This window comes from Pogona vitticeps, chromosome 9 (genome assembly GCF_051106095.1).
Source record: "Pogona vitticeps strain Pit_001003342236 chromosome 9, PviZW2.1, whole genome shotgun sequence".
Lineage (NCBI taxonomy): Eukaryota > Metazoa > Chordata > Lepidosauria > Squamata > Agamidae > Pogona > Pogona vitticeps.
Window position 1 is genome coordinate 16,575,177 of NC_135791.1, and position 144,179 is coordinate 16,719,355.

The 144,179-nt window shown below is 42.4% G+C and overlaps 5 protein-coding genes across 6 annotated transcripts; 1 reads left to right on the forward strand and 4 right to left on the reverse strand.

The window, feature by feature from the left end:
* Positions 1-307: 307 nt before the first annotated feature.
* FBL (fibrillarin rRNA 2'-O-methyltransferase) lies at positions 308-28,567 on the reverse strand. Its single transcript, XM_072979536.2, has 9 exons — positions 28,425-28,567; positions 28,182-28,244; positions 24,070-24,243; positions 18,698-18,792; positions 18,174-18,344; positions 17,446-17,578; positions 13,489-13,601; positions 11,183-11,328; positions 308-534 (listed from the first exon to the last, which is right to left on the reverse strand). Exons 1-9 carry the CDS (start codon positions 28,432-28,434, stop codon positions 510-512), a joined length of 930 nt encoding a protein of 309 aa, XP_072835637.1. The 5' UTR covers positions 28,435-28,567; the 3' UTR covers positions 308-509.
* Positions 28,568-32,405: 3,838 nt separating this feature from the next.
* On the reverse strand, positions 32,406-50,006 carry LOC110089675 (interleukin-20 receptor subunit beta). Its single transcript, XM_020812927.3, has 7 exons — positions 48,209-50,006; positions 41,990-42,110; positions 41,419-41,609; positions 39,910-40,034; positions 37,291-37,441; positions 36,411-36,556; positions 32,406-34,570 (listed from the first exon to the last, which is right to left on the reverse strand). The coding sequence occupies exons 1-7, from the start codon at positions 48,276-48,278 to the stop codon at positions 34,454-34,456; spliced, it is 921 nt and encodes a 306-aa protein (XP_020668586.3). The 5' UTR covers positions 48,279-50,006; the 3' UTR covers positions 32,406-34,453.
* DBR1 (debranching RNA lariats 1) lies at positions 49,961-63,763 on the forward strand. Its single transcript, XM_072979501.2, has 8 exons — positions 49,961-50,195; positions 51,633-51,757; positions 55,294-55,374; positions 55,564-55,649; positions 56,652-56,876; positions 57,103-57,183; positions 60,357-60,502; positions 62,931-63,763. The coding sequence occupies exons 1-8, from the start codon at positions 49,996-49,998 to the stop codon at positions 63,586-63,588; spliced, it is 1,602 nt and encodes a 533-aa protein (XP_072835602.2). The 5' UTR covers positions 49,961-49,995; the 3' UTR covers positions 63,589-63,763.
* A 15,670-nt stretch (positions 63,764-79,433) lies between these two features.
* LOC110070122 (kallikrein-14) lies at positions 79,434-98,622 on the reverse strand. 2 transcript variants are annotated; one of them, XM_072979828.2, is made up of 6 exons: positions 98,362-98,622; positions 96,109-96,205; positions 88,281-88,452; positions 82,398-82,651; positions 81,714-81,850; positions 79,434-79,673 (listed from the first exon to the last, which is right to left on the reverse strand). In XM_072979828.2, exons 2-6 carry the CDS (start codon positions 96,179-96,181, stop codon positions 79,494-79,496), a joined length of 816 nt encoding a protein of 271 aa, XP_072835929.2. In that variant the 5' UTR covers positions 96,182-96,205; positions 98,362-98,622; the 3' UTR covers positions 79,434-79,493. The 2 variants fall into 2 exon arrangements, with proteins under 2 accessions (XP_072835929.2, XP_020633423.2); XM_020777764.3 differs by lacking the exon at positions 98,362-98,622 and adding an exon at positions 96,447-96,603.
* Positions 98,623-119,209: 20,587 nt separating this feature from the next.
* On the reverse strand, positions 119,210-124,332 carry LOC110070119 (kallikrein-14). Its single transcript, XM_020777761.3, has 3 exons — positions 123,957-124,332; positions 122,641-122,777; positions 119,210-120,472 (listed from the first exon to the last, which is right to left on the reverse strand). The coding sequence occupies exons 1-3, from the start codon at positions 124,204-124,206 to the stop codon at positions 120,317-120,319; spliced, it is 543 nt and encodes a 180-aa protein (XP_020633420.2). The 5' UTR covers positions 124,207-124,332; the 3' UTR covers positions 119,210-120,316.
* Positions 124,333-144,179: the final 19,847 nt, after the last annotated feature.

Consider the following 144,179-nt stretch of genomic DNA (forward strand, 5'->3'; position numbering starts at 1 on the left):
TAACTCATGTATTGAAAGAAAGTCCAAATACACCGGATAACTGACTGTTAAAGCAAATGCCTCATGAACCTACAAGACTACAATGGAGTCATCTTGACTGGGCAATGCAGACTTAGACAGGCTTATGTGGCACCTATGTTTGTGATCAATTTGGCACCAGGGCAGAACCTCAGAGATTTATTCACCTTTCACATTTTGTTTAAATCTCCTGTTTTATAGTAGATACGGAAACAAAGGGCTAAGTATCCTTGACTAATTTTATTCACATAGCCTTCTCCTCCCTAAGTCCACAACCAAAACAAGTATCTCTGTTTTACATATTTTAATTTAAAAAAATACACATTTGAAAATGTCAGAGAACACCAATGCTAAACAGCATCTTTGAGTGAATGCTTGGCCCTCTGCTAGTTGGGGCCCAGTCTGGAGAAAAAGTCCTGTCTCGGAAAGTGGCAAGGGGAGCCACTCTGACCAGAAGCGTTGTCACAGTGGATTGAAACTGCTTGCACCCATCATTTCTTCTGTTTGGGTGGTGGTCTGTATGGAAAAAGAAGAGCTGTATTAGTGAATAAGGTGACTTAAGCCTGCATTCAATCCTGCTTTTCAAGGAGAAAATTTACTCTCACATTTGACAATCATATTCAGGATCTTCAGGCTGAATCTTGACTTGCGATAAATTTAAATTGCAAGCATGAGAGGCATATTTATCGTGGAAAAGACACTCCACCCTGTGCCTTCAGGACCTTTCACCATAAGAAATCCCATCTTCCCAGGCATGCAATGACAGATGGGAGACTATGGTTCCAGACAACAACTTGCAGTAAAACAATGGACAAAATCAACACAGGACAATTTAATTACGAATGGAAGAATGTCGGCGAAATCATACCATGCCCTAGGCAATCTATAACCTACATGAATTCGAAAATTTTGACTTTTCTTGAAACAGAATTAGTCGATAGCTGCATGAGAGCCACTGTAGTGCAGTGGTTAGAATATTAAACTGGGTCTTAAAAGATCTGGGTTCAAATCTGCTGAGCTATGGAAATTTGCTGGGTGCTGGCAGGGTAGTAATCCACTCCTTGAACAGTTCACATGTCTTAAAAACCCTATTAGGGTTGCATGTGATTTGACAGCACATAACACACACACACACATACAACAGCTGTTGGATTGCTCTGCAGCTGCAATACAAACTCTATCACCCAAAACTAACAAACCCATTTATTCACACGTCCTCTCAAGATACCTGAGTAATCAAAAGAATACCCTTGTAAAGTCCCCACATCTACTTACAGAGGAAAACCTACTTAAATCTCAGCAGTTACACTGGTATATACAACTGGAACCTTGCTCAATCATCCTCCTCCTCATCAACCTGCAGAGACTGAAGGGTCCCTATGGATCATTGTGTCCAGCCACTATCAACGAGGCACAGTGGGGGAATCAAATTCCAAACCTCTGGCTCAGCAGCCAGATACCTAAAGCACTGAGCTATCTAGCCGTTCCCTGGGTTAAACGGTACTTAGGTAAAAGGGAGCTCGGTTTGAGTTAAAACCTGCTTGGGTAAAAACATGCTCGGTTGCTTTAAAACGGGGTGTCCAACTTTGGCCCTCCAGATGTTCTTAGACTACAGCTCCCAGAAGCCTTCGCCACCACCTCTGCTGGCCAAGATTTCTGGGAGTTGAAGTCCAAGAACATCTGGAGGGCCAAGGTTGGATGCCACTGCTTTAAAAGCTGCCTGTTTTGGTGTAAAAGGTGCTTGACCTCTGGGTAGAGTGGGCGGCATATAAATTCAATAAATAAATATATAAATAAATAAATTGATTTTAAAAGTATTCTTTTTAAACATTGTAGTTCGTTCTCTCCGTGGTTTCCTGCTTTTTTTTAACCTACGCCATCTTAGGTTTAAAAAAAGAAAAATATTCTGCCCCTAGTGGTAGGAATGGATTAACCGGCTTTGCATTTGTTCCTATGGGAACTAATGATTCGACTGACAAACCGCCCCTCGACCTAAGAACCAAAAACAGCTGGAACAGATTAATGGGTTTTCAATGCATTCCTACGAGAAATGCTGATTCGAGTTATGAACTTTTCGACTTACAAACTTCCTTCCAGAACGGATTAAGTTTGCAAGTCGAGGGTTAACTGTAAATAAATGATGCCAGATGGGCGGGATATAAATCGAACAAACAAACAAACAAACAAATAAATAAATAAATGTGCATCATTAATGAAAAGAGGCAGGGACCTCTGTCTCTCCTTTTGTCATAGGTCTCTTGTTCCCATCAGGCCCAAACTGCCAGCGGACAGTGATGATAAAGGAGTACAGTGGATCCTCGACTTACGGAATTAACCCATATTGGAACAGAGGCAGCAGGTCAAAAAGTCCGTAGGTCGAGGATCCATTTCCCATAGGAATGCATTGAAAACCATTTAATCCGTTCGAGGCAAAGAAAAAAACATCCTGGACTTCCAAAGCTGCACCTGCTGCCCTCTGTCTCCTCTCCCTGGTGCTCTTTGTCTTCTGTCCCTGTGTGACAGAAGGCAGAGGGCACCGGGGACGGAAGACAGAGGGCAGCGGGTGCAGCTTTGGAAGCCCGGGAAGCCGAAAGCCACGCTGCTTTGCACCCGCTGCCGGCTTTCCAGGCTTCAAAAACCCCTCCGCTGCCCTCTGTCTCCCGGCCCTGGTGCCCTCTGCCTTCTGTCCCCACAGGGAGAGAAGGCAGAGGGCACCAGGGACGGGAGACAGGGACGGAGAACGGAGTTGTGAAGCTCGGGAAGCCGAAAGCCAGCAGCGGGGGGCCGAGTGGCTCAGAAAGCTGGCAGCTGGCACAGAGTGGCGCGGCGGGGGACCTCCGGATGCCTTCCCTGCTGCCATAGGAGGCCTCTTGGAGGTCCCCACCCCCGCCGATAGTGCCTCCGAAGCACTATCGGTGGCGGTGGGAGGGACCTCCAAGAGGCCTCCAATGGCGGCCGGGAAGGCATCCGGAGGTCCCCCGCTGCCGCTGGGAGCCGCGCCGCACCGGGCGATCACAGCCATGCTCGTAGTCTTTGACAGCCCAGGAGTCCGAGCATGGCCGGGATTGGCCGCCACGGCTCGGCTCCCGGCCACCGGGGACCTTAAGATGCCTTCCAGGGCTTCTCCGCCACCATGGGAGGCATCACGGAGGTCCCCCTCCGCCGCCGATAGTGGCTCCGAAGCACTATCAGCAGTGGGGGGGGGGGACCTCCGAGATGCCTCCCATGGCGGCAGAGAAGCCCTGGAAGGCATCTGGAGGTACGGCCTACGGACGGGAAGGGCGAGGCGGGGAAAGCTTGGCGCTTTCCCCGCCTCCTCCTTCTGGTCCGTAGGTCGATTCTCCGGCCACAAGTTGAAGTGAAAATTTGTGGCCGGAGAAGTACGTAGGTCGAAAAGTATGTAAGTGGAGACTCCACTGTAAAATATCTTTGGAAAAGACAGTTTCCTTGTCTATGGTCAAGCCCTATACATTTTGTCCATATTGATTTTTATTGCTCTTCTCTCCCCACCCCTCTCACTGATATCAAAGGCAATGATTGTTCAGAGCATGGTTTCTCAGAAAGGTGTTTCTTTCCTGTTGTTTTCTAGTCCCAGGAAAAATTGAAGATGAAGCTGATGGTTGTTTTCCCAGGAACCGAGGAAAGAAATGACCAAGCACCTAATAGTCTTCCCCAAGCCATAATGCTGTCTGTAGGAGCACAACTTTGAAAAGTTACTTTGTTGGACAACAGGCTTCAGAACTTGCCAGCCAGCATGACCAATGCTGAATGGAGGGTCCTAGGAGTTGCAGTCCAGAAAACCAGCTTTCTCAAACTGTCTCCATGAAGCAAGGGATACAGATCCTCAGTGGCATCTGCTAGATAGCTCAGTGGCTTAGATCTCTGGCTGCAGAACCAGAAGTTGTGAGTTCAGTTCCTCACTATGCCTCCTTGAGAGAGACTGGACTCGATAGGGTCCCTTCCAGCTCTTATTAATATTTATTAAACATCAACAGACAATATAGTGAATAGTAAGTGCACCAGTTTCAACAAAACTCTGAATACACCTAATGATTTTCAATCAGGACATATTCTCCTAACTTTATCACCCAGCTTGCCATCTACAGAGAAAAAACCATAGCTCAGTGTTACAGCACCTGCACTGAACACTGAAAGTTCTATCTCCAAGCTTTGGCTGGGATCATTAGGGAAAATGATCAGGTAATAAGTTGGCAGGAAAGACCTCTGCCCAAGACCTTAGAGAACCACTGCCAAACAAATTATAAACAATGCTAGATTGGAAAGAAAAAATGGGAGAACTTGAATTAAAACAACCTCTTTGGTTCTTACACAGCATAGGATAAGCCAGGAATACCTGACGGATTATTTTAATTAAAACAATGCTGGGGAATGTGCAGCTGCTCTAGTTTTGCTGGACTGCGGCTCTTTTTCACCACTGGCTAAGCCGTCTGATGAGTGCTACAGTCCAGCAGCATCTAGACAGGTACACATTCTCCACTCCTAGGTTAGAAATCTAATTAAAGCCATTAGAAAGGAAAATAACACTTTGTACTACAAAAGAGATACACAAGACCTTCAACTTGCACAGTCTGGTTAGAGCACATAACTATTATTAATACTCTGGGTCAGAACTTAGGCCAGGGTAGACAAAATCCTGCCCAAACCCTGTTGCATAATACTGTACAGGCAAAGTTGTAAATTTTACTCTATTCCTTGCTGGTAAATAAAAAGTCCCCACTGCAATTATCGGGGGAGGGGGGAGAGGGAGAAAGAATGTGGTTTCTAGCTTGGCCCATATATCCCCTAAAAATGCAGTGGTAGTTTTTTATTCACCTGCAAGGAACAGAACAAAAAGAAAGGTTACTTACCTGTAACCATGGTTCTTTGAGTGGTGCTCTGTAAATTCACACAAATGGGTTAAACTGCGCCTCTGGAGGACTCTTCGGAATATTCTAGAACTAATAAACTGACCAATAAAACGTTTGCCCATGTTGCGCATGCTCCGGCCGCCCGCGGTACCTCAGTTCTGAATGTCTGACGCTGCCAAGGGTCTAATATTATTAAAGCTAAAAGGCAGACTCTGACGGGGAGGTTGGGCGGGATGTGTGAATTCACAGAGGACCACTCGAAGAACCAGAGTTACAGGTAAGTAACCTTTCTTTCTTCTTCGTGGTCTCTGTGAATGCACACAAATGGGTGACTAGCAAGCTCACTTACCGAAAGGAGGGCCGTCACGGTAGAACCAAAGTCAGCACGGCCCTTCCAAATCTCGCTTCCTTTTTGGCTCTGACATCCAGCCTGTGATATGTAGCAAAGGTCATCGGTGTGGACCAAGTCACTGACCAACAGATGTCAGAAAGTTCAATGCCATGCAGCCAAGCAGTAGAGGTAGCCATGGCTCTAGTAGAGTGAGCCTACAGCACATCTGGCAGAGTCTTGCCAGTCAACCGATAGGTTAACGCAATGGTAGATACTATCCACCTGGACACAGATTGAGTGAAAGCAGGGTGACCTTTTCTGGGTCCATGGAAACAGACAAACAGTTTAGGAGATTTATGGAAGTCCTTAGTCCTAGAAACATAGAAAGCCAATGCTCAACGAACATCAAGGGAGTGGAGCATGCGCTCAACATCTGAAGAAGGGTTAGGAAATAACGTTGGGAAACTCAAAGGCTGATTAACATGAAAATTTGAAATCACTTTCGGGAGGAATGAAACATCAGGGTATAAGATGACCCTATCAGGGTGGAACTGTATATAGGGTGTATTAGCCCGTAGTGCAGCCAACTCACTTGCTCTCCACGCTGATATAATGGCCACCAGAATCAAAGTCTTTAATGATAGAAGTTTCAAAGAAATAGAGGCTATAGGTTTGAATGGAGGCCACGCGAGAGCCTTCAACACAGTCTGTAGTGACCATTGAGGAATTGGTTGCCGGATGGGAGGATGAATATTGTGTACTGCCTGTAGAAATCTTTTAAGTCGGGTGAGAGAACAAGTGGGAAGCATCCGAGCCCACAGGTTGATATGAAACAATGGCTGACACATAAACTTTAAGTGTGGAATGTGCCAGACCCATATCAAACAAATAATGCAGGAAAGTAAGGAGGGCTTCCTTACAGAAACTGGGACAGTGACCAAACCTCTGGCCTCAGCAAACTTAGCAAACACCAACCATTTATAAGACTACAGAAATTTGGTTGAAGGCTTTGTAGCCCATTCAAGCACATATTTTATAGCTGGTGAATGCTCCAAGCCATGAGGTGGAGAGAGTCTACGTCTGGGTGACAGACGCTGCCTCCGTCCTGAGTCAGGAGCGATGGTAGGGGAGGTAGTCTCAAGTAATCTGTTGCTATTTTCTTGAGGGTGGTAAACCATGGCTGGCAGGGCCACCACGGAGCCACCAGGATAGCATCCGCCCGCAGCTGAAGAATTCTGACTATTGTTCTTTGAATGAGTGGGATAGGAGGAATGACACAGAGGAGAACTCGTCCCACTTCACCATAAAGGCATCTCCCAAGAAGCCTGTGCCTCTCCCTGCTCAAGAGCAAAACTGATCGCACTTCGTGTTGAACTGATTGGCAAAGATATCGATAGCCAGTGTGCCCCACTGTCTGCAGATCTGGGCGAACACAGAGTTGTCGAGGACCTATTCATGCGTCTGGGTGGTCAGACGGCTCAAGCAATCGGCCACATTGTTATCCTCCGTTGCCACATGGATGGCGATGGGAAATATGCGATGATCGTAACACCACTCCCATAGGTGGTTTGCTAAGTATAGGAGACATAATGAGTGAGTGCCTCTCTGCTTGTTTACATAGTACAGAGTGGCCATGTTGTCTGTAGCCACTTGTACTCTGTGACTGACCACCAGCAGATAGAAAGCGTGAAGGGCCTTGATTACTGCTAGCATTTCCAGATGATTGATATGCAGCAGCTTCTCTGAGTCGGACCACATAGCGTGGATCTTGTGATGGCTGCAATGCGCATCCCATCCTGTCGTCTGGTGTCTGTCGTGATCTGAACAGACAGTTGAAGGGGTCTGAATGGTGAACCAATCAGAAGATGCAGCCTGAACGTCCACCACATTAGCTGGCAAGGTAATTCTGGGGTGACCCTTAGATGCCTGGGGGGATTGTCCCGTAGTGGGTTGAACTGAGATACCATGCTTGCAGTGAACGCATCTTAAATCGAGAATGAGGAAGAGCAGATGTGGTGGACACCTAAGACTCAGAAGATGTTGCGTGTGATGGGCCGACACCTTGGCACCCGGATGAAATGGGTGAATAGCACAACGTAACTTAATAATCCTCTTGGCAGGATTATTACTGCTCCAATGTAGTTCACGACTTGAGACAATTGAAGATGGGACTTTGCAAAGTTGACTTGAAGTCCCAGGTCTGCCACAGTTTGTAACGCAAAAGTTATGTCTTTTTGTGCCTTGGCATAAGGGCTTGCTACAATCAGCCAGTCGTCTATGTAAGGAAAGAATGACTAAACAAAAACAACAAAGGCCGCTACAGGAGCTAGACAGTAAAAGTTCTTGGGGCGGTGGCAAGCCCAAATGGCAGGGTGCAGAATTGGTACAATGATCCCTTGAACACAAATCAGAGATATTTGCTATGGTGCTCATGTAATGGAAACATGAAAATAAGTGTCCTGTAAAGTGTCCTCCAACCAATTGCCTGGAGAGAGAAGATGGATGATGGGTTCTAAGGTGGCCATTCTGAAACGTCTCAGACGAAGGTAAGTATTCAGACACCTGAGATCTAGAACTGGTCACAGACCTCCATCCTTCTTGGGAACTGTGAAGTATAAGGAATAGAATCCATCCAGTGCTTCCTGAGAAGAAACACGTTGAATGGCATGCTTCTGGAGAAAAACAGAGACTTTTTCTTCTAGAGTGGGTGAATGTGATGTGATTTTGATATAACCAAGAGGAAGATCTGAGAACTCTAACAGGTAACTGAAATGTATGACGGCTAGCACCTAAGTGTCCTTGGTGATTGAGGACTACTTGTCGAAAAAGGGGGCTAGGACAGGAAGGTGGGACAGGTTGAAAGGAAGATTCAGTAGAGGACAGTTTGCCCTTCTTGGCAGGGCGACGGAAATTTTGACAGCGTTGACCAGAAGTTTGCAATCGGAAAGAAGTATTGGCAAGGAAGATGGATGAGGATTAGATATGTCTTGAGGAGGCTTGTACTGACGATATGCCTGTTGGTAAGGTTGCTGATACAGATGGTAAGAAGTGATGGGTTTACGCCATTGTTGCTGCTGGTATTTGGGCTGCTGAACATAAGATTTTGCTGTTTTTCTGATCTCATGTAGATTCTCCATCACTTCATCAGTTTTTTGATTGAAAAGCTCCGCACCATCAAACCGAAGTTCCTCAATTCTGGACCTGGCGTCATCACTGATGCCTGCCAAACGTAGCCAGGCATGCCTCCTCGGGGCTATAGCTGGTCAGAGATTTAGAAGCAGCATCAGCTGTATGACGCGATGCCAGTCATTGCTGCTTCGCCAAAGTCATCGCTTCCACCCTAGTGTCTTCAGGTGCAGCCTGCAGAACTGGTAAGACCTTGGTCCACAATTCTCTTTGGTAGGTGCCCATCGCTGCCTGGTAGTTGGAGACTCTCACTATGAAGGACACAAGCAAGTACATGTGACAGCCTAAGACATTGAGATTACAACCCTCTTTATTAGGGGGAGCGACCTTGGAGCAATTTCCTGCCCTTGATTGATCTGACTGCACGATGATGGAGTTAAGTGCAGGATGTTTGTTAAGGAAGGTTGTATCACCACCATGCCACGTCTTATAATGATTTTCGATGCATCTTGACATTTGCACCAATGTAGGAAGTTACTCCATGATTCTTTAATAAGATCTAACATAGACAGGATGAAGGCTAAAGTTAAAGGAGGGGATCTGTCCTGATTCAAATAATCAAAGACCAAGTCCTGCTTGGGAGGAGGAGGTTGGTCTGCGGCCATCTGTAGAATTAACTGGGAATATGACGTGGAATCTTCAGACCGAGACAGTGGACAAATATCAGCTACATCAGAGTCCGGTGTAGGTAAATTGGAAGGTGACTCTGTAGAAACCTCCGAATGGAAGTTCTGTTCAGACACTGAGGACATTGATGGACTCTTAGACTCTCTGTCAGAAGATACAAAAAGTGAAGGAGAACGATGGTGAACCCTCGATACGGAAGCAGTAACCCGTGAAACTGGTGCAGAAAACTGAGTTTCAGGTCTATGGATGGTTTTTGCAGCTACTGTCTCTTTAGACGAATGGGAGTGTGAAGACTTTGGGCGCAATACCGATGGAGCCAGTACCGATGGGTCCTGTGAACGCTTTGACAGGTGAAGTGTACTCTGCTCTTGAGGAAGCAGACGTTTAGTAGCATGCCTCGAAGTTGTTGGGTCGAGCTGGATGTATGCTTGATGTCGACATCGAGGTGGCAACGGCAACCGGGAAGATTTTGATGGTGACACATACACATATCTGATCCACTTGGGTTTAACATATTTCGTGGTGTCATACAAAGGACTGATGTCGTCCTCACGGTATCGGCGCTGACCACCATGCCGATCCACCTCCACGTAAAGCAGCTCCTGTTGTTCCAGAATAGAATGATGCCACAAGGGACGGGGGAATACTAACACATCCTGCTGCTGAGAAAGCTGTCAGCATGGAGATACATGCCGATGCTTCACAAGCTATTTACGAGGAGATTGACGTGGTGAAACTTTGGAATTAGATAACTCAATCATCACTGCCCGCCCGGTAGAAACAGGGCTCGAATGGGCCAAGGCCCAGCTTCAAAATACATCAGCATCATGATAGCCAGAGGTCAGAGACAAGTTCAGTGCCGACATCAAAGCCTGCGGTTCTGGGCTGCTGTAAAAAGCCATCACCCTCCAATAAAGACTCAGGGACTTGCACATCGCTGCAGGATTCCTCGAGGATAGGCTACGGTAAAGCACCTCGAACTGGAGGAAAATCCTTATATTGTACTGATTTTGAAGAGTGCTTGGCCTTATGCTTCACTGCTTCTTTCTTCTTTTTGGGGTCCTTCGTCTGTACCTTCGGTATTGATGCTGACCCCAATACCAAAGACTTCTTCAGTTTGGAGATTTTGGATGAAGCCCTTGATGACGTGGTGGCAGGTGCCAATGAGGCAGCGGTATCAGGGTGAGGGGTTGGAGGAGCCGAGGGTACTGCTGACTCCATGGCTGTTGGGCCCGACGGTGCTAGCGACTTCTCCCAAAGGTAGGACCGAAGTCGCTGCAAACGGAGTTTGAGTGGGAGCTTAGTTAACTTCTTGCACTCCTGGCACAAAGTGGGTTGATGCATTTCCCCCAAGCAAAACAAACAGCGGCCGTGTTCGTCTGAGAATGGGATTTTACCAGCACACGACACACAACGTTTGAAAGGGCCCGAAGAGTCCATAAAATTTGGCAGGAAAGGTGGCAAAGGCTAATGAAGAGAGAATCAACACACGGGAAACGTCGTCCGATAACAGTCCAGATCAATCCAAGAAATCAAGCCGAGAAATTTAATCTAAGTCCAATCCGCAATCCAAATCAGAATCCATAAACAGTCCAAGGGTCAAAGGAAATATAACAATCAGCCAAATCAAAAAACGATAATCGAAAATCAGGTCAGTCCACGTCAAAATATCCAGACAAGCTAAGACATAGTCAAAAAACAGTCCGAGATCAAAAGCCAACAATTTCAAAGTAGTATAAAGAATTAACAGCTCTAGCGATGCGAAGAGGTCCTATTGCAGCGGTGGCAAAAAGGAACTGAGGTACCGCAGGCAGGTGGAGCATGCGTAACACGGGCAGATGTTTTACTGGTCAGTTTATTAGCTCTAGAATATTCTGAGGAGTCCTGCACAGGCACAGTTTAACCCATTCGTGTGCATTCTCAGAGACTACGAAGAAGAACTTCAAATTTTGTCCACATTATGCAACTGTATTTCAGCCAATGTGTTTTTACATGCCCCAAGCCAGCTTGTTACTGTTCACTGCACAAAGTTGGGAGGAGAAAAGCAGTAGGTCATTGCTTTCTGCAGTCCTAATATTAGCTATCCTTTATCAGTCTGTGCACAACAAAGTCTACCCAGGGAACACTGCCCACACATTTGATTTGATCCTACCTGTAAATGCCAACAACTACAGCATGATCTCGCTCATAGGGCTCCAAAGTCAATTGTTCTTGTGGTTTCATATTCTCCTGCTGCATCTTCTTCACCTCTGATGCAAAGACTGCTTCAGGGGCTGCTGTTGAGTCAATGCAGTTTGCCTGGAAGCAACAGACCAAGTTTATCAGCCAAACATCAGTCCTTGAAGTATGGCTTGATGAAACAACAAGTCACAACTTTAATACATTAGCACATGTGGCTATTCCATGCACTCAAAGAAACTGTGAAGAAATATTCCCCTTCATAGTCCTACAATGGCTAAACTTACAAACTGTATAAATATAGGACCTATCAAAGAATCTGAAAAAAGTGGGGAAATTACTTTGATGATTTAAACAAATAAAAAGGATGCAGAAATACAGTGGTGCCTCGCTAGACAGTTACCCCGCATGACAGTTTTTTCGCTAGACATTGACTTTTTGCGATCGCTATGGTGAGTCGCAAAACAGTGATTTCTATGGGGGAATTTCGCTGGACAATGTTTGGTCCCTATTTCGCAAAAACGATTTTCGCTAGACGACGATTTTGACAGTTGTTTTTGGGACCCAAGCTTCGCAAGACAGCGATTTAAACAGCTGATCGGCGGTTCGCAAAGCAGCTTTTCTATGGCCGATCTTCGCTAGATGACGATTCTTCCCCATTGGAACGCATTAAACAGGTTTCAATGCATTCCAATGGGGAAATGCTTTTTGCTAGACAATGATTTCGCTGAACAGCGATTTCAGTGGAACAGATTATCATCGTCTAGCGAGGCACCACTGTAATGCTGTAAAAAAGAAAGCAGATGTTAAACGAGTAAAAAAAATGGACTAAGAATAAGGATGAGCAATTTAAAGCACAGAATAGTATGTTTAGTATAGAGCAGGGGTCGTCAACCCCTAGTCCGTGGCCCGGTACCAGTCTGTGGGCTTGCTGGAACTGGGCTGCGGATACGGATCTCCGCCCCACCTGCACACTCATGCGGGGGCGTGTCACGGAACAAGGAAGTAGGTCAACTGAAGCCTTTATGTTACACACTCCCGCACCAAGAATTTAAAGGTAATGTCGTCATGCCATGGCCAGTGACATAACGGCATGGCCAACTTATGAGTGAGAAACCCATTTTTGTTAATTCTGGCCCCGTCAAGGGAAGAGTGTCTGGCTGATCATGTCATCAAGAGGCGGCTTGAGAAGGAAACTAGACACAGAAGCACTCTCTCCCATCCCACTCCCATCCCATGTTTTATGACGGTGCTTATGGATGCCGCGGAACCTCCTGGCCGCATTTTGGCTGTTGCGCGATGGAAAGGAAATGGTGTTACACCGCCCAAGATGTGAGGCATTATGGGGGGGGGCATGTTTGAAAACCATGCCTCTCCCTCCCTTTCCTTCAGCGGTTTTATTAAAATGGCACCTTAAATAACGGGGTAGGTGAAGACGGGGCAGGGGAGAAGCGGTCCTCGGAAGTTGGGTTGGGGGACCAATAGTGAGGGTGAACATGTGAACCTTTTCCCTTCCCGATGATGCCAGTATGGCGAGCCTGGATCAGAAGTCTCCCAGCATCCTCCTGCAGAAGCTGTGCTGCCGCATCCTGGGGAAAGGTGAAGGTAATGCCAGGGATCGCCTCCTCAGAGCCTGCTAGGAAGGGCTGCTTGGCTCCCTGCTACCAAGTGAAGGTCTGGAGAGAAGAGCCAGGCCCGGGGGGGGGGGGAGGAGGAGGAGGGTTGAAGGAAGGGCTGCTTTGCTGCTGCCGGAGCTACTCGTTGCTCTCCAAGCAGAACAAGCCGGGGGGGGGTCCCATCCTCCCACCCACCTCCCCGGTAGTAAGTTGGTCAGTCATGAGACTAGCAGGAAGACTACCTGGGTGGCTCTCTGGTCCCTCCCCGCCATCTCTCCTGCCTGAAGTGATGCCCACCAGTGGCAGTGCCGTGGGAGAGAGAGGACTCTTGGGAGGCATTGTTTTGCAACTGTGGAGGTGGGAGGTCTAGTTCTAGGCTCCCCTTCCCGTGACACGCCCACTGCCCTTGCATGGGGGTGCCCCCTCAGCTGGTACACAGCCCCAAAAAGGTTGGGGACCGCTGGTATAGAGTATAAGTCATATATACAAATGTCAGGTGTTCTTGATATACAAGAATTGTATGTAAACTCACTTCTGTTTTCATTATCCTTCTTTCTAATTAGAAAGAAAGAAAGAAAGAAAGAAAGAAAGAAAGAAAGAAAATTCCCCTTCAAGCCACACATAGCAAGAAAAGAAGTCTTAGAACAATCACACTGAGTTTTACCTTTATGGAGATGACAAAATGGCCACCATTCTTCAAGAAATTGTGTGCATTTAAAGCCACAATACGTGACTGGTCAGGTTGAGCCACATCTGCAAATATCACATCCACCATGCCTGCAAGACAACAGATGAAATTGACAATTGGGTCTGAAAGCTGCTTATTAATCGGCTTTCCCCCCTACCCCCTTAGGGGATAATCATCAGGGCAAAAAGCTCCCAAAGCGTCTGTAGGCAATTTGCCCTCCCCTTCTATCAGCATAAACTAGCATGGCCACTGGTCAGGAATTAGGGCAGTTGTAGTCTCCACAACAAGGCGAAGGCACCAGATTGGCTAATTATGTCTCAGAGCTGGGGTGGACAAAGGTGTGGTCCTCCACATGTTGCCGGCTACAGATTCCCAGCATTCTTCTCTGTTGGCTATGGGTTGATGGGAGCTGTAATCCAGTAATATCTGGATAGCCACTTTCCATTCCAGCTTTGAATTTCAGAATGTTTCACTGCCCCTCTGCTTTTAGCATTGAGCAACAGTTGTGAGGCTACAGCAGTGTTCATTTAGCTTACTTATTTACTTTGTTGCACCCTGCCTTTTCTCCATGAAGCTCAAGGGAATGCACATGATTTTCCTCTCCCCTTGATTTTATCCTCCACCACCTTCTGTGGTAAATTAAGCTGGAAGACAATGACCGACCTTAGGCCAACCAGTGAGATGCACAGCTGATCAGAAGTGTGGACCCACATCTCCCGGGTCCTATCCCTACAGTAAGCACTATTCCTGGCTCATTTACATACATTAGGACAACCTCGTCCAAGCTTTCTCTCTCCACGGTTTGGGTTCAACTTCCCTGATCATTGTCCATTCTGGCTGGAATGGATGAGACCTGCTAATGATGTGCAAATTTGTGATTTTTTTTAAACTACAATTCCCAGAACCCCCCAAGTAGAACCTCCCAGAACAGGGCTGCAACACAAGTCTGCACACCTCTACTCCATCTATTACATATGCTGGCAGGGACATGTGTTGCGGAGAAGGGATAAACTCTCACTTGTGAAGCAATCATCTACATGTGTGCCTAAGGCAAAAAAATGAACAAAAGGCAGGAGAATGTGAGTGCAAGAAGTGGGCAGGTAAGTGGGTAGATGGGCACTTTTCAGCAACCGTGTCTGTCGGCCCCACCTTGTGCTGCCCACCCTCCATTTGTGGTGGTGGTGGTGCACACAAACTCATAAGGATACACACACGAAGAGAGGAGATGGCAGCAGCAGGTCCAGCAGTGCAAAATGCTGAGATAGATACTGAGTCAAGGTAAGCAGACCTCTGTTTTTGGACTGATTCAATCCAGGTTATCTTCAGATATATCTGCCGTATCATATCTACCATTGTGGGCAAGAATCCCGCAGAAGGAATGGAGTAGCCCTCATAGTCAACAAAAGAGTGGGGAAAGCTGTACTGGATACAATCTCAAAAATGATAGAATGATTTCAATACGAATCCAAGGCAGACCTTTCAACATCACAGTAATCCAAGTTTATGCACCAACCACCAATGCTGAAGAGGCTGAAATTGACTAATTCTATGAAGACTTACAACACCTTCTAGAACTGACACCAAAGAAAGATGTTCTTCTCATTATAGGGGACTGAAATGCTAAAGTAGGGCGTCAAGAGATAAAAGGAACAACAGGTAAGTTTGGCCTTGGAGTTCAAAACGAAGCAGGGCAAAGGCTAATAGAGATTTGTTAAGAGAACAAGCTGGTCATCACAAACACTCTTTTCCAACAACACAAGAGGCGACTCTACACATGGACATCACCAGATGGGAAATACCAAAATCAGATTGATTATATTCTCTGCAGCCAAAGATGGAGAAACTCTATACAGTCAGCAAAAACAAGACCTGGAGCTGATTGTGGCTCTGATCATCAGCTTCTTACAGCAAAATTAAGGTTAAACTGAAGAAAGTAGGAAAAACCACTGGGCTAGTCAGGTATAAGCTACACCAAATCCCTTATGAATACACCGTGGAAGTGAAGAATAGATTTAAGGAACTCGATTTGGTGGACAGACTTCCTGAAGAACTATGGATGGAGATTCGTAACATTGTACAGGAGGCAAAGAAGAGGAAATGCAAGAAAGCAAAGTGGCTGTCCAACGAAACCTTACAAATAGCAGAGAAGAGAAGGGAAACAAAATGCAAGAGAGATAGGGAAAGTTACAGAAAACTGAACTCAGACTTCCAAAAAATAGCAAGGAGAGACAAGAGGGCCTTCTTAAATGAACAATGCAAAGAAATAGAGGAAAATAATAGAAAAGGAAAAACCAGAGATCTGTTCAAGAAAATTGGAGATATTAAAGGAACATTTTGTGCAAAGATAAACGTGATAAAGGACAAAAATGGTAGGGACCTAACAGAAGCGTAAGACATCAAGAAAAGGTGGCAAGAATACACAGAGGAATTATACCAGAAAGATCTGGATGTCACGTACAACCAGGTATGTGGTTGCTGACCTTGAGCCAGACATCCTGGAGAGTGAAGTGGGCCTTAGAAAGCACAGCTAACAACAAGGCCAGTGGAGGTGATGGCATTTCAGTTGAACTATTTAAAATCTTAAAAGATGATGCTGTTAAGGTGCTACAGTCAATATGCCTGCAAGTTTGGAAAACTCTACAGCGGCCAGAGGACTGGAAAAGATCAGTCTACATCCCAATCCCAAAAAAGGGCAGCACCAAATAATGCTCCAATTAATGTACAATGCACTCATTTCACACGTTAGCAAGGTTATGCCCAAAATCCTACAGGCTTCAGCAGTATGTGGACCGAGAACTCCCAGAAGTACAAGCTGGATTTCGAAGGGGCAGAGGAACTAGAGACGAAATTGCTAACATGTGCTGATTATGGAGAAAGCCAGAGAGTTCCAGAAAAACATCTACTTCTCCTTCATTGACTATGCAAAAATCTTTGACTGTGTGGACCACAGTAAACTATGGCAAGTCCTTAAAGAAATGGGAGTGCCTGACCACCTTATCTGTCTCCTGAGAAATCTATATGTGAGACAGGAAGCAACAGATAGAATTGGATATGGAACAACTGATTGTTTCAAAATTGGGAAAGAAGTAAGGCAAGGCTGTATATTGTGCCCCTGCTCATTTAAATTATATGCAGAATACATCATGCGAAAGGCCGGACTGGAGGAATCCGAAGCCGGAATTAAGACTGCTGGAAGAAATATCAACAACCCCAGATATGCAGATAATACCACTATGATGGCAGAAAGTGAGGAGGAATTAAGGAACTTTGTAATAAGAGTGAAAGAGAAGAGTGCAAAAAACGGTCTGAAGCTCAACATAAAATAACCTACGATTGTGGTCCCTGGTACCATTACCTCCTGTCAAATTGAAGGGGAAGATATGGAGGCAGTGACAGCAGCCACGAAATTAAAAGACGCCTGCTTCTGGGGAGGAAAGCGATGACAAACCTAGACAGCAGAGACATCACCTTGCCGACAAAGGTCTGCATAGTCAAAGCTATGGTTTTTCTAGTAGCGATGTATGGAAGTGAGAGCTGGACCACCGAAGAATTCATGCTTTTGAACTGTGGTGCTGGAGGAGACTCTTGAGAGTCCCCTGGACTGCAAGGGGACAAACCTATCCATTCTGAAAGAAATCAAGCCTGAGTGCTCACTGAAAGGACAGATCCTGAAGCTGAGGCTCCAATACTTTGGCCATCTGAGGAGAAGAGAAAACTCCCCGGAAAAGACCCTGATGTGTGAGGGCAAGAGGAGAAGGGGATGACAGAGGACGAGATGGTTGGACAGTGTCATCCGAAGCGACCAACATGAATTTGACCCAACTCCGGGAGGCAGTGGAAGACAGGAGGGCCTGGTGTGCTCTGGTGCATGGGGTCACGAAGAGTCAGACTTAACTAAACAACAACAACAAAACATCTTCATGTGCACCTTACCAATTAACATGCGGTATTTGTGTGGGTGCCGTGCATCTTCAATTACAGGGATAATGTTGGTCCGTTTCTTTGCTACATTAATGAGGTCGCGACCTGAGCGATGAGAGAACTCCACGGCGTACACAAGGCCTTCCTGTTCGAAGAAGAAAAGAAAGAAAGCCAATGGGATATCCACTGGGCTGCACAATGGCAAACACCACCATGAATGTCCATAACAACAGGAAGCATCCAAAAGGCACAGGACACTCACTGCTATAGCTATTAATTATACTTTGGATGAAACCTCTACAAATGAAGTACACAAAAAGTAAAACCCAGCATAGTCTATTGCCTTGTCAGAGATTGTAAAAGGGATTGTTTAGACTACAGCTTCCCCGCATCTCCCTGCCAGTAGGAAAGCAGTGGAAGAGCCCTGGGCGTCTGATCCTATTTAGACACTGTACTACCAAAACATAGTTTCATGCCTAAACAATCACTTACACAGTTCCAGTTTCAGACACTGATTAAACTAGAATTAGATTGTCCTTCACAAACATAGGCTTCCTCCCTATCTGCCCCGAGTACCCAACTCAGTGGAGATTGTCTGTGGACAGAGACAGAGATGGAAAAAGGAGAGAGAATGATTCCCTACGATCCCACTGATGATCAAGTTTGTGATGGAAGCCCAGGTGGCCCTCATGTCTGCTCAACCAAACATTTCCCTTTCAAGCACCCGATCAGCTCCTTACTGGTCCAACTATGTCAGAAACATGAGACACCGTCGTCCCTGAAGCCGCTCCCAGGTACAACACTTTGGCACCCGGCTTGATGTGGATCTGATCGATGCCCCCAAGAATGGCAGCTGCCAGTTTGGAGCGGAAGGGATTCCAGGCACGGTATTCCACCTTTTGTTCACTGTCCTTGAAGAGGAGAGAGAAACCTTAAGTGAGGTTTGAAATTCAGGGTTAACAAAATGGAAGAAATACTACCTGAATCTTTTTAATGTGCTGCATTAATGCACAGCCTTTGCTTCCCATGTGGTCCAGACAGTGTTCACAGCTCTCGGCTATCCCAGTTTATCCTCAATTCTCTGTAAGGTAGTTTATGCTGAGAAAAGAGTGACTGGCCCAAAGTTACCCATGGGTTTTTCGACTGAGCGGGGACTAAAACCCAAGTTCTCCACATCCCACATTGGCTACTACTATTAAAGGCACTAGAAACTGTCTTTCTATTCCATTACTTTAAGTTTTCCAAAATATGACCCGTGACTCACCTCCACAGAAATTCTCTTTTCTCCATACACAGACTCGCCAGGGACTAGGTTTCGTGTGACCAGTGCATCTTCCTTTCCTCTACAGATGAAGACACCTAAGGGCATTGATTAAAAAAAAATAAGACGGCTGTGTGGCTCAAGGAAAATGCTCCCCATCAAAGCTCATATCTGGGCAATACCTTTATTAAAATGCCAATGAGAGAAACAATTGATGCCTATGGAGTAGGCACGGCCAACATGCAACCTTCAGATGTTACTGAACTGCAACTCTCATCATCCCTTACTACCGCCTATGCTTAATTTTAATCATCATCACCACCACTACCACCATAATCTTAGAACTGCAGAGCTGGAAGGAAACCTATGGACCATCAAGTCTAACACCTCTCAAGTGGGGAATCAAACTCCTGACCTCTGGATCCTCAACCAAATACCTAAGCTATCCAGCCGTTTTTTCAGCTTGCTATGGCTGGCAGAAAATCAGATATCTGGATTACTGTAAGCTAGCCACTTTAGCTATAGAACTCCCAGTAATTAAAAGTGGTACGTACTGATGGGAAAGTTCCACAAATTTTAAGCAATGGAAAATCACCATTCCTTTTCCCCACCTTTCTGGAAAACCAGGAAAATTAAAGCACAATACTTCTTCTTGTATCAAGTCCAAGCCACTTTGAAAGTATCACATTTTACAGTCTAGTTAACAACTAAAGTTATACTACTGGGCATACTAATGAAAATTTTAAAATACGGAAGCCTCAAAATTGTGAATATAACCTATAGTAAAGAGATATCAAATTCACAAAAATTGTGAATATAACCTATAGTAAAGAGAGATCAATGAACTACTTTCTATAAGCATGAAGAGCCCACTGTGTTCTCCTCTCATGAAAACGACAACATTCCACCACTTCCAACATCTGCAGAAATGTATCTTGAATTTAAAACTGTATATGGCCGTGGTATGCACAAGAATTTTTGTTCTCTAATTAAGCATAACAAAAAACTATCATATCTATGTTAGAGATGTAAGAAAGAGAAAGGGACATACATGCATAAGTGGTGGTCTTGTGAGAAGAAAAAATGGAGCTTGGTTTTTAATGAAATAAGACATAATGGGAAGTGATATACAGCTGTTTCCTATGATTGCTCTACTGAACACTGCAAATAATAAGTAAAGAGAGAGAAAGAAAAAGGACTTAATTACCATAATGGTAATTGTGTCAAGGCTACTAATTGTAAAGAATTGGAAATGCGACAATCAGATTAATATGGAAGAAATGCACAGAGAAATGTGGAATATGGCAATTGATGATAAATTGACTTGTGATATGAAAATTAGAAGATGTATGTATGTTTAAAAAATAATGATTTTAGAGAAATATGGAGTCCATTTCTAGGACATGTCTTGACTAAAGGGAAAGGATACAGATTAAAAGTAGAATCAATGTATTCCTGGAAAGACATGGAGTGGCATAAATTGTAAAGTTAAAGTAACAGAACCTAGTCTCAAAGGGGAGGATGGCACTATGTGAAGGAAAAAAATATTAAGAGTGAAATTGAATAAGAATAGTGAATTTAAAGAGTGTATTGCAGTTTATCTTTGAATTTTATTGTCTTTTGTGTTTGTTATATTATAGTCTCAACAAAAAAAGTAAAAATAATTTTTTTTCCTGCTTCTGAACATCTTACACAGAAAACGTCACACTGTGCAGTACTGGCATTTAAGTCAGGAACACAGGTTTTTAAAAACTATTTATTCCAAATGAGAACATATTTCATTGGAGGTTTTTCCAAGGTTCCTGAAAGTCTCCAATTTTTCCCTTGGAAAAACTGGAAGTATTTCCTTGAAAGAAAAATCTCCCTCAAAGGTTCCCCTTCCCAGTCCTTTATATCCCAAACTTTTCAACCCATCAGTCTGTTAAGGAACCTGGCCCCTAACAATTGTGCCACTAACAAAATGTTCAGTTTTCTCTAGAAGCAAACAAAACAAAAAAACAAAAGTACTGTAAGCAGCTTTAACTTTCCCCAAGAAAGATATTTTATGTTCACCAACATTCCTGCTTACATTAAGTTTTAGAGACAGAAAAACTGCACAAGTATAGTGTATGCATACAAAGAAACAAAATCCATAAGTTAATGGGTAGTTCAAAACAGCAATACTGCTTATACATTTCAATACTACTGAAGCTGTCCAACACAAAGTTAGTAAACAAAAATGTAGTTGGGAATAATACTGAAACATTCTTACCAAATGTTCTGATAACCCTGCATTACCTATGTATCCCACCATTCATAAATATACTATCCACTGACAATCACTGATGTAGGAGACATACTTTGTGTCACTCAGGATTTAAGTGTCCCAGACAGACCTAGGTCCAAAATGCATTATTTATTCATTTAATTATTTAAAATATTTTTTACTCTGCCTTTCTCCTTAAAAAGGACGCAAGAAGGCGTACATCATTAAAATACAGTATTTAAAAGCTAAAAACAGTATTATGCAAATATTAAAAACAATCAAACAAGTACATACCACACTAAAAATGGTAAACAAAAGCAACACACACAAAAAGATACAACGCATAACACTTAATTTAAAACCCCTCTCAAGAGAGCCAATAACTAAGGGAAAGCTTGCCTCAAGAGAAAGGCCTTGAAGGAGGACAGCAAAGATGCGGCCATTGTGGCCTCTTGCGGGAGGGAGTTCCAGAGTTTTGATGCATCAACAAAGGAGGCCCTTCCTGTGGTCCCACTGAATGCACCTGTGAAGGTGGCGGGACTGAGAGAAAGGCCTCCCCCAATGATTTTAACACTTAGGCAGGTTCATAAAGGAAGATGTGGTCCTTGAGAGAGCTTGGACCCAATATAGGTTATATAGGTTATATAGGCTATATACCGTATTTTTCGCTCTATAAGACGCACCTTTCCATAAGACGCACCGATTTTTTAGGAGAAGAAAACAGGAAAATATAATCTGTTTTCTTCGCTCCATAAGATGCACAGACTTTCCACCCCCCTGTTTTGTGGGAAAAAAGTGAGTCTTATGGTGCAAAAAATACAGTAGGTTAAAACCAGCACTTTGAATTGTGTCTGGCACTGATCAGCAGCCAATAAAGCTGCTGTAATGAAGGTGGGGTGGAGGTATGGGATACCTGTAACCAGCTCCAATTAATAAACTGGCTGCAGCATGCTTTATGCTGTCAATTCCCTGTTCTCCAAAGGCTATAGATGACCCCATGAGAGAACTCTTATAGTTTAAATGGAAAATGTGTCACTTGTTGCCTCCATCTCGAAGGACAAAGTTTAAGCTTTTCACTCAGGAGCTAGCCCCCACCTCTTAATGGTGCTTACTTCCATGAAAGGATGCATAAAACTGCAGCTATCGACTTAAATAAGATATCCCTTAATACCAAGGACAGCTTATGCCTTCTTAAATTATATTGCAAGTAAGCTTGTGGATATTTTTTTTTCAAAAAGTCAAATAGATTGAAGAATAGCTAGTATATAAGGAAAATGCAGTGCTCTTTAGAAAACAGGTATGTCAATAAATTGGAAGCTCCCATTCAAAACAAAGAATGTGCAGTTACAGTAACCCTGAAGTTTGTGCATATTCCCTATCCAAGTAGGTTAACAGGCTTGCCACAGCCTTGTTTCTAAGCACTTCCAGTTCATCACAGGTGGTCAGAAATTCTATGCAAGTGTGCAGATTGCAAATCAGGGCTGTCAGAAAATAATCTGTGCCCAGGGTTAAAACCAAATGGTGCCAAAAAAAGTACCTGTTAGAAAGAATTACTTGAAGAATTACAGAGCCTGCCATCCTTCTAGGACAGGGGCCTCCAAACTTTTCAGTGAGGGCCACATAATATATTTTCCACATTTTTGAGGGCCCAGGGAACGTGTGTGCAGCTAAAAAGGCAAGGTGAGCCTGATGTGGCCCGCAGGCCGTACTTTGGAGACCCCTGTTCTAGGAGACATTCTCCTAGAATATCAGCAATCTCAATGCAAGCTGGACTTTTCTTCCTAATCAACTGTGGGATTTGGGCCTTTGGCTGTGCCCACCTGTGGGTTGGGCAGATCAGACTGGAAGAAGGCATTCTGCCAGGCATTGAGGTCTCAACACTCTTAGGGCCTTATATGTCAGTGTCATCACCTTGAAGCTGGCACAGAAACAGATAGGTAGGCAGTGCAAGGCAGCCACAGTGGAGGAGATATGGTGGTATTTATTTATTCATTTGATTTGATTTGTATCCCGCCCATCTGGTCTATATGATCACTCTAGGCGGCTATTTCTTTACTCCATTCAGTAATCTGGCCGCCATGTTCTGGACCTGTTGAAGTTTCCGTAGTAGCCTAATGGGCAGCTCCACATAAAGAGCATTATAATCGTCTAATCTCAAAACTACCAATGCATGGATGAGCATGGCAAGGGACCCAGTGTCAACCCAGAGAGCCTCCCCAGGACAGTATCAATGGCCTCTGAGAGGTCAAGGAGGACCAGCAGGACATTTTGCCCCTGTTGGTCTCCCCCAAAAGGTCATCCTGCAGGGCAACCATTGTTGTCTTCATGCCATGATGCAGCCTGAACCCAAACTGGAATGGATCAAGGACATCGGTCTCTTCCAGGACTGCCTGTAGCTGATCTGCCACAGCCCTCTCTGCTAGTTTGCAATGGGTGTACAGTTGTTAATATCATCCACCGCCAAGTTAATTTTTTTTTGTGTGAAAGGGTCTTACGAGAGTCTTCTTCCCCTCAAGGAAAGACACATTTATGATGGAAGTGGCCCATTCTATCATTATTGGTCTGGCAGCTTTTATAAGCCAGGCTGGGCAAGGCTCTAGAGAGATTGTGACAGCCTTGCAGTGATCAAGCACCCTGTCAACCTCAAGTGATGTCACAGCCTGTAATTGGTTTTAAAACCACTGGACAAGCCAGTGCGTGGACATCTCGATTTACTGATGAAAGATGGTGGTAAAAGCATATCCCATGCATGATGAAAGTTGAATTCAAGTGACATCTGGAGAGCCATGACCTTCCTGCTCGTTTTACAAGGAAAGATTCATGCACATGTATTTCACAGAAAGCAGAATTTACCAACAATCACCAGCATGTTCATGAACTTGCTCTCATTGTCGGTTTCAGCTACAGATAAACAGGATGGGATAAATTGCCTTCTGAAGATTTTATTTTGATCATCATCTATATACATTGTTTTACAATTAAGGGTCGGGTATTGAATCTGCCACAGGACTCTGGATATATGTAGCTGCTTTTCATCAACATTAGAGCAGGGAAATTACTTGTTACTCTTGCAGAGTAATAAATAAATTCTAATTCCCTTAAATCATACAATATAGTCAGCAAATCTTACCTTCATGTCTGTGAGGCTCTACTGTCACCTTTTTGCCTCCTCTGAAGCCACCCCTTCCTCCTCGTCCACCACCTCCACGACCACGACCTCCACCGCCTCCTCGCCCACCTCGGAAGCCACCACGGAAACCTCCTCCTCCTCCACCACCACCACCAGGAGACTTAAATCCACCTCCTGTAGAACAAATGCAAGAACAGGGGATTGAATATGATTTATTCCTGTAGCAGGCAGACTCCAAGCCTCTAGCACTGACTTTATGTTTTTCAAACCAAAGCCTCAAGTTCCACTAACTGAAGCATGATACAACATACACATACAGTGGATATAAAAAGTTTACACACCCCTGTTAAAATGTCAAGTGTCTGTGATTTAAAGAAATGAGACAAAGATAAATCATTTCAGAACTTTTTCCACCTTTAATGAGATCTATGAACTGTACAACTCAGTTGAACAACAAACTGAAATCTTTTAGGTGGAGAGAAGTAAAAATAAAAAAACTGAAATAATATGGTTGCATCTGTGTGCACACCCTTAAACTAATACTTTGTCAAAGCACCTTTTGATTTTATAACAGCACTCAGCCTTTTTGGGTATGAGTCTATCAGTATGGCACATCTTGACTTGGCAACATTTGCCCACTCTTCTTTGCAAAAATGCTCCAAATCTGTGAGATGGCAAGGGTATTTCCTGTGCACAGCCCTCTTCACATCACCCCACGGATATTCAATCAGATTCAGGTCTGGGCTCTGGCTGGGCCATTGCAAAAGGTTAATCTTCTTCTGGTGAAGTTATTTCTTTGTTGATTTGGATGTATGCTTTGGGTTGTTGCCATGCTGAAAGATGAAGTTCCTCCTCATGTTCAGCTTTCTAGCAGAAGCCTGAAGGTTTTCTGCCAGTATTGACTGGTATCTGGAACTGTTCATAAGTCCCTCTACCTTGACTAAGGTCACCATTCAGTGGTGCCCCCGCTTGACGACGTTAATCCGTTCCGTTAAAATCGCTGTTAAGCGATATCGTTGTCAATCAAAAGAAAAAAACCCACTGGAATGCATTGAAAACTGGTTCGATGCGTTCCAATGGGCGAAATACCTCATCGTAAAGCGAAGATCCTCCCTAGGGGAAGCCATTTTCGATTGCTGTCTTCCGGAAATAGGTCCAGAAAACAGCGGGCGGCCATTTTGAGAACCCGACGATCAGCTGTTTTTGATCACTGGGAAGCGAAAAATCCGTTCCCAAAGCAGGGAACTGATCGTTCTGAAGCAGATTTTCCCCATTGAAACATCGTTTTGAGATTGCAATAGCAATCGCAAAAACCTCATCGTGAAGCGATTTCGTCGTCTACCAGGGTAATGTAATCATCAAGCGGGGCACCACTGTATATCTAATGCCTTGCAAATTCTTTTGTACCCTTCTCCCGACTGATATCTTTTAACAACGAGATCTGTCTGATGGGAAGCTCTCTGTGGACCATGGCTTCTGCTGTAGGATGTGACTAAGAAAATGTCAGGAAAGACCTACTAGGACAGCTGATCTTTATTTGGGATTCCTCAGAGACACTTTAAATGATGGCAGGGTGTACTGACTCCTACTTAACATGAGTCTGAATGTGATTGTTTACTGCTGAACACATCTACATCCCCAGTTATAAGAGGGTGTGCACACAGATTCAACTATATTAATTCAGGTTTTTAATTTTACTTCCCTCCACCTAAAATATTTCAGGTATGTAGCCAGAAACAAATCTGCTGAAGTGCCACAATACGAGTTATAATCATGAGATAGAAGGGATCTATATGGCTATTGACACCAACCCCCTGCTTAATGCAGGAGTCCAAATCAAAGTGTATCAGACAGTTATTTAATTTTCTATTGAATGCCTCCAGAGTTTAAGTGTTCATCAATTCCTGAGGAAACTGGTCCAACTGTTATACTGCTGAACGGGTTTTCCTGGTGCCTGGCCAGCCTAGGGTACAGTCTGGGTTTAATAACTGTCTATTCTCCCCCTCCAATAGGGGTACGTTGTCTTCGTCCCAGTCATCTGTCCAGATCAGGTCCCGGGAGAAGGCACTCTCCGGCCAAAGTCTCCCGAAGGACCTCTCTGCTGCTGTTGCATCATCAGCCATTCCAATCTCTCTCTCCTTTCCCTCTCAACCTTCTCTTTTTCCTCCCTCAACTTCTCCCTCCACTCCATCTCACATTCCCCACCCCCCATAAGAGGGTTTAGGTATAAGCTCACTTCTTCTCTGGGCATCTGCCTCTTCTCTTGGGACCCTTAACTTCCCCACTTCCCAGTCCACAGGTCCTCTAGCCATATCCACTCCCAACCATGAGGCAAGCTGCCGTTCCCCCCCCCCCCAATTATATTCCCCCAGCCCCGCCACTACTTCTACCCAGGGCTGTCGTTCTTTTCCTGCCAAAATATGCCTGCCTTCTCCAAAGGACATTCCTCTCAATTCCTCCTCCGCACTCCCCAGGCTTTGCTCAGGTGTTCTAATCTTCCTGGGAGGGGGGAATGGGTGGTGTTTGCACCTCCTTGTCGGCACAGAACGGGAGGGACAGTACTCCCATGAGAGGGGCCTTGCTCTCACCGACAGCCTCACAAACAGTTAAGAAGTTTTTCCTGATGTTCAGCTGAAACATGGCTTCCTATAACTTGAGCCCATTGTTATGTGACCTGCATTTTGTCCTTTTATTCCCTTCTTCCCCCTAATTTTGCCAAATGTGAGATGTATTTACAAAGAGTTCTTTAGAAACTGCTACTACAATCAGCACAGAAGTTCTCAAACTGTGGAAAGAGAAGAGTAGTGGACTCTGAGTCCATGTTTAAAAAAATGGCAAAGTTTGCTCTAAACCTATTCCTAGCACAGTAATTCTGCTAGTTTTAATGCTGGAACTAGCAGTATTAAGGCAGTCCCAATTTTGACTTTCCACATTCATAAACAATACCTCCTCTTTTCACACCCACTGTGTGTCATGTCTTTGAGTAGCCTTGCTAAGCCCCCAGATACCAAACAATTTTATTTACTTATTTAATTTATATGCTGCCCACTCTACCCAGAGGTCTCTGGGCGAGACCTCTTTTGGTGGCACAGGATTGTGGAGGGCACCATTCTTGAAGCTCCAATTCTAAGTTTCAAAAGAATGATGAGATAGCCTTTGTGATGCCAAGATGCCCAGGGTGAAACTTGCATTCCTCCCTGTGACTAAGGGTCCCAGAGTCCATCACTATACAGCAACCAAAACAGTGAAGGAAAAGGGTGGGCCGCCATAGTACAGCGGTACCTCAACTTACAAACTTAATCCGTTTTGGAACGACATTCCTATGTCAAAAAGTTTGTAAGTCGAAGTACCATTTCCCATTGAAATGCATGGGAACGGAATTAATCCGTTCCAGCATTTCAAAAGGCAAAAAGGCAGGGAGAAAGGGCAGGAAATTCAAATTTCTCCCTGCCTTTTTGCAGGGAGCCATTTACGAACGGCTCCGTTTGCAAACAATGGCAATGACTTGCGAACAGAGCCTCGACCTCGTTCATAGGTCAAGGCTCCGTTCGCAAGTCAATGCCAATTTTGCCAACGAGTCATTCGTAAATTAAAAAGTTTGCATGTAGGGACATTCGTAAGTCGAGGGTTGACTGTATTTGATTTGGATAGACTACCAGAGCCAGCCACAAACTACAGGTCGTACTGGTTAGAGTGCTAAGCTCTGACCTCTTGACCAGTGACCCAGGTTCAAACTGCCACTTAGCTATGAAGCTCATCACTTAACCTAAGGCCCATCACCCTCTTAAACTATCCCCCAGCGTGGCTGCAAAGATAAAAAATTAGGAAGGTGTCCATGAAACCAAATTGACAAAGGGACCATGCACGAACGTAGCAAATAAACAATGATAGGATACCACGCATAAAAATCTCAGTCCTCATCTACCAACACGCATTCATTCTTTTTCCTGCACATAAAGTTTACGGTTTACAATGAATATTTAAATTTAAACAAGGAAAGTGTGAAAGAAAAGGGAACAGAGCTTAAGAAAGTTACTTTGCCGGATTGCAAGTCTCCGAATCCTCAGTCAGCAGCGGGGACAAAAAAATAAAATCCGGAGAGAATAACCTACCTCGGCCTCCTCGGAAGCCTCCCCGGCCGCCACGATCCCCACGTCCTCCACGAGGGCTAAAACCTAAGGAAGCAAGCAAAGAAGGGGGGGTCAGCAAACACGCCACCAGCCACGCCGCGAGAGCGACCCCTTCCCAACGCCTCCGCAGCATCCCCAATTCGCCCTGACCCCCATCTTGCACCAAAGACGCTTCTCCCCCCCCCCTCCGCGCCAAAATAAAGTTACATCCTCCGAACTACTTACCAGGCCGCATGGTTAGTCCGCACGGCGAGCCAACGCGCCTCTCCACGCGCCGAAATTTCCGGGACCGGAAACCCAGCCGCGCAGAGCGGCACGCGCACCCGGCGCGCCGGAAGTACGGAGCGGAGGCGAGGGAACTATGATCGCGCGCAAAGCTTTCTGGGAAATGGAGTCCGCGTGGCCTACATGGCGGACTTGTCAATTATGGCGTGCTATACGGCTGCGTGTTTCAGGTGTTCCCCGTGTCCCTGCCTTTCTTACATGCTCGCTAGCCTCGGTGCTTTTTGTTTTTTTTCCCTTGCCTTGGAACTCCCGAGGCAGAAAGAATAACATTTGCTATTTCATTTCATTTCATTGGCTGTATATAAGTAGTTCCTTATACTAGACAGAGTGACGAACTGGGACTGTAGGGACGCCGGTTCGAATCCCTGCTCAGCCATGGAAACCCAAAAGAGTGGAGGTGGAAGAAACTACTCCTTAAATATTTCGCTTCCTTTAAAAAAAAACAAAAACCCTATTCGGGTCGCTGTTAAATCGAATTTCCCCTCTATCCGGCTTGATTTCCAACTGGACCGAACGATGTTTGTATTATAAATACATCGCTTCCCTTCCCAATAACTTCAGACGGCTTTCCCCCCCCCCAAAAAAACACCCCACTCCTGGCAGCTCTTCTCGTCATATTCATCCCTTTATTTTCTTGATTACTGACACGTGATTCCCGAGGTTTGAAAGCAGGTTCTCTTCCCTGATGAGAAGTACCCGCAAAGACATCTTTCTTTCCTTCAAACGGACAGGTTGCCATGGTTTCAGGGGCGGGGCGCCTGTGCCTTTTAAGAGCTGCGAGACGGACAGGAATTAATCTGATAAAGGTTTCTGCGGCATGGAGATGCAGAGATAAGAATTGTGTTGGTGAAAATGTTGCTTTTCCTGTAGGAACAGAAGTAGTATGTCAGGTGGGGAAAAAAGGACACAAGTTGGTGTTGCGAGATTTGCTGCAGGATTTCCCGATCCGCGACGGTGTGTCCAGAGTCCCTGCTGAGAACTCTTTTGAGGGCTTTCACTCCCACCTCAGCCCTCCTTCGAGGGTCTCTGCAGTACCTCTGCCTGCATTTACACGATGGTAATCTCTTTCTCTGTATTTGGTCTCTGGTACAGCGCATTTTATGATTCGTCTAGCCATTGTGGTGTAGCGTTTAGCCTTGGCTCTTAGAGCATTGATGTAGGACACAGAAAGGTTGAATTCCACTTTTTGACAATGAAATCGACAAAGTGATCTTGAAACAGTCACATTCTTTCACTTGACCTACCTTACCAAGTTGTTGGGAGGGGAGGGAGCCATGCTCATTGTTCTTGAGCTCATAGTAAAGAAAACTGGGATAAATAAATAAATAAATAAATAAATAAATAAATAAATAAATAAATAAAGCAAAGAGTTGTGCTTATATACTGCCCCATAGAGCTTAAGCCACTATCTGAGAGGTTTACAAGTTAAATTATGCAGGCTACACATTGCCCTCACCCCATGAGCTGGGTACTCATTTTACCAACCTCAGAAGGATGGAAAGCTGCGTTGACCTTGAGCCGGCTATCTGGGATTGAACCCTGGGTGTGAGCAGTGTTGCTGCAGTACAGCAGTTCAACTGGTGCACCATGAGTATATAAGCGAAACAAGTATAATATACATCTTATATATATATATACTGTACACACACAAGATACTGTACTACTTTTACATGCGTCATCTGCTTTATGGGTGACATCAGACTACAAGTGCTTCATACAAATTTGCAGAGCTCTGTATTTTTCAATGAAACAAATATACAATTGAGTAACAAATTAAAGCAGAACTTTGTATTCAAAAATTTCCCAGGCATTTCTGTGTCTTGCATTTACTGTATATATGTGTGTATGTTTGTGTGTACATGTTATTTAAAATCCTGGAATGACCAATATAAGAGATTCATATTCCACTGGAAGGAGACCTTTGGCCTCCCAACAATTTGCTTACAAATCCCACCAGTACCATTCAGCCTGGCCAATGTAGGGGTTATGGCAACTGTAATCCAAAACATGTGGCAGGCAAAGATTTATGTATGTATGTATGTATGTATGTATGTATGTATGTATGTATGTATGTATGTATGTATGTATGTATGTATGTATGTATGTATGTATGTATGTATGTATGTATGTATTTATTTATTTATTTATTTATTTATTTATTTTTATATATATATATATATGCCGCCCACACTACCCGAAGTCTCTGGGCAGCTTACAGCATTTAAAATACAATAAAAAGGCAAAATAAAAGGGCAAAATAATTAAAATGCAATTAAAATATATATTCTAAAAATTGCCATCAGACCCACAGCTGATATTATTTCAGTTAAAAGCCTTCTGGAACAGGAAGGTTTTGACCTGGCGCTGAAATGTCATCAGCGTCAGCCGAATCTCAGTCAGGAGGGCATTCCATAGTCTGGGGGCAGCTGCCGAAAAGGCCCTTTCTCTACAAGCCCTCCCTCTTATCTCCTTAAGGGACGGCTCTTTCAAAAGGGCCCCCTGGTTAGATCTTAACTGCCGGGTAGGTTCATATGGAAGGAGGCGGTCCTTCAGGTATCCAGTGCCCAAGCCATTTCGGGCTTTATACATCAAAACAAGCACTTTGAATTGGGCTCAGGCAGCAACTGGTAGCCAATGTAACTTAAACAGAATCAGCTTGATATGTTCCTAGCGGCCCCACCACTCACCAGCTGCGCAGCTCGATTCTGGACCAGCTGCAGTTGCCGGACTGTCTTCAAAGGCAGCCCCACGTAGAGCGCATTGCAGTAATCTATGCAAGATGTTACCAGTGCGTGTGTAACTGTCATGAGACTCTGCTTGTCCAGGTAGGGCCGTAGCTGGTATAATTTCCGCAGCTGAAGGAAGGCGCCTCTGGCCACCGAGTCCACCTGGGCTTCCAGTGTTAGACTGAGGTCCAGGAGCACCCTTAAGCTGTGGACCCTGTCTCTTAGGGGGAGTGTAACCCCATTCAGGGCAGGGAAACGGCCCTCCAACCTGTCCGGTGAAGCACCCACTAACAGCACTTCCGTCTTGTCTGGATTGAGTTTCAATTTATTAACCCTCATCCAGTCCATTATCAGGTCCAGAAAAGAGTTCAGCACAGAAACCGCCTCACCTAGTTTGGTGGAAAATGAAAGGTAGAGCTGAGTGTCGTCAGCATATTGCTGACTCCTCAGCCCAAACCTCCTGATGACCTCTCCCAGTGGTTTCATGTACATGTTAAACAGCATGGGGGACAGTATTGAGCCCTGAGGAACCCCATGACATAAACGCCATGGGGCAGAGCAACTGTCCTCCAGCACCACCCTCTGGACACGGTCAGCCAGGAAGGGGCAGAACCACCGTAAAGCAGTGCCCCCAACTCCCAACCCAGCCAGCCTATCCAGAAGAACACCATGGTCGATGGTGTCGAAAGCCCCTGAGAGGTCCAGGAGTATCAACAGGGTCACACTCCCCCTGTCTCTCTCCCGGCGAAGGTCATCATACAGGGCGACCAAGGCAGTCTCTGTACCAAAACCAAGCCTGAAACCTGATTGAAATTGATCCAGAAAATCCATTTCATCCAGCAGTGCCTGGAGTTGCCCAGCCACAACCCGCTCCAACACTTTGCCCAAATAAGGGAGTTTCGCTACTGGCTGGTAGTTAACCATTTATAGCCAGTGTTTTAAAATCTGATCCAGGGATGAAACTTTTTAAAGCTGCAAACTGCAGCTCTGTTATAAGCATTTTAATTGACTTGAAAATATGGCCAGGGTTAGCCTAATCAGATACAGAAACTGGAATAGGCAGCTTTGGGAATAGAGTCCAATTACAGTCTCTGTTTTGGGGCCATGTATAAATGTTTCAATATTTGCCATGTATTCCCATTCCTATGTCTGAGGAAGTGGACGTGTCCACAAAAGCTCGCATTAAAATTTGCAGTGAGTAAATTGCTGCAATGTTTTATTTTCTTTCTTTTCTTTTTCTTGCCCGATACAGTCAAGCTAGAAACAGAATCACTTACTCCAGAATCAAGCAAACAACCTCCGTGTTGCCAAGTTTTGTAACTGATTCTGGAATCTATACATAAACGGAGGGCTTTCTCTCTCTGAACTGATTTGCAGTTACACATAGATGGTTGTTTAGCTCAGTCAGTTGGGTACCTGGGTGCAGAGCTTAAAGGTCAGGAGCCCAATTCCTCACTGTGCCTCCTAGGAGAAGAAACCATCAGTGCAGCCTGAGGTAAGGTACATGGTCACAAACAACCCCCAGGAGAAGGAAATGGTAAACCACTTTATAGTACTTGATAGCAAGAAAACCCTGGAAAGGATAACCATCAGGTGGAATCAGCGTTATACTGTAATTATTATATAGCATGGCTATACTATATCTCTAAAAGTAACTGGTAATGTATCCTGAGCTATGCCATCCTTTGGAATCTTTGATGTCCTTCTGAAAGAGTAATATTATTTCAGCCTGACATTCTGGATTCAAGATATGCATGGGAAAAGTCTGCATATTCATTAACCCTTCTGACTCTTAACATCAATTAGTACATGAAGGTTAGTGCCCAAATTACATCCTAACGATGTAATAAAGAAGAAGTCCTGTTTCTACATTATTTTCTCACGTGGAATTTTGCTGGAGATCTTACTGGGGCAGATACAGGAGTCCACTCTACATAAGCAGCCTGGTAGTGTCTATGACCAGGTCTCCAGAACCTCAGGCAGGAATATTTTTTTCTCAGCATCTACAATGAACATTCCCTGCAAGCTGTGTGGCCACGCAGCATCGCGTCACGGCTGAGCACCCGCAGCCAGTGTTTCCGCCCATTTGGTTCTGGTTGCAGTTGGAATCCCGCGCACGTGGGGTGGGGTTTCCACTCACTGCTGGTGGAAAATTGAATGCAATTGAATGTTTAATTATATTCAATTTCCCACCAGCGGAAACCCCATCCTGACCCTTAAAGGCAATGTTGCTTACAATCTGTTTCTCTTAAGAGGAGTTGCTGTGGACTGAAGCTGATGCAGTCTGCACATAAACAAAGTAATTTACAAACTGCTTTCCCTCCATAAATTCCTACCTGCTCGTTCTGCTTAGAGACTCTCCTGGATAATCAGCATGGGTTTAGACGTGTGTTTATTTCCAAGATTATTCTTCTGTGTTAATAGGTACATGCACACACATGAATGCACTGGTGGAATTTTTAAAACCTCGCATGCTATCTGTGGTTCTGTGCTAGCTGGGAGAGACCTTTCTGAGCGAGGGTGACTGTCAGTCTATCCAGCACTAACCAGTCATTCTTTCCACCTCTGAATTCAAAGAGAGCCCCGTCTCTTGGCTGAGTGCTCCTTTCCCTCGCTTTAGTCTGTTGGAAGCAGTATTTGTTGTTTAGTTTGCTCTTGATCTGTTTAACATTGTAAGTAATTAAAGTTTTTTTATTCTTTCTCCTACAAATGTCTGAGTGAGTTATTATGACAGTTAAGTGCCAAGTAATGAGAAAGGGGTGGATTTGGGTTAACTTGAAGCTACTGTCTTCTGTGAGTCTCTGTACTTCTACTGTGTAGCACAATGAATTTTACCAGAAATTCAAAATTTTGCAACATGTGTTCACGTACGTGCATGCACACACATACTTGAATAAACCAAGTGCCTTTAAAGCTTAGCTAAGCAGATAACAAAGTGACTGTAAAAGGTTATTGTGTTCATCAGCTTTTCTCTGTCAAATACAGAAGAAGAAAAAATTAATAATCTCTCGTCTCTTTATAAAACCCTTAGCAGAAGGGCCTGTGGTCTTGCTTGCTGTGTGGCACTTTTCTCTTTGAAGAAAAGACATTCTTGCTTTCCTGTTTTTTGTTTGTTTGTTTTTTTAATCTTGTTCCTTCTCAGTAAAGGAAAACCATGTGCTCAGTTCAGGGTGGCACAGAAGAAGTCAGTCTCACTCTATTCTTATTCTGCAGTTTGACTCTGGAGTGTGATGTTCAAGGTTTTCATGAGTCACAAAGGAGAAAAACTTCTTTAGGGGCCAGCACTTGCACAGACTCATTACACTTCTCTGTCTCCTCTGCCCCGTAATGTAGCATCCTGGCAGTCGATCCTGTTAGTTTCTGGAGGAAGGGGGTAGGGGAGAGAAAAAAAACTTAATCAGGGAAAAGACAGAGAAGCATTCAATCCATTGCAGAGATGTCACTCAATAATAACAATTGTGTGCTGTCAAGTCAAATCTAATTCATGGAAACCCTTTCCAGAGTTCTTTAGGTAAAGAGTACTCCATTCCCTTCTTCTGAGAGTATCCTGGAACTCTGCAGCTTGCCCAAGGCCACACAGACTGGCTTTTCTGGGATGCGCAGTGAGAAATTAAACTCTCAGCATCTCAATTTTTATGTTATTTTTGTAAAATAAATCATGATACAGTGTAATATGTCATGAGTTGTTGTTCATCTGAGGTTGTATTTACCTAAGAACCAGATGATATTTATTATGCCCTGAGACATAAAACTATAGAATTCAAAAAGGATGTTTTTCACATAACTGTTTCTCTCCCTCTCAGTTCTTGGCTTTAATTTTTCTTTTCCCTTTTACACAGTGTTGGGAGGAGGAAGCAGGTTTCGAAAGAACTGCAAAATATTGTGCAGAGCATGTTTTTTTTTAAAAAAGAGAGGAGCCATCAATGCTATGCCCCTTTCTTTACAATTCAAAGCAGGAAATGTCCCATTTCAAGCCCTCTTTTGTCTGAAAGGGAGGGGCAAAGGCTGTCTCCTTTTGAACTGACTCTTTCTGAGCAATGTATTCATGTTGTGTGGCAGTGGTGGCTGCTACTAGTGATTTACTGATATTTCTTTAAATTTTTTAAAGAAAAGTGTACAAGCGCAGTGGCCATGAAGTGGCCACACCACCACAAAGAAAATAAATCGACAGCAGTGTTCACACATGCTGAAACAATAAGGAATGAAGTGATACATCATCGGTACAGTTTAAAACCACCCTCCTAGGAGGAAATAAATTGATTGTTGGGGCAGATGAATTAATGTTAGCCATGCAGTATGTGAAAGGAAAGTTTTTGAAACTATCCAAATAATGGCCCAAAGGGTATAACTGGAGTTATTTTGGCAGGTGTGATCAAGCCCTTAATGAGCTACTCAGCCACCTAAGCTTAGACATTTAAAAAAGTGATAAGTTGCCTTCATATTTCCAAAGCTCCTCAAAGCAGATCATCAACACTGTTATCATTACTTTTTTCAAAAGTAAGTTAAGTATCACATTTTCTGAAATAACTAAAATAGATTCCTTTTGTTACTTTTTCTTAGGAAACATTAACAGTGATGAAAGACTGGTCCTTGGTCATACATTCCAGGCATCAGCTCCAGCAAGCACAGATACACTGTCGTAAACTCTAGAAAAGCTTGATCAGCCCAGCTGAATAACGAATCCACATTCTATTCACATAGTGGTAAATCTGAGTGTGCCATACCACACTCCCACTCATGTTTGCCAGCCATTGGCAGCCGGAGTCATACTACTGCTGATACTGGAGGTAAAGAGAAAGACTAAATACAAGATGGATTGGCACCCTAAAGGAACACACAGACTTGCATTTGCAAGAGCTGAGCGAGGCTGCTGAGGCCATGACATTTGGGAGATCACCCATTCCTAGAGATCATAAATTGGAGGTGACTTGGCAAAAAGCAACAACAAACTGGAGGTAATATGTATTCGCCATGGCTTAGTAACATTGATAATCTTACACTCTGTAAATTAGTCTTATCCCCCTTTAAAGCCAATTATGTGAGTAGCCTGGAGGCTAGAACTGCATTCACTAGAAGCTACGTGTGTAGAGGTGCTGTCTGTTCTGTTCTGAATCTCCCCAGTCAACCTTCAATAGAGAGACAAGCCAACCATGTCTAACAGAATCAAAGCACAGCCAAAGCATTCCAAAGCATTCCTTACCAAAGTGTCTGGCATGCCTTCATTTGGGCAGCAGGAATACCGGCAGATCAGACAGATTTTCCAGGTGACCCAAGAAAGGCCCAAAACAGATACAAGAAAGATGACTAAGAAGAGTGGGGCAAATGTCATCCATAAGGGTTTTCCATCTGGTGGTTAAAAGAGATTAGTAATTAAGGAGGTGAGACCATAATCTGGAGTTTTGCACTGATAATATCTAAGGACTGGAGCAGTTGCCACAGTACATTGCATTGAGGTAGGTTCCCCATGCTCAGTGAAGGAATCCCTAGAGTCAGTCCAAACAAGTACGGTACTTTTCCCAAGTTCTGTATATAAGTGACCTATCCCTTTAGAAGAGAAAAATGCTTGGGTATGACAGGCCAAGAAGGATATAGACAATTTGGATGGGTTCATGGGAGGGTAACTAAAATGGTATGAAAAACAAGTGCTATGAGGAAGGGCTGAAAGAACAGGGTAATAATGAAATCAACAAGACGGGCCTTCCCTTACTGGAAGAACTTAAGCAGGGTTTGGGCAATATTCTGCTGAGGATTTGGTTAGTCTGGAATGCCACCTCTCATTCTATAGTCTCATGTTTACATTACAGTGGGGTCTTGACTTGAGAACTTAATCCGTATTGGAAGGCGGTTCTCAAGTCAAAAAGTCTGTAAGTCAAGTCTCCATTGACCTACAGTGCATTGAAAACCGATTAATCCCGTAACAGGCCGTTTTTGTTCCATTTTGGTTTTTTTTCTGGTCTGTAAGTCAAATCTCAGTCTGCAAGTCAAACCTAAATTTTGCGGCCAGAGAAGTCTGTAACTCAAAAAGTCTGTAAGTCAAGCCGTCTGTAAGTCAAGGGTCCACTGTACCTGTTTATCCTTACCTCTGGCCTTCACACACTGCACATCGCTGAAATTGCTGCTTCGGTTGATGGCCTCAACATATGTCTGGGCCTTAACACAGTATTCAGCTTCAGCCTCCATGGTCTCCAGATGTACAGCAGTACCACTCTCTCTCACCACTTTGCGGTGCACCTGATTTCACAATGGCCAAAGTGAAAAGAGAGTCCAGGATGAAAGGGATTTGCAAGGTTGAAGGTCATTCATCCAAAACCAGAGTAATTTCAGGTGTTTTGGACTACAGCCCCCCTCCCCCAATCATCCCTAGCGAATAGAGTGGCCGTAAATGAGGAGTCTTGCTGGTGGATACTGCTCAGCCATTCCTGTTTGGCAGAACAAGCCCTAATTAACTATACCGCCTTGTTCCTGTGCAAGGAAACTTTTTAACCAATTGGCTAAAATTCTGTTGTGCAGTTACACAAAAAGCATAACTTTTAGACACAAATTGCCAGAAGTTTAAAAAATCTCCATATGTATTATCTGTTGCATATCAGGGCATATACCTCGGTGTGCAACTGATTATGCCTACAGAGATTTCTTAACTTACAGCGATTCACTTTCAAACATTATGCCATCTACGTAACTATGACAGGATTCCAGCCATTAAACAGAATTCAGCAAAATCATATGGATCCCTGAACATCTTGCAACAGGCATATCTAATTGCCCTGTAGCTCTAACCTTGTCTTGCAAATGAAACCTTCATAAATGAGGAAAGTGGGAGGGGCGGCTCTCTATGCTGTCAGATCCTAATTTGGGCAAATGGAGTCCTATAAAATTTACAGACCTCCGAGGCAAAGAGAACAGATTCTATGATTCGTCATACTGCTATCACAGTAATGGGTTAATACAGAACAAAACCAAATAATCAGTCACAAGCTGTTGGTGAACCATCTGGATAGCTCATTATAAGTTTCTTCATTGTTGCAATTATTCCAGGCCACTCCATATCTTGTTAATTTTGTGCTAGTTCTATTTATTTACATCACTTCTAGATTCCATGCTTAAAAGTAGCAAAGTCAAAAATCTCTCCAAGTCAGATTTACAGTTGTGAAGAAAAACTGTAGGCGCATATGCTTAATTCCAAAAGTCATACAGACATGCAAAAATAATAGTCTTAAAATACTTAGAAATCCATAAAAACTAAAGCTTTGTTGAACAAATAGTTAATTTAGAAAATACATCTCAATTGTAAGATTATAGCTATGCAAAATCCAGACAAGAATTTACTCATGTTTGAATCAAAATACAAAAGCAGCAAAACACAGGAACTCATAGCCCATAATGGCAGAGAAGACATCTTTATAACATTTCATTTAAAAGTTAAAAAGGAATATAACTTTAAAAGCTTACTTAAAATTACATTAAAGAACACCAGAGTTCTTATAATAAGAAAATACACAAAAGCATTATTTAGCTCTAAGCATGTAGCTGACACACAGAAAAATATTTTCTCTAAAAGAGAAAAGCTCACTCATCTTTATGTTATTCCCATTGTTATCTCTGAGCCTGGCTGCTTTCAATCTATATGCATCTTCTCACTTGTTTGCAAAAAGCAGGTGGCCATGGTTCTTGGGAGATGTTCTCCTTTGAGATGTTATCTTTTCTGTTAGATGTTTTCATCCGTTTGGATATGTTCCATAAACATGATAGAGGGTTCTATTTAAATATTGTTGAATTTTTGAGTTAATTCAGAACATCACAAGAGCTTTAGCTCTCCCAGGTATATGAACCTTCAAAGAGTTGGTTTCCCTTGGGTACGAGATATCTAACAGCCGGGAGACCTACATGTTGAGGCAGCTACTAGCCAGGAAAATGGCGAGTAGCTTGGAGTAACTTCCTTAAAACCATATTTGGGCAGAACATCCTGAATTGCTGTTAGACGCTTTTACATTTAAAATGTTTCATTCATAAATGTTACAGAATATTATATGAGTTCCTACTCCTCATTGTTACCACACAAAACTAAGAAATTATTACTTTTTTTTTTTGAGGCTGAAGCTTTACAAAATGAATGCCATTTTTCTTTTTCTTTTCTACTTGCTTATCAAGGAGCAAACTACTTAAAATAACATTCATCTTGTACTCCTCTTACACTGTTTGGTAAAAGCTTTTATTTTACAATAGATTTATACTCTAATTGGTTTTAAACAGATTTCCACATCTATTTCTTTGCTAATTTATATTTTATAGACAAACGTAACTCAACAGACAAAATTATCAGTACTCCATTTTTTTCTCTTTGTCTCTGTTCACATAATGTAAGCATAATTGTTTGCTTTTTCATCACAAAACTCAATGAACTTGCTTCTGCCATCTTATCTTATTAGTTATTTGTATACTAACAAAATGGACATGTTTTGGTTTTGTTCCCAGCTGTAATTTTTCACTGATACTTTAACTTTTAAGGCACCTCTCTGAGGCACATTTAAAAAGGATTTTTTAAAGTTTAGGGCAGTATGTTTGCATCTTATTTAAATTATGTTTTTTCCTGCAACATATTCCTATTAAAAATCCAGAATTGACACAATATACATTTTCTCACAATTCCACAGTGTGTTGCCAACTCACATTTTCAGACCAGCCCCCTGACCAATATTTACCTGGTGTTCTCGTCCCTTTCTCCAGTAAAATATCCAGAATTCAAAGGCAGGGCCAAGATGTTCTAGCTCCACTAGCAAATGATATCCATCTGCTGTGACAGTTAACGTAGGTGGGGTGAGGGATGCTGTGGAAAAAAAACTGGCTTTAGAAAAAGTCTAAGGGCATCCTGTGGCTTATCTATCCCTTCACCTGGAGGCTTTTGAGGACTTCATTTTTCTTGTTAGAAAAAGAGATAGCCAAGGGAATGCTGGGAGAGGTCACAAAAACAACCCACCCCTGTTCTATTGAGAGCAGTCCAGTCCAAGTGGGGTTTAAAAATAAAGAATCCTAAGTAGAGAAAACATAAGATAACTGAATGGATGTAAATTGACGTCCTAATTTGTCCTCCCTCTTTTGTTAAATGGCTTTGAACATTTCATTTTTTCCCCTTGAATGTTCCAAATGTTCCTTCCTCGTGGCATAATGTTTCAGGTAATAATGCCAGCACATCCCATTTCTCTGGTGCAAGAGCCAGCCTGCCTTCTTGCTCCATCAGGTCCTCAATTGACACACACCTTTGGCTCCTATGGCCAACGTGCATCCATGTTTCTGTCTGTACTACTCCGCTCACTCCTATTCATAAGGCAGGTTCAGCTGCTGCTAGACAAGTCTTATCTGGACACTGGGCAGTGTGCATAGATGCCTTCTAAGTATCAGACTGGAATATCCCAGTAATGGGGCGGTGAAGGAGGGCACTTTAAAGGCTAACCAGTTTTATCATGGTATATGCACGTTTGTGGACTAGGATAGGCAGTTAATCTGAAGTGGGAAACGCTAGACTAAATATATCTTTTTAGGGTCCCAATCCACATCCTCTGAAGTTCCCCAGATAATCTCTTTCCCACAACATCATCTTCGGATGGTGTCCCAATTTTTATACAGGTATTTTGACAATCATACAAAGCTGAAATAGTTTCCCCAAAGCTTTGTTGCTGGCAGTAAGAACTGTAAGTTAAAATACTGTATATGTAAATTGCTTTTCACTCTGCTAAGGATCTTAATAATTTATCTGAGACTGAAGTTGACCTTGGCCCAACCTTGGACCCCAACCCAAGAAGAGCTAAACCTGACTTCTCCAAGGATAATTTCTGCTAACTTTGTGAGGGCCGTTGCATAGATGATGCCTCCTGCCTCACATCTCTATGGGGTATAACCTTGCATTTGTTCTCATTTCTCTGAATACATTCTAATATATTTTAGTTTACAATGGCAACCTCAGAAACTGCCTCACCAGACAGAAAAGAAGATACTGGCTAGGGCTGATGGGGCATATAGTCTGGCTGCTTTACAATGGACCAGGACAGGGTGCTGGTTTCATGGAAATGGTCCTGTGATGCCAGGCACTGTTTGATTGATTGATTGATTGATTGATTGATTGATTGATTTTTAGGTTGGATCTTGGCAAAAACTGAAGTCAAGAATTTGCTCATTACAACCATAATATCGGCAAAGTGTAAGATCATCCTCACTTGTGATGCGGTTGAAGAGGTCATTGAGAGTGGCCCAGTGAGAGGCCTGTGTCCCCAGAGCAGCTCTCACACGAAGATTGTATGGCACGGTGGCGGAAATGTCTTCTGTGATGTCACATTGAGTAATATAGATATTTGTGCACTCTCCAATGGAAATCCAACTGTCGTTGGCATAATCTCTCTCATATTCCCTGGGGGGGGGGGGGAAGAAACATTGAGGGGGTAAATGCATTGTAGCTTTTTCTGCAGAAAACTTTGCCTCTTGAACACTTTTGCATCAGAAGATGACTTTCCTGTTCTTGCTCTTTCTGATGACTTTTTTTTTGTTTCTGTTCTTAACTAGCTCCTTCTCCTCTTCATAGTCTAAAGTCTAAACAGTTTAGAAATGCAATGCATGCAAAACATATACATAGTTTTATCAATGGCTACAATGTTCCCCTTTAACAGAACAAGAACAATAAAACCCCTACACAACACCTGTAGTATATCTAGATCAAGACAACAGTGATCCACACCAATTTGTTTGCAGTCAACAAGATCAGAGAGGGGAGAGGAACTAAATAAAAATTACCCTTGAAATTCGACAGAATATTTTACATCTTCTCCAGGTACGGTCACAGGGTTCCAAAGCAGTAAATGCTTCATATTGGTGGACAGAATTGTGATGTTCTGAGGGGGTGGTAGTAATGCCCCTTTGCACAGCAAATGAAGTGACATACAAGGAGAAAAATCCAGAAGTTACATTTAATTTTTTTACTAATTAGCAAGAAGTTGAAGTTCAGTTCAGTTCAGTTCAAGTTTATTGTATTAGCTAAAAGCCGTCACAATTGTTTACAATACAGATATGGTCAAATAAAATCATGATAAAATCAAAGACATATAAAATAATAAGAGACCCTTCATATCTGGGAATCTCCCACACAATTAATCGCAATGGCTTTCAGAACATGAGCTTGAATATTTCTGGCCGCTTTTGCGAACAGCCCTGTTCTATATGTAACATAAGGGTCACAGTCCAAGAGTAACCTGACCACCTTTATCTGAGGGCTTTCCTCCTGCAGAGCAGCCAAAATGTCACCCAGGAGCTTTTCTTGGGGGTTCTGATACAACTGACAGTAGAGTAAATAATGGAGAACATCCTCTATCTCACCTGCTCCGCAGATACACAGCCTTAGATGTTTAGGGACACTCATATACCTGCCATCTAAGACAGCGGTTGGCATGGTTTGGAAGCAGAGTTCTGTGAAAGCAGTTCTCAAGGAAGCAAGAGTGTATGTAAGTATTGCGCCCTTGAGTGGTTTGTTTTCAGCAGATGGTACCAGTGAGAGAAACCTGAAGAATGAATTAAGGCCAGGTCCTGGTCGTTATCCAATTTATAGAGCCAGTCTCCCAACATTCTTTTAACTCCCGAAAAAATGAAAATATCTGTAGAGAGGGATTTAGATTTTAGTAGGCTTTGAACTAAAGTTGCCCAGCCACCACTCTTCCATTGCTCTATCATACAACGTTTGGGTAGGCAGTGGTCGGAGATATCCATCACCCTCTTATAGTAAGAGTATAGCTAGAGTTGCCCTGGCTTTGATGGATACCATGCCTGTCTCGGTTCTAAGATAAGCTGCTGGAGTCCCCTGGGGTGCCGCGAGGGTGTGTCTCAGAAATTTATTCTGTCCTACTTCAAGATGGTGTAGGTTGTTCTGATTCATACCCCAGATCTCAATTCCATAAAACATTTGGGAGATGACCCTCCCTGAAAATACTTTTAAAGCTGGGGTTACTAGTTTGCCACCTTTAGAATGAAAAAAACTTGACCAGAGCATGGCTAGATTTCTGAACTGATATTTTCATGCTCTGTATCTGGGATTTCCAGCAGTTTTTCTCATCGAAATGCACTCCCAGGTATTTGAAGGTCTGGACTTGTTCTATTTTGTTTTCGCCTACAGTCCAGCTAAACTTGGGGGGATGCTTTCCAAAAATAATCACTTTAGATTTTGTGTAATTTATTTTTAGTTGCTCTAGGTGGCTAAACTCTTGGAGCTTATTTAGGCTTCGTTTCAGTCCCTTTTTGTTCATGGATAATAGAACAATGTCATCAGCATATATGAGACTTGCAACCTATAGTTCCCAATTGAGGGGGGAAAATGGTCTGGATGGTTTAAAGCTGTTACAATACTATTAATATAAAAGTTTAAAAGTAGGGTGCATCCTTGTTTTATCCCTTTGTTAGGGTGAATTTCCTCTGTTAGCCTTCCATCTGTGCTAATCCTTACCCTCAACATTGTGTTGGAGTATAGTTCTTGTATTAGAGTTAGGAGTCTCTTATCAATGATGGTCTCTGTGAGCTTATCCCACAGGGGGTTTCTGGTGATTGTGTCGAATGCAGAGGAGAAGTCAATAAAAGCCGTGAACAGCCATTTGAATGGCCTGATGGTATATTTACACACAAGCCGCCTAGAGTGGTCTGGTAGTCCAGATAGGCGGGGTACAAATCAAATAAATAAATAAATAAATAAAAGAAGATGTAGCACATAAATTTGATCTACTGTGCTATGTCCCTTCCTAAAACCTGCTTGTTCCTGGTGAAGGATATTATTTTCCTCCATCCATTTACTCAGCTTCTGGGAAAGAAGGTGGGTATAAAGCTTGGAGCTGATATCCAGTAAGCTGATTGGGTGGTAATTCCGGGGGGTGGATTTATTGCCTTTTTTTGTAAATTGCGAAAATTAAGCTCTGCCTACACCCATTGGGAAAAATTCCTGCATCATCAGTTTCACTAAACATGACTGCAGGTCATATATATATATATAATATAAATATAAATATAAATAAATATAAAAATAAATAAATAAATAAATAAATAAATATCTGGGAGGCTGCATACACACACACACACACACACATACACATATACATATATACACATACACACACACACACACACACTGGGATATATACATGCTGCCTCTCTCACCATCGGGAACCCAGTGGCAGTCCAATCATAATGGGAGAGTCTATTTCTGATTTTAAAACATGCAAATGGTGTATGAGTAGAAGGAAGGAATATGCCTTTGTACCAGTTGTGAGGTTGCTAGGCCTCAAGCTGGATCCCTGAGATTGAGGTTTAAGGTCCATTCTCCAGATCTCAGGAGCTGGGCTCAAACAGTGAGGGAAGGGGAAGCTGTCAACTTTGCAACCTTAATGTTTCAGAATGATTTTCTAGTTTTGGACATGCCATTTAGACATTATCAGAGGCATCCTTTTTAATTACTTTGCAATCTTTAGAATTACTGCCACTGGAGTCTACATGTTGGCCTATTGTGAAGAGGGATTTCAGAGTAAGTTCCAGCACTGACTTTCTGGACCTCCTTCACAATCCTCAGCTTGAAAGGCTACCAGAGAAACACCAGGACCAAGCTTGTAATCAGGGGAAATGATGTAGCCACAGCAGGCAACAAATCTGAAGATCCATGACAGGACAGTCAACCGTTATTTAGGGTGTTATCAGATTGCCATGAAGGCACGTGCCTGACTGGACCAGAAAGTGTAGGTTTAATGGGAGCACTTTCCCTTAAAGGGATCCTTCTGTCGGCTAGGTAATTGCTCCAGACCAGCCCCCAAAAGTCTTACAGAAGCGTTACAGCTGGACCAAAAAAAGGCCTAGCTTTGGGACAGTTTGGGGTGGTTGCTGAAGCACATTTCCCCATCTGTTGTGTGATTGCTGGAGAAAAGATCACACTGGACCGCTTCAGAAGTAGTCTAGATTGCGATACATTTCTCTGTATGATCACATCCTTAATTAGTCAATATGTTGTTCTACTGCCAGGGATTGGGGAAACCACACTGACGTTTTCCAACTCATGAAGTTGGAAATGGCCTGAAGCTCAACATCAAAAAAACTAAGATCATGGCCACTGGTCCCATCACTTCCTGGCAAATAGAAGGGGAAGATATGGAGGCAGTGACAGATTTCACTTTCTTGGGCTCCATGATCACTGCAGATGGTGACAGCAGCCACAAAATTAAAAGACACCTGCTTCTTGGGAGGAAAGCGATGACAAACCTTGACAGCATCTTAAAAAGCAGAGACATCACCTTGCCAACAAAGGTCCGCATAGTCAACGCTATGGTTTTTCCAGTAGCGATGTATGGAAGTAAGAGCTGGACCATAAAGAAGGCTGGCTGCCGAAGAATTGATGCTTTTGAATTGTGGTGCTGGAGGAGACTCTTGAGAGTCCCCTGGACTGCAAAGAGAACAAACCTATCCATTTTGAAGGAAATCAATCCTGAGTGCTCACTGGAAGGACAGATCCTGAAGCTGAGGCTCCAATACTTTGGCCATCTCATGAGAAGAGAAGACTCCCTGGAAAAGTCCTTGATGTTAGGAAAATGTGAAGACAAGGGGAGAAGGGGACGACAGAGGACGAGATGGTTGGACAGTGTCATTGAAGTGACCAACATGAATTTGACCCAACTCCGGGAGGCAGTGGAAGACAGGAGGGCCTGGAGTGCTCTGGTCTATGGGGTCACAAAGAGTCGGGAACGACTTAACGACTAAACAAAAAACCAACACCATCTCTGATAAGAGTGGAGATTCAACATATTCTCTGTACGAAGAGCAATTAATCAACTTTTAGACCTTCCTCACTCCTGGTTGCTTATTATCTCTTGGTATGAAAAATAATCAGGACTTCGCTGTTTTGTTGACTAGCTATAACTGTAACCTCTAAAGCTAAATTACTTGTTTGGGGGCATCACCAAAACCTGGTGCTGTATTTGTTCAACTCATTGCATGCCATCAAATAAATTCTTACTTATGGCAATCCTCATCAGTGTTCCACTAAAATAATAAAGTCATTTGGGATTTGCCTGGGTGGAGCCAAGCATTCTCTGCAGAACCCCTGTGTGCATGTTATGTGTCATCAAGCTGAAAGTGAATTATACCAACTCTAATATAGTATTGTTGTATTATCTAATACAGTAAGCACATATCTAATACAGTAAGGTGAGATATTTAAAGAGTGGGTTTACCAATTCTACCTCCACAGTAAATTTCCATGGCTAAGTGGGGATTTGAACCCGAGTCCCAGTCTGTCGCTCTGTCCACTACACTACACCCCTGTACATGAGTGTAACCCAGAGAATGTCTTGGAACAACTGGAACAACTTTGTCTGAGTTCACAGAGAACTCCAAGGGAACTGTGGGCAGAAGGTAGATCAAGACGGAGAGATACCGAAAGGTTGCTGTCCTTGCCGAAGGCTGTAACAAACAGGATCAACTGGTAGTTCACCGGATTACTTTCCATAGGCTGTCAACCAGTGTTTTTTAGAATGCCCGTTGCAGTTGTGTCATAAACTTTGGAAATAATGCTAAGTTTTTGTGTCAGCTGGGTTGGGAAAGCAGTTTGATACCATCACGTCCTGTCTCTTCCTGTCACCACAGTTTCTATACAAAGTCTTCTCTTGTTGTCTTTGCCTGTCCTATATTAATAGCATCTGTTTGCTATCCCCATTTTTCAAACTTTACTTTTTTAAAATCACTCACTTTGTGCACAGATACTTTGCTGCAGATCTCCTGTTTACAATATCAGATCCAAATGTTTAACTTTCCATTTCTTCTACCATGCCCTGATCCCCCCCTTCCCCCTTATCCTCCTTGTCCTCCGGTCCATTGAAGAGTTCTGGTGATGTCAGTCCTGGCACACATTTTGGTTGTTACTAATAAAAGAGCTACCTAGCAGCGGATTTTTGCTTCACCCATGGCTTTGGGCAATTTGATGCAGGAGGCTGCAGTTCTTGGTGCCTTGTGCAAAATAAAACTCTTTAGTCAGAGTATACCTCCCACAGATTACCTGAAGTTTCTCCTGTCCGGAGAGAACCAATTAATATCACAGTCGGCGGCTAAGTTTTTATTCTCAGTTTTAAGAATCCGTAAAGTGTTGTGTTAAGACAGCCACATGATTCAAGTTTTATATTCCTGTTATCTTCTAATATCTTACTTATTTTGTATATTTCATATAGTTTTTATCCTTGTATTTTTGGGTCTATGACCGTACAATCAACTCAACACTCTTTAGCCTTCCAAATGTCAAAGGACCTTCTCGTTTTTGTGTTTTATAAAGCACATCAGAAGCAAGGCATTTCTAAATTTGAAGCTGAAACAGTTTCTAATTCATGACCCTCATTTCCTTTCCCGATCCTGCATTTGTTACTGACCCTCTTCTGTTTCATTTCAAGTTCTTAGAGTGTAAGAAACTGCCTGATATCAAGTTAGAGAGCACTACTTATTTAACAATAGCAACGAAAACACATTTTCCATCTAAAATCTGGAGTCAATGTAAGTTCTAAACATGGCTGAATCCAGCCCAGGATATGTCCATTTCACACCGCTCCCGTTACATGCTCCCTTGCATTTGACTTTCCATGATGTGTTGTTGGGCTACAATTCCCATTCTCCCTAACCATTGGATCATGATGCCTGTAAATGATGGGAGTTGGAATCTAATCACATTTTTGAGGGCCAGTGATTCCCCCTTCACTGATGAGAAGAAATAGTCCCAATTTAGGAGCATTTTAGAAAGGGTGGCAAGGACAGAACAGAGCCAGGATGAGCCACATGGAACATGCAATGTCATAAAAGGATTGTTTTCTGTACAGATTCTTCTTATGATCCAAATTGCCTGCCAGTTAAGGAGTAGCCCAAACCATCAGGTTATTTTAAAAGATTATTTTTCCACACTCACCTCCTGCTTTCCTTAGTCTTCCAAACTGGGATGATACAATTATAATTACATACCTGAGACACGAAGGGACATCAAAGGAAAGAGGATAAAAGAAGGGAAACAAATGGCCATTTCACTGTACATTAGAAGGCTCGTCCAGATGTAGTCAGAGTGGACATCTTATTCTTTTGGATGAGTAGCCACCCCATGCTCCAAGCCAAGACATGAGAACACGCATTCACCTTCACGGTCGCCAGAAAGTATAAACTGCCCTGGTTTATACTTAACTTGCTGCTACTGGATCCTGCCTCTATGAATTGCTCAGGAAGGTGTGGCCATAGGTAAATTAGGTTCAAGCATAGGTTTGGGTAATTTCCCTCTGGTATTTTCCTAAAGGTTGCGTAAGTGACCTCAAAGGAGAAGAGCAAAGGCTGGAGATATGTCTGTTCCAAGCGATGGTGCAATCAACAAATTGGAAGAGAGGTAAGCAGCAGCAGTTGTCATGCTCCAAATCCCAAACTACATGTTATTTTTAAAGATCATGGAAAATAGTAGCAGTTGTTGTTTATTTTATGTTCTTTCCACAATTCATGGAAAACAAGGTCATGTTTCCATAAAAAAAAAGAATTGACATTATAATCAAATCTGCCACACCCTTCTCCCATCCCACAAAGCAATTGCTTAATATCCTTTCCTATACAGTGCTCAACTTATGCTAAAATTTAGGACTTCAGACTACAAGGCGCCTCTACATGTACAAGTATAACAAGAAATAATACAAATCGTGTTATGTCAGCATACCACTCTAGGCATGGCAATCTTATTTCTTTTCAAAAATTGATTTCAGGTTAGTCCTGAACATTCCATAGGAGGTCAATATTCTGTCACCTCTGTAGCCAGGACCTTCTTTGATCACCACTCAGCATTCAGTCCCCCTTTCTCTCATCTGCCCACTAGTCCCAAAATCTCTTAGCCACCAAGGCCACAATCTTCATCAACACAGCAGCTGAGAGGGCATGGACTGGCCCAGAAATAATATATTGCTGAGAATTGTGTGTGCACATGTATATGCAGAAATATGTACCATGTGTGCACACACAGGTATGCATGCGCGCGCACACACACACACACAGAGCTGTTGGCATTTTTATAGTTTTCTGTTGAGGGGATGTATGATGACACCTGTGCTTAAAAACATACGATTACACCTCTAATTCAAGGTACAAGTAATTTACAGACTTCTATGTATGGCCTGAGATGTGGGAAGAACCACTGATTCAAATGGATATTAAAGGATACAGACAACAAGAGATGTGTCTACATTATCTGCTTGTGGGATTCTCGGAAGGATATGGTTGCTCATTATACAACACAGGATCCTGTCAGGGCAGGCTTGCAATTTTACTGCCTGAAGGCAAAGATGAAATATTTTGAAAAGGATGGGCTCCCGACGGCTATACTATAGGTTTCCACAGGTTATGGGATACACAGCACCTCTTTCAAGACTAAACGAGCTTTTATACGTATTTGATTCTAGTGTTTATTAATTTTTCAAAAGTCCTGTATTTCAAAAGGTACACTTTTACTACTGGAGACGATTAAAATAAAAATAAGTTCCAAAACTTGTAACATTGTTCTGTAAAACACTTCTGTCTCCTTCCCAACGTTCCGCACGGACAAAAAAACACCCCAAAAACGAACAAACAGAAAACCGTTTCCCTCCCCGAGCCCTTTTCAGGCGCATGCGCAGGAAAGACAGGAAGCGCCTCGAAAGCGAGAACCGTCAGTTTGTTTCTTTCCGACCCCGCATGCGTCAAAAGAGGGCCCGGAAACGCGACGGCGCGTGCGCAGAAGCCGGAGGATGAAGGTGGCGGTGGCGGGTTGCTGCCATGGCGCGCTGGACAAAATGTACGAGACCCTCCAGTTCCTGGAGCAGCGGCACGGCCAAGCGCGGCCGGATCTGCTCCTTTGCGCCGGAGACTTCCAGGCCGTGCGCAACGCTGGCGACTTGCGCTGCATGGCCGTGCCCGCAAAATACCGGCAGCTGGGAGAGTTCGCGCGGTGAGTGTTCCCCTTTAAAAAAAAAATTAGTTTTTCCCCCCTTTTCAGCTTCTACTGCTCCGCCCTGGAAACCCGTTTTCAAGGCTAAGGAGGTGCGAACGGACATGAGGCATAATAAAGACGAGAGTGCCTTCGAGCATGTGCAGAGTTTAAGTTCCCTCGACGCCACACCACAGCCGAGGGATTTGTTTCCCCCCCCCAAATATCTATCAGTCTATGTCTGTGCATGTATCTGTCTAGCTGGTAAGACATATACATGCGTATAGATTTATCTCTTTTGAGTCTATAAGACATTTGTAAAGTTTCTGAATAATAAGTGTTTTGGGGGTTCTTTTTGAATCTGAAGGGTACTCGGAAATAGAATATGTATAATATGTCTTTCAAGTATAAGACCTGAGAGATGGAAGATGTTCCTTTTGACATCTGGCTTTTCTGTTGCTGAAGACTGATACACAGATTTGAATCAGGTTTTTGTGTGGAATGGCTTGCAACTGCCCTAGTGGGTGTGGGGAATAACCTCTGTATCTACTCGGAGATACTGCTGTTTGCAGTCAGTTTGTATGCAGCCACGCAGGACATTCTCTCACTTCTTTTGTGTTCTAACTTCAGAGCCATTATCGATGAACATACAGTAGACGTAACACAGGTAGAATCTGCCAGGTTTTTCATAATCTGGGCTACATCTTCTTTCTGATGCCTAATAACTTGTTGGCACAGTACATGATTTGCATCCAGAAAGTCCCATTTTCAATCCTTAGCACCCCACGTTGGGCAACTCTGTTCTCCAGTTATGTTGTTGCCTACAGATCCCATCAGACCTACCTAGCATAGGCAATATGGAGGACTTATGGGAGACGAAGCCAAAAAACATCTGGAGGGATACAGTGGACCAGTTGCTGTCAAATGCATACCCAATTTATGTCAATCCTTTCCACGTTTTTCTCAGGATAAAGTTCTCAGACGTGGTTTACTATTCCCACTGAGATTGTGGGTCATACTCACGGCTACACAGGCTGCCTCTTCTCCTGGGAGGCACAGTGGGGAATTGAATTCCTGGTGTCTGGATCCACAGTCAGGTAACCAACTGAGTGAGGTGCCCAGTCAACACATGATTAGGTGAACAATAATTAGTTAAATTATCCTTCCCCCAACCTGGTGCCCTTCAGAAGTCTCAAACTAAATGGAAGTTGAAATCTTACGTAAATAATTGGAAGCTAGAATACGTAGTTGAACAAGGTAGTTTTCTTTGATCACCACGTCTTCTCTTCTTGCAGCTCCTCAGCTTGGGAGACTTTCAGCCTCTCATCCTTTGTTTAATTCTCAAGGCTCTTCCCTACCCAGATGCATCCATGGTGGACTTTCAGAAGGAACCAGTGAACACAGATATGCCTTAATAACTGCGATTGAGCCCATGAACTTTTCATTGTGTTTTCATAGGTACTATTCTGGAGAGAAGAAGGCACCTGTCTTAACTATCTTCATTGGCGGCAACCATGAAGCCTCTAACCACTTGCAAGAGCTGCCATATGGTGGATGGGTGGCACCAAACATCTACTATCTTGGTATTCAATTCTTTCTTTCCTTATGGTTTCAAAGGCTTGATATGTGAATAGAGATTGAAGATGAAGAGAAAGCAGGATTGCCAGTATGGGCTTCAGTGTGTGGCTCAGCGTAATCCCAGAGGTGCAGAACAGCTGAAATAAATAAAAGCAAACTGTGCACTTACAGCACTCTCTGGATGGTTTACAGTTTTATTATACTGGCCTTGGAAGGCTGAGTCAACCTTAAGCTGGCTAGCTGAGCCCATTGAAATGAAACTCAGATCGTGAGCAGTCTTTACCTCAGTACTGTGGTTTAAGCACTGTATCATGAGGCTCCTTATACAGGCATTGAAAGTGTCATCATTTTAAAAAAAATCAGCATATTTTCAGTGCAGTCTTGTTTACAACTGTAAACTGTTTACTAGTCCAGTCCGCTTCTCCTGAATTGAAGGGAGGGGAAGGAAATCTCATTTTAATGTATTCTCGAAGACTTTCATGGCTGGCATCTGATGGTTGTTGCGGGTTTTTCGGGTTCTTTGGCCATGTTCTGAAGGTTGTTCTTCCTGACATTTCGCCAGTCTCTGTGGCCGGCATCTTCAGAGGACTGGAGTTGGCGCCAGCCACAAGGACCAGGGATCATTGCACAAAAAGACCAGCTAACGACACCCATCAATCACAGTAACAGATAATTTCTCCCCTTATCACAACAAAAAACACGCTGATCATTCTACTGAAAAAAAAACAAAAGCTGTTTCCACAGCTATAAATACTCAACTATCCAACAAACAGCAACAGAGCATGGACAGAGTTCCTGTTCCAGTCCTCTGAAGAGGCTGGCCAGTCAGGAAGGACAACCTTCAGAACAAGGCCAAAGAACCCAAAAAACCCACAATAACCATCAGATCTCATTTTGTTTAATGGGATTAGTCCTAGGTAAGTGAATCTGATTTTTGTTGTTAGTTTTGGCTTTAGGGCATCAAAGAATGGAACCAATGTCTTATATTTACTTGAGATGGGGATTAAAGTACATGATAACCCTCTACTACTAACTGCTTCACATTTATTTTCTTGTAAGGGAAAAGATCTGTATATTTTGTAAAATGTGCATAATGGTGTTGTAGAGGATTTTCATAGATAAAATGATACTTGCTCGAGCCAGTGTCTAATAATCTTGTTTTAGCAGTGCCTTACTGAAAAAGGGGTGTCTCACTGTAGAGTTGTAGTTAGACCATTATCCCCAAAGCATGGTCTGTACTCTGCTGACTGTGCATAAGCTCCTGCATAAGACATTTAGCAGGTAGTTAAGTAATAGTAATGATCATGTACAACCTGCCCTCCACAGTTTTCAGCCTTGCCTCTCTCGCGTGCTACTTCTCATCTGTGGGCGCAGGGCAGGGTTCCATCATGACTGGAACCAAAGTGGCTGCACGCAGGAGGAGGAAAACCGTACAGAGGGGGGCAGGGCAGCCGCGAACCTTAGACAGATCCTTGATCATGTGCTGTCAAGTCAGTACTGACCTATGGTGACCATTTTCAGGGTTTATTCCCTTTTTCTGGGGGCACCCTGGGACTATGCAGCTTGCCCAAGACCATACAGACTGGCACAACCTGCTGTGGGGAATTGAACTCTCAACTTCTGTATCCTCAGCTAGATACCTAAACCACTGAGCTATCTGGCCAGCTTGCAGGTAGTTTGTGTAGCCATTTGACTAGATGTAAGAAGAAACACTGAAGAACATTCACTACTGATGGAGAGTGAACTATTCCTGGTGCTTCTCCCAAATATTTCTTCTTGTAACACTGTAATGTTTTATAAACAACGGTTACTTGCACAGTGTCAAGCAAAGGAGCCATATAAGACTTCTTGGTCGTTTGTGAAAAAACACACACCTTATTTAGTTAGTATTCTTATCTTTTGCAGTGTCACCATGCATTCCTCCTTCCTATCCATTTTTGTAGTGTGTATAGTCAATTCTTCAAAGATTTATCATGATCTAATGCAGTATTGGCATTTGTTCTTATTTTTGGCAAGGATGATAATAAGTGATGATGACGGTGACAATGACAATAATAAACCACCCTTGAACTGCAGAGCTGGAAGGGACCCTATGGATCATTGAGTCCAGCACAGTGGAGGAATCAAACTCCCAACCTCTGCAGCCAGAGACAGTCAAGATACAGTACTTAGTTCTAATACGATGGCTTCCTCTTTATTGTGGCACCACTGTGGTGAATTGCTGGTTTGAACTTGTAGCCAGATATATACTTTACTCCATCGTGTGCACATCACAAACTCACACTACTTCTCTGAGCAAGAGGCTGCTTGTTTCTTATGACGTGACAGTGGGTGAGGAGGACAGTGTGCAGTCGTAGCAGAGGGTAGGTCTTCTCCTTGGACAAGCTCTGAATGGGGCACTGCATGTACGCCCTGCATGGCATGTCCCACAATTCCTCCCCTCCTGGCTTTAAAAGAAAGTGGCATAAATAAATCAAATGGGCACTTTGCTCACATATCTTGTGGTGAGCGGTCATGAGTGGTGGGCTTGTGGAACTCGGCTTCTCTGGCCTCCCAGTTCCTTAGAAGAAGTAAATGGTGCCAAGGTTGGGTTGTTCCTGAAATATATACATTTTCAGGCTGAAGCATAACCATCAGATATTATAATATCTCAATATTATAATATTATAATATCTCGTACTCTCAAGATTAGACCACTGTAACGTGCTTTACATGGGGCTGCCTTTGAGGCTGATGCGGAAACTTCAGGTGGCGCAGAATGCGGCAGCCAGACTCCTCACTGGAGTGAGAAAATACCAACGTATTTCTCCAACTCTGGCTGCATTGCATTGGCTGCCCATTCATTTCCGCGTCGACTTCAAAGTCTTAATGCTTACTTACAAGGCCCTAAACGGTTTAGGACCTCGATATTTGGCGGAACGCCTGCTCCCACCAAGGTCTACCCGGATCACCCGCGCAAGTCAGGAGGAGAGGCTGAGGAGCCTGATGCCGAGCGAGGCCCAGAAGGAAAAGACACGAAACCAGGCCTTCTCGGCGGTAGCTCCTCGCCTGTGGAACAACCTCCCTTCAGAAATTCGTGCGGCCCCTACGCTGGGAATCTTTAAAACCCAATTTAAAACATGGTTGTACATCCAGGCCTTCCCTCCAGTCAATACCTGATTTCTTTTCTCTTCCTTCTTATTTTATTCTCACTCTATTTTATTATAACTGTATCAAATGATTATGTAATATTCTTGTGTTTTATTGTTTTATCCTATACTGGAAGCCGCCTAGAGTGGTCAAGTAGACCAGATAGGCGGGGTATAAATCAAATAAATAAATAAAATATTATATGAATTAGCATGTGGAAAAGCTCGCTCAATAGCAGATGTGGGTGGTTTATTATTGTGACTCAAGAAGCAATATTGGCCCATGACTACTGGGGCATGACAGAGGGCCTCTTGTATGAGACAAACGGTTTGGTGGTAAACATACTGTATGTATTGACTCTTGATGATGATGTTGAACTGCTTGCATTTATCAACATTTTCTTCTGTTGCAGGGTATGCCGGAGTAGTAAAATACCGGGGAGTGAGAATTGGTGGGCTCTCTGGCATCTTCAAATCTCATGATTATAGAAAAGGTATGTCTAGTGTGATATCACAGGCACACGTTTTCAACAAATATGCTATTCAGATGTGGTAAATATAATGTTCCCTGTATTCATGGAGTGTCTGTATGGCTGTTGGTAGGGAATTGTAAGAACCACTTCAGTTATGATATAGCTTGGTAATTCTTTCAGATTGATTTTCTATTTCTTGATTTGCTTCAGGTCACTTTGAATGTCCCCCATATAACCAGCATACAGTAAGAAGTGTTTACCATGTAAGAAATATTGAAGTCTTCAAGCTCAAGCAGGTTGGTGTAAATTTATTTGCATTTAACTCTGCCTATGTGTTAAGACTATCATAGTCACTCCCTCCCAATAAACTTTTCAGTGGACTCACCTTCAACAGTGATATTGTATGGAGAGCTTTCTCCTTGCCCCCACCCCCAGTTATACAATAATGGTTGAAATCCTGTTGCTTAGTGTAATAAATTGCAACTAGAATAGGCCCATTGAATCAGTTGACTCACCACGTCCCCACTGATTTAACGGGCCTACTCCAGTTATGACATTGTAAGCAAGAGCATTTCAGGCAGCGTAAGAAACAGGGTAAGAAATTTAATTTCCCTCAAACCCACATTGCTGCTTGTGCCTCATAGAGCTGAGAGTGGTCAACTTCTTCCTTTTGTGTTAAGTCTTCCAAACTGGGTCCCAGTGAACTGACTTAATGGGTCTTTTGATGCACATGGATATCAAAAGACCCATTAAGTCTGTTCAATATTTGAATGTCATGCCAATAATGTTTCAGCAAGCCTTTCTATTTTTGCCTCATTTTGGTCTTCAGCTCTTTCTTTGCTCCTCAAGGGAGCAAATGTTAAAATGTTTTCTTTTACTTAACTGTGGTTTTATGTTTTGCTTGGGCTGACAAACTCAGGGAACCATTAGAGATGTGTAGATCTTGTTTGGACTACAATTCCCAGAATGCCCCAACTAGTCGACTTTAAACTGGGGAACATGTTACTCTGGGAGAAAGATAAATGAGCTCAGCTGGGAGTAGATACTTGTGTCCTTCCAGATACTGTTGTACTAACACTTTTTAGTGTTAGGCAGCATGTCCCATGGTCAGGGCTGATGGGAGTTGTAATCCAATAACATTGGGGACCACTGGTTTCCCGTTTCTGGACTCAAGCAGAGAATTGATGTGACAACTGGACAGGGTTGTATTCTCTTTCCTGATGTCTTGTGGTATAGTTCCATTATTTACGGCAACAGCAATCATGCCCTGTTTGTGTTGCTTTAACTGGTTTTAACAGCTAAAACAGCCCATGGATATATTTATGTCTCATGACTGGCCAAGAAGTATCTATCATTATGGAGACAAGAAAATGCTGCTTAAAAAGAAATCCTTCTTCCGCCAAGAAGTAGAAAGCAATACTTTGGGAAGTCCTGCTGCATCTGAGCTTTTGGAGCACTTGAAGCCGACCTACTGGTTCTCTGCTCATCTGCATGTGAAGTTTGCAGCACTGATGCAGCACCAGGTAAAGGGGATGGAACATTCTGCTTTGCAGATGTTGCAGTTTGTGCTGGGGGTAGTGAAGGCGGGCATATTAGAGTGGAGAGTAGCATGGTAGAAGGGCTAGTCATTTGAGTCCAATGAAAGGAGCTCGTACGTTCATAGATTAAAATCAATTTTAATTGCATAACAAAATATCTTGCCTTACAGGCTGTGACATGTAATTTTATATCTCTGTTCTTGCTTTATAGGCCAATGGCAGCGGGCAGCAGCCAAAGGAAACAAAATTTCTGGCCCTGGATAAATGCCTGCCACACAGAGATTTCCTGCAGGTAGAATTCCCTTGAGCATTGTGTTTGGTAAATAATATCACTAAGTCTAAGAGAATGAAATTGCAAGTCTTCTGCGAGAAGGGAAAATGTGGTCCACCAGCCACTTCTGGTGCCTTTTTTGTTTTGGAGTCTGCATTATCTCATTAAAAACCTTGTAGAACTTGCATTCCAGCAGTGGGTTGGATTACGTGGAGAAACAGAGACGCAACAAGACTTTATTTCCTCTCCATTAGCTTTGTAGGTAAATGAAAGAGCAAAATGGAATAATTTTTTATAAAAAATAGTTTATTAGAAGAGCAAACATTAGAAAATAAAACAAAGTAGATGGCAACGAACACAAAAATATAACAATTAATAGGTTCACATAAATAAGTAGATTACACTAAGATCTTGCAAATGCTTCATTCATTCTTTTAGCCTGTCTCAATGCTTATTCTCTCTCCTTTGAAATGTAGAATTTTATTGTTTCATACCAGTCTCTCCATAAAGTACCATGTGATGATTGTAGAGCAATAAACACTATTACTTGTATCTTCAATAAATGAATACCCAATATAAAATCTATTTTGTATATGAGAGTGTATAGAGAGAGAATCAATGTTTAGAGTAAATACTGTAATGTCAATGATCTCGAGCAGTACTGATGAGAAAGGTGGCTAGGAGAATGATCACAACCATAATACACACACTATGGAAGCAATATAGGCCAAATCAGGATTGTGTAAGTTGCATAATGAACTTTATATGCTGGTGTGTGAAGAATTGTTTCCAGTCTGTGGCCCCCTTCAGATGTGCCAGGGCCCGCCCCCCAGGGGGCTGCGTGGCTCCTGTTGAAGAAGGCTGGTTTAATAAAACGTTTTGCGGGTGACACATGATTAATAATTAAAACTCCAAAAGAAACATTCCAGATTATTAGAACACATTTGAATTATTTTGAAGAAATAACAGGTTTGAAAGTAAACTGGGAGAAATTGGAATGTATTTTATTAAATCATTCAGAAGTAGATGAGAAAGAAATGGAAAAAAAAAGAATTTAAGGGAAGAATTGAAAGCATAATTAAAAAATTAGGTATTTATATTACATGGAATATACAAGAAATGATTAAAGTAAATATGGATAAATTGAAGAAAGAAATGAATGAACAGATAAATCAATATTAAAAAGTAAAATTATCATGATTTGGAAGAATAGCATTAACTAAAATAAAGATCATCCCTAAACTTAACTTTATATTTTGGATGCTCCCTACAAAGATTGGAGAAATATATCTGAATGGCAGAACCTGATAAATAGCTATTGCAATGGAAACAAAAGAATAAGAAACTATGGAGGGCTTGGATTACCAAATGTTAAAACACTACATTGCAAACCAGCTTAGACATATCCCAGGTATTATTGTGCATAATAGGAATTTAATTTGGAGAGAATTGGAAATGTCAGAACATTTTTATAGACTGGAGAATATCCTCTTTAAAGAAAAAAAATAGCAGAAGAAAAGAGAATAACTACTCCTTTTTTGAAGACTATGTTAGGATGCTGGAAAGAAAGTTATATATTGAGTGGTCTGGTAGTCGAGATAGGCGGGGTATAAATCAAATTAATAATAATAATAATAATAATAATAATAATAATAATAATAGTAATAATAATAGTAATAATAATAATAATAATAATAATAATAATAATAATAATAATAATAATAATAATAATAATAATAATAATAATAATAATAATAATAATAATAATAATAATAATAGTCCACTTATCTCACCACCACAAGAAGTAGTAGAGGCTCGGAACTTCCCCCAAATCTTTAAAACTAAACTTAAAGAAATATTAGTAGAGAGAGGGTGAAATACAATAAAGGCTTGGATGAAAAAGATGAAAGATAAAAATATTATGAAGGAAATGGTGGGAGAGGAAGAGGGGATATCTTGGATAAAAATACTCCAAATGGAAAGTTGGACAAGGGAGTGGACCAGAAAGGTAGAAAAATGTCTACATTTGAGGAGATCATTGAGCAAAGACAAGATAAAGAGGGAGGAAATAAAAGAAAGGGCACAGTAAGTCTGATTTATAAGATTTTATTAAATGTTAGATAGGAAAAACCTGTGATGAAAAACTAGTGGCAAGAGAACTTAGAGGAAGAGGTTAAAAGTGAGGACTGGAACAAAATATGGTCACAAAGAATAATGAAGAATATGTCTATAAGGGTAAAAGAAAATTGTTATAATTTTGCATGGAGATGGTACCTTACCCCAACAAGATTGAATATTAAAAATAAAAATGTACCACCTCAATGTTGGAGATGCCAAAAGGAAAAAGGAAGCTATTTACGTATGTGGCGGACTTGTGAAATAAGAAAGAAAGAATGGGCACTGGTTTTTAAAGAAAGTAGAGAAATTATTGGAAATAATATTTGAATATCAGCATCTATTGCCCCTTTTCAATATAATCAAGGATGACCATCTTAAGAAAGAACAGAAAGAGTTAATTGTTATAATGGTCACAGCAGCAAGATTAATATTTGCAAAAAATTGGAAAAATGACAAGTCAACCTTGAAGATTGGTGTAAAGAAATGTGGAGCTTAGTGATAAATGATAAGCTAACATGAAATAAAAGTAAGAAGGGGAGTGACTGAATATAATGATTTTAAAGAGATATGGAATCCATATTTGAACTATGGTTTTGTAAAAGGGAAAGGTCACAAGCCAGCAGAAGAATCAATGTATTTTTGGAGTGAAATGGGGTGAAAAGAGAGTAAAAGGAAATATTTCTTACCTGGTCCCGAGGCTGATGGTGGCACAGGGGAAAAATTTTTGTATTATTGTATCGTATGTATGTATACACATTTTTGTTAGTATTGTTCTTAATGTTTTTCTTTAATTAATTAAAAAAGAAAACAAAAAGAAAATGGATGGTTTAGAGAACCAAACCAAGAAGTGTGCGGAGGCGCAGCTTTGGCTCATAATGTTTGGAAATTCTTCACCCTCGTTTTGTAGCTTAGCTTCAGATGTGGTGTTTCATATGCCTTCTGTGATGCGATGGAGAAAAACTGAATTGGTGACAAGCACAATGCCAGTTTTATTTGTGGTGGTGCATCAGATTCCAAACCTTACCTTTCCTCTTGAGACAACTAATGAGCCTTCCTAATATCTATGTTTTCTTCAGATAGTTGAGATTCCACATGACCCAAATGCACCTGATCACCTTGAATATGATCCTGAATGGATTGCTATTCTGAAAGCTACAAACAACCTTATTAACGTGTCTCCGAACTTGTGGAACATGCCTGAAAACAACGGACTTCATGCAAAGTAAGTAGAATATTAATATAATTATTTATTCACTGAGCTTTAATCCCATAGGAGCTCATGAAGCAGCTCACAACCATAATTAAACACTAAATTTTGCAGCCCATTGAAAAGCGGATAACATATGCAAGCAAACAGCGGCACTGTGAATGAAGCTCTTGGGAGAATTAGAATAAGAGTTAAAACATACCTACATAAACCTATTTTAACAATCTTTCTGAAGTGTCCCATCTAAACAGAAGGGGAGCTTTGGAGCCAGAGTGCCATCTTTAGGAACCAACATTTGTATTAACTAAATACAACTTAGGTGGTGACAGGACGTGGAAGTGAGATATTGAAAAGCAGGACTGTCTGAGAGGAAGGCATAGAGGCAACAGTCCTTTCTTGCTCTTCCTCCTCACTTGTCATTGTTGTTGTGTGCTGTCAAGTCACCTCCAACGTACAGCAAATCTATGAATGAGTGAATATCCTGCCCTCAACAGCCCTGCTTAGGTCTTGCAAACTCGTGGCTTCCTTTAGAGAGTCGGTCCATCTTCTCTTTTCCTTCTGCCTTCAACCTTTCCCAGCATTATTGTCTTTTTTCTCCTTTCTCATGATGTGCCCAAAGTAGGACTGCCTCGGTTTCAACATTTTTTTGCCTCCAGAGGTAGTTCAGGCTCGATTTGTTCTAGGACCCACTTGTTCATCTTTTCAGCAGTCCATGGTATTTGCAAAGATCTCCAACACCACATTTCAGATAAATTCATTGTTTTCATGTCAGTTTTCTTAAAACTGCTCCTCAGTTACTGGTATCAAAGTTATACTGCCTTTCTCCTGGAGGTTGCATGTACCCCTAAGGGTGAAATGGTTAGCCTCCATTGAAAGCTTTATCCTTCAAGAGTTTGCTAATTCCCCTTTGTTGTCATCATCACACCTTATATCAGTGAAAATTATAAGTTAACTTTGTTTGAAGAATTGCTACATCAGTCTGTCTCAATCTTGTCTTGGTATCAAGACAAACTTGTTAGCGCCATGATCCTGCATCAACCTCCATAGAAGAAAGAGGCTTCTTACCTTGTATTGGGCATTGAGATACAGCACTGGACCGGGGAGAGTTTCTGCCCTGCTCAATAGCTGCATAGGGAGATGAGAGTTTATCCTCAATGTCCTAAATGTCAGAGTTAAAGGATGTGCCTTCACTGGCAAGTCAAGGAGCAATTCATTTTGCTACAATTCAGTTTGCAGCCTGTTTTATACTTCTATTCAGATTATGTGATTGCATGGAGATCAAAGATTGTTTCAATGCCAGTGCCTACACTGGTCCCTCAAGTGGGTGTGGTTTGATTTGCACCACACAAACCCTTCCTTTGCTCCTGTCCTCTGCCAATTCCCAGCTCTCCTATTCTCATTCAATGCAAAGCTGTTTAAAGTGTTACGTAGCATTTGGTAAGAGGGACAATTTTCCAGAATTGTCCGTAATGTACAAACACATGCATACCGTGGAAACATAATAGTTTGCTATAGTTTGTCAGAGTTGTTTCTATTTCATATTAATTTTTTTCATCTTTTTTTGTCTGTGCTGAGATTATCCATTGCTCAATTAATATATCAATGCAATGATAAGGTGATCTAGCTTGAAACTCAGTAGTTTGTGGTGGTGATGGGAAAACACTTTGGGACAGCTAAGGAAAAAGATAACATGAGTAGGTGTTCCTGATGTCCCAAACATCATGCCCAGCTTAGTATGACACCAGAATATCACCAGCAGTTATACCCCACATCCTTTTGGAGAATGAAATAAGTGATCGTATGAGAAAAATACCGTTCAGATTTCTCCAGCTTGAAAAAAAAATATAGCAGCCCCTAGCAGCAGAGGGGAGGAAAAATTGCTTTGGAAGGAGAAAAGGCTGGGCTGATTTGCACTGGCTTTTGACTCGTGTGATCAGTTTAAATTTTTTTGAATGTATCCATTTTTTCTGGAACAAATCCAGTAAAATTTACCTGTGTAGTTGCAGCCTTATACAGCAGTATTTCACAACTTTCCAAATTATGTCCATAATTCAGTACAGTCCCTGCCATTCTCCTGGATTTCTGAAATACAGGCAAACATCATAATGCAGAGGTTCTTGACGACTTCTAGAAACCCTAGTCAGCATGGACGATGTTTAGGTATTCTGAGAATCGAAGTCCAAAATATGGGGGGGGGCACTTTTTGAGAACCACTGTTAATAGGGAGTCTTTATGCTTCTTCAGATATAAAGCAAAGGTGGACGCACTACCTGATTTTGTGCTCTCAAAAAAGTAAAATGCACCCTTGTCAGTAGTGAGCTGGTGAATGCATTTCTGGTGGATCTCATGCTTTGGTTTGTCTTGGAACACTTCACACTTTTGATGCAGAGAAGGGATTAATTTTTGAAGTCTGACTGAACATTTTGTGTTTGACTTCTTGTAGATGGGATTATAGTGTCTCAGAAGATGATACCAAGGAGGTGTTGGAAGAAGCCAACCATAATCTCCAGATTCCACATAACTTTAGTGCTATGGTTCCTTCTCAGCAACAGACAGAACCAGTTCATAGAATCAATCCCCAGACCACGGAGTTCTGTGCTCAGTTTGGTCTTACAGACATTAACTATAGAATCCAGCAATTGAGAGAGCAGATACTGAAGCCCAAAGATGAAGAGGAGGAGGAAGAAGAGGTAGACAGCACTGGGTCGGCAGAGGACCCTAGTGACTATAATACAGATACTTCTGCTTTGTCGTTATCTGTCAACCCTGATGAAATAATATTGGATGAAGACAGTGCTGATGAAGATCTTGAGCCAAGCTCTGTGGAGCCATCAGCTGACCGCCCTGATAACATCTCTACAACTTTTTCAGAGGTCAGAATCTTGCCGGATTCTATGACCGTGTCACCAAATGATACTGTGGGCACCGCTGATGAGGAACTGGAGAAATCAAATGATAGTCAGGCAGAAGAGCAAAGCCTCAGTGAAAAGCTGTTGAAGAGGATCAGTGGTGAAAATGAAGAAAGCAGTGCAGGTCCCAAGAGAATTAAAAGGCGAAACCAGGCTATCTATGCTTCCAAAGACGAAGATGAGGTGGAATGAGTGATCTGTCTGTTGGCATCATCATGGGACTTCTCTGCCTGTAAACCTTTGCCTGTTTGCAGCACTACATAGTTTTTCTATTTTAACTATAACAAACAAAAAAACATTGTCTTAATTGTACCTTTTGTAGTAGATCAGATGTTTTATTAAAATACAAATACTGATCTGGCAGAAAGCACTGTAGGGTTTGGCAAACCAGGACCTATTGCTGGAACTGTTGTGGGGTGTGCTTTTCTTAACACTGTTTTTCCAGAGAAAAAGATATTTTAGGTGTTAATGAAAATGAAGACTTGAATGAGGGGGGTTGCTTCTTTTCTTAAATTCAGTGAAGTGGGTTCAGAATGATTCAGTTACAGTGACTCTCAGGCTTTTCTTTTTCACTGTATATGGCAATTAATTTTTCATTCTGAATCACACATTCAGTGCTGCTTCCCTTTAGTGGATGCTGCAAGATCAAAGTTTTCTCACGTTGTTGTTCTTCCATTTATGGTTTATGTCAGGACTAGGTAATATAGAGTGCCCTGCAGTTGTTGTAAACTACAAGTGTTATTAGCCTCTGTCAGAATGGCTAATGATCAGTACTTAAAGGACTTGTAGTCCAAAACATCTGGAGGACACTAGGTAAAGGTAAAGGTTCCCCCTTGACAATTTTTGTCCAGTCGTGTCCGACTCTAGAGGGCGGTGCTCATCCCCGTTTCCAAGCCATAGAGCCAGCGTTTGTCCGAAGACAATCTTTCCATGGTCACATGGCCAGTGCGACTTAGACATGGAACGCTGTTACCTTTCCACCGAGGTGGTCCCTATTTACTTGCATTTGCACGCTTTCAAACCGCTAGGTTGGCGGGAGCTGGGAGAACTGACAGGCGCTCACTCCGTCGCGTGGATTCGATCTTACGACTGCTGGTCTTCTGACCCTGCAGCACAGAGGCTTCAGCGGTTTAACCCGCAGCACCACCTACTCGTGGATAATTCCGTATCAACTTTCACAGGTAATAGGCTGTCTGATGTGAGGGAAGTAGCTTCTCTTAGCCATGTTGAGGATACTTTCAAAATGATACTCCCCATGAAAAACTGGGAAGAGGGAAAAACATTTCATGGTGAATTGAGCATTGGTGGAAGGCACACATTTCTTCAGGGTTTCAAATTTCCAGGGTGGTCTGTGCATCTAAAAACAATTTCTTCTCAACCTGCCTGTAACCACCTACTTTGATGAATTTTCACTTCATTCTGTGTGACAGTAAAGCAAAGTGTGCTACGTATATATTGCCCTATAGTGCTTAGAACACTCTCTGAGTGATTTACAATTTAATTATGAAGGCTACACATTGCCCCCATCCCAGCGAGTTGGGCACTCAGTTTACCAACCTCAGAAGGATCGAATGTTGAGTAAACTTTGAGCTGGCTGCCTGAGCCTGGGATTAGATTCTTTACTGCAGTTTAACCACTCCTTGTTATTGAAAGAACCATACTGATGTGCCTTTGTTTACTACAGTTGATTTAACTGAGATATGATGGCACTCTTCAAATACTTCAAAGGATATCATACCTCCATTCAGAGCACGTTACCATAGTCTCTCAAGACTGAAGAATGCCTGCACAATCATACAGAGGAGGTGAAAGACCTGTTCTCAAACATTCCAGAGTGCAGGACATGTAATAATGGGTTTAAGTTACAAAACAACAACAACCAGATTTTGGCTGAATGTCTGAAAAAAATCATAATTGTTAGAGCAGTACAACAATGACACCAATTACCTCAGGAGGTAATGAAGTCTCCAATGCTGGAGGCATTCAAGAGAAAACTGCTAGGCAGCCATCAGTCTGATATACAGTGCTGCCTCGCTAGGCGATTGCTTCGTTTAATGACAAATTTGCTTTACAATGAAGTTTTCGGAGCGATCTTGTGCTTCGTTTAACCATGTTTCCTATGGCTGATTTTCGCTTTACGATGTTAAGGACCTTGCCTCGCAAGACGATTAAATTTTAGGTCCCTGTTTTTCGCTTTACGATGTTTTTGACAGCTTGGTCTTGCTTCACTTTACGAGTCTTTTAATGGTCTCTGTTTCATTAGACGGCTGTCTTCACTTGGAAACCGCGTTTCGCTTAACGATTTTTCCTACGGGAATTTTCGCTTAACGATGACAGTCCATTCCCATTGGAACGGATCATCAGGTTTTCAATGCATTTCAATGGGAAAACGTGTTTCGCAAGACAATGTTTTCACTTAACAGTGATTTTCACAGAATGAATTAACATCGTCTTGCGAGGCACCACTGTACTGTACTTTAACTTGGATTTTCATATTGAGAAGAGGGTTGGACTTGATGGCCTTATAGGCTCTTTGTAACTCTTATTATTCTATGATATGGATTTGGCTCAAAAGTGATGCTAAAACCTACAGGTTCGCATGTCAAGAGCACCAGCAAGTCTTGAGATGCTGCATGCTTCTCTGGCACTCCAAATGGAGGTGTTTGAAGTACGTATCTATTTTTCCTTTGCCAAAGCTTCTCGTTTCATCTCAACCCAACAAACTATAATTGGTATTAACTCTGCAGTTCTTTTCGTTGTTTTTTTTTTAAAAAACAAGGAAACCTTGGACCATGGATTAGGAATCTGGCTTGTTTAAACAAACCATACTTAATATTAACCATAACTGGGCATGTGGCCATCTAATGCAGTTATCTTTGACCGATGGAAACTGAAAGCAAATACTTCTAATCTACCTTTGGCCATAGGAGACAGGAATACAGTACTTGACTCTGACACTCACTGTAGCTCATTTCTGTTGAGCCCAGAGTTGGGAAAAGTCACTTTTGAAGTACTGTATGGCTCTAAAAGCCCCCATCCATACTGGCTGGGCAATTTTGGTCATGTAGCCCGGAAAAAAAAAAACTGTTCAAAGCTCAGCTCTAGCATGATACCTGAACAATAGCCATTACCAGCCAGGATTGTGGTAGAAGAATTAATGTCATGTAAGTATGAGAGATTGCTGTAAAGTAGATAGTAGACATGAAATACAGAATTCTGGGGTCAACATTAATTCCTGGAAGTTCTTCAGAGTCCATTGTTTAGGGTAAACGTACAGTGGACCCTTACAGACGGCTTGACTTACAGACTTTTTGAGTTACAGACTTCTCTGGCCGCAAAATGTAGGTTTGACTTGCAGACTGAGATTTCACTTACAGACCAGAAAAAAAACCAAAATGGAACAAAAACAGCCTGTTATGGGATTAATCGGTTTTCAATGCACTGTAGGTCAATGGAGACTTGACTTTTTGACTTGAGAACCGCCTTCCAATACGGATTAAGTTCTCAAGTCAAGACCCCACTGTATGTCAGACAAAAGTAGACAGTTTCATTTTTCTGATTCAAAGTAGAGCTGCCAGAGGTTTTAGAAAGGCAATTGCAAAAGTGTGTGTGTGTGTGTGTTTTGGAGGCTATGAAATGCAATCTGAAATGTTTCTGTAAATGTATAGACAGAGTGATCACAACTTCCATGGTTGGCACAGTTTTCCTAGTGTTGCTACATTAATTAACACTTGTATTTTGTGTTACTTTGTTTTATTTTCACTTGTACTCTTTCTCCGAACACCAGTATTTAAATAAAAAAGATATATTGGGCGGAGCTGGATACAGATCTAGTCATGCTCAGCACATTCACTGAATTCAGTGAGACTTAGCCATGATTATATGCTAATTTGATTTTAGTGAGATTGGTCTAAACATGAACAAGTCTGGACTCCTCACTCACTGTCTCTCATTCCACCTGCTGCTTAACTCTGTGAACACCGAGTTGCCCCGAGACCTCACTTTCTAGCTTACAGTGACATAAAGATGGGTTGGAGGAAGCAAAGCAAGGTGTGCTGCTTATACATTATCCCATGGTGCTTAGAGCTCTCTCCTGATGGTTTGCAATTTAATTATGCAGGTAAACATCCCCCCCACCATGAGCTGGGAACTCCTTTTTACCGACCTCAGAAGGTTAAAAGGCTGAGTCAGCTTTGATCTGGCTACCTGAGCCTGTCTGGATTGAATTCGGGTTGGGAGCAGAGTCTTGGCTGCAGTGTTGCAGTTTAACCACTGCTTCACAGGGAGCCCATCACCAAGAGGTGTCGTAGTATTGCTTTTTTCTAACAGTTTACGTACAACCCCCCCCCAAAAAAAAACCTGAGTACAGTTTTTCCCTTCAAATAACCAAAATACTGTAATTACAATAGCTTCCCCTCTTCCTGGGTGCTTGCTTTTTAAAATCAACACTCTGGACACTGGCTTGTTTGAGCTCTAGAAGGGCAGCTTGTTTTGTTGTTGTTCCCTTTGGAGAAGGCATTCATATACCGTATATGTCAAAATATAGTATAGACTACAACTCCTTAGCAACCTTAGTTATCAAACCTAGTAACCCTGCTGGCTGAAGAAGTTATAGTCAACTACAAAAATCTCTATTTTGAGATCCACTTACATCCGCAGTCAAAGTTTGTTGAAATAAACGTGAACTCATCAATGCGCAGCTGCTTTTAGAGATTTAAAAGAGGCAACATTCATACCCAGTGTGGTGTAGCGCACTGGTTCTCAACCTTGGGTAGGCCAGGTGTTGACTGCAACTCCCAGAAACCCTGGGCAGCACAGCTGGTGATGAAGGTTTCTGGGAACAGCAGTTCAAAAATACTTGGGCTACCAGAGGCCTGGGTTTGAATCCCCATTCAGCAATGGAAACTCACTTGGGGAGCAGAAGTGGTAAAACCGCTCCTTAAATGTCTCACTTATCTACAGTATTAGGGTTGCTGTAAATTGGTTCTAACTTGATGGCCCTCATGTATATACAATAAAACTAATGGCCAGTAGAGGGCACCATTTACATTGTGCAGTGGGATTGTGTTTCATTTCTTCCATAAGGTTCATTCGACCCAGCTTTCTTGTACAAACGCTCAGAATGGCAAGCAGAAACAAAACTATATACTAACTGATGTGATCAGTTTCAATATACTAGAAGTGAGCTGTCAATCTGTGCATTCATTTGTATACTTTGGATACTAATGGTATTCTTTGAATACTCTTAGTATCGACAATTCTTAAAAATGAAGATATGTGCTGAAGCTGTTTGGAAGCTGCATGAGTCTGCTCTATATTAGAACAAAGGAGAAAGTAGATCATAAATGCCAACACGAAATATATGTTTGGTTCAGAGGCTTTGGAATGTGTTGAGGCGGTAATTGATTCACATCTCCTGCAAAGTGAAGACCCGATTTCTGACACAATTAAGCACAAACACTGAGAAATGGCAGTGTATCCAGATCTCATGAGCACATTAGTGTTATTCATTTTATCAACGGTTCGAGAGAGGGGAGTCTCCCCACCCCCTACTAGCTGTCAGGGCATCCTCAATTACAATTTTAAAATAGTCTTTTACCCTATTGTTTTAATCATGTGTCATATAAACATGACTTGTGGATATTTTATTATATCAAGTAACGAAACACACACACACACACACGCGGGCTGCCTTCCACAGCTGAACAAGTCCCACCTACCCGGCCTGTTCCCTCACGGCATGGGCGGCAATGGCGGCGCCTCAGTGCCGTCCATGCCATGAGGGAACAGGCCGGGTAGGTGGGACTCATTCAGCCCTGGAAGGCAGCCCATCTAGGAGAAAGAAAACTCTGACTTCAAACCTCCACTGCCTTGTGGCTATATCCACTTATGGAAAAGGCTTCAGGAGTTAATCCTGAGGCAAAATCCGGAGCCAGAGTCCCGGAGGCAGTTCATGTTGTTCTGGCAACTCCTGCGACGTCGCTGAAACCAGTTGTATTGGCTCTTGCTTTTCCATTGGACTATTTCAGTGACATGGAGAGGGGGGATTTGCTGCTTGGGTAACAGCCTATCCTCCGTATTATTTTACCCAGGCTTCGTGCCCTGGAGAGGACACTCCAGCTTTGCGTACAGCGTCAAAACACTAGACGCTGTTCTAAGTCCTCCATACAGAGCATGTTACCATAGTCTCTCAAGACTGAAGGATGCCTATGACATATATACATATAAGTGAGTACACACCCTCACATTTCATAAATATTTTAGTATATCTTTTCATGTGACAACACTGAAGAAATGACACTTGGCTACAATGTAAAGTAGTCAGTATACAGCTTGTATAACAGTTTATATATGCTGTCCCCTCAAAATAACGCAATACACAGCCATTAATGTCTAAACTGCTGGCAACAAAAGTGAGTACAGTACACCCCTAAGTGACAATGTCCAAATTGGGCACAAATTGTCAATATTTTGTGTAGCCACCATTATTTTCCAGCACTGCCTTAACCCTCTTGGGCATAGAGTTCACCAGAGCTTCACAGGTTGCCACTGGAGTTCTCTTTCACGCTTCCATGACGATGTCACAGAGCTGATGGATGTTAGAGACCGTGCGCACCACCACCTTCCATTTCAGGATGCCCTACAGATGCTCAATAGGGTTTAGGTCTGGAGACATGCTTGGCCAGACAGCTTTACCTCAGCTTCTTTAGCAAGGCAGTGGTCGTTAGGGAGGTGTGTTTGGTGTCGTTATGTTAGAATATTGCCCTGCGGCCCAGTCTCCAAAGGGAGGGGATCATGCTCTGCTTCAGTATCTCACAGTACATGTTGGCATTCATGGTTCCCTCAATGAACTGTAGCTCCCCAGTGCCAGCAGCTCTCATGCAGACCCAGACCATGACACTCCCACAACCATACTTGACCGTAGGCACAACACGCTTGTCTTCGTACTGGGTTGCCGCCACACACACTTGACACCATCTGAACCAAATAAGTTTATCTTGGCCTCACCGGACCACAGGGCATGGTTCCAGAAATCCATGTCTTTAGTCTGCTTGTCTGCAGCAAACCGTATGCGGGCTTTCTTGTGCATCATCTTTATTTTTAATTTTTTATTTATTTATTTAACTTATATGCTGCCCACACTACCCGAAGGTCTCTGGGTGGCTTACAACATTTAAAATATGTACAATCAAAAGGCAAAATAATTAAAATGCAATTAAAAATATATACTCTAAAAATTGCTATCGGACCCACAGCTGATATTATTTCAATTAAAAGCCTTCTGGAACAGGAAGGTTTTGACCTGGCGCCAAAATGTCATCAGCGTTGGCGCCAGACGAATCTCAGTCAGGAGGGCATTCCATAGTCTGGGGGCAGCTGCCGAAAAGGCCCTTTCTCTACAAGCCCTCCCTCTTATCTCCTTAAGGGACAGCTCTTTCAAAAGGGCCCCCTGGTTAGATCTTAACTGCCGGGTAGGTTCATATGGAAGGAGACAGTCCTTCAGGTATTCAGAGCCCAAGCTGTTTAGAGCTTTATACGTCAAAACAAGCACTTTGAATTGGGCTCGGGCAGCAACTGGTAATCAATGTAACTTATACAGAATCGGCTTGATATGTTCCCTAGCGGCCCCACCACTCATCAGCCGCGCAGCTCGATTCTGGACTAGCTGCAGTTGCTGGACTGTCTTCAAAGGCAGCCCCACGTAGAGCACATTGCAGTAATCTATGCGATATGTTAACAGTGCGTGTGTGACTGTCATGAGACTTTGCTCGTCCAGGTAGGGCTATAGCTGGTATAATTTCCGCAGCTGAAGGAAGGCACCTCTGGCCACCGAGTCCACCTGGGCTTCCATTGTTACACTGGGGTCCAGGAGCACCCCCAAGCTGTGGACCCTGTCCCTTAGGGGGAGTCTAACCCCATTCAGGGCAGGGAAATGGCCCTCCAACCTGTCCGGAGAAGCACCCACTAACCGCCCTTCCATCTTGTCTGGATTGAGTTTCAATTTATTAACCCTCATCCAGTCCATTATCAGGTCCAGAAATGAGTTCAGCACAGAAACCGCCTCACCTGGGTTGGTGGAAAATGAGAGGCAGAGCTGAGTATCGCCAGCATATTGCTGACTCCTCAGCCCAAACGTCCTGATGACCTCTCCCAGCGGTTTCATGTAGATGATAAACAGCATCTTTAGAAGAGGTTTCCTTCTGGGACGACAGCCCTGGAGACCAATTTGATGCAATGTGCAGCGTATGGTCTGAGCACTGACAGGCTGACCCCCACCCCACCACTTCAACCTCTGCAGCAATGCTGGCAGCACTCACACGTCTATTTCCCAAAGCCAACCTCTGGATATGATGCTGAGCACGGGCAGTCAACTTACTTGGTCAACCATGGTGAGGCCTGTTCTGAGTGGAACCTGCCCTGTTAAACTGCTGTATAGTCTTGGCCACTGTGCTGCACTTCAGTTTCAGGGTTTTTGGGAATCTCCTTATAGCCTAGGCCATCTTTCTGTAGAGCAACAATTCATTTTTTCAGATCCTCAGATAGTTCATTACCATGAGGTGCCATGTGGAACTTCCAGTGAATAGTCTGAGAAAGTGAGAGCGATAACACCTGCTCCCCTTCACACGTGAGACTTGTGACACTATCCTCAGGCTGCACAGATTGGTATTAAGGAGGAGGAGGAGGAGGTTTAGAACTCCTTCAGCACGACAGGCTGCTGCCATATAAAACCTCTCCATGGACCACACTGGATTAGATCATTATCAGCCAGTTTCCAATTTTCTGTTTCTGCTAAACCTCTCAGTGGCTTTCAACACCACTGCATTTGATGGAAACATCGAATATCATATTAGATAAATAAAACATTAAAGGAAATAAACCAAAAAACTAACCAAATAAATATTATATTGAATAAATAAAATATTAAATAAACACAAAATTTGTGTTTTTATATGGCTATTTGAAAGAGCTAAAATCAGAAGTTAATGAGAAAACAATAGTAGAGAACAAAGAACAGAATTATCCAGTGCAAATTAATCAGTGGAAATCTGGCGTAGGTTTAAATTTAAAGCTACATTTGGTTCTGCAAAAACTGGTATCAGAAGAAAGGTGATTTATTATTATGGTAATGATTATGATTATATCATATTATACCATCAGAGCTACAAAAATGGCAATACAGTGGTGCCTTGCACAACGGTCGCTCCGTAGAGCGACGAATCCGCGCAACGATGCCGTTTTTGTGATCGCAAATGCGATCGCAAAACGGTGCCTAGATAGGGGGAAAATCGCAGAGCAAAGGTCGGTAAGCGGTTCGCTTACCGAGCTTCGCTTTGCGACCCGCCGATCAGCTGTTCCGTGGCTACAAAATGGCCGCCGGAAGCCCCAAAATGGCCGCGCGCAGCGTTTTCGTGCCCTCCTTAAGTGAGGGGAGGGTGCGAAAATGGCTGCTGGCCATTAAGAGGCATCGCTGAACGGTGAGTATTCGGCCGAATTGGAACGCATTAAACCATGTTTAATGCGTTCCAATGGCATTTTACGTTCTGTTCAAAGATGCTTTCACACAGCAAGGGTTAACAGTTAACAGTTAACAGATACATAGGCTTTTAGTTAAGAATTGTATCTGTTATGTGACAATTGCCCCACGTCACTCCTGTCACTCATATTCAGGATCTCATTTGCATGAACCTATGAGAGGAGTGGAGGGGCGGAGTCAGCAGATATAAGGAGGTTTGGCAGAAGAGATGAAGGAGAGAGAGAAGTTGCAGAGTGAGAGAGGTAGATAGTCAGGGGGATAGTGAGAAAATATACTAATAGAGATAAGCTGGTCAAGGTTAATAGATAGAGCAGGTGGTGACTGAGTATGTGGGAAGACATATGATATTTTAATGATTTGATTGTATGCACTGAATAAAGAACATCTGTGATTTCTGATTTAATTTAATACAATTCAATAAATAAGTTCTGTTGGCAGTAACCAGACAAGTGTCTGACCAAAGTCTTTTACATTGTGGATAAAGGAAATCCACTGGTGGCAGTGAAAGAGAAGAGGGAACATCACAATTGATATCTGCTGGTAGGATGACGTAGCGTGACCTCTTTTTGTTTGGTAAGTCAGGGGCCACATGGTAAACATCACAGTTATATGAAAGCAGTCAATGTTTTTATAATTTTGCTTGACTGTGCCTGGTATTTTTAACCACCAGAATGTTAGAGTGGCAAAACTAGGGCATTGGCCATTATGCAAAAAAAAATATAACTTGCCAGCCTTCAAAAACCCATGGGAGCATCAGGCAGAGAAGGTGTCAGAAAATGAGGAAGTCAAGATCTTGTGGGATTTCCAGATCCAAACTGATAGACACCTCGAACCTAACACACTAGACATAGTAGTGACAGAATGAAGAAATGTCTGGATCACTGACATTGCAATTCCAGGGGATGCCAGAGATGAAGCTAAAAAACTGGAAAAATTAACAAAATACAGAGATCTGGCAATCGAAAGATCTCACTTGTGGATGAAATACACTTCAGTGGTCCCTGTAGTCATTGGGGCTTTGGGAAAAAATATCAAGAAATTTCACACAGTATTACTGTATAAGCAATTGTAGATCTCAGAAATAACACCATCAGAGGAACAGAAAAAGGCAGTATTAGGAACAGCGTATATACTGGGCCAATATTTAACAGATGCTTAGGTTTTTGGTTAAAACTTGAATCTATGACCCTGTTTCCACTACAATAAGACCTAACCTGAAAATAAGCCCTAGTATGATTTTGCAGGATGCTTGTAATATAAGCCCTACCCCCCAAAATAAGCCCCAGTTAAGTGAAACCCTGCCCTCCACTATTGTGCAGCAACCAGAAGAAGATGACATGACTGTATTTGAATAAACATAGATTGTTGTACATGAAAAAAATAAAACATCCCCTGAAAATAAGCCCTAATGCATTTTTTGGAACAAAAATTAATGTAAGACCCTGTCTTATTTTTGGGGAAACAGGGTATATAATACCAGCCAATGCTTTTATAATTTTGATTGTGCCTGGTATTTGCAACAACAGCAACAAGAAATTTGAAAGAAATTGGCCATTTCAGCTAAATGTTGATGATGTGACAGAGACATTGCTTCTTTGAGGCACATATCCAGCGATGGTAACTTTTTGTTCAGTTGTATTACAGTGAATTTATTGTGTATTAGAGAAATTCTTTGTATTTGTAGATCTGTATGTACTTCACAGCTATGTTCCTAACTGTTAATCTATGTTCTTGAAGTTTGGAGTTTAACTGGTGGCCAGCACAGCTGGATTTTATGAACTGTTACTGTCAGCAAAGACATAGTTATCCAGGAAAGAGAAACGAACACCATCTACTATTCAGTGGTCAGAAGAACGTACAGTATTACTCTAACTGCACCTTATATTACATTATTATATTCCCCCTTTTCTCCTTCTCTTCCTCTCCTCCCTTCTTTCTTTTCTCCACTCCCCTTTATATTTTCCTTTGGTTTGAAATGGAGAATATTTTTTTAAAATGTAGGTCATGGATATTATGTTTATAATGGTGGATCTAGTCAAAGTGTTGACTAATCAGGGTGTTGAGGCTTGGAACTGTGACTAGCTGATATAATCATGGTGTGGCTATACTTTGCGGACTGTGGTTGCTGTCAGTTCCTGTGCAGGCCCAATGTCATATATTGATTTTAATCTTTAGAGTCCTACATAGACTGAGGCCATGTTATGATCTTTTCATGTATTTTCCAGCCTAAGGGCATCCAAGGCAATTGTCTAGGTGTTGTGTCAATTGTGGTAAAGGCTGGACAATAAAAGGAGACTTTGCCTTTTTAGTGCCTTCCGCAGAATGGCCCCATTTCCTTTTTTGGTTTTTCTGGCACGAGGTGAAGACCTTTTGAAGTCCTCAGCTCACTTTAAGAATTGTTTTTAGGGCTTTCAGAATCTAGATCAGTGGTTCTTAACCTTGGGTTAGTAAAGGTAAAGGTTCCCCTTGACAATTTTTGTCCAGTTGTGTTCGACTCTAGGGGGCAGCGCTCATCCCCGTTTCCAAGCCATAGAGCCAGCGTTTTTTCTGAAGACAATCTTTCTGTGGTCACATGGCCAGTGCGTCTTAGACACAGAACGCTGTTGCCTTCCCACCGAGGTGGTCCCTATTTATCTACTTGCATTTGCATGCTTTCGAACTGCTAGGTTGGCGGGAGATGGGACAAGCGACGGGAGCTCACTCCGTCACGTGGATTCGATCTTACGACTGCTTGGTCTTCTGACCCTGCAGCACATAGGCTTCTGCGGTTTAGCCCGCAACGCCACCACGTCCCTTTTAACCTTGGGTTACCCAGGTGTTTTTGGACTGCAACTCCCAGAAGCCTTCACCACCAGTTGTGCTGGCTGGGGTTTCTGGGAGTTGCAGTTCAAAAACACCTGAGTAACCCAAGGTTAAGAACCACTGATCTAGATCTTAGTACTGTACTGTTGTTTGTTGCTGGTTATACTTTTCTGGCATTTTTACTCTTTCCGTTTTCCCCCCCCTTGACTTTCAGTACTGTTTTAGCATTGATAATTGTTTATAATTTATGAAGAGAGAGCTTGACAGAGACTCTGGCTGCTGGATTCCAGAGAGATGGAGATGGAGAGATGGAGGGAGAGAGTTGCTGGGGGAAGACCAGGCACACCTGGGCAAGGAGGCAGGAGCTGCGCCCAGCTGGCGTCAACCTAAGGGTATAAGGGAGGAGGGCAAGGAGGGAGAGGGGGAGGGAGGACCTCTCTACTTTTCAGAGGGGTAGGGTGGAGAGAGGCTGAAGAAGAACTGGATCCAGTGTTTGTGCACTGAGGAAGGAGGACATAATCATGTTCCAGAACCCCTGGACAAAAGCCTGAGTCCAAGTGCAGGCAGCCGAAGGAAAGGGTGCGCTGATCTTTAGCCCTCGGTTGTGGAATGTCCCCTTGCCGGCCCCATGGGCTCCACATCAACCAGAGCCCTGACCCTGAACAAAGGAAGGTGCTAGAGGCAGAAGTGCTAGAAAGAGTGCCTGAGGGGATGAGTAGTCAATTGTATAAGCCCTCCCTGAAGAAAGTAGGATGACTCAGGTGAAGACCCAGAATCCTTTACAGCAAGGGTCTCAAACATGTGGCCCGGGGGCCTTTTTCGGCCCGCCGAATGATGGTTTGCGGCCCCCACCTTGCCTGCCCCCCCCAAAGCACCCACGCATCCCCTGCTGTCAAGAGTCAAAAAAACCCTCGCCTCACTCGCCAGTTCTCTCCCAAGACAGCGCCTCTTGCACCCTCCCACCGGAACTGCAGCCTGCCAGCTGGCTCGCCAGTTTGCCGGCTGGCAGGCTGCAGTTCCGGATGGAGGATGCAAGAGGCGCTGTCTTGGGGGAGAGCCGGCGAGCGAGGCGTGCTGCCAGCCCTTTTCCCTGAGCGCCTGAGCCGCTGCCAAGTGATGCCTGAGAGCGGAGCTCGCTCCCAGCCTGTCCTCAAAGAGTGCCTCCAACAGCAGTCGCCGCCGTCACCACCTCTTCCAGGGAAGTGGCTCTCTGGCTCTCTTCCTCTCTCGGCACCCCCAGCACCAGCTTGGCCAGTGGCCGCCTCAGCACCCGGTGGTGCTTCCTCCTCCTCCTCCTCCTCCTCCTCCTCGGATCCTCACCCGGACTAAGGAAACACCTAGACAGCTTCCTCGGGCTCTTGCTCCACTTGGTGGAAAATCTCATGCGGCCCAGCCTCACCCAGACTCTGCCTCCAGCAGCCCCCAGGTAAACTGAGTTTGAGACCCCTGCTTTACAGACTGTGGACAACCCAAATCCTGTGACTGGAACTCAAGTTTGGGCAAAGGCTGGACTTGGCAGGGGACTAGTGAAACCAACTCAGCCCCCAGTGAACTGGTAGGATGGTGTGTGACTGGTGACCAAGTCTTACTTCTGTCTGGTTCCCTGACAGTTGTTGTTTAGTCGTTTAATCGTGTCCGACTCTTTGTGGCCCCATGGACCAGAGCATGCCAGGACCTCCTGTCTTCCAGTGCCTCCCGGAGCTGTGTCAGATTCATGTTGGTTGCTTCGATGACACTGTCCAACCATCTCATCCTCTGTCGTCCCCTTCTCCTCTTGCCTTCACACTTTACCAACATCCGGGTCTTTTTCCAAGGATTCTTCTCTTCTCATGAGATGGCCAAAGTATTGGAGCCTCAGCTTCAGGATCTGTCCTTCCAGTGAGCACTCCGGGTTAATTTCCTTCAAAATGGATAGGTTTGTTCTCTTTGCAGTCCAGGGGACTCTCAAGAGTCTCCTCCCTGACAGTAATAAAATCTTTCAATAGCTCTTTTGGTTTTCAATTTTTTTAATTATTCTCAATTGGGTAGGGTTATGGGTAGGGGAATTTAGGGTTAGGGGGTAGGTATGGATAGAGAAAGGGTTGTATCAACTTATGGTACCAACTTGCCTGTATCAACCTCGCTTCGCCACTTCTCTTCTTTGGCCATCCTTTGTCACTCACTGTTGCTTGAGTGAAAAAGCAAATGTGCAACAGAATTGGACCACAACCCAGTAAAATAAGGCAGTGTGTAAGTTAACCACACAAACCATAGACCCAGCGTGGTGTAGTCGTGCATACAGTGCTAGGCTAGAATTTGCAAGATCTGGGTTCAATTCCTCATGAAATTCAATCAGATGGCTTGGGCTAGTAATGTTTTCTCAGTCTGCTCTAACTCACAGGGCTGTGATCACAATTTCAGGAGGAGGAGGAGGTTGAGTGCTTGCTAGGAGGGCAAGCAGAATAGGAATGTAGTGAATTCATGAATTAAGTTCAGTTAAAGCCCATCTGGCAAAAATCTGCTTTTTTCCTAAGTCTAAAATGAAACACATTGCAGATAAGACATTTTTATCTAAGTGGGCACCTGGCAACTGAATGATGACTTTTACCTAATGTATGATAAGGTTTTTTTTATTGATAAGTTTTTAAATTGTTCTCAATTCAGTTTTTTAAAATAATTGTTTCATATTACATTACTTTGTATTTTTATTGTATCTGTTTTTTAATCTTTGGTGTGCCTTGAGTCCCAGTTTTGGAAGAAAGGAGAGAAACAGATCAAATAAATGCACAAACAAATACAGAGCATGAAACCATGTGTAGATCAGAAGAACACCAAAACGCTCCTTTCAAACAGGGTTGCATGCTTCCCACAGTAGTCAATTACACATTGATTCCCACCCCAAAACATCGAGTTGGTGCCATCAGAGTGGTATAAATATACCAGATGGGCGGGATATAAATCAAATAAATAATAAATAAAATAATTCGATGCACCATGTCACTGTTAAGAATAGTGTGGAGGGAGTTATCCTTTCTGTTCAAAGCCGGGGAGGGGGGAACTTCTTCCAGAATGTATCAATCCTTGCTTGCCCCTCGGTTGGGTGTGGCGTTGTTAGCAGTTGCACAACAGACAAAAATCCAGACAGCAATTTTCTTTTAGCCGTGTTCTTGGACACCAAGGACAGCTTTTACTGTTGTATTTCTGCTTTTCAGGATTTAAAGGCAAAAATACTTGATCCAACACTGTTGGTGATTTACACTGATCAGACAATGCAAGGCTGAATTTGCCATGATGCATGCCTTCCATACTTTTTAACCTTCCTGGGAAACTGGTATTATTTTGAACCAGACTTTGTTGCAGGGGGTGGAGCTTAGGGCTACAAAGCTTCCTATGCAGAATTTATTTCTATGTCAGAGTATCCTCTTTATTAGCTTTAAATATAGTGGTGAGGGGAAGAAAATTGAGAAACAAAGCTGCAATAAGGAAGGAATGTATAAAGAGTATTTTTCTAAGAAGCCTGAAGGACTGATTTTCTATACACTGTAGTTAAGTGTCTTCTTCCAGTTGTTGAACAAGATTTGTTTTTTACCTCAAACACTAGTGAATCCTGCCTCCCCCCCAACCCCCCCCCCCCCACATTTAGAGTTGTCATGCCTTCTATATCAAAGATAAGAGGTCTGGAAAAAAGCTCTGGTAGAACATGAAGACGATGAGACAAAACTCAATTTCATATCATTTATTCAGACATCCTGGTCCCAGAGCATATCATCTCTCCATTGCACTAGCAAGTATCAGCAGCTCTGTAGCCTGCATTTTTTTGTATGGTGTCCCGGATCCAACCAGTGAATCGGCAGAGATTTGTGTAGACGCCAGGCTTTCCAGGTTGGGCACAGACCTGCATACCCCAAGAGACAAGGCCTTGGAGTTTGTTGTTGCACACTAAGGGCCCACCAGAGTCACCCTGAAGGGGGAAAAAAAAGAGCACTCATTCATTTATGTAAACCAGGGGAAAGATGCATCCTTTGAGAGCAAGCGTGATGTAGTGCATGGGGGACAGACTAGAACTCAGGCTACATGGCTTCAAACCCCTTCTCAGCCACCAAAACTCACTGGAGTGGACAATTGTAATACCACTCATTAAATATATCACATCCTTGAAAACTCTAGTACAGTTGCCATAAATCAGATGTGATTTGATGGCATACAATAATAAGAAGAAACTTCCCGAATTTAGGGAACCTCCACATAGCGGCTGCACTACTGCTCTACTGAACATGCCACCTTTGCTCTTCCCGTACAGTTTGGTGGCTGCTGCCAATTTTGGCACGGAATTTCTGTGGCAATTGTGGTAGCTGTCTATGAGGGATAGAGACAAGAAGCCAGGAAGAAATTAAGGCTTAGAAGTAACAGGTCAGAAGTATGTCAACTCTTAACACCTTGTTTCAAGGGAATAAGGTCATAGCAATGTTCCTTTTGCAAAACAACAGCATGTTCAGACAGGCTATTTAGATTGGTTTGGGTGTTTTTTGTTCATATACTTTACTTTTACTTTTATTGAATTTATGCCCTGCCCCTCTAGACAAAGTCCACTCATGGCAGCATATATATCAAATTATAGCATCTACACATTTTTTCATTTAGAGTTATCCATCACATCACTTTTTAGAGATGTTTTGCTCCTTTTTCAGTACAGTGCTGGGGCTACAATTTTTGGTGCAATGTTTGTGTGTGTGTGTATGAGTGTGTTGATATGTTGACAGGCCCTCCTGTCTTCCACTGCCTCCCGGAGTTGGGTCAAATTCATGTTGGTAGCTTCGATGACACTGTCCAACCATCTCATCCTCTGTCATCCCCTTCTCCTCTTGCCTTCACACTTTACCAGCATCAGGGGCTTTTCCAGGGAGTCTTTTCTTCTCATGAGATGGCCAAAGTATCCTGGAGCCTCAGCTTCAGGATCTATCTATCTATCTATCTATCTATCTATCTATCTATCTATCTATCTATCTATCTATCTATCTATCTATCTATCTATCTATCTATCTATCTATCTATCTATCTATCTATCTATCTATCTATCTATCTATCTATCTATCTATCTATCTATCTATCTATCTGTCTGTCTGTCTGTCTGTCTGTCTGTCTGTCTGTCTGTCTGTCTGTCTGTCTGTCATCTACACATTTGTTGATATTATGTGTAGTATGTTAGGTAGATGCATTGCTGTTGCAGTATGTCACTTATTTTATTTAACAAAACAAAACAAAACAAAAAAGAAAGTTACTGCAGCCCATTGAATGAAGGGGACAGGAAGGGGAATATCATTAATCAAAAGGGGAACAAACTGGAGAAATCCAAAGACTATCTGGACCCTTTTAATGGGAGAAGAACCATTTATCAGTGTGAATGGAAGGATTGCTAAGTGACAGACAGAACAGAATACACTAACAATAAAAATCTTTTAAGTGCAAACCAGACCGATCCAACTTCTCATATCTGGGAATGCTAATGCTTTTTCCACTCCCATTTAACTAGTAACATTTACTTTTGTTACTATAATTTTTCTAGGTTTGAAATCTTGTGTGTATATAGTGTTAAGTAATTGAGGGGGGTATAGGAAAAAAGCCTAGGAAAAAGAAAGTCCTTTTAAGTTGAGGCTTGAATAAAAGTTTACTATAGTTGCTCCAAAACAATCAACTGGTTTTCCCTGCTTTGTACTTACCATGTTTTTCCATGTATAAGACTATAATTTTGTCTAAAATCTTTAGACTAAAAATTGAGGCTCGTCTTATACATAGAAGTAAGCTGAGAAGAGGACAAAAACAAGTGGAGGGGAAAGCAGGGAGCAAAGCAATCCTGCAGCGCTTTGATCCCTTTTCCCCTACACTTGCTAAGCCCCACTTATTTTTCTTAATTTTGGATTAGAAAAGTGGAGGACGTCTTATACATGGGGGTGTCTTATATATGGAAAAATACGGTATATTGCCAGTTGAAAAGGCCACTCACCTGGCAGGAGTCCACGCCACCTCTTTTCACAGCAGCGCACAGCATGTTTTCCGTGATGGCATTCGGATACGCCTCATTGCATTGTTCATTGGATACCGTGTAGACCGTTGCGCACTGCAGCAGGTCAGGGAACTCAGCTGCAAACAAAGAACACAAAGTTGATGAATCTAGAAAGGGCAGCAAAGAGAGGAAGCCACTTTTGCTTGGTTTGACTATCTTTTATAAGCTGCCTTGGGTTCTTTTACTGGGAGAAAGGCAGGATAGGAAAAAAAAAAAGAATAAAACAATGTAAGCAGGGCAGGTCAACTGGGAGTTTGCCCTAGGGTGCAAAAGGTAAGAAGATGCCCAAATCCAGATGAGAGTCTACTGGAGGGATATTAAGAAAATAAATGGCAATGCCTCCCAACCCTATTGTATTCTTTTTAAAAAAGTAGAAATCTATTTTCTTTTGAGGAGAGGAGGACCACATAGTGCTCATTTTTCTCTTTTCCTTGGTGGGGGATTGGTCTATGCCTCAACATAAAAGTGAATGGGAAACAGTGCTGTCTGTCCCAGGTACCCAGAGTTATGGCTTAAGGTTTCAGGTACACTTCAAATGGCAAAAGCTGGAGCCAGCTTTTCTAACAAAAGATTTCTCCCCACCCTGCCCTATACTTGGTGCATCTGCAGAATTTGCTGTCGTACCTTGAGGCGTCTTGATGGTGCCCCAGCCTGACACCTCACAGCGTGTGTTGGGTGTAGCGCATTCAGTGGCCACTTCAATTGGCCGAACGTATTCATTGATGTTGGCTGAGTTTCGCAATCGTATCAACATGATGTCATTGTCATGTGTAGTAGGATTGTAGGCCGGGTGCGGGAATTTCTGGGCTGATGTGATGCATTGCTCGGAACCCTCGTTGGCCCTGAGGCTGTGATCCCCCATCCGTGTGTGGATCTCCCTACATGGAAGGAGCATAAGAAGGAACAGAAAAGAAAAGCTGAAAGGACACAACAGAGAAACCACGTCACACCGGTCAAAATGGCCAGTTTGTACAGGGCTAAGGAATGTTGACTTCAGTGGTTCCCAACCTTGGGTCCCCAGATGTTCTTGGACTAAAACTCACAGAAGCCTTCACCATTAGCTATGCTGACCAAGATTTCAGAGAGTTGTAGTCCAAAAACCTCTAGGGATCCAAAGCAAGGAACCACTGCTCTAAAATATTTGAGCATGAAGGGATTCAGCGTAACATCTGTATCTGTGAAGATTCTCAGTTGTTCAGGTGAGGTTATCTGGAAGTTGAGTCACGGCAATTGGACTTCTTTCCTATTAGGATGAAAGATTTCACTACTCATTCAAGTAGCTTCTTCAGTCTGAGGAAAATTGGTAGAAGACCCTGATATATCCTCCACGCTGGTTTCACTTCTGCCTGGTCTGAATAGGCTCCTTAGAGGGACAAAGGACTTGGGGGTGAGGGATAATCCCACTTCTGCAGTCCTTCTCCCCCCCCCCCCCCACTGTCATGGGTCGTTAACAGTTGTTAACAGTGATCTTTCTGGTGGGCGTGGTCCTGTTCTTTCTGTGGGGGATGAAAGGGCAGCATGATAAATAGGAGACAGAATCTAAGGCCTCCACCCCTGCTGAGTGAGGGATTTTCTATATGCACATGTATGGCCTCTCCTCAAGTGTTATTGAATGGTTGTATGTTTATATATTATTGAAATATATGTACTTTAACATAATTGTAAATATTCAGTAAGTATTCAGCTCTGCTTATTTATGTTCTTTAATCACAGGATTAAATGGGTCTGCAAGTTGGTCTATCTGTAACTGTAACTGAACCCAAAACAATTTTTGATGTGAATCTGAGAGGAGCACATCAATCAAGGCATATATATAGGCAGACATGATATCCAGGGAATTTACATGATAGCTTGAAATAAGATAAAATGATATTATACTGAACTGGATTTTCTTTTTTCTTTTTTCCTGCTTATTGATACATTTCCTCTTTTCTGTAGATGCTTGACTGGCTATCCTTTAAAAAAATCCTTCTGCCTGTGTCTCTGCCTCGGTCTCTCCATTCATCTGTACCAGAGATTGGAACCCTCCTTTCTGGGGATGCTGGGATTTTTTAGTCCAAAAGTACATTTCATAAGCTAAAATAAAGCAGGTCTGAAGAATTTTCTGCTGTAACAGATAACTGTATTGCCAAAAACAAACAATAACAACAGTTAAGTTCTTGGCAGTGAAACAATACTGTTGTGTTTCCTGTGGGAATAATATGAAAACAAACACTTTGTTTGGAATTGTTTGTTGAAGGGAAAGCTTCTCTCTTTGATCACCCAGCTACCTTCCTTTTGGGACAATGTGAGATGCAACAAGTGACGCCACTGCTTAGCTTGGAAGATTATCCCCAAGATGACAGTCTGATGTCAGTAGAGATATAAACCTGCCCTGATCACTAGGCTATTATTATGGGTGCATGATGAAACTGAGCACAGGAAGGCAGAATGACTCATGGAAGGTGTCTTGGTGAGGTAATAGAAGAATGAAGCATGGTGTCCAGAGTTCTTGACTCCTTGACAGTAATCAGTTGAAAGACGATAAAATACTCATCTGCCTACACTGTCAGAGTAGCCTTTTAGCTGTGAAGGAACTATAATTGTTTTCTCCCTTCTGCATTGCATCTAAAATAGAAGAAATGGTGGCAATGGCAAAATGCTTTCTACTTAGTTGGAAGCATTTTGAGCCAAAATTTAAAATAATCAAACATTAAGAAATGGTTGCTTGACCCCCAAGAATCCAAAACAGGCAGGCACTCAGTGTTATTTAGTGTCTCTTTGGTTACTACATTCACTCTGGAATATAGCTCAGAGTAGTGCTGCACCCAGCGTTCCATCTGCTGTGCTCGGTCCTGGATGATCATGCCTGTAGCAGACTTCAAGGGAGCAGATTTCTTCTGTATTGGACCTAAAGCCTGCTTGATACCGTCATACATTCCCTTGATGTTACCTGTGTCTGTTGCTGTCTGTATCTGAGCAGAGCTGAAGCTAATAATCGTTAGAACATCTCCTGGCAGCCAGTTGGACTTTGCTATGAGCAACTCGAAAAACCTGCAAGTTGTACTCACTAGGACAGGCTTTGTATGCTGCTAGAGCTCTCCTCTTTTCCTCAATGGCTGGCATCAACTCCTCTGAATGGGCTTTGAATCAGTCGGCCGTCTTTTTGGTCTTCTTGCCAATTGTGGACAAGGCAGTGTTATAAACAGCATTCTTGAAATGTTCCCATCGTTCAGGTGCATTTGCATCAGCCGGGCCTCGAAGCGTTTCCTCAAGCACTTGGGCAAACTCCTCCACTTTTCTTTGATCACGAGTTTTGCTGATGTCAATACGTGGTCTTCCTTCCTTTTTCGTGTGATACAATCTCTTTGTTCACAGTTTTACTCTACTACACACCAGGGAGTGATCAGTATCACAATAAGCGCTCTGGTAACTGCATGTTATGATAATACAGTGGTGCCCCGCTAGACGATGTTAATTCGTTCCATTGAAATCGCTGTTTAGCGAAAACATCATCTAGCGAAAAGCCTTTCTCCATTGGAATGCATTGAAACTCGTTTAATGCGTTCCAATGGGGAAAATACCTCATCATCCTGCAAAGATCGCCCATAGGGAAGCCGCTTTGCGAACCATCAGTCAGCTGTTCTAAATCACTGTCTTGCGAAAAACGGGCCCGAAAACACCCGTTTTGCGAAGATCGTCCCAAGGGAAGCCATTTTGCGAACTGCTGATCAGCTGTTCTAAATTGTCATCCTGCGAAAAAACGGTCCACGACGCACGGACCAAATCACCGTCCAGCAAAATTCCCCCATAGGAATCACTGTTTTGCGAAGCAAAATGGCGGTCACAAAACATCATCATCATGTGGATTCGTCGTTCTGAAGGGTAATCGTTTTGCGAGGTACCACTGTCCTAAGAAGGCTAGAACGTCTAGTGAGGATCAAATCGAGCTGATGCCAGTGTTTTGATCTTGGATGTCATATTAAAGAACATGTTGCTGACACAAAGATCATAATAACAGCAAAACTTCAGCAAGCATTGGCCATTTTGGTACATCTTCCCAATGCTAAACCAATCTAGATGAGTGGGCCAAGAATTGTGATCAGCACCAACTCTAGTGTTAAAATCTCTGAGAATGAACAGCGTCTCTTTCTCGGGGATTTTCTTGATAATAGCTACAGCCTACTCAATTCCATGTTGATGACAGCTCTCTTGTGTGCATCGTCTATTTCCTGCAAGTCGTCAGAAAAGCCAGAGGTGATTGTCCGAACATTACAGGTGCCCAGCTTTAGGGCAGAAGTTTTCTTATGATTCTTGCATGGTGCAGGATTATCGATCTGCTTGTTGGCTTTCACCCTAAAACCCCCACACCCCGTGAGGTTAACAGACCATGGTGAAGCAGCACCTTACTAGCTGGGGCTGCCCAGCTTAAGGCAGGCGGTAGGTACCTAATGAGGTGCAATTACCTCTCCTACTGTTGGAAGTAACCCCTAGTGTCATGCTCTACACCAATCGAGCAAAGACTTATAACTGGTAACTGCTACTTCCCGTGTTATTTCGACGCTATATGCGACGCTGGCGTGTCCTCTCCAGAGCACAAGGCCTGGGTAAAGTAATATGGAGGACAGACTGTTACCCAAGCAGCAAATCCCCCCTCTCCACGTCACTGAAATAATCCAATGGAAATGCAGAAGCCAATACAACTGGTTCCAGTGATGTCGAAGGAGTTGCCAGAGCATCACAACCTGCCTCCAGGACTCCAGCTCTGGATTTTGCCTCGAGGTTAACTCCGGAAGCCTTTTCCATCGATGGATACAGCCACAAGGCAGTGCAGGTTTAAAATCAGAGTTTTTCTTCTCCTAGATGGGCTGCCTTCCAAGGCTAACAAGCCCCATCTACCCATATTTTATACATGTACATGCAAAACCAACAAAGTTACAGACATTTCAGTTTTCTAGTACATTGATCTTACAAACTGAATCCAGGGCAGAAATCAAATTAGATTTCACACAAATTTGCATGAAATTGAGATACAATGAGCATCCCCAAACGAGCCTACAAACAGAACCAGGCACAACCCTACTATTATATTCCACCATTCCATCTTACAGCTTCAAGATGATGTCTGGTGTAATGCCTGATGTGGCAGTACCTGAGTAGAGTATATAGGTATTGTTTTGTGGCCAGAAAGAAATGAAGGCATCAAATGAACACATTTATATGAAAGAATAAATTAGCCTAACAGCAGCCATCTTGTCTCTGTAATTTGATTTGCTTTGCCACATGAATGTGTAACCTATTATATCAGGTTTCTGCTTAGCAGACAGGAGTAGACAAAGGAGGAAAGCCGGCTGCATTCCTTTGCTTGCAAGTAACTGTTTTTAATTGGGAATTTGTCCTTGCTTCCTGATAAGAGAGCTTTGGTACCTAGCACTAAGACAGGAGAGAAGAGTGATGGCCAAGAGCCCAGGCACCAGCGACCCCTCATTTGTCCCCTCCTTCTCCACACCCCTTTGCCTCCTTCCTTTTCATCTGAATTTATAAAATGTATATTCTGTACAGGCGCCTCCCGCCTCTCCTCTGCATGTTCTGGCGGACGGAGCTGCATCCATTTACTTTTGCTTCTTTTCAGCAGAAAATAAACGAAAATGTATCGAATTTCCTTGTCCCTGGTTAATTGAAAATATACCAGAGACAGGTTAATGTCCAGCAATTAGTTCTGGTACCCTTCAGAAATATACTGGATCTCCTAAGACAGGGCAGATTTTGTGTGTATACTGTTCAGAGGACTGTATCCAAGCAAGCTGCGTGGATGATTCATGTTGTATCACAGTTGTTATGTGCTGTCAAGTTGAAACTGAGTTATAGTGACCCTAATAGGGCTTTCAAGGTGAGGCATTTAAGGAGTGTTTTTACCAGCTCCACTTCCCCAGTGAACTTCCATGGCTGAGCTGGGGTTTGGACACAGACCTCCTGAGTCCTACTTTGTCAGTGGTTCTTAACCTTTTTGAGAGAAATGACCCCTTGAGCCATTGAGGAAGTTATCATTGCCCCTCTCCGCGCAGCAGCGGTGTGGCGGCTGCAGGGGGGCAATGATAACTTCCTCAGTGGTGGTGGTGGCGCAGCAGCCAGTACCAGCTGCTCTGGATCCGCCGCGGGAAAGGGGGTGATGATAACTTCTTCAATGGCGGTGGCAAGGCGGCTCCATCGCCCCCTATTGCCCCCTTCTGTTCCTCTGCCCCTGTGTTGCCCCTCTCTGTTTCATCGCCCCTCTGAAAAAATGAAATCGCCCCCTGCGAGGCAATATCGCCCACGTTAAGAACCACTGCACTACACCACACTACAGTATCACTGAAAGAAAGACCAAATGAAATAGAAACAAATGACTTGGAGCTTACATGTCTAGGATAGCATATGCTGGACTTTCTGGCCCAATTGGGTTCCAGCAGGCTCGGGGTGGAAGGGCGAAATGCATTTGCCCCTCTGTCCTTGGGCCACTCCCAGTCCAGCTCTGTTCAGTTTGCTTACCCTTGGTGATTGCAGTGGGCAGCGGTCAACACCCAGTCTTTGTCTATCAGAACGCCTCCGCATTGAACGTCGGGCCCATTTTTCCTGCTGTTTGAGAGGATGACCTGGTAAGGCTGGCCATGCTTGGGGCACTCTTGCCCTCCAATGATTCGGGAATCATCCTGTGCAGCCACTGGGGAGGGAAAAAAGCCAGCTAGCATTAGACAGACATAAACTGATTTTCAAAATCCCACAAATCACACCATGTAAAGATCCACTGGCAAAACAGCGAGACACCCTGTTGCTATTCCAGCCTGGTTGATGGCCTAGTTGGATCCCTAAAAATCCTAGGGGACCCTGTTTTGCTCAGGGCTGGCCCTACCATTTGCTTTCCTCAGTCAGGAGGAGAGTATGCTGGGGAGGGGAGGGGAAGAGAAAGAAGAGCTACAAGTTCTGTACACATTTTTCTAACAGGAATGACTGGTGTAGATGAAAAAGATGGCCATTTGCTGACTGGGGTCTGTGTGAAGCTTTGAACCATGAGTACTACGGAAAACCTTGCCGGGAAAGATACACTGATGCTCCCCTCTTGTTTTTTAAACAACAATAACTGTAGAACTGGAATGAGTTTGGGACTATAATTCTGAGAATCCATCATCCCAGCGTGTTGGGAGCTGTAGCCTCCCCATCCAGAAAGGAACATTTCCAATGTGAGGCAGAAGAGCTCTTGACACTTGCTATCTCCGGGGGCTTACCCATACATACTGAGTCCTGTTCAAGAGGTGGTTCCATTGCCCATCAATTCAGATTATCTTAATGATCTATATGGCATTACTGGTGCTTCAAATCAATCCTTTGCATGTCCCTTCTACTTCAAAATTATTTTCTTTCACTTGGGAACTGTTCCCCTCCCAGTCCTGTTTGTTCCAGATTATTGTCAGCCCCAGCTGTCAGAGTATTAAAAATTTACAGGCCAGAACAGAACAGAAGCATTAATGAACTGCCATGATATCCAGGTGTGTAAAATGCTGAGTCACAGTGACTGGAGAGGTAGTGCCTGGATGATGCAACATCTGCTCTAATTGGGCAAGGGCAGATGCTTGAGTGTGTATATATGAACTGTACAGAGAAGATGTACCACCCTTCCCTCTTCTACTGATGATTCCATGCTGTTGTGCTGCCGCTTTGTACAGTGGTGCCTCGCATAACGAGCGCCTCGTTTAGCGATGAATCCGCATAGCGATCCCTTTCCGGGATCGCTAATGCGGAGGCATTGCAGCGGCCCCAATGGGTGAAACTCGCGTTTCGCTTACCGATCTTCGCTTTGCGATGCCGCGGATCAGCTGTTCGGCGGTTCCAAAATGGCCGCCAGACGCCCGAAATGGCTGCGCGCAGCATTTTCGCGCCCTCCCCTCGCTTACCGAGGGCGCGAAAATGGCTGCCGGACCCAGGAAACTTTGCTAAACGGTGAGTTTTCAGCCGATTTGGAACGCATTAAACATTGGCTTTTTACTTTCCGTTTAACGAAGTATTCACATAGCGAAGGTTAATCCGGAACGGATTAACCTCGCTATGCGAGGCACCACTGTATATATGTATATGCTGTAAATACACGTGCCATGCTGGAAGAAGCTGAACGTGTCTGTGTGAGTTATTTTTGCCATCAGGACCTGAAATATCACTCTGCTAAACTCTCGCAGGTTCATGCATTAACAGTAGTTGTCCTAAACAACATCAGTTTTGCATGCACAACACAAACTCTTCTGACATCAGCAGTGATGTTATCTGTGGAAGTGCATGACCTCCCCCTTGGAAGGGAAAGAGACAAGGGGTGGAGACAGAGCAGAGACTGAGGAGCGCATGAGAGAGAAGAAGGGGGACATGTGGAAGGAAGAAGAAAGAGAGTCTTATGGTGTGGAAATTCAAATAGTAAGAATTCAGATCACATTCAAGGAAAAATTAAAACAGGTACAAAAGCTTAGGGCATGGTTTCCAACCTTAGGTCCCAAGATGTTCTTGGATTAAAACTCCCAGAAGCCTTCACCACTAGCTGTGCTGACCAGGATTTCTGAGAGTTGTAGTCCAAGAACATCTGAGGACACAAGGTTGGGAAACACTGACTTAGAGTGAGTGCTTGTTGATCAATGGGGGGAAAGGGGCCACTTTTCCAACTTAGAATCATAGAATCATAGAAAATTGAAGTTGGAAGGGGCTACAAGGCCATCAAGTCCACCCCCTTGCTTAATGCAGGAAGACAATCAAAGCATATCTGCCAGATGATTATCTACGTTTTTCTTGAATGCCTCCAGTGTTGGAGGACTCACCAACTCCTGACGTAACTGGTTTCACTGTTGTACTGCTCTAACAGTTAGGATGTTTTTCCTGATATTCAACTGAGATCTGGCTTCCTTTAACATGAGCCCATTGTTGTGTGCCCTGCACTCTGGGATGATTGAGAACAGATCCTGCCCCTCCTCTGTATGACAGCCTTTCAAATATTTGAAAAGTGCTGTTATATCACCCCTCAGTCTTCTTTTCTCAAGGCTAAACATGCCCAATTCTTTCAGTTTTTTTCTCATAGGGCTTTATTTTCATCTCCATGATAATTTTTGTCACCTTCCTGTAGCCAACTGTGTATCTACCTGATACTTGATCTATCCAGCCCACACCTAGTTAGCTTGCTAATCAGGATATCATGGGGGACTTTGTCAAAAGCTTTGCAGAAGTCAAGATATACTACATCTACAGCATTCCCTCTGTCTATCAGGGAGGTTACCTGATCAAAAAACGAGATCAAATTAGTTTGGCAAGATTTGTTCTTGACAAATCCATGTTGGCTTCTATTTATTACTGCATTGTTTTCTAGGTGCTTGCACAATGACTGCTTTACGATCTGTTCCAGAATTTTGCCTGGGATTGATGTCAGGCTGACTGGCCTAGAGTTCCTAGGTTTCTTTTTCTTTTCTTTTTTCTTTTTTCTTTTTTGCCCTTTTTGATGATAGGGACAACATTGGCCCTCCTCCAATCCTCTGGCACCTCACCCATTTCCCATAATTTCAAGAAAATAAGGGATAGCAGTTCTGAGAGTTCTTCAGCCAGTTCCTTCAGTACTCTTGGATGGAGTTCATCTGGCCCTGGAGATTTAAACTCGTTCAAGGTGGTAAGGTATTCCTTGACTATTTGTTTATCAATCTCCAGTTGGAATCCTATCCCCCCATTTGCACATCCAATTTGTTTGGAAGTTCATAGTCTGTCTTATGGGAAAAGACTTAACTAAAATAAGAATCAAGCACCTCTGCCTTTACTTTGTCCTCTGTTATCATTTTTCCATCTCCATTGCGCAGGTGTGCCACTATGTCTTTTGTTTATCTTTTGCTGCTCACATACCTGGAGAATGCTTTTTTATTGCTTTTAGTGTCTCCAGCTAACGTCAGCTCATTCTCAGCTCTTGCCCTCCTAATGCCATCCCTGTATTTCCTTGCTACTTGTCTGTACTCATCCTTGGTGGCCTGGCCTTCTTCCCACTTCCTACAAATGTCTTTTGGGGTTTTTAGGTCCTCCCCGAGCTTTTTGTGAAGCCACACTAGCCTTTTCCGCCACCTCCCCTCTTTTTTTCTTGGTGGAATTGTTTGTAGTTATGCTTTTAGAATTAGTTTTTTAAGAAGCTCCCACCCTTCTTGGACTCCTTTTCTTGTTAGGATCTTCTGCCATGGGACCTTACTTATCCTTATTCTGAGATTATTAAAATTGGCTTTTTAAAAAAAACCTAGCAGAAGTGTGCAGCTATATTATGTTTTCGTTTCCTTTGAAATCAAGAATTCTAGAAGGACATGGTCACTCTCACCTAGAGTTCCCCTTACTGCCACTTCCCTCTCCAGGTCATCTTTGTTGGTCTGAATCAAGTCAAGGATAGCAAACCCTCTAGTTTCTTTCTCCACTTTTTGTAGGAGAAAATCATCACCCACACAAGCCAGGAATTTCTTGGAAGGGCCATACTTGGCAGAATTTGCCTCCCAACATATATCTGGATAATTGAAATCTCCCATCACTACTACATTGAGTTTCTTTGAAAACCGCGCAATTCGTTTTTCAAAAGTTTCGCCCGCTTCCTCTCTTTGACTGGACGGTCGGTAGCAGACTCCAACTACCAAGTTCCTTTTGTTTTTTTGCCCCACCTAGATTGATCCAGATGCTTTTGATGGGACAGCCAATCTCCTCCTCCTGAACTTAGCTCAATGTGAGCTACACACTTCATGTGGATGAGTCAGGCTGCCACTTGTGGGTGGCTTCAACACTTTTTGAAGTCCAATATGACATCACATTTGTCACAATATGACAAGCCTTGCGCCTGGGCAAGAGGGATAAGGAAACATAATCAGACCTGAGAATTAGGGGTGTGCAACAAATGGTAGAACAAAACAAATGGGACCTGTTTATTTAATGCGATCTTTATTATGAAACCATCACTAAAGCAATTAAGGAGATCCAATGGATACCTGTGCCCTAGTTAAATTTGTTTTCATTCTCCCTGAATAGCTAGCTAGAAAAGATCTGCTTGAGGGCTAGGGACTAAGAAAATGGAAGGTAATGTAATTTTCAGGCATTGTATCCAAATTACTGAACATTTTGATGGGTCTTCTTTTCAGACAGAATCCTCCAAATATAAATAATGACAGAAGTATTGGACTTGGTGGAAGTATAAAAGACCTAGGCTGAGTTTTACTCTATGTTAGTTCTTTTTTCCGTGGAATCTTCACATCTGTAGGTCTTATGCCCTTTATTGATAGAAAAAGACCACACTACAATGAATAAATATAGCAAATGTATTTATTGGTCCTAACAAGGGTTCTTTCAATATTGATGACCACTTGCAGTCCATTGTCAAATACATACAGTGGGGTCTCTACTTAAGAACTTAATCCGTATTGGAAGGTGGTTCTCAAGTTGAAAAGTTCTTATGTTGAATCTGCATTTCCCATAGGAATGCATTGAAAACCATTTAATCTGTATCTGCTCTTTTTCGTCCATAGAAACTACTGTATAGCCATTCAGTCAATAGTATTCATACAATGAGACACGTGTGGTTCTTCTGGAGTGGAAGGATAAGGTGATAGTTAATATACTGTCATTGTTTAGGGGATATCTGAATGTGTTAATGTATTTCTGGTTCCCTGGAGTTTTGCCTTCTGGAAAGAAAGTTTCAACTTCCTAATAATTTTACATCCCTTTATATATTGATAATCAACTCCTTGCTGTCCCTTTTTTCTGTGCACAGAGCTATTTGTAAGTTTCAGTTCTACTACCTTAGTTTACATAGCAGTTAAGCTGGATGTCTGTATGCCTTTTGAACTGCTTATGAAAAGGGGACTATCTGTCTAAAATTTGAATGACATGATTCTTTGAATGGTTAACAAAAAAATCTCATGGTGCTTGGTTGGAAAATAGAACAGCTGAATATTCCTTTGAAATGAATGGGAAATGAGAATGAATGGGAATAATGAAAAGTGGCAGAATAGCTTATGCAATGAATATCATTCTAGTGGAATGAGGAAATGTTTAAGTAAAAATGAAGAAATGGAACAACCAAAATACAGTTCCCCCTTTCCATGACTCTAGCCGCTTACATGGGATTACTTAGGTAAAAATATTGAGGATAAATATCTACATTTTCTCCAGTATATCAACGTGGTGAACTAGATAGACATCTAAAGGTATAAAATGGAGGGAAAATGTATTTGGAAAGGATGGGGAAACATACAAACACAAAGAGGTCTTATCATGAGAAGTCACCTGGCTGGTTTTATTGCTGATTTTAGATGGAGGGAACTGGCAAGCCAAGGGCTGGATACAGCCCATACAGAGACTTGTCAGTAAACGCATATTCTCCTTTGTCCTTCCAATAGCTAAAATTATGCTCAGCTAAATTCCATATGTTGCCAACAATTCCCCTCTGCATTCTACACAGGGCAAAAGGGACAATATCTACACAAAAGACGTAATTTGTGTATCAGGAATGGCAATGCACAGAAATCTGTCTCAAATAACTTCAATCTACCAGGACACTTTTCACAGGAATTGACAGTTGCTATTCTAGAGAAGAAAAATTGCAGAATAAGAATCCAGAGCTGAGATAAAATATATACATGTGTTTAATAGCCATCTCAACAGATTAACTACTGGGCAAGGGATCTTAAACCACACCAAACGTGAATATTACAATAATCATTTTGTTATCTACTGTCATTTTTCTTCTCAACTAAGCACAACCACCTACCTGTACAGAACAAGATTGAAAAGTAAAGCCAGTGACTTTTAACTCTTTAGTAATTACTGTTTCTGGTGGTGTTGTTTCGTTTAGCCACTAGTCATTGTCTCAAAAGCCTGCCTTTTCCAGGTAGAAATAAACATGACTTTGAATTATCCTGTCTCTGCTCATGATAGATATTGGCATATGGTTAGACTTGTGAATGGGTCAATAGGAGATCGACGCAGAGTATATCTTTACAAATCTTCTGAAAAAGGGGTTGGACTTGAATAAATGGTATGCTTACTTCTCGAAGCAGTCTACTTTGAATAGATATCTTACCAGGAACTCTCACAGAGCTATTCTATCTTTCAATCCTACATAATCCTGAACTTGAGACGCCAGGATTCAAAATTAGCCTGGAGGTGGACAAATCTGACTAATCTATTTTGCTGGCTGCTCTCTTTTCTCATCTCCAGTCAGCACCTTGCATGCATAGTCATTTTTGTGTACATTTTTCAAGAACTAAAATCCTTTTGCATAGCTCTGCCTGCATAACTCGAAGGTGTGCAACTTGTTGCAAAAGTTGCACCAAGGCAGATGACTTAACCAGGAAGTGTTGCATGGATGCAGCTGTGTGGTCAGTGATTCAATTAGTTGTTCAATCAGTCATTTGGAGTGCCTGGGCATACCTCCCTGTAAACTTCCAGAGGTGCAACTTTATGCTATGCAAAGTGCAAGAGGATTTCATCCAAAAATCAGTGGTTTAAGTATCTGGCTGCAGAGCCAGTGGTTGGGAATTCAGTTCCCCACTGTGTTTCCTGCAAGTAAAGCCAGCCTGTGTGGCTTTGGGTAAGCTGCATAGTCCCCATGTGCCCACAAAAGAAGGGAATGGTCAACCATTTCTGAGTATTCTGTACCTGGAAAACTGTAAAAAGCGCTGTCATAAAGCAGAATCAACTCGATGTCACATAATTATTACTACAGTATTATTATAATATGCATTTTTAGCCACAAACAACATCCAGTTTTACATTCTGTATTAAAACCTTGAAACACTAAATTTTTTGTATGTTTCTATCATAGATATTATGCTTATAAAACACATGTGTTCACATGCATAAACACACACACAAGACAGGCTGTGTCAGCATGGCAAGACAGCCTGTTGAAACATCAAAGAATAGGAAAGGATCTTGGCTCCAGCGGAAGGCAGACACACCAAGCCTTTGTGGCTCGTGTGATAGGCCACAAATATCTCTATACAAATATCACATCTTCCCCTTTTGTGAAGGTAAGTGCAGAAAGAGAGAGCGAGCAAGCACAAAGGAGAGGTTCATGGGTCAGCAAGACACAAGCAACACATCCAAAGATAAATAACCCAACAAAATAACCCATCACAAAGAGACAGCCTGTCCAGCTAGACTATGGTTTTGAAGAAATGCACAAAAGTTAGTCTTGAAAATGGGCAAAATGTTTCCACGACTGACCACAACCCCCACCACAATCTCCAGGTAAGTAGAAAACATTTTGACTGATCCCCTCCACTGTACGATGATGAATGGCGTCAGCGATTTGTCTCTTGTTTCAGTGTGATTTCCTTACCTGTAAGTACCAGCAGAAGTAACACTATCTTGAGAAGCCTTGCGGCCTTGCAGAGAGGAGATACCATCTGCATGTGTCTCTCTTGTTGTTATTGGGGCTGTTGGATCAAAAGCAATTTATTGTTACTGAATTCGTCACCTTTAAATCCCAGCTGGCCCCACCTTCCTTGTCTTTGTCTAGAAGCAAAAGGATCCAGTTATGTGGGTTTTCTTGCACCCTCCCACACAGTCAGTCTGCTGCTGTCACCCCTGCTCTTCCCCAAGGAGCATCTCTGGGTACACGTATGAGTGAGCAGGAAGTTCTCTGCCTTGGCCCCTGATGCCGGGATGGACACTTACTAGAGCACCCCAAGCTGTCCTCCAACGAGACCGAGACCAAGTTTCTTCCGAAAAGAACATTGTCTCTAGGGGTGCCTGTGGTCTCCAGAGAATGCAGCTGTCTTGGTTTTGATACAAGAGAACACAAACGCTACCATGCAAACACAACCCAGTCTACAGCCCACTTAAGCAGAGGTGTGCACATTTAATTAGATTTCATTGGCTTTAATCCAACAACCTGTCATGAACTATAGACTCGGTTGCAAGTCATTGTGTTCCTGTTTGTGCCTGCATCTCTCAACTGGAGAGAAAGAGGGCTTTGTTGATTACCTCCCCGCCCCATGGGTTTTGCTATTGCTGGTACTGAAGTAATGCTACCTCCATGAAATATTGTGCTGTCATTTCTGTCCCATCAACTTTCCAATCCTATGATTTTATGTACTTGTCTGTTAAAACAGGCAGCTCATGGCATATGAAAGTTAAAACAGAAGATTCCACCTGGGGTGGAGATTATTTGCAAACAGAAGCAACACTGAAATAGATGCCTATTATCTGATTATCCCAAACATGCTCCAGACAGTAATAACACAAGGATAAGTGGCAAATGCTGGAGCAAAATAACAAAAAAGGACAAAAAAATCACAACTTTGTAGTTTTAGAATTAGGGGTTGTACTTCTGGAAATCTAAAATCTAGCCGCCTAGAGTGGTCGAAATGACTAGATAGGTGGGGTATAAATAAATAAATAAATAAATAAATAAATAAATAAATAAATACATAAATAAATAAATAAATAAATAAATAAATAAATAAATAAATAAAATTCCCAGTGCAGTGGAAATGCTGCGAGAGAATCAGCAGAAAGGCTGTTGGTCCATCCACTGCAGGCAATATCTTCGAGAAAGACTGAAGAGCAAGAAGCTAACAAGAAGCCAGGGACTCTATATGGTAAACAAAACCCCCAAAACCTAACTACACATACTGAACACCTGAGTGGTGTGTGAGAAAAACATTAGGTCCGCTTTATAAGCATCAATGTACTACATGATAGATTGGGAGTTGAGAAGGGAATTAAATTAAATGTTATTGGAAATTGTGATAAAAACATTTGTCATTAATTTAACAATAATTGGTCATGTATGGAAGGGATTGTCACTTTCGTATTGGCCTTCTCAGCCACACTAGACACTGTTCCAAGATCACTACAGTATTCAGAGCATGTTACCATGGTCTCTCAAGACTGAAGGATGCCTACACACAGCCATGTATTCTCATATAGTCACAACAATTTAAATGCAGAAGCCCGAGCAGGGCAGGAGTGGCACTGTAAATAAAACAATGTAAAACAATTCCTGCATTATTTTTATCTATGTTTTTCTCTATCTTGCAGTGATTCCCTTTTTTAAAATTAAAGAGGGAAACAAGGATTTTTTTAAAAAAAAATAAAACCAGTGAATTCAAGTAATGATCAGTTTCTTACTGTGAAATGATATAAAATATCTAAATAAAGTCCACCCCAAATGAAAACATTCCCTTCTAAAACAAATTTGATTTCTGCAAATTTCTCTATTATTTATTTGCTACATCTCTGCCATGCATAAGTCAGAGCTTAAGCAGGAGGAAGGAAAAGAAACGAAACATTTCACTCGTCCAACCTGGAATTGTTATTCTGTACATAATAAAACTTTTTCTACAGCACACCAGAAGAACATGTAGCTGGTTCTGGACAAACACACAAATGTTTCCCTCTAGTCGTGTCTGCATAGAAGTAAATCCCACTCTGTTGAAGAAGCTTCCCTTGACCAGGTGAGGGACAGTCATGGCTGGCCAGTGTCACAACACACTATCTTTTCCTTTTGAGTTTTTTTCCTCAGCTCTTTGTCATGCCCATATTTCAGCTACCCTCATCCAGCCCATTCACCCGGAGCCATAATCACCTGCAGTTCCTGGGAGGGGAGAAGCGATTTAAGTTCAAAGGGTCCAATAGCAGCAGCTTCTTCCAGATCTCTGCAGTTGTTGCTGGTGCTTCCCAGGCTGTGAATCAAATGAACCCTCTCTGCCCATCTCCACTTGATCAATTGCCTGGTGTTTATCCATCACACATGCCTAAGCAGGGAGGGCAACTCCCTCTCAGCCTTCTTACTGGGTACATTCTCCATAGTAGCCCTGTTTGTTCCCTTCTGTGTGCTAGTTTATACTGGCGCCTACAACTTTCATCCCTCTACAATTGTGTGTGTGTGCTGTGCTTTTTATTATTAATATGTTTCTGGGTGTTATTCCATTTCCAACCTATCATGTTGTTGAGCTCTGGTGTAGGAGCAGATCACCCTGTATGCATCTGATTCCAGGAATTAAGTAGGGCTGGGCTTAATTAATATTTGAATGGGAAACCCGCAAGAAAATATCAGGGATCTCCAGGTTGAACCAGGAAAGAATGAACTAACTGAAACCCTGCCAGTTTGGGGTCAGATGGACCGAGGATTTGGTTCATTAAGAGGGAGTCTACTAGGTCCCTGTGTTCTGTGGTATTGCCATAAGAGGGAGAGATAAAGATATTTTAATGTCATAATCAACAACAATTGCATGCCGTCAAGTCTATTCCCAACCCTTACGCCAACCCTTTCCAAGGTTTTCTAGGTAGAGAATACATAGAAATGCTTTACCGTTCCCTTCTTCTGAGGATGTCCTAAGACTGTGTAGCTTGCCCAAGGCTACACAGGTTAGCTCTCCTCCTGGGAACACACAGCAGGGAATCAAACTCCCAACCTCTGGCTATGCAGCCAGATACCTAAACTACTGAGATACTCAGCTAGCTCCTTTATCATCAACACTACTGTAACACTTCACATCGAACGGTATAATAGAGTAGGGCTTGAGGGCTGAAAGCCTTAGCCTTTTTGAGTGCTAGTGTCATCTGCTACTTACTTGAGCCTCTTCCCTCTGTGCATAGCTGCAGTTCTCACAATAATTTACAAGGTTGTGAACCTTACCAGAAATACTATATTTTTGTAAGGAAACTTGATTTCCTTGGTGGAAATTTGATTTGGTGGTTCATCCGTTGGTGCCCACTCATCCTTTGGGAGGAAGTGGGGAAAGGAAGCCGGGATGCCGCCTCTGATTAGACATCTGCCAGAGGAGGTAGGACTGGGAAGTGCCAAACATCTCTTCAGCTGATAAACAAATCAGAACGAACTGGCAAACTAATGGTTTGTGCCATCTCCAGTAAGCAATCTTTATAATGCAAAAATATTTCTGGACATCTTGGTTTTGAACAGATTTTATTTATTTATTTAAAATATTTATCTGCTGCCTTTCCTTTAAAGGATCCAAGGCAGTTAAAAGAAACAAAGTTAAAAGCTAAAATAATGTCATTACAACATTAACAGATAGTCAGGACTCATTAGCATTACAAAAGACCTGCCCTCAAGAAGATGAAAATGGTTAGAACTGGTTTGTTGTTAAAGATCGAAAATAACATAGCTGAATGCATTCTTGGTGGCTCCTGTGGTGTGTGGCTATTGCCATTGTCATAATGAGTACGTAAGGTAAAGGTAAAGGTTCCCCTTGACAATTTTTGTCCAGTCATGTTCGACTCTAGGGGGCGGTGCTCATCCCCGTTTCCAAGCCATAGAGCCAGCGTTTTTGTCCGAAGATAATCTTCTGTGGTCACATGGCCAGTGCGACTTAGACACGGAACGCTATTACCTTCCCACTGAGGTGGTCCCTATTTATCTACTTGCATATGCATGCTTTCGAACCGCTAGGTTGGCGGGAGCTAGGACAAGCGACAGGCGCTCACTCCGTCGCGTGGATTCGATCTTACGACTGCTGGTCTTCTGACTCTGCAACACAGGCTTCTGCGGTTTAGCCCGCAGCACCACCACGTCCCATGAGTACGTACCCGCACCTAAAAATGTAATGCTGTACTAGTGTGTATCCCACATGTAGCCCAGAGCAAATAATATATTCCATGTGGTCATATTGATGAAGCATGGATGTTATGGGGGTTGTAGAGTTTTACCTCAGGAACTGTGCCACAAACCATGCAATCTAAGCCAATATGGTTATTAGCTCCCCATTAGGAAATACAGATTACATTCTCTGCTTCCTGAATGCCACTGCAAATGTACTTGTTTCAAAAAGTTTTATACCACCCTTTGGTGCTGATATTAATGTGTACTGTCATCTGCTTAATTAGGACCTGCTATCAGATTTTAGAATGATTTGAATTAGTTTGGCACTCCACCAATATAACCAACCCCCTTTTTTCACCCTAAGTTAGACTGTCAGGAAAAATAAGTGATAGGAGAAAACCAACAAGCAGACTTTTATGTCAAATGACACGTCAGCTTGGTTTGGACAGAGAGCACAAATTTGTAAAGGGATCTTAATCCTTAATTACAGTATTAGCTTATGCCTGTCCCCTTATATGATTTGCTGTTTTTTACCTGGCTCTGATTGGTGGACCTTGGAGTCTACTAAAAAAAAAACTCAAATAGGTCCCACAAACCTGAATTTTGCCCATCCTGCTGTTGTTGAAGTCAATCAGAGGACAGGACAGCTCTATTTGAAGGCATCCTTTACTTCAAGCACGGGCAAAGTATGGTCCTCCAGATATTGTTGGACTACAGCTCCCACCTGTCTGAGTCTGAATTCTGTTTAACATCAAGGTTTTTTTTTATTCTTTCAGTTTTTGGCTTCAGACAATCAAAATTGAGCCAGACCCATTGTTTTGGAAAAGCAAATCCATACTGTAATTTATAAAGCAGAGGCTGATTTTCTTCAGAAATTCTTTATTATGCTGCTGTACCCAGCATATATTTACAATATGATCTCTAGTGCCTCTTCCTTTTCTAACTGCAACTTGAACATCAGGAATTTCTTGCTGTATATATGGTAAGTCCTTGTTGCAAAACCTTGAGCATCACCTTGCTTGCATGGAAAATGAACGAAATTTTCCTATAGTTACTGCATTTATTGGCATCTCATTAGGAACTCGAATGTACATCGAATGATTCCAGTCATTGTTTTGTTTTCCATATCTGTTGACATATTCCTGGTAGGATTTTGATAGAGTCAGCTTCTGTAGCTTGGAATAGTTCTATTGTTTAGAGTTTGCTAGGGACCAAGTTTTGCAGAAAAGAATTGAAAAGGGTTACACAAGATAGCTTCAAAACAAGTTGTGCAAGTTATGTGCTGCATGCCAAGTATCAATTATTTCTCCATAAACCTTGCCTGTCATCAGCAAAAGGATGCAATTGCATATGCTAATATAGACAAACAGACATAAATTTAGAAATGACTGATGTCATTTGAATAGATACATAAAGGCAGTCCGAAAACCAGCAAAATCAGGGAGCTGGACAGGGAACAGATTGTATTTGTCTTCGGTGTGGAAGGCATGGTCACTCTCAAATTGGCCTCCTCAGCCACACTAGACGCTGTTCCAAGTCCTCTATTCAGAGCACGTTACCATAGTCTCTCGAGACTGAAGGATGCCTAATCTAATCTAAGATACAGAAAGCACCTCAAAAGTGGTGGGGAAGATGGTGACCAGATGCCCTTGTCTGCTCAGCCAACTGTGCAGATTGTAACTATAAGCACACCATTTCAAGCCCACTGCTGCTTGCCCTCCTTCAAGAATCTTTGTCTTTAAAAATGACTTAAACTGAACAACTCTTCATACAGAGGATGCTCGCAAATGCAGGATGTTCCCGTGACCAGCCTTCGAACGGAGGGCTCTCGTCTGTAATGTGGGATGAATGGCCACCCTAGAAAAGAGCTTATTGTTACCTCTTTCCTCACTTGGCAAAGGGACATATTTCAACTGCAGCTGAGTTACGACCCAAAATGCAACAATAAAAATTAAATAAAATCAATCAATTAATTAAATCAAAATGAGATTAAGTGGTTGGATCTTATTGTATAAATGAATGTCACAATACCAACTCTTTTTTAATATGGGAATAATCCTCATACAACATACAATTACTTATATTTAATTACATGCTTGCATATGGAATATGCTAATAAAGATAGTTGATTAGATTAGACCTTTGTGATTATTAAAGTACAAACCTGAGTCCCATGACATAAAATGCCAACTCGGTGAACTATTTTGCAAATGAACCTACCTTGGTTCTTTGAGAGAGGGCAGGAGCTGGGGCAATTCTCAGTTAGAAATGATCTCTAGTGCTTTTTCTGTCCGACTGTTATCCCCAGTCTACTCCATGAGCCATTCCACAAAGCCAGTTCAAGGAGCAATCATTAAAAAAGCCCTACTGATTTGTATTTCTGTGCCTTATATAGCAGATACACCTCACCATGGTATGTCTTCTGCTTATCTTTGCATAAGGAGATGATCAGGGTTTTAATAACATTTCTACCTCCACGCCTACACATATCCAGAAATGGGACATGCTGTTTTTGTTTTTTGGATAGCTGAGATGCATAAGGATAAGTGAAATTTCATTTGGTTCATGCTTTTCTATAGGAACTTTCCAAAATTTGCATATTCCTTCATAACTGCAACAGAAAGAACTTGTAAGTTTTCAAAAACAACAGACCAGGAGAAAGCAAACCCAACAGATTTGTCCACACTACCAGAGGCTGTGAGTACTTAACTTAGTAAAAACTTCGCTTTGAATCCTTGGCTATTCAGCCATGTTAGTGGTACTTTATGAGTCTTGACACCTCTTTTTTTCTGATCAGCTCTTAATTTTTAACAGCTACCTCACAGTAAGCAGGTGCAATATGGACCCCACTGTGCTTGGAGTGACTGTACGTCTTGAATTTGGCCTGCTCAAGAAGCTGAACAGAGGTTCTATTTCTTTGTGTGTGCTGAGTCATTTAAAAAAAATCTGGTACATGCACACTGTCATTTTAACAATATGGGGGTGGAGGAGGTATATGTATACTGACTAAATTCCTACAACAAATCTGTACACACCTTTATAACAATGGTGTGCGATCAAGTCAATTCTGACTTATGGCAATCCTTTTTCCAGGATTTTCCAGGTAGAGAAACTCAGAAATGGTTTGCCATTCCCTTCTTCTGGGGGCGCCCTGGGAATGCGCAGCTTGCCCGGGGCCACACAGGTTGACTCTACTCACAGTGGGCAATCAAACTCCCAAACTCTGGCTCCACAGCCAGGTACTTAAGCCACCGAGCTATCCAGCTGGCTACACACCTTTATAGTGTATCTGAAAATGGGAACTACTGAAGCAAGAAGGAAATGCCCTTTTTGAATGTAAGGTTTCCAGATTTTGTTTTATGAGGTGTGCTAACAGGCTGTAGTACTCAACAAAACAACCTTCTCTTTCTGACTTTCAAACAACAACCAAAGGAAGGTTACCAAAAAGCAGATTGGTTCCACCAGTTTTCTCGCTCTCTGATTTTCAATCTGTAACGCTATTCAGTTATGATGCTGTACAGATCAGGTATATTTTGTGACATATGCTGAAATATTTGCAACTTTACTTGAAAAATCAACATTAGAAGTGGAGCTCTAAAAATGCAGAGCATAAGCCACACTTATTGGTGTACCCTTATGTATACTCCTGGATATGAGTGCCTCCGGCGTGCATGTATTGCACGTAAACCTGTATGTGTTTGCACCAAATTTAGTCCTACCAGTTTCAATGTAAGTGAATATGGGATTGCAACCTTAGTCTTCCAGGGAAAAACATTAGTCCAATTGAAAAGGTATTACTAATGGACATCCTTACAGCAAAATCTTGATTTCACAAAGCCAGGAAATTAATTTGAGAATTTAAGTCATGACCACTCCTGTCACCTTTCGTCACTTAGACAAAGTACAAATTAACCTATTCAACCCTGCTCAGTTCACATGCAACTGCCATAACTCCTCCACCCCCATATTGTTAGGATGACAGGATGATCCACACCCTAATTAAACTGAAATACTCGGATTTAAGCAAATTTAGTCTAATTGATGTCAGGGTGAGGAAAGGAGCTTAATGCCAACTGCCAGCCAATATAACCTGGCTGTAGGTTACTTTACAAGTCTATTTACTCCAGGTTGCCCTGCATAATACATTTTAATGACAACTATTTTGCATCTGAAGTTATATAGAAGGTAAGCCTGTGGCAGTTGCCATGGATTCATTCAAGGAAGACTAGGCATTTGTTTGGTTGCATAGATGTGTCAGACGTTTCTGTTAAGATGTGTTCCCACCACAAATGTAACTTTATGCACACCTTTGGGCCAATGCCTTGATAGGTCTATAGTGCCATTTTGTTCTGCTTTGGTCAAACCTCACCAGGACTATTGCATCCAGTTGTAGGCTGGACAAAATTTAAATTTAAAATTAAAAATTACATCAACTATCTGTAATGCTTCCAGAAGAAGGCAACTAGGATGCTAGATGCATTGGAAACCAAGCCCCATGAAGAATGGTTGAAGGAGTTGGGTGTTTTTAGCCAGGAGAAGACTGAGAGCTGAAGAGCTGTCACATAGAAGATGGAGCAAGGTTGTCTTCTGGTGCTCTAGAGCAGTGGTTCTTAACCTTGGGTCACTCCGGTGTTTTTGGACTGCAACTCCCAGAAGCCTTCACCACCAGCTGTGCTGGCTGGGGTTTCTGGGAGTTGCAGTTCAAAAACACCTAAGTAACCTAAGGTTAAGAACCACTGCTCTAGAGCAGTGGTCCCCAGCCTTGGGCCTCCAGATGTTCTTGGACTTCAACTCCCAGAAATCCTGGCCAGCAGAGGTGGTGGTGAAGGCTTCTGGGAGTTGTAGTCCAAGAACATCTGGAGGCCCAAGGTTGGGGACCACTGCTCTAGAGGGCAGGATCTGAATCAGGAGATTGAAATTACAAGGAACAAGATGCCAACTAAACATTAGGTGGGGTTTCCTGATAGTAAGAGCTGTTTAGGAATGGAAGAGATTGCCTTAGAAAATGATGGACTTTTCTTTGTGGGAAGCTTTTAGAGAGAGGTTAGGTGGCCGTGGCTTAGCTGTGGATTTTCTGCATTGCTAGGGCTAGACCAGAAGACCCTAATCCCCCTTTTCACCTCTACAATTCTGTGATGGATTATCTGTGACTGCACTTCCTGTGGGAAGCTATGATTAGGAACATATGTATCTGCCAAGATCTCTCCTTTCCATTCATTCCCCCCGCCCCAAATCTCAATACTTTTCACCACATTTAGGAAGATTTCCTCTCCTAAATGTAAAAAGTCCTCCAACATTCTACATTTTAAAATCTCAAATTATTTGCAGAAACAAATTTCCGCATGTTGGAATCTGCACATTTTGCACAAAATTCACATATTTTGGAAGACTAAATCAAATGAAATCTTCACGTCATTAGCCATGACAATCAAATCAATAGAACCTGGCATGCAGTAAAGTTCAAACGTGTGTGATGAAGTTTTAATTTTTCTTAATACAATGAAAGGCAACCTATGGAGTACATGATAGGGAATGTGCTCTGCTAATCTTTCTTGTCTAAATTTGATTTTTATTCCTATGGGATTTCAAATGCAAATATATGTTTGCACTTTCACAATGAAAAAAAAAACCCAGCTGGGAGAATTTATTTTATCCAGGAAATACTGCAGGTCAGGAAAGAATTGAGAATCTTTTGCCTTTTGCTTTCTAAATCAGACTCATGACCCCCCACCAGGTAATTTTTTAAAATGGCACTTAGTTATGCATTTGCCTGTCAGAGAGATGCTCAAAGGCATTTTTTTTAAAAAAAGTAATCAACATTTCTGCATTATGGAACATGTAGGCATCCTTCAGTCTCAAGAGACAGTGGTAACATGCTCTGAATAGAGGTCTTGGAACAGAATTTAGTGTGGCTAAGAAGGCCAATTCGAGAGTGACAATCCATTCCATACTGAAGACAAATACAATCTGTTCCCTGTCCAGCTCCCTGATTTTGCTGGTTTCGGGACTGCCTCTTTGCCTCGGCCTGCTGGACAAGGGTCTCTTCAAATTGGGAGAGGCTGTGATGCACCACCTGCCTCCAGGCTGAATGCTCAGATGTCAGGGTTTCCCATCTGTTGAGGTCCATTCCTAAGGCCTTCAGATCCCGCTTGTATGTTATGGAACTTACTAATATGAGATTACACATATTAAATTGTGGAATGTTGTTGTTTAGTCATTAAGTCATGTCCGATTCTCCGTGACCCCAGAGGACACCAGGCTCTCCTGTCTTCCACTGTCTCCTGGAGTTTGGTCAAATTCATGTTGGTTGCTTCGATGACACAGTCCAACCATCTTGTCCTCTGTCATCCCCTTCCCAACATCAGGGGCTTTTCCAGGGAGTCTTCTCTTCTCATGAGATGGCCAAAGTATTGGAGCCTCAGCTTCAGGATCTGTCCTTCCAGTGAGCACTCAGGGTTGATTTCCTTCAGAATGGATCGGTTTATTCTCTTTGCCGTCCAAGGGACTCTCAAGGGTCTCCTCCAGCACCACAATTCAAAAGCATCAATTCTTCGGTGGTCAGCCTTCTTTATGGCCCAGCTCTCACTTCCATACATCACTACTGGAAAAACCATAGCTTTGACTATCCGGACCTTTGTTGGCAAGATGTCTCTGCTTTTTAAGATGTTGTCTAGGTTTGTGATCGCTTTCCTTCCAAGAAGCAGGCATTTTTAAAATTCGTGGCTGCTGTAACCATCTGCAGTGATCATGGAGCCCCAGAAGGTCAAACCTGTCACTGCCTCCATATCTTCCCCTTCTATTTTCCAGGAGGTGATGGGACCAGTGGCCATGATCTTAGTTTTTTTGATGTTTAGCTTCAGACCATTTTTGCGCTCTCCTCTTTCACCCTCATTAAGAGTTTCTTTAAGTCCTCCTCACTTGTACTTAATTATCTAACTCAATTTCCCTGTTTTTCTGAGTCCCATTTTGGGAGTATAAACAAATTGTGCTCTCAACACCAGTGGCAAAAGAGTTCCCAATTTTCTGGTATGCACTGTTCAAGCAGGTTCAAAGCAAGGCGGAGGTGGCAAACCGAGGTTATCTCTTTGTGTTTGTTTGCATTCTGATAAAGGCAGTCCACCCAATTCCAGTGCCAGTTATTTTGTGGTTCTGAGTCACCTGGAAAAATTGTCAGTGAGCACGTTGTGAACTCAGAAGTTTAGACCTTTTCATTTTTGTCTGTGCGGAGGTGATTTTTAGTGCCAAACTAATGCATCAATGCTGTGATAAGGTGATCTATCACTAAACTCAGTAGTTTAATTTAGTAGCCATACCCCATCCTTTGAAGAACGAAACAACTGAACACTGTTCGAATCTCTCTGGTTTTTAAAAAAGTTAGTTAAAAGTTTGAACTCATCTGTTCTGCTTCTGCAGCAGAAGAATATTTCCAGGTAGGTGCTGTTTTTGCATTTATTGACATGCTTTTAATTTGTCCATGTAACCTGTTTTTGTTTTGATTTTAATTTGGTTATCATTCACCTCTTTGATGCTGTTTTTGGCAGAAAGGTGGAATAAGCCTTCAATAAATAAATAGATAATTAGGAGCTCTAACAGCTGAGCCCCTAGCATGTGGCAGCCATCCTTTCCTCACATATACACAGAGAGGGTTCATCCAGGTTGGACGGGTGCCATGTTGTAAGCAAGGAGCTTCTAGGAGAGTGTTGCAATAGAGAGGTACAAAAGCCCTGTTTAGAGATGCTCTAATGATAGGGTGGCAGGCACTCTGCCTCTCATTCTAAGCCAGCTTCACCAGCAGAGTCATCTGAGTGACATGGACCTGCCTGCAGGCAGAATGTGGGAAAGGCAGTGTTGCCACAAAGACAGCTCCAGCACCAGTGGTGATGTGTTTCGGTTGGATATCAGCAATGCCAGCCTCATCCCTACCGTTAGCATAAAGAAATTATCTATCTATCTATCTATCTATCTATCTATCTATCTATCTATCTATCTATCTATCTATCTATCTATCTATCTATCTATCTATCTATCTATCTATCTATCTATCTATCTATCTATCTATCTATCTATCTATCTATCTATCTATCTATCTATCTATCTATCTATCTATCTATCTATCATCAGTTCTTCAGCAGCAGGGCATTGGTGGTGCTGCTGGTGGTGGGAACACATGTTTCCCCTCCCCTGAGGGCTTATTTCACTTTGGAGAGTTTCTGCTCTGGGCAGGTCCCCAATATGGCCCAACTGTGCATCAGTACCCAGCTTCCAAGACAGAACTGCCCAGTCCCTTTCCCCAGTGGGTGGGGTGGCTCCACTACATCCGTCTTTGCACATCAGCACCAGAGAAGTTATTGCAGAGTTTTGAATTTTTGCTAACATTTATATTTGTTATGCAGCAGAAGTACAGGCTCACAAAGGAAGATAGCTTCAATTCCCCAGAAAGTCCACCGCTTTCCAATTACCTGGCACTTAGAGTCTCAATAACTCACACTGAGACCTTTGTAGGAGAAAGAATAAAAAATGTTTCATTACTCATAGTTGTGAACAGATCAACAGCAAACAAACACTGCTTCCAACAGACTAAAGAGAGAGAAACGGAAAGCACTCAGAAGAGAAATGGGGTTCTCTTTGAATTGCAGCTAATTCATAAGGGGCCAAGGAATATGACCAGTTATATGACCTATACACACCCCTGCACCTCATCAGTTAGTTTCAGTTAGGTAAAGGTAAAGGTTTCCCTTGACAATTTTTGTCCAGTCGTGTTCGACTCTAGGGGGCGGTGCTCATCCCTGTTTCCAAGCCATAGCGCCAGTGTTTTGTCCGAAGACAATCTTCCGTGGTCACATGGCCAGTGCGACTTAGACACGGAACGCTGTTACCTTCCCACCGAGGTGGTCCCTACTGATCTACTTGCATTTGCATGCTTTCGAACCGCTAGGTTGGCGGGAGCTGGGACAAGCGACGGGCGCTCACTCCATTGCATGGATTCGATCTTGCGACTGCTGGTCTTCTGACCCTGCAGCACAGGCTTAGCCCGCAGCGCCACCATTTCCCTAGTTTCAGTTATCCATAGCAAATTATGCAGACCTCACACAAAACTTGGTATGACAGTAGCCATTGATCCATTTTATGGTTTAGCGGCTCACTTGCTGCACTGATCTGTCAATTGCTATGACTGGTTGCCAGTGCTAAGAAGTAAGGCAGTCAGTCTAAGCATGTTATGCCCATATGTTCATGCAGACAATCCAGACATTGCTCTACCCCCCCCCCCCGGCGTCCATACATCCTCGCTTCTTGAAAGGCAGGAAGCTCTCACCTGTGCTCAAAGTATAGCATGTTGGTGTGTCCAGGCACTTATATGTGATGATTGGAAGACCAAGTTGCTGTAAAATACTATTGCTCTTTCACCTCATCATCCAAAACATCGTTCATGTCAGAAGCATCACAGTAAAACTAATAAGCAAATCAGATAATGTTAACTGAATAACGCACAACATGAAGAACATTGGGGGCAGCTACTATCAAGTCTTCCATAGTATGTGTTGAGGGATGGAAGAGTACAGTAACATAGGGGTGAAGTTGCCTGTTCGTCTCATCACTTGTAAAGGACTGGGTTGGTGTGAAACCTAAAAATGATGGGAAAGGAGGAGGCAAATGAGATTTTATTTATTTATTTATTTATTTATTTATTTATTTATTTATTTATTGCACTTATATGCCACCCATCTAGACATAGTCTACTCTGGGCGGCTCACAGGAATGATATACCCCACCGAACATAAACTTACATTTATTTTGGTCTCACACTGTTCCTCTCCTTGTCCCTTCCAACTGCACACCATCCCGAATAATGAGGGGTCTTGATGATTCTCCAAGTAATAAGAGTTCAAGCCAGACTTCTACCCTGGAATGTCTTGGCAGTTGAGTGTGTGTCTGTCATTTCATCCACAATTATTCATAAGTGCCATTTAATAATATAATTTAACAGTCTAAGGAGCTGATAAGCAGGCATACTCCACGAGTCTCTATAAGATATAATGGTAGATAATTGCAAGCTGCAATTAATTGGAGTCATATAAACAAACTCATACCTCTGGCTTGGCATATTCTGGAGTGAGAGTCACACCCCTGCAATTGGATAGGAATCCAAGCCATTGGTGGCAATATGGAGGCCTTTCTCTTATGAAGGCGAAGGGCTGTCCGGTGCTTTCTATGCAAATAGTCCCCATCTTAAATCTGGGTATGTCTAAGTAGAGCTGTTTATTGGAGGGCTGCTACACATCAGTGTAGACTAAAACTTGGAAATGTCACTTTTTTTGGGCTACCACTTGTGGAATCCCTAGCCAGACACTGCACTACCTAGATTATTTGTCTGACTCGGATGTTGATGATAGTCACCTGATTATTTAAAAACAGGTAACTATTTTGAGAAACTTATCACAGCTTACCCTTACCTCAATATCAGACTTGGCCAAAGACATACAGCTGCCTGAGGCAGAACAACAAATTGACTCCATGGTTCAGTGGGCTGGGTATCTGCCTGCGGAGGCAGAGGTTTGATTCTCTACTGCAGTGGTCCCCAATCTTGGGCCTCCAGATGTTCTTAGACTACAACTCCAAGAAGCCTTCACCACCACCTCTGCTGGCCAGGATTTCTGGGAGTTGAAGTCCAAGAACATCTGGAGGCCCAAGGTTGGGGACCACTGCTCTACTGTGTCTTCCAAGAGAAGAGCCAGCCTTTGTAGCCTTGGGCAGGGTGCATTGCCTCAAAGCACCCCCCCCCCACGAAAGGGGTATGCTACATACCTATAAAACCCCAGAAAGGGTTAATTGGAATAGACTTGATGGCACATAATCATTATTATACTAGCCACCCAAGTATAGATGTGTGTGATCAAAACCCAACCTAAGTTTATTGATCAAAGTCAGATTACAGTATTGAAAGGAACAATACCAAAAGCTAACACAATAAATTAATCTTTTGTCCATAGTTGTAGAGAATAATTTTTCTCAAAGTCACGCACATGGTGTGGAGTCAAACACCTTCAGATCAATAAATGTTGCATACAAAACAACTCTTTATGTTTTTACATATTTATCAATAAAGTAGGCAAAACAACAATCTAGAGTATATCACCTCCGGCTATAACTTGTTTGCTCTACTGCCATAATATCTTCAGCTTGAATCCAGTCAATCAATTTAATATAGAGGTGCTTAACATAGAGCTTACTTATTACACGCAACAAATTGACTGGGTGATAATTGGCAGGATCAGTTTTATCTCCTTTTTTAATATATATGTAATAAGCATGTTTGATCAATGAGGGAGGATAAAACTTTCAAGAAAGGGGCCCACCAGGTGATGCAAGATTTTATAAATTCTGGAGGTAAAAAATCCAGTCCTGGTGCCAATGAATGAGAGTTTATTGTTTATTTGTTGAAACTGGTAGAACAAATGGGGAGATTTTCCATTACTGCTGCTGTTTGAGTATACTTAGGATTAAAATGAGAAAATAACACCTTATTATAATACCTTTCCAGAAAATAATACATGCATCCATTTATTGGGGCCACAAATATTATTAATTAAATATGTTATTGTGTGCCACGAAAGACCGATATCCATATCATTGGAAGCTTTTATCAAAATTTGACAAGCATTTTAAACTGCTTGTTGCTTCCCCCCCTTAATCAATTATTTATTTTATTTTATTTTTATTTTATTTAAAATATTTTTACACCACACTTCCCCTTAAGAAGGAACCAAAGCAGTTTACATAATTAAAAAACAATATTTGTTTGGCAAGGGATAAAATGAGATAAAAATAAATTTACTTTTTATTCTTCAGTTTATAAAAATTACTCTAGGATAGACTATATACAATATTTGTATCTTAAATTTGATTTTTAGAGTGATTTATACAGATGTTGAGAGTAATTGGTCATACTTTATTGAATATGAATATTAAAATTAAATGTTATTAGAGAAAAGCCAAAAGATGGAGAATAGATGCTAGTATATTTTGGCAAAATAATACAGTAGATAAAATAGAAAGAAAATGATTGAAATATGGGAAATTAATGATAGAGAAGGTTGCAACCAGAGTAATATGGGGATATTATGGAATTACTGATAAAATGAATTAGTATTATGAAATTATATAATTTTAAAAGACAATGAGAAAAATATATTAAAAGGGTTGAGGAATAAATAACGTTATTGGAGAGGAAATATTTTATGGATAAGGATAAAAAATGCTACAAAAAATTAAGCAAAAAAGAAAGAAGCAGAGAATATCAAAATGAAAGTTTAGATAAATGTAATATACAATAGGAACCCTGTATCCATGGAGGATTGGTTCCAAGCCCTGTGTGGACACTGAAAACTGTGTATAATAGTGAACCCTATACATAGCATGGTCTCTGATTCCCTCTAGCAGCCAGTTTTAGAAATTACATCATGGAAATAAATATTCCTTGATTTTTTCTTTTAATATTTTTAATATTTTCAGACTGTGGATAAGTGAAACTGCGGATACCGATACTACAATTACAGAAATCCTGTTGTATCTGAAAAGAGAATTTTTAAAATTCAAGAATGTTGGCCAGGGCCTTCCAACTTTGAAAAAGCCGGGAATCATATTGGAGTAGTTAAAAATGAAAGGGGAAAAAGATGTAATTTGATGGAGAAAATGGGAGTCTTTCAATATTTTTTTAATCAGAAATTATATACTGGGGAGAAGCTTTATTTGGGAAGAATTATGACACATATTTAGAAAAAATTGGGCAATAGACTTCAAGATAGAAAAGAAGAGATAGAAGAAATAATTAATAAATTAAAAATAGGCAAGACTCCAGGAATGGATGGTTTGGGACCAGAGTATTATAACATTTTTAAGAAAGACCCTGGTACCTAAATTGATGTCTCTTTTTAATAAAATTATAGAAGGTGAAAAGTATTCCATTATCTTGGAAACATTCATTAGTCATATAAATTTCAAAAACAAAGATCTAACTGATCCAGGATCCTATATACCTATTTCCTTAATAGATCAAGACACTGATATGTTTTTGTCATAGGAAGACAAATGGCAAATTTAACTAGAAGAGTGTTAAATGTAATAAGAAAAAAGGTGAAGGCACGAATAATTGCATTAGATATTTCCAAGGCATTTGATTGTATTGAATGGCCAGCATTAAAAATGATAATAAAATTTTAGGTTTGGGGGAATAGTTTAAACATATGATAAGATAGATCAATTATATTCAGGAAATACTGCAACAATATTAGTAAATGATTGAACATTTACTTAGACAAGGATATGCCCTTTCCCTGGTATTTTTGCTAGTGAATGCTGTTAGAGAAGATAAATTTATTAGTGGTATTGGTCATAAAAATACTGTAGAGTTAAAATTAGTTTATTTGCTGATGACACGTTTTCATCAAGAGAAAGCCTATTAAAGGTTATGGATAGGGTAAACTGTGTGATGCCCAAGCCTCCCTAAGGAGCACCCAGCATTCGGTCAGAGAGTTTGACAAGCCACTTACCTACCACCTTTGTGCTGGGGCAAGTCCCAAGACTGCAGCAGTGTGTAGCATATGCCCTTTGAACAAGTCTGACCTTAAAAGAACACTTTACCTTTACTCAGTACTTTGCAAGTACAGACACATGGGCTTAGTGATTCCTTAGAACTCACAACAGCTCAGTTAGGTACGACTCTTAAAGATAGCTAGTTTGTGGCCCTCTCCACCTCCTGGATTTAGGCAGACCCTGGTGTTCAAGAGACCAGTCCTTTGCAGGAATTTTTATAATTAATTTTTATTAGAAAAATAGAGTTTCTTAGAATCAGTTTATATTGCTCAAGCTTTAGCATAAAGAACATATTCAAAAATTATTACAGTTAAATAAAATAACTAATCCCCATTAAAATAATAAATACTACTAAGCTAGGCTAAGGTGGGCTACAGTGGGCTAGCCCCACCTCTTTCTTTCTTTTTCCTTACATCCTCCCTCAATCAAGTTCCTTTATCTCCCATCATCATGGAATTGAATTCCAGAACAGAATTCTCTCTCACACATAACCCATCATCCATTTTCTACACTCTCTAACTCTTCCCTTCTTCTTGACAATTCTGGCTGTTAACCAATTAGCTGCGACACCTTCCTCCTCCCTTGATTCCCATGAAAGTCCAGGTGTTTTATCTCTTCTCCAATAAGCTCAGAATGTTGAGTCTTCCACAGCCCCCTTGATTCGACCTTCAGCTCTATCTCGAACCATGCTGTACCGATCTTTAGAAAAACACTCTCATAGCACTTAGAAAAACACATTCCAACAACTCTCAAATCATCTGACTCCATTTTACATTTCTCTGACCACATATCCCATCATCATGACAAACTGTACTTAAAAGAATTTTAAGCTGTCAAACCTACAGTTCAATGCATTCCAATGGGGGAGAAAAAAAATCACCGAAAATTAACGAAGACTCAGAACAAAGCCAAATTAAGTTTGCAAAGGTTTTACAAGGTGCACTAACGATTCCAAGCTTTTAAAACAGTTTTTGAACATTTTAAGACACACTTAAAATAGCGAAAACGGACATTGCTAAGCGAAACAGGGGGACCTAAACTGTCATCGCTAAGCGAAGCAAGGTCCCGAACATCGCTATGCAAAATTTCCCCATAGGAAACATCGCTAAACGGAGCGCAAGATCACTCCAAAAACCTCATCACTAAGCGAATACATTGTTAAATGAGGCAATCGCTAAGCGAGGCACCAATGTATCAATTCATTGATTTTGTGTTAATAAAGGGGAAGAGACCTTCATAAGAATCAGAGGGACTCCATAGAAAGGGAGGGGGAAATGTCTGTCTCACAAATGGGAAGGGGAGACAACATGATTTGTATGGGTTTTTTTGTTATGTGTCAATAGACATTTTTAGAAATTTGTTTAATTGAAAAAATACAGGCTTCTAAACAAAGTACAGGGAGAGGAAACAGAGTTGCACAGGACCCAGAGTTAAAATTGCTATAATGGAATATAGGAAGGTGACCTATGAAACAGAGTGATAGACAAATTTTGAACTTTTTCAGTGACTTTGATTTTATAGTCTTACAATAGACATACTGTAGCTGATAGAACCTCTCCTGGTTAAGGGATTCAGATGTGACTCCTTAGTAGCCACCTCCTCAACATAGGGTGGGAGAGCTGGAGATTACCATGCCTTGTTGCAACAGATCTGGAAGGGGTGCAGAGAAGAGCAACAAAGATGATAAGGGGACTGGAGGCTAAATCCTATGAAGAACGACTAAAAGAACTAGGTATGTTTAGCTTAACGAAGAGAAGACTGAAGGGAGACATGATAGCAGTCTTTTAATATCTGAATGGTTGCCACAGGGAAGAGGGCATCAATTTATTCTCCATTGCGTCTGAGGGCAGGACAAGAACCAATGGGTGGAAACCTGTCAGAGGGAGATCCAACCTGGAAATGAGGAATTTCCTGATGGTGAAAACCATTAAGCAGTGGAACAGCTTGCCTCCCAATGTGGATGCCCCATCGCTGGAGGTTTTCAAGAAAAGGTTGGACAGCCATCTGTCCAGGATGGTATGAAGTATCTTGCCTTGATCAGGGGGTTAGACTAGAAGACCTCCAAAGTCCCTTCCAACCCTACAATGGTTCTATGATTCTATGATCTCAGGGCAACTGTAACAGCCATAACCCCCTGCACCTACCTGCCATATTTTTTGTTATTATGACATATGAGGTAGTAAATCCCACTAGCGCCGCTTCCCATGCCTGATAATAAAAATTCAATAGCACCAAAGTAAGTAAATGTCAGTGTTCTGCCTGATGTAACCAGGCCTGTATGACCAATGGTAGGGCCGACCCTGCCCAATGCAAAGATTTGTAATGTTCTCTTTTCCTCAGAATATTAGCCCATGCCACCTATTCTTCACAGGCCTTGCTTCTCTGTCTTGCCACACTGAGGGAGGCAAAGAAGACCGTCACCAGAAATTGTGCTTTCTTGGTTATGGCCCCTACCCTATGGTATAGGTTCCTGGTGGACATTTGTCAAGCCTCTTCCCTCCCATCCTTTAAGAGGATGCTGAAGATGCTGTTGTTCCAAGAAGCATTCAAGGGCATCCTCCCTTAAATTTATTCCTATTTATCTTTCCCAGAGTCCAGTATCATTTGGGGTGCTAGGTATTTATTGTATGTTTTCACTTAGGGATGTTTTCTGTTGGTTTCTTAAGTGCTTGGGGTTTCTGCCCACTATTTTGTCTTAAACCGCTTAGTGTTCTGCACTAAGTCAGGATAAACAAACAAAGATATAAAACAGTGTACCCTGATATGCATGAATTGTAAGATTGCAGCCACAACATGACAAGGTGGCGGCGGACTGGCGTGGAAAACGTTTCCTTCAGCATTACTCTAAGTTTATTCATTTATTATGGACATATATTTTGGCTCACAAACTGATAAACAGAAGAATACAATTGGAACTGTTTGGAAAAAGTCTCTCAAGAGGTATGAGGGATAAATGGAGATTTGGACCTTCATTTCCCCATTCCTTGTCTGGTATTCTAACCACGATATCACATTGCTTCTCTTTATGAACATTCTGATTTCACTTTAAAACAACAATAAAATGTTTTTAATTGTTTTGCATTTCCCATTTTATTACTTGTATCTAGAGCTTTTTTTAAAAAACTCATCACCCTTTGCTGTTTCAGTTGATTAATGAATACGGAATTTAATAATTTGCAATGAAGGAGCAAATACTTGTTCAAACACTCAAGTTGTAATGAAATTCTCTGAGCCTCCTTGGGCCAGTCCTTAAGGATTAGCATAATCAACTCTACAAGGTCACTGTGAGCATATCAAATTCTGTGTGTTTGTGTGAAATTGTGCATAAGGCCCTCAGCTTCTCTTCAAAAGAGTGCAATTTTTAGAAATGTACCAAAACACTTTAATTCTTTTTGACATCTCCCAGCATTGCCCAGTGACCTCTTCGCTAGGGAGGCTGGGGGTGGCAGTAAGCCTTGGAACAAGCTCGGAGAAGGCTAGAGAGCATCTGGGGAAAAGTTCCTTCGAATGATAATAGGGCTGTGGTTAAACACATCTCTGTTGCTATTATGATGCCATCAGGACTGCTAAGAAAGCCTATAATGTGAGATGGAACAGTGAGGCCACCAACCAACAGGTGGAGCTTTTATAAAGTGTTCCATGACCTCACCAGTGCCAGATGACATCCAGGGCCCCAAAAGGATGATGCAGCATGTAGGCCATTTCCAGTCGACAATCAAGTTCATCCAGAGCGACCTGGTATCTATTAGTAAAGCAATAAGTCAGAGCAAGATGTCTGTGTCTAGAACTGGACACAATGCTCAAGATGAGGCCTAACCAGTACTGAAGAGAGGGGAACTACAGTAGTACCTCACAGGATTTGGAGGGTTCATTAAAATTGGCTTTTAAAAAATCCATCCTATGTGTGTGAAGAGTGGGGGAATAATTCAGTTTTTTACCCATAAGAACTACTGCGCTGCTCCACATTGGCAGCTGGAAAGCTTATTTTCATAGCACTGAACTTTGCTTCCCAGTGGAGAACAGTTGTCTACTGCTGCATGTAATTAATCAAATTTAAGGCACCAGGTAATTCGTGGCTTTTCACCTTGCCGACATTCTGTTGTATCAGAAAGCAGCAAAAGATTAGTCTTTGCGCTCCACAATGCCTGCGTGCTGTATATTGTTACAAGTTAGAACATGACCTACCCCTTTCTTTAAAATATCTGGCAGGGTCCCTTCGCCAATGACGCCATGACCTGTGTCTGTGGGCAAAGGGGGTATCTATAAAATCAGAAATGATGATAAAACTACATCATAATGCTGTAATGCATTTCCAATAGAAGATACAGAGGTTTAGCTGGTGGGCTCTTTTTTCATCAGTTGGTGTTCCAGCTTCACTAGGAGGTTTACTAAAAGTATACCTCAATAGTGATCTGGCTCATTAGCACCACAGGGTGGATGCAGGCAGTGGGAGGTAGGCTGGGCAAATCCCCTTGACTATTCATAAGCTCATCATGAAGCACAGTGGCAGATGACATAAGGTTACCAACACATTGACACTCCTCCCACCAAAATTATATATATATATTTAAAGTATAGGTACCCTAACGACATTGGATGGGGCCGGGGGGGGGGGTAGGGAAGACCACACGGCGGAGAGCACAAAAATGTATCGGATCAGTCACGCACACATGATGGCACTGCAAAATGAATGCATGATGAAACAGAAACAGGAGAAGCCTCCCTGCGGGCTGGATTGGTTGCGAAGATCGCATAGGGGCAGAGCAAAAGACTCAGTACTGGCCTTGCATCATTTGAACACAAAAAACCAACTCAAAAATGCATGAGGAATTGCTGGGAAACATTTCAAATGTGTGATGGTGCCCACAGTGGGGAAATCACACTTGCAAACTCTGGCTCTGCGGCCAAATACTTAAACCACTGAACTGTCCAGGGATGAACACAAGAGACCAACAATATGAGAATGATTTCATGCAGATGCCACATAAGAAGTGAGTGAACAAAGTATAATTTGAAAATTAAAATTTAGTAAAGAAGAACCCCAATTAATTGGCAGTCCGTTGAGTTAGACAACAGCTTCGATCGGCTTAGCATGTATTTAGAAACAGTGTTCTCTCAAGAGGTAAAGCTGTCTTTTAGTCACAGTGCACACTTTCTTTCACCTCCTTCTCTTATATTTAGACATTCTTTCATCTGTGATGGTAAAAAGGAGCTCATTTTGTAAGTCAGATTGCTACAGCAGACATCTGTGAAGAAATCTTGTTGTTGAAGGGAGCCTGTGTTAACTGCAAAAATATTTCCTTTAATATGTAATTAGACCTTATGAATATTGCATCTTATTCACAGGAATTTAAGAATGTCTCTCAGAACTGAAACAGGATGGTTTGCTATATATTCATGTTACAGAGATATAAAACTGATAAATTCAGAGGGGAAATAGATAGGTAAATCAAGGGTGGGTATGTTTTAATTAATACAATAGATGTGATTAGTATTGCATTTTCTAGTTTTTCTGCCTAAGGACAAAAACAGACTCCTCTGTCCTTAAAGTAGAAGACGTGGACATTTCACAAGCAGGCTCTGGTCAGACTCTGGAAAGCCACAAGCACTTTGTGAGATACACATCTGTCTAGAAAACCCCTGGAATATGCTGTTTGCAAAGTTCAGCTGTAGGGGGGACCTTGCTTATGTAGCCCCTACATCATTCCCTGCACACAAACTCCTCCTGAGCTTTCTAGATTCATGCCCATCACTGCCACCACATCAGAGGGGAAAGAGGGGAGGAAACAGAGGCTGCATCTGCCTGCTGTCACTTCTTCCTTCCAGGGGTAGGAAGGCTGAAGGGGAGAGAAGGATAGGAGAGAAGGTTACCCTCGCCTCCCCCCCCCCCGCCAAGCTTGGTCTATGGAGAAAATAGTTGAAGGCTCCACCATCTTGCTTTCAGAAGCTCTTAGGCCTGAACACAGAGACGACAGGGCAGTTCTTGGCTGTCTCTTCCAGCCACCTCTGCCACTCCAGCCCCTTCAGACAATATGGCCATGGGCTGTACAAGGCCTGTTGTTCTTTCTTTTCAATACTATTCCCACCACCCACTGCAACCATTTGCTCCCATTCCATTCATTTATAAAGAACAAAACTGAACCTCGTTCTCCCGTTACATCATGACTGAGGGGTGGTGGAGAAGAAGGGGTTGGAGGGAATCATCACCAACATTATCAATTGCTTAGGGCAGTAAAATTGTTCAGTCCAATTTTACAATTGGATGTGGGGTATCTTCACAGTTACAGGACACCCGAGAGAGTAACAGAAGAAAAAAAGACAAGGATGAGGTAGCCAAATAGTCCCATGGATCTTTGGGTTTTTTTTTTCCCCCACTGAGTTTGGCATCTCAACACTGTCTCTGGATGGTGCGCTGGATCCAGGGTGTGATGCAGCAGACTTTGGCATAGACACCTGGATTCCCTTTCTGTGCACATACAAATGTCCCCCAGGAAACCACACCTTCAAGCTGGCCGTCACAGACAAGGGGGCCTCCAGAGTCACCCTGCAGGGAGAAATAACAAGCGACATAAGCATTCTAGAGATGGGTCCTGGTTTATTTTCTATTTTTTATCCAGGGTCATCTAAACTGAAGTCCTCCAGAGGTCACAACTTCCTCCATTGCTCCCGACTTTTTATTTATTCTAGCTTTTTTACCTTAATTACAATATCTATTAATCAATCCTTGCCAGAACTTAAAATCATCTTCTGATAATTGTATCAGTAACATCATAAATAGAAAAATTAATCTTTGGTAAAATTTTCATTTTCGCCAAAGCAATCCTTCCAAACCAAGAAAGTTTCAAATTAAAATATTCTTGTAATCTCCATATTCTCAAAAGTAACTAAAATGGTTACTCTTCATTTGTTTTAGAAAGATATGTGAATGTGAAAACTTATTGGCCTGTAGTCCAAAACACCTTCCACCTGCATAGCAGAGCAGGAAGCACAGCATAACTCAGGACCTGAAAAATGAATCATCTTCTGTTTTTACTGGAGCTGTACCCCATAACTAGAACCACACCACCACAATTATAGTCTAAAAAGTTACCGAGCTGAGTCAAGTTTAGTAATGTAACATATTGTTATATACTGTTGTTGGGAAAAGGAACTACACACAATAATTAGTTGTGCACAACTAGTTATTTCCAGTTCTTTGTAAATGCTTATACTTTATATGTTAGTATAACTGGTTTTGTTATGTTTATCAGAGAAGGCCTCTAGATCATTCATTTTTCAAACAAAAGCTTTCATGTTTAGTTCCTGGGTTATCTCCAGGAAGGGTAGGTTCTCTAAAAGCCTTGGACTGTTGCTACCAATTTTTTTTTCCTGGGCTTTCTTTTTTTTCCCCCTGGGCTTTCTTTTTGTCTCCTGACCACATGGCCTGGGGGTGGGGCCTAGGGGTGGGACTTCCTGCTTTAAAAGAGCGTGTCCCAGGACCCTGGACCCTTTTCCCTAGGAAGCTGGGCTGAGGGCGAAGGCCAGGTCTGTTTGCATGGATACCTTGCTGAGTTTTTTTTTTCGTGGGCTTTCTTTTTGTCTCCTGACCACATGGCCTGGGGGTGGAGCCTAGGGGTGGGACTTCCTGCTTTAAAAGAGCGTGTCCCAAAATTTGAAATTCTCAAATTTTGTATCTGGCCTTAATATGGTAAATAGGAAAGCCAGTTAGATTTGCATAAGCCGGGGAGTCAGGAAAGTTTTAAGGATCAGATCATACTTTTGCACTATTAAAGATCAGGCCGGGTAGGTGGGGCTCGTCAGCCGTGGAAGGCAGCCCATCTAGGAGAAGGAAAACTCCGATTTCAAACCTCCCCTGCCTTGTGGCTATATCCACTCATGGAAAAGGCTTCAGGAGTTAACCTCGAGGCAAAATCCGGAGCTGGAGTCCCGAAGGCAGCATGTGTCATTCTGCCAACTCCTGCGACATTGCTGGAACCAGTTGTATTGGCTCTTGCCTTTCTATTGGACCATTTCAGCAATGTGGAGAGGGGGGATCTGCTGCTTGGGTAACAGCCTATCCTCCATATTACCTTACCCGGGCTTCATGCTCTGGAGAGGACACTCCTCAATTCAAAGCATGTTAACATAGTCACTCGAGACTGAAGGATGCCTATAGTAGTTGCTACCAATTGGGAAGGAAACACTATTCAATGGAGGAAAGACAGGGAGAGAAAGTGACTGTTCCCTGATTGTCAAGTTGTGAGTCTCTCAACCAGTCCATAGTGCCAGAACAACTTGCAAAGTACCCTCTAATTTTCAGCCCCGCTGGGTGGGGCTCCACTTCTCTCTCATGTGCCTTTGCCATGGTGTACGTGTGTGACTCCACACACCCCTCCCGTGTGCTGGGTTCCGTTGGGACTGGAACCAAAGGGGCTGAAAACGATCGCTGCATGGAGGAGGAGAAGGAGGCGGAAAGCTACCCAGAGGGAGATGGAGTTGGATACACAAAGGTGCGCATCTTAGAGGGAACCTTGGTCCCTTATGACACTTTCAAACTCTATTTCCCAGAAGTCTCTATCAGCCTGGCCAGTGAGGAAAAATGCTGGAGCTGCAGTCCAACAACATCTGGAGTATCACATGTTCTTGGATGTCTGACCTATCTTTTCTCACCCTTCTCAGAAGAGGGCCTGTCTCCATTTGCACAGGCCATAAGTTAGCCAGCTTTCCTCTCACCTGACAAGAGTCGATGCCTCCCTGAGGCACTCCGGCACACACCATGAATGGGGTGATAGCACCACGATATGCTTTATTGCATTTCTGTTCCGGGATGACGTTGACGTCTGCACACTGTAGCTGCGCTGGAAGCTGTGCTGGAGACACACGTAAAATAACAAGATGTCAGTGGTGGGGAAAAATAGAAGCTACATATTCTAAGAGAACGGGAGCTTTGAAGAATTTCCGTCCTAGTGCCCAAATGCAAAGGCATGTCCCACTATTTGGTCCACTCTGGGAATAAACTGGGTCAATCCTTTGTCAGTGACCCAATGTTGTAAGGGCCAGGGTGGATCAGCCCATCCTGAGAGCATTTCTAGCAGCACCTTTCTATCTGTTTCTCTCTGTATAATCTATATCTTTACATACTGCTTTCTACTTTACAAATGAAGCATGAGCAACATCTTACAAAAGCATTACCTTTTAACATTTTATTATTTTTATTTTTTAAAAACAAAATGCAAAGGATGTTTTCAAAAAAAAGGGAAAATGGCAAAAAAATTTCACATAGCTCTCAAAAAATTTTTAAAGTGAACAAGCAAATGCCCATCATTATACAAAAAAAAAGGGAAATATGTTGCTAGACCTTAGATTGTTTCACAAAAATAACTACTTTAACTCTCAAAGGCACAGGAAGAGTCTTGGGTTCTGGATTTGACCAATTGAGTCCTTAGCAGATAAAACTCCATTAAGATAGGGGTGCAGAAATTTGCCCCATTCAAAGCTTTGGGCTTCAGTACACAGAAGCCCCAGCTGGTACAATGGCCAATGGGAAGAGATTGTGAGAGTCATAATTTGGAGGGCCGAACGTTCCCCTTTAAGAGGCAGACTGGAATAATATATGTAGAAGTAAAAACATGTGGCTCATAGAAGAGGGTCAAGATGTTAAATAAGTTGCAGTCTTTTGGTATTAAAGCATAATAAAGCATTTTTGTTAACAACTTAATAATATATCTTAGAACTGCAGAGATGGAAGGGATCCTATGGATCACAGAGTCTAGACCCTATCAGGGAGGCACAGTGGGGAATTCAACTTCTGGCTCCACAGCCAAAGACTTAAACCACTGAGCTACTTTTCGCAGAGTTCCATGAAACAAAGAGCACCCCTTTTGCACTCCCTAAGCCATGAAAATTACTGTTCTACACTACAGCTCCCAGCATCCCTCATATTACATGGACATTATTCAAAGTCTGCTGGCTGGAGGATTTTGGGAATGGTGTCATAAAAAGAGCAACTATCTCCAACTTTATGAGCTTTCAAGAGCTTGATTCTATACCTGCAGGTGATCTTGTGGTGCCCCAGCCAGAGACGGTACACCGCTTCCCATCATTAGGGCAACCCGAAGGAAGCTGAACGGTCTGCACAGCATCTGAAATCTTGGCACAAGGTTTAAGCCGGAGGAGCATGTAATCCTTGTCATTTTTTTTCCGGTCATACTCTGGGTGTACTTTAACTTCAGCAATATCCAAGCACTGTTCTGTGTTTTCAACCTTCTTCAGGTTATGTTTCCCCAGGCAGACCTTCATTCTGTAGGAATGTGAAGCAAAAGATAAAATAGGATAAGAACAAATAACACTGGAAAGCAATGATGCGCGAGGAAATGTAACTTTTGCAGATTCCAACACAGCCTGTCCTTATCCATACATTCCAGAGTAAAGTGCTGATTGGATCTTAAGGCCAAATGGAATACAAAAGGAAAATATTCAGTACATTCTTTCCAATTAGCCTCTAATTAAAGTGCAGTTTCCACATAGATTTGGGGCCAATGAATCAGGCTTAAAATTTTAGCCTGTGTTTGACTTGCTAACCACCAACAATTCAATGATTCAATGCTTGCTGGAACTCAAGATATGGAAGCGAGGGAGAGCACATGCTATCATTAATAGATGTTTTTCCCCTTAAAAAAGCATTGTTTCTAATGATGTGCTAGCTGTATCATGCAGTTTGGCTCTGAGCTCTGTATTTTTCATTTCTCAGAATGTTGCTGCATAGTTTTCAGCTAAAAAAATCATCAAAACACGCCTAGGAGTTTTTATTCTGAGAGGAAATGGAGTAGGAAATGTAGTTTGGGAAGGGGAAATGTTTAGAAATGTGATTTTTTAAAAAAATAAAAATTATGTTAAAATATATATTTATATGTGAAATCAAGAGTAGATTTTTAAAAGAGAAAACTCACTGATTGGTGTGGAAGGAGAACAGATGTACAAGTGGATTACCACAGAGATAGATGCCTTAAGGTTAAGGCCTGAGTGTCTGTGTGCAAGAGTTTCCGTCCTCAGATTGAGGCATAGTAGACAAGATGGCCGTGCAGACGCATTCTTTACCATAGCATCAGGTCATCTAGTGCGCCTTCTCAGAAGCCAACAAGAACTCCGGTGAGCTTGACCAGCTAATGCATCTGCATCTGAGATTTTCTTTCCCATCCTGATAATGAGTCCCCAAACAAAAGCCTCAGGATTATGTGGAACACCAGTGGGCAAAGGGCAAAGGGCATGTCACAGGGACCAAATGTGGCCTCCATATCCTTCCAAAATTCTTCTTCTTCTTCTTCTTCTTCTTCTTCTTCTTCTTCTTCTTCTTCTTCTTCTTCTTCTTCTTCTTCTTCTTCTTCTTCTTCTTCTTCTTCTTCTTCTTCTTCTTCTTCTTCTTCTTCTTCTTCTTCTTCTCTTTTGCTGAAAAAGTCCCCCTTGTGCCCTCTGGAGATCACAGAAGGCAACTTAACTACACTTTACCCCCACTCCTAGCATCCCTTTCCCCTCACAATCCAAAATGTTTTGATTTTTTTAAAAAAAATCTGTGGTTGCTACACGTTGTGAGGGAAGATTTGAAGAGGTGGTAAGATGTTAATGTTAGTTTGAAAAAGTTACTTTCCTGGATTACAACTCGTAGTTGAGAGATCTGAAGGAGCTGTAATCAAAAAGACTAATTTCTCAAAGTTCTCCATCAGTAGTCTCTGAAATTATGGGGAAAATAAAATAATTTGACCTCTGGCTAGAATAATAATGACAAGGGCTTTATGTAGGCTCCTTTCAGGAGGTCCTTTCAATGACAAGGAAACACCCCAACTAGATTTCACTGATAGTAGTTGTCATCTTGTCAATCTGTATGGCATTCTTTTTCCAAGCTAATGCTCTCCAGATGTTGTTGGGTTCCAACTCCAGCCTTTCCCAGCCAACAGAACAAAGGGCTGGAGATGATGAGTAAAGTAGTCCAATAATTTATGGAGGGGATGTACACGTGAATTGCCACAGAGATGCCATACAGTCGTGCCCCGCTTGATGATTATCCCGCATTACGACGAATCCGCTTTATGACAAAGTTTTTGCAATCGCAATTGCGATCGCAAAACAATGTTTTAAATAGGGTTTTTTCACTCTGTGATGATCGGTTCCCTGCTTCGGGAACCGATTCTTCGCAAAACGATGATTTTTTAACAGCTGATTGGCAGTTTCAAAATGGCTGCCGGCTTTCAAAATGGCCCCCCACTGTTTTCTAGGGACCAATTCCTCGCTATACAGGCACCAAAAATGGCCACTGTATGGAGGATCTTCGCTGCATGGTGAGTTTTCAGCCCATTGGACTGCACTGAATGGGTTTCAATGCGTTTCAATGGGTTTTTTAATTTCGCTTTACGATGTTTTTGATTAACAGTGATTTTCCTGGAATGGATTATCGTCGTTAAGTGAGGCACCACTGTATTGGTTGGGGAGGGCTGCTGAAAGGTGAAGCTATTACTTGTCATCCAAAAACACATTTCTTTCCCCTTCCCTCCCACTGCCACCCCCACCTTTCCAGTCCTTGCCTTGACTCACCCTGGCCTGGGTTTGCAATGGGCTGCTGAAAGCACCCAGCATGGATGCACCAAACTCCCTCCACAGTAGATGTTCCAGTTGCCTTTGCGTCCTCTCACAAGGGCTGCTTGGAAAGCTCTGGAGTTACTTGGGCAAGCGTATCCACCAATAATCCGGTCCCCCACACCACCCTGGGCAACAACTGCAAAGCAAAACATTATTTATTTTTTCGTTAATTCTATTTATATCCTTTGTTTTCTCCATTGAGATCAAAATGGTGTACACGTCTCTCTTCCCCTTCGCTTGGGGTTAGGTCAGGCTGAGAGGCAGTGAGTGGTTAAAAATTATCCAGCATGTTTGCATGGCTCAGTTGGGATCAGAAGCTGGCTCGATGAAGCGCTAGTCCAACCTTCTACCAATACACCACCTTGGTTCTCTACACTAGACAGTGGGATGATAGATGTGTGAGGGAAGGGCAGCTGATGAAATGGGACCGCCCATTTGTAAATGAAGAAGGTTGAAACATATGTCTATTCCTGCTTGACATTAGGTATCATTTTAAATATCTCATTAACTTTACAACATAGTTATAGCCTTAATCTTGTTTGTCATTACATCAGCCTGCCTGGTGAGTCATTATGAAATCCAAAGGAGGAAATGAGAGATAGGTAAAGATCTTCTGACAGCTTCCTGTCTGAGAACTCTGTTTTACTGTTGGAACACACATACAGTATTAAACACACATTTGAAAACCTGTGTACACCTTTAATTCATGAATATCAGAAGACCCACCCTAGATCAGATTAATGTGAAGCTTGGTATAGTTACGTCTATGGACTACAAGTTTGGAAGGAAACATGCCTAGTCTTCAGAGCCATGCTCACGTGTAAAATTCAGAAATAGATGCAGTTCATACTAACAATTCTGCTTTCTCTATCAGCAGCCAGTCACAAGCCGACTACACTTCAGTGATACAAACAGTCTTGCCTGATTGGGTAAGCTAAGTGAGGTTAAGGGTGGCTCGTATTTGGCTAAGACAGTGGTGTCCAACGTTGGCCCTCCAGATGTTCTTAGACTACAGCTCCCGGAAGCCTTCACCACCACCTCTGCTGGTCAGGATTTCTGGGAGTTGAAGTCCAAGAACATCTGGAGGGCCAAGGTTGGACACCACTGGGCTAAGAGATACCAGAGATATCTAGGTGGAGATGGGAAGGAATTCTGCCTAAAACGTTGAGGAACTGCTCCCAGTCAGAGTTGACAATACTGAGATAGATGCTCTGAATCAACATTAGTTCCTGTGGCTGATGGACCTTGACTGCCCATTCAAGAAAATCTATCTGTACCTCCAAGCTATAGTGAAACAGTGCAGCCAAACTCAGAGGGAACAAGAGAACTTTATGGTGATGACAGGCGATGGTATCAGCCTTCCTAATTAGAGTTCCCAGGGCTCTGTTCCCGGTGAGCACTGGATCCATTGTGCCAAAGTTTCCCAGAGTTATTTTTTGCTTACCTGCAGAAGCAGCAGCCCAAAGAATCAACCCAAAGACTAAATACTTCATAGGTGCACTGATGGATCAGCTACAACCCAGTCTTTCTGTGAAATTCGCTGCATGGAAAAAGATTCACAGAGAGCAATTAATTCACTGATACTAGTCCACATATCCACACCCAAGTAAATGATACTGAACAACATTATTATCAGTAATTGTTTATGTCAACAATTCTCCGCATCATTATTCATGATATGTTAGCATTAATATTTATGCTGAACGATTGCTGACTTCCTTTGGGAAGAGGACATGTGAACGATTGCATCTTATTCTCACACTAGAAGTAAAAAAAATGAAAAACATTAGAAATTTGTGATTCGTAACAACACGTAATTAACTTGAATTTTTTTAGCAGAGATGTAGAGGCAATTTGACATGGTTGGGGATTTTCTGTTCATGATGACCCTGTATCTTATGGACCATTGTTTCCTTTTTTTTTTCTTGGCATATTTTTTGTTAAATTTTAGGTAGATTCAGTCTCTGTAGCTCAAAAAGAAGAAGCTGTAGTTGCATCCCATGTAGTCTGGTTGATTTATTATTTTATAATGAAAGTTCAACAGAACACTCTATTAACTGACCAGGATAAAATTAAAGAGAAGATGGAACCAATATACTGGGAAAAAAAATCTACATGGTAAAGATGCAAAATGCCCCGAGTAGACGTTGTCTAGAGGGGCGGGGTAAAAATTGAATGAATGAATGAATGAATGAATGAATGAATGAATGAATGAATGAATAAATAAATAAATAAATAAATAAATAAATAAATAAAAACAAGAGCAGGTTATATCCTACAGTGTGGTGGTACAAATTCTGGGATGTTCACAGAAGTAGGGTTTTACTAGTTTGGAAGGAAAAGAAGATGGTGGGTCATGGTTAGCACAACTGTTATTATGAATGCTCCTTTAATCCAACCGTCTACTCAGGAGGAAATCCCACCCGCTATTTTGCTTGGTGAGGCTTCCTTCCAAGTAATTGTGCACAGAACTCATTTCAGCCTTAATTAATTAATTAATTAATTAATATGCCGCCCACTCTACCCAAAGGTCTCTGGGCGGCTTACAACAATTTCCCTGTATGGGATTGCCACGAATGCAAGGTATGGGTGCAACAGACTCCTTCACAAATTGGACAAATTATGATCTATTTCCCTGTGTAATGACACCCCCAATTCCCATCTATTTGCCATGCTAAGGATTATGGGAATGGTACTTCCCCCCAAAAATTGCTTTTCAATGCTCTAGAATGTTAGTAAAATGGCTACCAAATATTGCTGTTCCTTTTGAGAGAGAGAGGATGACGTGTGACTTTCTGTGGGAAGTGTGTCCCAATCATTATTTCGTCCCTTCCTGTCACACTGATAGCTCGGATCAGTTTCTTTCCATTAAAAGAAAAATTTTCAAGAATTTTATCTTGTAATCACACACACTCTTGACATCATTCCTTTGGTCTCACTATGACCTGGGCACAGATAGCAATTTTCCAGCTCATTTGTGGGTGGACACGACAGCCATTAAAAGAAAAAAAAAAAACAATCATGCATCCATCTCTGGAGAGGAAAGATCTAAGAGTTCAAAGAAGGAAAAAAAGGAAAAGAAAATGGATGCTCTGATAGTCGAGAAAGTGGCAAAGTTGTGTTTAACATACATTACTCCCATCAAAGTAACACATTTTTGATTAGAGGTCTGAATGAAGCACATACGTATAGAGTTATATTTGGTCTCTCCAAACCTTCACCGCAGCCATTTGGCAACAAAACATGAGTCTGGACAACAAAAAACTTAAACGTAATTTGTTCTCAAGTTCCCATCTATGTGGAAATTCAGATTTGAAAAATCTCAGACATGTATAGGCATAGGAATATTGTGTTGATGTTAGAAATACTCTGCTGGGCAAGCCTGCAATAAATAAAGTGTATGATAGTGAGTAGGGGGGGGGTGTTCTTACCTGCTGAAATAAATTTTAACTTTAGATAAATCAGAATTTTAAAATTTCCCCATAATTGTAATTCACACAAAATGTTGCTTTTATTCACAAATTCAGCTACCCTTAATGTTGTACACATTGTTGACACCTCTCTGTCCCATGGTTTCCTCACATTCCCGTGATGTTTACTTACAATCCAGTTATCTGTTCCTGAGATTTGAAAATCCTATTAAAAAGAATTGCTGAGGCATTTTTGGAGACCAAATTGTTTTTTCCTTCATTCTTAATTAGGAACCAAGAATGAGTTGCAGTTCCTTCAGCCTGCTGGCTGGCGGTAGTGGTGGTAACATCTCGAATGGATAAGACTGGGCGAGTGTTCAGTTAAAATGAGGGTTTGATAAGAATGTTCCAAGACTCCCCCCGTCCTGATAATTTGATGGAAAGAACTTGAGATTTAAAACTACTGAATGTGGGGGAAAGCAAAAAGGTCCCGTTCACCCAAGCAAAGGACTTTGAGTGCTTCGTTTTATACAGTTTGCATTGCCACCTCCTTCTTTTCTACCTGGCTTCTTTCTCCTCTTTAACATCTACATGACAACAGACAGGCAGAACATTATCCTCTACACAATGAACATGAATTACCTATTGAATCTGGCCTGTAAAAATGGTTAAACCTTTTGTTCCATGCATTTTTTTATATTTTTTTAAAATTCAGATTTGCACATTTCTTTGGAACGTGGACAGGAAGAAGTTGAGATCGAAAACATCCAAATGAGAGAGAGAGAGAGAGAGAGAAACTCATAAATGCATTCGTTTCTGACAGGATACACAATTTATTTATTTATTCAATGAATTAATTTTCAAAATCCCATCTCTCTGCTTAATAACTTGTCAAGAGGTCTAACAGTATATGTTGTTGTTGTTGCTGCTGCTGCTGCTGTTATGTGCTATCAAGTCACCTCTGACTTATGGTGACTCTACGAATTATCAATATCCAAGATGTCCTGTCCCCAACATCCTTGCTCAGCTCTTGCAAATGCAAACCTATGGCTTCCTGTAGGGAATCAGTCCATCTCGTATTGGGTCTTCCTCTTTCCCTGCTGTCTTCCACCTTTCTCGGCATCATTGTCTTTCCCAGAGAATCCTGCCTTCTCATTATGTGTTCAAAGTAGGACAGCCTCAGTTTCAACACTTTTTGCCTCAGTATAATAATATATAAATTATACAAAGCCATCAAAAGATAACACTTCACACTCAATGAGTGAAAAGGGCTCTTTCCCAAAATTTAGACCAACTACTAAGACAAGATTTGTATATATAACCTCTCACTCACCTGGAGTTCTTGATGAAGCACCAGATGAAAGATACCTTTACAGTGTTTTTTGGAGGAGGACAGGTGAGTAAATAGAGGAGAACTTGGATTTAAATGCCAAGGGAGTAGGATGGACCTGACTGTTTCCCCGTCTGATGCATCATCACAGCTTTGGAGGCTCTGCTGTGACTCAAAGCCGTGGCTGTGTATCTTCTGATCTCTCCTCCAATAAGAAACCCACGTGAGGTGTTCAACAGGCCAGCCTGCTGACAGGTCCACCCTCCACCTCTTCATATTATTATGTCTCTTGCAGCTTTGCTAAGAGGTATTTTCACACAGGGTTCATCTTAGGGCAGAAAGGAAGAGACCATGTAATTACCTGTTCTAAAAATGGAGGTTGGGAGTGGGGGAAGAGAGCAAACTGCTGCTGTTACAGAAGACTGTACTGCCTTCTGAGTGATATAGTGATGGTGATGCTACTTCAAGAAGGGGTGGGGGAAGGAAAGGAATTGGAAAGGAATTGTTTATAATCATAGGAAGATAAACACCAGGAAAACCTAAAATGCAGACTCATCACACCCAAGAGGAAAATCAAGGTTCCTTGTCCATCCATTAAAAGCAGATATATCCTTCATTTTCCCTGGGAAGTTCCTGTTTGCTTTATTGATGGATGGATGGATGGATGGATGGATGGATGGATGGATGGATGGATGGATGGATGGATGGATGGATGGATGGATGGATGGATGGATGGATGGATGGATGGATGGATTCATTCATTCATTCATTCATTCATTCATTCATTCATTCATTCATTCATTTGCTTCCTAAATTCCACTCCAAAATGGGACTTAGAATGTCCCTTTTCTGTTTCCTGCACTCCCTGACATCAGGGCTGGCTCAGCAATTAGTTGAAGTAAGGCTGTTGCTTTAGGCGGTATAGCCTTGGGAAGGTCACCTCCAAGTGATGCTGAATTTCAGCTTGGCTCATCCCTAACCTCTATATAAGACTGCCTCTGGAAAATGTCAGGAAACATCCAAATACTTGACCAGATTGCTCACTGGGCTGGTTACAGGGGTCACATAACTCCACTGTTACAGTAGTTCCGTTGGCTGACAATTCATTCCTGGGCAGAAATCTAATCTATAAAGCCTTGAGTGGCTTGGTCCAAGCTATCTCAAGGACTGTATCCCCCATTATGAGCCTGCCCAGCTGTTAAGATAATCAGGGGACACCTTTCTTTAGGTTCCACCATCCTTTCAGGTGCATTTGTTGTGGAAATGGGAGAGATCCTTCCTTGTTGCTGCTCCCAGAATTTAAAACTACCTCCCACAGGACATCAGGCTAGTCCCATCTTTGCTGTCCTTCTGCAAGCAGGTGAAGACAAACTTTCTCTTCAGGCAAGCATTCCCACAGTGGGTTTTTCAAATGGATTGCTGAACCTTACTGCTTTGAATGCATTGTTGATGTTGCTTTTGTTTACTATCTTTTAGTGCGGTATTTGTTTGATTCTTTTTAAATATCTGACTATATTTACTGGTTTTAGCTTTTAAATATTCTTTTAATGACGTAAACCACCTTGACTCCTTTTTAAGGAGAAAGGTGAGGCAAAAATATTATAAACAAATAAATAAATTCTTCTGGGACTGTGCAGCTTACTCAAGACCACATAGGCTGCTCTTCTGGGATACAGTGGTGCCTCACTTAATGATTGCCCCGCATTACGGCAAATCTGTTTTACGAGGGTCTAAATGGGGGAATTTCGCTTCGTGATGATCAGTTCCCTGCTTCGGGAACCGATTCTTCACAAAACGATGTTTTTAGAACAGCTGATCGGCAGCTTCAAAATGGCTGGCAGCTTTCAAAATGGCTCCCCGCTGTTTTCTAGTGACGGATTGCTCGCTATGCAGGCAGCAAAAATGGCTGCCGTATGGAGGATCTTCACTGGACGGTGAGTTTTTACCCACATTGGAACGCATTGAATGGGTTTCAATGTGTTTCAATGGGGTTTTTATTTTTGCTTTACGATGTTTTCACTTAACGGCGATTTTCCTGGAACGGATTATTGTCGTCAAGTGAGGCACCACTGTACATCATGAGGAATCAACCTCCCAGTCTCTGGCTCTGCAGTCAGACACGTAACTCAACTGAGCTATACAGCCAGCATGTTCTAAATACATAAAAATCTGCCGTTTCATTTTTGCTCAGTTTCTCTTACAAATCTTCATTTCATCCTGTTATTGTGATAATTTTTGATGGTTCAGGTGTGATGTGTGGATTGGGGGAAGTGGTGGCTCACCCCAAAATTTTGGGAAGAACCCTCTCTATGCTCATCATGACAATTAGTGTGCGCTGCCACGTTAATTTCAAAATATACATGTAGTTCTAAAGATCCAGACCCAGCCTACTGAGTGATTGTTATCTTAGCAAAGGAATGTTTTGGAAATCAAATTTCAGTTTTTATTTTATTTTAAGCTAGAAAGCCAAAGAGAGATACAGTTGCAGATAAACATGTTTATTCTCAGAAGGTACATGTAACTATCATAATTAGTAGTCATAATTGAACATCCTCTAGGAAGGGATGTTTGGGTTCATACTTCACATTTCCAAGGTCCATTACTCAACCCCACCATCTCCAGGTAGGACTGGAAATTATTACTTTACTTGAAATGAGGGAACTACCTCTAATCTTTGGGTGCACAGCATTGAACCATGTTTCCCAACTTTGGGTCACCAGATGTTCTTGGACTACAACTCCCAGAAATCCTGGCCAGAAAAGCTAGTGGTGAAGGCTTCTGGGAGCTTTAGTCCAAAAACATCTGGAAACCCAACATTGGGAACCACTGAGCTAGATGAACCAACAGTCTTTCCAGAATTGAGCAGCTTCCTATCTCTAAGTTGGAAATATTACTTTTTGGAAATCATTCAGATGGCATGGTCAGTGGTAGTCAAAGCAGTGACATTTCCAAAATCTGATTGTTTCCAAAGTTCAGTGTAATCCATAACAAGAATACTGCATGCATGTGTTCAGCATCTCCCCCATTTTGAGATCAGAAGCTGACCACTGCTCACAGACACAAAACAACTGCCTTGGACACCCTAATAAATTTGATTCCAGAGGATGTGAGACCAGCACAAATACCGGATACGTCCCACATTGAGTTATAAAGAATCCCACTGCCAGGCAAAGTTGACAGTACTAGTCTGGATGGACCAATAGTTTGACTTGGTATTAGGGCACTTCCTGTGTTGCTATGACATGACACTCATGTTGAAAGAAGGATGTGCAGCCACAAATGGCATCTAGCCTTGAGACCTGTTTCAGCCATTGTTGGTATTACTCCTAAGCCCAGAAATGTGCGGGGGTGTAAACTGGCCAAGATCCTGTAGTTTCTGTGGTTCCACATCCTTCTTCTGCCACTTCCAATCTCAAAAGGAGAAGGAATGTGCACCTTCCATTTTAAAACAATCTCTCTCTCCCCCACCCCGGATATTGTTGGACTGTAATTCCCATCATCCTTATTCATTGGCTTGCTAAGGAGGATGGTAGTCCAACGAAATCTGAAGAGTTACACATAACTTGGTCTGGAATTTTAAAAATTGCCTTCTCTGTAAACTGCCACAATTCCTGTCCAATTTTCTGCATCTGCCTTAAACAAAAGTAAAAAAAAAAAAAGCAAAATCCATTAACCAATGCTTGATGTTCCTCACCTAGTTTGGCCATTAGTCTATTGCCTTGTGAGTACCTGAACGGCTGAAGACCTCACTTCTGGGAAAAATAACTCAAACAGTTTTCTGGCTTCCAGCTGTGTCTGTCTCTTTCTTTCGACACAACTAAGAGTGTGATCAGACAGCAAAAAAAAAAAAAAAAAAAAAAAAAGGATCACAACTGATTGTGCTGGAAACATTCTCTTTGCTGGGAGAAACCCTTCCATACCTATAGAAATCGCTCCAGCCTGGCCCCAAAAGAGAGCAGTTCTGCCGCTGGACCAAAAAAGGTCCACCTTGCGCACAGAGCAGAGTCAGAATGATTTGTGATCTCCTGTAGATCGTCTGATCACTGGGAAATAGATCACATCAAACCATACCCCAAGGAATCCAAAATACAAGCCGTTGCTCTGTCTGATTGCACCCTGATTTGAGGCTTTCCTGAAATCCCTCCATCCTTAAATTTTGTGGCATCTCATTCTCCCCCCCCATTTTAATGAAACAATTTAATTCTGAATTTCCAACTAATATATTTTATGTTTCAGTAAAAGAAAGATAGCAGGACCAGTTCAGATGGTGTTGCTGGTGTTAAGATTTTGCTGAATTGCGACTCATTCCTGTATCTGTCAAAGGAGGGACAACATAAGCAATAGCGCTGGCCAGGTGTGAATTGGGTGCAGATGCCTTACCCATCTGTGAACAAGGGGTCCCCAAATGCATTAGGGATGATTTACCACATTGGCCTGTGTGACGTGTGCCATGACGTCACCTGCCTGTCTTGGCTAAGGCTGGAGTTTCCTGGCCTATGGCAAGGCAGGAGGTGGGTCTTATAGGGGTGGAGCTTGTGTATATAAGGGGGGTGTACAAGGAGGGAAAGGTTGTTGAGGGTTGTTGTTGGTTGGGGAATTAGAGAGTGACAGGGTTAGGTATAGGTTAGGTGATTAAGGAACTGTGTGTTTAGTAACTAAGAACTGTGCAGGGTGAAGGTCTGATAAATATAGTAGTACAAGTAATTCTTTTAATCCGTGATTATCATTATAAGTCTGTATTCAATAAATCATTCCTTTTATTTTTAAAATCCACAATAAGTCTGAGGTGTCAGGTTTATGTGTGGTTGGTGGCAGCGAAGTACTGTGTGTGTGTGAAGGATCGTGGCCTGTCATCTCTAGTGGTGACGTAGGAAGAGGTGGCAGTCGCGACAAAACTGGTGGCAGCGTGTGGGATACGAGTTGTCCAGTTGCCCAGTTGCCCAGAAAAGCCTTGGCTAGTGTGACCAGAGCAAAAGGATTTCAGTTAGGAGCACCTGAAGTGGGGTGTGGGTAACTCTCTAGGATTTGTCTCCAGGGGGGAGCAGATCTAGTAGAGAGGCACCTAAAACTTCAGAGTGAGGGAACTGACTTATGAGCTCAAGAAGGTCCATTTTCCATTTTGTGAGGGAGATTGACCCAAAGTAGGAGGCTGTTGTGACTTGGTCTGAGAGTCCAGAGTTAAGAGAACTCGGAAGGGACAGACAGACCAAGGGCAGCGAAGATTTGGGATCTCCCTAGTGAACTACAGAACCTGAGAGAGGGTGAAGCTGTGGTGGATTTGAAAGCAGAGCCAAGGGCAAAAAAATTAAAGTAGCTCTAAATCTGGCAAGAGGCCCAGTGAAGGGGCAGAAGCCATTAGAGACTACAGTAACAAGCCTAGCCATATCTGTTGATATACCCTGTTAGAGAGTGTCAGACCTTAGCACAGGAAAGAAAAAAAAAAAAGTGACGTTTTAAACAGAGGCTTGAAAATAGAAAAGAGCCTTCTGTGTGATTAAAATGCCTCTCACGCGCAGTCAAATGGCAGAAGTGAGTGAACAAAGAGACCAAGCAATGTCAGACTGGTCTGGGGATGAGTCAAATGGTGAGGGAAGAGTTGCCTCAGTGCAGGAAGAAGCTAATGGTGAACAGTTATCAGAAATTAAGAAAATTCAATTAGCCCAGGCACATGAATTTCAAATGAGACAAATAGAAAAGGAGGAAAGAATAGAAAGGGAAAGAATTGCCCTAGAGAAAGAGAAGATGGAAAGAGAAGAAAGATTGGAGAGAGAGAGGATGGCTTTTGAACTTAGGAAATTGGAAATACTGAACCAAAACAACAACAACAACAGAGATTCTGGTACTGAACCTAGCCAGTTATCAAAATCAGATTTGAAGAAATTTCCTACATATAAACAGGGGGATTGTCCTGAAAACTTCCTTAAAATCTTTGAACGTAGTTGTGCTGATTTTTCTGTGAGGGAAACAGAGAAAATGATAATTTTGAGGTCTCTCCTGAGTGGAAAAATGGCTGACGTGTATGCTGATATGCCAGTTGAGCTCAGTAAAGATTATTCAGAGTACAAAAAAATGGTTTACAATCGTTTTGGCATTAACTCAGAACATCTCAGAATGAAGTTCAGAAAACTTTCTAAAAGAGCAGATGAATCTTATACCCAACTGGGTTTTAACTTAGAAAAGTGTTTAGATCGGTGGCTTGAACAGGAGAATGTAAAAACCTTTCAGGAATTGAAAAATGTTGTGGGCCTGGAGCAGTTTTATTCCTTACTCCATGGGGAACGTAAATTTTTAGTTCAAGAACGAAAACCAACTGATGTTAGAAACGCTGCTCAAATAGCTGATTTTATTTCTCAAATAAGGGGTCCTAGTTGTTATGAGGGGAGAAGTGTGAGGAAAACATGGGACCCAAAGTTCTCTAAAGAACAAGCACAGAGACAGACTAAAGTAGGCGGCCATTTTAGTGAAAAGCCCTCAGAACAGGGCCAGCACAGTAAACAAGTTTTGGAGGGAAAAGAGAAACTTGAGAGATTTGATGGGAAAAGCTCATGGGGGGAGAGAATCTGCTTCATTTGCAAAAAGAAAGGCCACATTGCTTCACAATGTTTTAATACAAGGCAAAATAAAGAAATTCCACCTCAGAAAGTTAATGTAAAAGAAGCAAAGGCTGTATTTTGTGTTCAGAGTAAACCTCAAGCTTTTTCTAGTGAAAGCTCTGTTGTCATGGAAACCCAGGCAGAGGCAGTTAGGAGCTCTGAATTGGATACATTGAAGGAGCTACCTCTCGCTGAAGTTGTCCATTGTTATTACATACAGACCAATGCTGCTTTACTGGAATCTGCTGGGGACAGGATAAAAGTTTTTGAAAATGACTATTCAGCGTTGAGAGACACCTGTTCTCAAATTTCTATATGCCACTCAGACATAGTACCACAAAGTTGTATGATTGCTGACCAGACTCTATCTGTGAAAGGGATTGGGTCAGAACTAGTTTCACTACCTGTAGCTGATTTGAAAATTGAATATCAAGGTTGGAAGGGACTGTGGAGAGTGGGGGTGTCTTCTGAGATCCCTACCCCTTTTCTTATTGGTAATGACTTAACAAAGCATGTCAAGAGTGCCCTAGTGGTAACATGTGCACAATCAGTACAAAGTGAAGCCAGTAAGGAGACTGACTCTCAAGAGCCAGAGAAATTTGTACCACAACCTGAGGCATTCTCAGTTGAAATACCTCAGAAAAGCCTCTTTGTCAAGGAACAAACAGCAGATCCCACCTTAAAAGATTGTTTTGCAAAGGTGACTGATAAAGATTTATCACCTGAGTGCCCTGAACGTTTTATTATCAAGGGTGGTTTACTGTATAGGGAAAAACTGAACAATATTTCAAAAGGGGGGCCTGAAGTTAAGAGACAGTTGGTGGTGCCTGAGAAATATCGCCCTATGATTCTAGAAAAGGGACATGCAGACATTTTCTCAGCTCATATGGGGATCAACAAGACCAAACAAAGAATAGCCCAAAACTTTTACTGGCCTGATATGGGTAAACATATTAAGAGTTTCTGTCAAAAATGCCATATTTGTCAGAGACAGGGCTCTAATTGTGATAAAACCAGAGCAAAGCTATGCCCATTACCAGTGATTTCAACTCCTTTTACACGTCTAGGGGTGGATATCATAGGTCCATTGCCCAATGCCACTAAGAGGGGGAACAGATTTATTTTAACTATAGTAGACCATGCCACGAGATATCCAGAAGCGATCCCATTACGGACTATAGAGACCCAGACTGTGGCAGAAGCCTTAGTGAATTACAGGAGTAGGATGGGTTTTCCTTCTGAGACAATCACAGATTTAGGAACCTCTCATACAACCAAACTTATGAAAAGGTTAGGCAGGGGGGTCATTCACATAAATGCCCTGAAGCCTTATTACAGAGAGACCATCCAAGTGCAGTTTGCAATAAAAGAGGCTGATAAGGAGGAACATGGGTTGCCCTTCGGGGAAGGGAGGGGCCCACAGAAGTTCAATCCACAAGAAGTGCAGATCAGCCCTGCTCTATCCAGAGAACAGCAGAATAGTTGTAGAGCGCTGATTACGAAACCTCAAGAAGTGTTCTCAAACAAACCTGGTGTTGACAAGGGAATGCTACCCAGGACTGACACAGGGAATGCTTCTCAGTCTGTAACACCATATAGAATAAGAGGTTGTTACTTTGACAATATTCGCAGAACGCTAGACGAAATGCTAAACGATCAAATTATTGTACACTCATCTAGCGCTTGGTTAGCCCTTGTAATTTTAATAGACAAGCCGGATGGCAGTGTCAGGTTCTGTGTGTACTACAGCAAGCTATCTTCAGTAACCAAACCTGATGCTTATCCTAGGCCTAGGCTTGATAACATAAGTAAGATGATTGAAGGAAGAAGTGATCCTAAGGCCCAAGAGAAAAGCACATTTGGTAGTCCATTTGGCCTGTTTGAGTTCCGGGTCCTCAGTTTTGGCCTGAGAAACTCACCGGCAACGTTTCAGAGGCTCATGGACCATACTCTGAAAGGGCTTAGTGACTTCACAGTAGCTTATATCGATGACATAGGGGTCTTTAGCAACACCTGGCAAGATCACCTACATCATCTAGAGTTAGTGCTACAAAGATTGAAAGATGCTGGTGTGACAAACCCAGACCTACTGAGATATGTCACACAGTTACACTAAGCTGCCACCAACCATTCCCTTTAAGAAGTCACACAGACCAGGGATGGATTTTTAAACAATAAAAAGAATAAGGTTTATTTTAAATACACACAGGGAAAAATAAACAATCAGGTGAATAACATAAAGTAACGTGGCTTATTCTCACTCATACAAGCATACAGTTTGGTTCACCCAGAACCCTTAACTTGAAGCACAGACCCTGAACCTATCAGTTCTGGCTAACCAACAGACACCTGAACCTATCAGGTTGGTACTCTGACACACAGAAGTACCCTGTCTGACACACAGACTCCCACAACAGCTTCTTCTTCCCAGCTGCTGCTTCGTCACAACCCAGTGTCTCACAGTGTCTCTCAGTGTGTGTCTCAGCATCTCTCTCTCACCACACAGGCATCACATATTTATACAGTACAGCCCCTCCTCCTGATGTCCCGCCTTCCACTCCCCATAGGATGGAACTTTCCCTCCAAACCCATGACAGACAGGTAACATCAGTGCTGTTATGTAACACCTCCCCTCTTTATAAGTTGTTTTGTAGGGGGAAAGCTAAAAGTGCTTTTCACCAAAAAACAACCTGAATAAAATACACAAAACAGTTATACATACCATATAATACTTACTCATCCTTACACTCTAAGTTAACCATAGCAATTATGCATTTAAACATTTACCATTAACATTACATCAATTTACCTTTATTCATACAAACCAAATTCAAAACCAGGTACATTTTACTTTTTGTCATCAATATATACACATATAGTCCATGTTCTTTCGCCGTCTTCATTCTTCAGGTCTTCTTGATAAGGCGTCAGCAACACAGTTCACTGACCCTCTGACCACCTTCACTTCAAAGTCATAGTCCTGTAGGTTTAAAGCCCACCTCATAAGTTTGCTATTGTGGGTTTTCATTGTCTTTAACCATTGCAATGGTGAATGGTCAGTACACAGAATAAAATGTCTTCCCCAGATGTAAGGCTTGGCCTTCTGGATCGCGTACACTATGGCCAAACACTCCTTCTCCACGGTTGCCAAATGTCTCTCACCTTTTTGAAGTTTCCTACTCAGGTAGGACACTGGATGTTGGTCACCATTCTCATCCTCCTGGCACAGAACTGCTCCTACCCCGCTGTTAGACGCATCGGTGTAGATGATGAACTCCCGGTCGAAGTCTGGAGCACGCAGGACAGGATAGTTGATTAACGCCTCCTTCAACCTCTGGAACGCCGCCTCACAGTCGCTGGTCCACGGGATGCGGTCATCAGCCGTCTTCCTCGTCAGATCGGTCAGCGGAGCCGCAATCTCGCTAAACCTCGGGATGAACTTTCTGTAGTAGCCCACCAACCCAAGAAATGATTTGACCTTTTTCTTGGTGGTGGGTCTAGGCCAATCACGAACAGCTTCTATTTTGGCCTCCAGGGGTTTTATCATTCCTCCCCCTACCATGTGACCCAAGTATTTTATTTCTGGGCTACCCAGCTGACACTTGCTGGCCTTTACTGTTAGCCCTGCTGCACTTAACCTCTGCAGCACTAACTCCAGGTGTATCAGGTGATCTTCCCAGGTATTACTGAAGATCCCTATGTCGTCAATGTAGGCCACTGTAAAGTCACTGAGCCCTGCCAAGGTCTGGTCCATCAGCCTTTGGAATGTGGCTGGTGCATTTCTGAGACCAAAGCTCAGGACTCGAAACTCATAGAGACCAAAAGGGCTGCAAAAGGCAGTTTTTTCTTGATCCCTGGGATCAATTCTTAATTGCCAATATCCCTTTACCAGGTCCAATGATGAGATGAACCGACAACCCCCTATGGTTTCAATCAGGTTGTCTAGCCTGGGCATTGGGTAGGCATCAGGAGTGGTTACACGGTTTAATTTCCTGTAATCGACACAAAACCTAATGCTCCCATCAGGCTTGTCCACAAGGACTATCGGAGAGGACCAAGGACTAGAAGAGGGGACGATTATGTTCTCCCTAAGCATCTCGTCCAGCTCCTTCCGCACCTTGTCCCTATAGGGTCCCGTTACTCGGTATGGGGATACTGCCTGCGGGGGTGCATCCCCTGTGTGGATCCGATGCATCACTCCCTTCACTATCCCCGGCTTGTTGGAAAACACCTGTTGATATTTATTAAGCAGCATTTTTAGTTCTTGCTGCTGGTCTTGGGTGAGTGCAGGACTGATCTTTACCTCCTCTGGGTTGTATTTTACTTCCCCTCTACCCTCCCAGAAGGGCAATTCAGCTTCCTCACTCTCAGCTGCCTTTATCGCGAATAAAACCCTCTGTTCCCCTCTGTAGTAGGGTTTTAGGGCATTCACATGAACCACCCTCCTTGCCTGGTTCTCCTCCTGCTCTATAAGGTAGTTCAGGTCTGACATCTTGGAAATGACCCTATATGGTCCTGCCCATTTGAGCTGCAGTTTATTCTCTCTGCAGGGCCTAAGCCAAAGCACTTCCTCCCCTGGGTCAAAGTGCCTCTCTCTAGCTTTGTGGTCATACCAAGTTTTCTGTCTGACCTTCTGAGCTTGCAGGTTTTCTGCTGCCAGCTCTAGATTTCTCCTTAGGTCATTCATCAAGGTGTCTATGTAAGTCACAACGTCTTGTGGGTCATCCTGGGTGATCTGCTCCCAATTTTGTTTGATCAAATCAAGAGGCCCTTTCACCCTTCTCCCAAATAAAAGTTCAAATGGACTAAACCCAGTACTGGCTTGTGGCACTGATCGATAAGCAAACAAAAGGGATTGCAGCTTCTGGTCCCAATTGTTTGGATTCTCTGCCAAGTAAGCCCTAATCATGCGCATTAGAGTCCCATTGAACTTCTCAGTTAACCCATTACTTTCAGGATGATAGGCAGTGGTTTCCTTGTGCTTTATTCCACAGATCTGCCATAAGCGTTTCATGAGCTTTGATGTGAACGATGCTCCCAAATCTGTGATTATCTCTGAGGCAAATCCCATCCTGGACATATACCCCACCAAAGCATCGGCCACTGTGTTAGTTTCAATGTTAGTCAAGGGTATGGCTTCAGGATACCTTGTGGCATGGTCCACAATTGTTAGAATGAACCTGTTCCCCCTCTTTGTGGCCTTGGGCAAAGGTCCCACAATATCCACCCCTATGCATTTGAACGGAGTGTCAATCACAGGCAAAGGGCACAACTTTGCTTTGGTCCTGTCGCGGTTATTCCCCTGCCTTTGACACACATCACATTGTTTACAGAACTCCCTGATCTGCTTCCCTATGTCAGGCCAGTAGAAATTCTGTGTGATTCTCTGCTGTGTTTTGTTCACCCCTAAGTGTGCAGCAAACATGTCAGAGTGCCCCCTTTGTAAGATCATGGGGCGATACTTTTCAGGTACCACCAGCTGACTTCTGATCCCATCTCCCCCTTTTGAGATATTCCTCAGGGTCTCTCTATATAAAATCCCCTTTTTCTCCAGAAATCTCACTGGGGTTTCAGGTGTTAGCTGGGCGTCAGTCACCTGTTCAAAACACTTTTGGAGAGTGGCGTCTGCCTTTTGCTCCTGTCCAAATCTGCTGTCTGTGGTTAAGGTTTCCACCACAGCTTCTGAACTTCCCTCTGCTTCCGTCTCTGGCTCATCATTACCCCCCTGAACTGTCCCTGTGGTGGCTTGTGAGCGTGTAATCACTAGCACCCGTTTCACATGTTCAGCCAGGTCATTTCCCACGAGCACGGCTGCTGGCAGAGTTGATGAAATCGCTATCCGCCAATCTCCCCTCCAGCCTTGAAAGTTGACAGGTACCTCTGCTACTGGCAGAGAGATTACCTGCCCCTCAATCCCTGCCACCTTCATGCTCTCATTTGGGATTATAAACTCCCTAGGGATGATATCTGGATGGCACAGGGTTACCTGGGAACAAGTGTCCCGCAGCCCCCTATACTGACGGTCAAGTATTCCTACGTCCACCCCTGCTGTCTCAAACAACTGAGAATCTGTTTTTATCAGCAAGCAGCGCTTTACCTCTATAAGAGGACCATTTTCCTCAGCCTGATCAGCAGAGGTAGCTGTTCCAGACTGAGTAGTCATGGCAACCGGCTCCCTCAGTGAGACTGAGCCTTGCTCTTTCTGGACACAGAACACAGCTTTTGGCTTGGTCCCACTAGAATTCTGAGGCACCATTCCTTTTAGCTGCTTTAATTTCTCACACTCTGAGATTAGATGACCCTTTCCCT

Coding starts and splice junctions, on each gene's coding strand:
- FBL (XM_072979536.2), bottom strand. Junction 18,793..24,069: donor AGAGCCTCACAGACATGAAG/GTAAGATTTGCT, acceptor CAATGCCCTTAG/GTGTCTTCATCTGTAGAGGA. Junction 13,602..17,445: donor CAAATACCGCATGTTAATTG/GTAAGGTGCACA, acceptor GTTGTCTTGCAG/GCATGGTGGATGTGATATTT.
- LOC110070122 (XM_072979828.2), bottom strand. CDS start 96,181: ATGCAGATGGTATCTCCTCTCTGCAAGGCCGCAAGGCTTCTCAAGATA. Junction 82,652..88,280: donor GCCCACTGCAATCACCAAGG/GTAAGCAAACTG, acceptor CCTTCCATGTAG/GGAGATCCACACACGGATGG. Junction 81,851..82,397: donor CACCATCAAGACGCCTCAAG/GTACGACAGCAA, acceptor CTTTGTTTGCAG/CTGAGTTCCCTGACCTGCTG.
- LOC110089675 (XM_020812927.3), bottom strand. CDS start 48,278: ATGTACAGTGAAATGGCCATTTGTTTCCCTTCTTTTATCCTCTTTCCT. Junction 41,610..41,989: donor TATTCTGTCGAATTTCAAGG/GTAATTTTTATT, acceptor CCCCCCCCCCAG/GGAATATGAGAGAGATTATG. Junction 40,035..41,418: donor CCTCTTCAACCGCATCACAA/GTGAGGATGATC, acceptor TTTTTTCCACAG/CATCCCTCACCCCACCTACG.
- DBR1 (XM_072979501.2), top strand. CDS start 49,996: ATGAAGGTGGCGGTGGCGGGTTGCTGCCATGGCGCGCTGGACAAAATG. Junction 51,758..55,293: donor ACCAAACATCTACTATCTTG/GTATTCAATTCT, acceptor CTTCTGTTGCAG/GGTATGCCGGAGTAGTAAAA. Junction 57,184..60,356: donor CACACAGAGATTTCCTGCAG/GTAGAATTCCCT, acceptor TGTTTTCTTCAG/ATAGTTGAGATTCCACATGA.
- LOC110070119 (XM_020777761.3), bottom strand. CDS start 124,206: ATGAAGGTCTGCCTGGGGAAACATAACCTGAAGAAGGTTGAAAACACA. Junction 122,778..123,956: donor CACCACAAGATCACCTGCAG/GTATAGAATCAA, acceptor GTGTGTCTCCAG/CACAGCTTCCAGCGCAGCTA. Junction 120,473..122,640: donor GAGGCATCGACTCTTGTCAG/GTGAGAGGAAAG, acceptor TTCTCCCTGCAG/GGTGACTCTGGAGGCCCCCT.